This window comes from Oryzias latipes, chromosome 22 (assembly GCF_053564925.1).
Source record: "Oryzias latipes strain Hd-rR chromosome 22, Olatipes_Hd-rR_3.1".
In the NCBI taxonomy this organism is placed as follows: domain Eukaryota; kingdom Metazoa; phylum Chordata; class Actinopteri; order Beloniformes; family Adrianichthyidae; genus Oryzias; species Oryzias latipes.
The window spans coordinates 28,958,357-29,092,329 of NC_136258.1; the positions used below are offsets into that span (position 1 = coordinate 28,958,357).

At 45.6% G+C, this 133,973-nt stretch overlaps 14 protein-coding genes and 1 long non-coding RNA gene across 25 annotated transcripts in view; 3 read left to right on the top strand and 12 right to left on the bottom strand.

The window, feature by feature from the left end:
- tc2n (tandem C2 domains, nuclear) overlaps positions 1 to 1,784 on the bottom strand; it is a 7,195-nt gene extending 5,411 nt beyond the window's left edge. The window contains exons 1-5 of the mRNA XM_078941219.1: positions 1,652 to 1,784; positions 1,082 to 1,173; positions 835 to 1,011; positions 153 to 323; positions 1 to 72 (exon numbers count right to left, since the gene is read on the bottom strand). The exon at positions 1 to 72 is cut by the window's left edge and continues 8 nt beyond it. Of these exons, the coding sequence (XP_078797345.1) occupies positions 1 to 72; positions 153 to 323; positions 835 to 1,011; positions 1,082 to 1,151 (490 nt within the window). The 5' untranslated portion in view covers positions 1,152 to 1,173; positions 1,652 to 1,784. The remainder of the gene's footprint in view (positions 73 to 152; positions 324 to 834; positions 1,012 to 1,081; positions 1,174 to 1,651) is intronic.
- A 1,681-nt stretch (positions 1,785 to 3,465) lies between these two features.
- fbln5 (fibulin 5) lies at positions 3,466 to 17,628 on the bottom strand. Its single transcript, XM_023951670.2, has 10 exons — positions 17,234 to 17,628; positions 17,115 to 17,163; positions 16,699 to 16,980; positions 12,125 to 12,247; positions 10,611 to 10,727; positions 10,387 to 10,503; positions 8,573 to 8,695; positions 8,326 to 8,452; positions 8,058 to 8,253; positions 3,466 to 4,086 (listed from the first exon to the last, which is right to left on the bottom strand). Exons 1-10 carry the CDS (start codon positions 17,426 to 17,428, stop codon positions 3,925 to 3,927), a joined length of 1,491 nt encoding a protein of 496 aa, XP_023807438.1. The 5' UTR covers positions 17,429 to 17,628; the 3' UTR covers positions 3,466 to 3,924.
- Positions 17,629 to 17,739: 111 nt separating this feature from the next.
- On the bottom strand, positions 17,740 to 37,480 carry trip11 (thyroid hormone receptor interactor 11). Of its 2 annotated transcripts, XR_002872620.2 has the most exons (22): positions 36,881 to 37,480; positions 34,977 to 35,053; positions 33,355 to 33,465; positions 32,924 to 33,223; positions 32,699 to 32,767; positions 32,452 to 32,617; positions 32,058 to 32,384; positions 31,922 to 31,962; positions 31,746 to 31,844; positions 31,474 to 31,668; positions 28,252 to 31,230; positions 28,039 to 28,179; positions 25,857 to 26,050; positions 25,586 to 25,749; positions 25,392 to 25,495; positions 25,202 to 25,301; positions 22,792 to 22,873; positions 22,567 to 22,681; positions 20,060 to 20,182; positions 18,722 to 18,863; positions 18,068 to 18,653; positions 17,740 to 17,922 (listed from the first exon to the last, which is right to left on the bottom strand). XR_002872620.2 is itself a non-coding variant. In XM_023951615.2 (21 exons), the coding sequence occupies exons 1-21, from the start codon at positions 37,017 to 37,019 to the stop codon at positions 18,442 to 18,444; spliced, it is 5,880 nt and encodes a 1,959-aa protein (XP_023807383.1). In that variant the 5' UTR covers positions 37,020 to 37,480; the 3' UTR covers positions 17,740 to 18,441. The 2 variants fall into 2 exon arrangements, 1 of the variants encoding a protein (XP_023807383.1); XM_023951615.2 differs by having other exon boundaries at positions 17,740 to 18,653.
- Positions 37,481 to 38,298: 818 nt separating this feature from the next.
- On the bottom strand, positions 38,299 to 43,557 carry golga5 (golgin A5). 2 transcript variants are annotated; one of them, XM_011490071.4, is made up of 13 exons: positions 43,364 to 43,557; positions 41,724 to 42,359; positions 41,137 to 41,340; positions 40,832 to 41,051; positions 40,640 to 40,763; positions 40,359 to 40,562; positions 39,847 to 40,017; positions 39,649 to 39,777; positions 39,481 to 39,579; positions 39,185 to 39,407; positions 39,011 to 39,110; positions 38,873 to 38,936; positions 38,299 to 38,800 (listed from the first exon to the last, which is right to left on the bottom strand). In XM_011490071.4, exons 2-13 carry the CDS (start codon positions 42,349 to 42,351, stop codon positions 38,723 to 38,725), a joined length of 2,244 nt encoding a protein of 747 aa, XP_011488373.1. In that variant the 5' UTR covers positions 42,352 to 42,359; positions 43,364 to 43,557; the 3' UTR covers positions 38,299 to 38,722. The 2 variants fall into 2 exon arrangements, with proteins under 2 accessions (XP_011488373.1, XP_078797340.1); XM_078941214.1 differs by lacking the exon at positions 43,364 to 43,557 and adding an exon at positions 43,250 to 43,304.
- Positions 43,558 to 44,563: 1,006 nt separating this feature from the next.
- Positions 44,564 to 54,331, bottom strand: rtf1 (RTF1 homolog, Paf1/RNA polymerase II complex component). Its single transcript, XM_020713533.3, has 18 exons — positions 54,169 to 54,331; positions 52,109 to 52,219; positions 51,882 to 52,026; positions 50,383 to 50,578; positions 50,159 to 50,276; positions 49,970 to 50,081; positions 49,762 to 49,900; positions 49,511 to 49,688; positions 49,354 to 49,436; positions 49,180 to 49,267; positions 48,996 to 49,103; positions 48,830 to 48,907; positions 47,844 to 47,965; positions 47,674 to 47,731; positions 47,506 to 47,583; positions 45,815 to 45,916; positions 45,535 to 45,649; positions 44,564 to 45,454 (listed from the first exon to the last, which is right to left on the bottom strand). Exons 1-18 carry the CDS (start codon positions 54,250 to 54,252, stop codon positions 45,348 to 45,350), a joined length of 2,022 nt encoding a protein of 673 aa, XP_020569192.2. The 5' UTR covers positions 54,253 to 54,331; the 3' UTR covers positions 44,564 to 45,347.
- A 233-nt stretch (positions 54,332 to 54,564) lies between these two features.
- ndufaf1 (NADH:ubiquinone oxidoreductase complex assembly factor 1) lies at positions 54,565 to 57,914 on the top strand. Of its 3 annotated transcripts, none has more exons than XM_023951694.2 (6): positions 54,565 to 54,597; positions 54,932 to 55,094; positions 55,973 to 56,477; positions 56,546 to 56,731; positions 56,826 to 56,900; positions 57,667 to 57,914. In XM_023951694.2, exons 3-6 carry the CDS (start codon positions 55,977 to 55,979, stop codon positions 57,805 to 57,807), a joined length of 903 nt encoding a protein of 300 aa, XP_023807462.2. In that variant the 5' UTR covers positions 54,565 to 54,597; positions 54,932 to 55,094; positions 55,973 to 55,976; the 3' UTR covers positions 57,808 to 57,914. The 3 variants fall into 3 exon arrangements, with proteins under 3 accessions (XP_023807462.2, XP_078797354.1, XP_023807466.2); XM_078941228.1 differs by having other exon boundaries at positions 54,580 to 54,597; positions 55,028 to 55,094; XM_023951698.2 differs by lacking the exon at positions 54,565 to 54,597 and adding an exon at positions 55,340 to 55,399 and having other exon boundaries at positions 54,955 to 55,094.
- nusap1 (nucleolar and spindle associated protein 1) lies at positions 57,902 to 62,399 on the bottom strand. Of its 4 annotated transcripts, none has more exons than XM_023951680.2 (12): positions 62,291 to 62,399; positions 61,545 to 61,620; positions 61,345 to 61,407; positions 61,122 to 61,265; positions 60,486 to 60,627; positions 60,318 to 60,410; positions 59,632 to 59,744; positions 58,926 to 59,098; positions 58,694 to 58,851; positions 58,505 to 58,615; positions 58,336 to 58,435; positions 57,902 to 58,257 (listed from the first exon to the last, which is right to left on the bottom strand). In XM_023951680.2, exons 2-12 carry the CDS (start codon positions 61,617 to 61,619, stop codon positions 58,170 to 58,172), a joined length of 1,260 nt encoding a protein of 419 aa, XP_023807448.1. In that variant the 5' UTR covers position 61,620; positions 62,291 to 62,399; the 3' UTR covers positions 57,902 to 58,169. The 4 variants fall into 4 exon arrangements, with proteins under 4 accessions (XP_023807448.1, XP_023807446.1, XP_023807447.1 ...); XM_023951678.2 differs by having other exon boundaries at positions 58,926 to 59,101; XM_023951679.2 differs by lacking the exon at positions 62,291 to 62,399 and having other exon boundaries at positions 61,545 to 61,677.
- Positions 61,938 to 63,942, top strand: oip5 (opa interacting protein 5). Its single transcript, XM_004082089.4, has 5 exons — positions 61,938 to 62,155; positions 62,922 to 62,988; positions 63,096 to 63,218; positions 63,350 to 63,431; positions 63,618 to 63,942. The coding sequence occupies exons 1-5, from the start codon at positions 61,984 to 61,986 to the stop codon at positions 63,711 to 63,713; spliced, it is 540 nt and encodes a 179-aa protein (XP_004082137.1). The 5' UTR covers positions 61,938 to 61,983; the 3' UTR covers positions 63,714 to 63,942.
- An 857-nt stretch (positions 63,943 to 64,799) lies between these two features.
- Positions 64,800 to 68,051, bottom strand: LOC144989139 (uncharacterized). Its single transcript, XR_013653289.1, has 3 exons — positions 67,757 to 68,051; positions 66,568 to 66,790; positions 64,800 to 66,305 (listed from the first exon to the last, which is right to left on the bottom strand). It is a non-coding gene; the product is annotated as an uncharacterized LOC144989139 (long non-coding RNA).
- A 240-nt stretch (positions 68,052 to 68,291) lies between these two features.
- Positions 68,292 to 74,974, bottom strand: chp1 (calcineurin-like EF-hand protein 1). Its single transcript, XM_004082088.3, has 7 exons — positions 74,486 to 74,974; positions 73,711 to 73,783; positions 71,935 to 72,015; positions 71,118 to 71,245; positions 70,979 to 71,040; positions 70,402 to 70,524; positions 68,292 to 69,150 (listed from the first exon to the last, which is right to left on the bottom strand). The coding sequence occupies exons 1-7, from the start codon at positions 74,550 to 74,552 to the stop codon at positions 69,097 to 69,099; spliced, it is 588 nt and encodes a 195-aa protein (XP_004082136.1). The 5' UTR covers positions 74,553 to 74,974; the 3' UTR covers positions 68,292 to 69,096.
- A 1,233-nt stretch (positions 74,975 to 76,207) lies between these two features.
- On the bottom strand, positions 76,208 to 82,034 carry lgmn (legumain). Of its 3 annotated transcripts, none has more exons than XM_011490070.4 (14): positions 81,845 to 82,034; positions 81,434 to 81,611; positions 81,249 to 81,346; positions 80,200 to 80,281; positions 80,040 to 80,122; positions 79,894 to 79,969; positions 79,700 to 79,762; positions 79,038 to 79,104; positions 78,848 to 78,966; positions 78,221 to 78,310; positions 77,941 to 78,150; positions 77,694 to 77,864; positions 76,767 to 76,834; positions 76,208 to 76,680 (listed from the first exon to the last, which is right to left on the bottom strand). In XM_011490070.4, the coding sequence occupies exons 2-14, from the start codon at positions 81,566 to 81,568 to the stop codon at positions 76,638 to 76,640; spliced, it is 1,305 nt and encodes a 434-aa protein (XP_011488372.1). In that variant the 5' UTR covers positions 81,569 to 81,611; positions 81,845 to 82,034; the 3' UTR covers positions 76,208 to 76,637. The 3 variants fall into 3 exon arrangements, with proteins under 3 accessions (XP_011488372.1, XP_004082135.1, XP_078797344.1); XM_004082087.5 differs by having other exon boundaries at positions 81,434 to 81,614; positions 81,845 to 82,010; XM_078941218.1 differs by having other exon boundaries at positions 81,434 to 81,639; positions 81,845 to 81,887.
- Positions 82,035 to 85,343: 3,309 nt separating this feature from the next.
- Positions 85,344 to 113,683, bottom strand: pcnx1 (pecanex 1). Of its 2 annotated transcripts, none has more exons than XM_023951610.2 (36): positions 113,296 to 113,683; positions 112,351 to 112,553; positions 111,772 to 111,877; positions 108,146 to 108,173; positions 106,837 to 106,899; positions 105,106 to 106,758; positions 100,553 to 100,682; positions 99,632 to 99,825; positions 98,906 to 98,999; positions 98,491 to 98,548; positions 97,833 to 98,050; positions 97,332 to 97,485; positions 97,219 to 97,251; positions 96,742 to 96,913; positions 95,151 to 95,261; positions 94,956 to 95,047; positions 93,965 to 94,074; positions 93,740 to 93,845; positions 93,569 to 93,661; positions 93,352 to 93,502; positions 93,122 to 93,263; positions 91,509 to 91,686; positions 91,311 to 91,419; positions 91,104 to 91,233; positions 90,970 to 91,028; positions 90,688 to 90,903; positions 89,784 to 90,037; positions 89,477 to 89,707; positions 89,306 to 89,406; positions 88,000 to 88,150; positions 87,691 to 87,921; positions 87,346 to 87,620; positions 87,097 to 87,269; positions 86,592 to 87,016; positions 86,361 to 86,501; positions 85,344 to 86,282 (listed from the first exon to the last, which is right to left on the bottom strand). In XM_023951610.2, the coding sequence occupies exons 1-36, from the start codon at positions 113,446 to 113,448 to the stop codon at positions 86,142 to 86,144; spliced, it is 6,879 nt and encodes a 2,292-aa protein (XP_023807378.1). In that variant the 5' UTR covers positions 113,449 to 113,683; the 3' UTR covers positions 85,344 to 86,141. The 2 variants fall into 2 exon arrangements, with proteins under 2 accessions (XP_023807378.1, XP_023807377.1); XM_023951609.2 differs by having other exon boundaries at positions 97,833 to 98,065.
- A 513-nt stretch (positions 113,684 to 114,196) lies between these two features.
- On the bottom strand, positions 114,197 to 119,434 carry med6 (mediator complex subunit 6). The gene is made up of 8 exons (XM_004082085.5): positions 119,331 to 119,434; positions 117,170 to 117,329; positions 116,442 to 116,533; positions 116,174 to 116,256; positions 115,993 to 116,101; positions 114,967 to 115,082; positions 114,860 to 114,887; positions 114,197 to 114,785 (listed from the first exon to the last, which is right to left on the bottom strand). The coding sequence occupies exons 1-8, from the start codon at positions 119,350 to 119,352 to the stop codon at positions 114,655 to 114,657; spliced, it is 741 nt and encodes a 246-aa protein (XP_004082133.1). The 5' UTR covers positions 119,353 to 119,434; the 3' UTR covers positions 114,197 to 114,654.
- Positions 119,435 to 120,751: 1,317 nt separating this feature from the next.
- ttc9 (tetratricopeptide repeat domain 9) lies at positions 120,752 to 124,510 on the top strand. The gene is made up of 3 exons (XM_023951702.2): positions 120,752 to 121,411; positions 121,787 to 121,969; positions 123,737 to 124,510. The coding sequence occupies exons 1-3, from the start codon at positions 120,928 to 120,930 to the stop codon at positions 123,817 to 123,819; spliced, it is 750 nt and encodes a 249-aa protein (XP_023807470.1). The 5' UTR covers positions 120,752 to 120,927; the 3' UTR covers positions 123,820 to 124,510.
- Positions 124,511 to 126,520: 2,010 nt separating this feature from the next.
- Positions 126,521 to 133,973, bottom strand: part of map3k9 (mitogen-activated protein kinase kinase kinase 9) — an 11,156-nt gene continuing 3,703 nt past the window's right edge. Inside the window, exons 3-11 of the mRNA XM_011490066.4 lie at positions 133,896 to 133,973; positions 130,875 to 131,023; positions 130,607 to 130,782; positions 130,262 to 130,502; positions 130,029 to 130,151; positions 129,799 to 129,940; positions 129,614 to 129,726; positions 127,552 to 128,277; positions 126,521 to 127,459 (exon numbers count right to left, since the gene is read on the bottom strand). The exon at positions 133,896 to 133,973 is cut by the window's right edge and continues 103 nt beyond it. Of these exons, the coding sequence (XP_011488368.1) occupies positions 127,005 to 127,459; positions 127,552 to 128,277; positions 129,614 to 129,726; positions 129,799 to 129,940; positions 130,029 to 130,151; positions 130,262 to 130,502; positions 130,607 to 130,782; positions 130,875 to 131,023; positions 133,896 to 133,973 (2,203 nt within the window). The 3' untranslated portion in view covers positions 126,521 to 127,004. The remainder of the gene's footprint in view (positions 127,460 to 127,551; positions 128,278 to 129,613; positions 129,727 to 129,798; positions 129,941 to 130,028; positions 130,152 to 130,261; positions 130,503 to 130,606; positions 130,783 to 130,874; positions 131,024 to 133,895) is intronic.

Here is a 133,973-nt window from a genome sequence, read left to right on the forward strand (position 1 = left end):
GACTCCGAAAGCTGGACAGGTCCAGCATGGAGCTGCTCAGGCGCTCCGGGTTTCCGGGCTTCAGGCTCCGACCTGGAGGAGACGTCAGAGAAAAAGCTTTCATGCCGAGAAGACGGTAAAGTGTTGACTTTCACCCGGACGGGTAGGGGTACCTGGGCTGTGGGGGCGGGGACTGAGGCTCTTTATCGTGTCCCGGCGGGCGGAGCCGGGTGAGGCGTACGGCGACGTGTCTCCATGATGGAAGAGCCCCTCTGGACTGTAGCTGAAGTAGGTGGAGCCCCTCAGCTCCGCCTTCCTCTGCGTGTAGATGTCCCTCACAGAAGCTGGACAGAAAATCCACATCCAACATTAATTTTCTGTGGAAGTGGTCGCCCGAAAACCCCCAGTTATTCTTCTAGATTCAGTCTTTTCATCCCATCAGATCAATTATTCACTGAAGGAGGCTAAAGTCGAAATCAAGCAAAAATGAAACAATTGTAATTAAACAAAAGATTTCTAGTTTTTCTGCTCCAGCTTTTCCAGATTCAGCATCGGAGCTCCACGGTTTGAAGGTTTCATCATTAATTCTGATTGTTGGTTTGGTGATAGATTCTAAAACCCGGAGAAAACACAAAAGCAGTGTTGGTGGAGATCTTCTGGATTCTAGTTTTGGTTCCACCTCTGGGAACAGATTTGAGGCAAACACAACAGTAAATCTTCTTCTGCTCTCATGGATGAACGTTCACTATAATCCCACGTAGTGGAAAACACAAATGACTTGATCATGTCGGATCGGTCTGATGCTTCCTCACGGATGTGAACCGCTCTCTCTGCATCTGTGACGCAGGTACATACGGTGATGCGTGGGCTGTGAGGCAGGACTGGGGGGCTTCACTCTGGGTTGGACCAATGTTGGCACGACAAAGGGCACCTCTCTGCCATTGGGGGGCATCTTGGACAGCAGGTAGTCGTCTGTGTCCGCCCTCCTCTTTTCGTCCTCCGTCTTGTTCTGAGGCATCTTCATGGCGATGACTGGAAAGCAGAGGATGGGTCAGCCAGACGCACCTGAAACCTGCTGCTCAGCACGGCGGCGCCGCCTCACCTTGGGTTTCACGCTCCTCCTTCTCGTTCTTTTGCAGGAAGTTCTTGCAGCAGTTTTTGAAGCACTCCATGACTCCGACCAGAGAGGATCGCCTGACGATCACAAGCAGGAGGCCGTTTTCATGACACCTGAGTCTGATGGAGTCATTTCCACGACAACAAAGAAACACAACAGGCCTCTCTCCATTCAAAGGGTGAATTTCACTTTTTCTACTTAATCTGGATTTTAGGGAGTTTTCCTCTAAAATCTGAAAAGATTTGAGTAGTGGTGTTAAAATTATTCTTAACGAACTTTACATAACAGAAAATCTGTGTTGGAAAGTTGGAGAAGGCAGGTAGACGAAAAGAAAACGAAACTACTTGTAAATGTCTGACAACAGTAAGCTTTAAGGTTTGACTCAAATGTCAGAATATTTAGCTGCAGTTTTATGGTGTCGCTCTGAGATCCAGAACACACCGACTGGAGTTTAACACACAAAAAAAACAGCCAATTTACAGAGTAAATCTCTATAAAGCTACGCTTGAACCTTAGAAGAAAGTCCTAACAAAGCCATACCTGCAGCAAACGCACCTGTGCGCGCGGTGATCTCGTGCGTCCTGCTCCTCTGGCGCGCAGAAATGCGGCTGCTCTCCGGTCTCACCCTCCCCTCCACTCTCCTCTCCGTCTGCCCCCTCCCTCTGTTCCCGGACTCTCGCTGACACGCGCTTCCTTCCCCGAAGAGCCGCGCGCGCATCACTTTCTGTTTCGCTCGTGTTTGTTTTCGTTCATCTCCTTCAGACTTTGCGTGTTGACGCAGCAGTTTGGTCATCTCAAACGATGATCTAATCAAGGCTTTAAAAATGCATTAACCCAAATAAAGTACAGTTCCCCTCCAAAATAAAAGTCCGTCACTCGCTGCGTCCGAATCCACTTTCTCCTCCCTCACCGAAGGAGGGGGCAAACTTTTTGACTCGTTGGCCACAACTGGTTCAAAATTTGACAAAAAGGCCAGACAAGGATTGATTTAGTAACCCAACTTTTAATGGAAAAAAATAAAGAATCTGAATGGAGACATGCTTTAATTTTGATTAAAAACTTAGACATTTTAAAACTGAAAATTTTGTAGTTTTTAATGTCAAAACTGTGGCTTTTCTTCTCATTTTGGTGCCAGTTCCATCCATAGGTGGATGGATTTGAATGCAGTTCTTTTAAATGCTAAATATGACGTTACCCATCTGCAAAAGAAAAAGCCGAATAAATGCGAACATTTGAACGATGATTTATGAATCCACTGTGTTATGATGATGAGAAACTTGGATGAGTCGCAAAAAAATCATTTTTCCAAAGGTCAGATCATCAAATGCATTGTGGTCTATATTTGCCAATCTAGTGCGCATTGATGCACACTCCTTTTTTGCAGGGACTAATAATTATTTAAGTATGAGTTAATGGCCGATGAACTATGCATCATCACTTTTTAACGCACGCCGTGGAAGCCTGAACCGTCCGACGCGAACACTGACAAAATAGGCAGAAAAAACATCCAGACAGACGATTTGCCAAGGTGCCGCCTCCATTTGAGCATTTTATTAATCTCCCTTTAGCACAAATTGACATGTTTTTCATTGGGTTGTGTGAGAACTAGTGTTATATAACACAGTTTCATAACCACTGTGTTTAATGGATAAACTGAAGTCATTTCAAGTGAGCTTCAATCCGGAAGTTTAAAATGATCCTCTGTGCTTTTGAGAACAAAATGTGAAATATGCAGGTTACCCAACAGGTGATTGGTCTATTTTAAGCTCTAGAAAAATTAACTGGGCGTGTTCGAACAAAGTCTGCACCTACATGGATAATAATAAAAGGGTGGCAACAAAATATTCTTTGCATTTGACCAATTAAAAAACATTTGAGCTTCTTGATTTAAAAAAAAACCCAAATTTTTACTCATTTGAACGCAAAATTAATCTCTAATATTCCCCTTTTAGCTCAAATGTGCATTGGCATGTTTTACATTGGGGTGTATGAGAGTGTCATGTAACACGCCCCCTGGTGGTTGGTAGACAAACTTCAGAAACTTTGCTTTCGAGTGAGCTTCAATCTGGAAGTACAAAAAGATATCCTTGATCCAGCAACCATCGCTCTTCATCGACTTGTTTGATTACATAATTTCCGGTCAAAATGGCGCCGGCCAAACCGGCGACGCATTTCAAATCAGGAGGGTCACATGATCACCTCCAACTGTCTTTCATGCCAAATGACCTGACGGCTCATCAGATTGAGTTCTACGAGACAAAAGGCTCAAGGATGAAAAGAGCGGGCGGTGTCACCTTCAGGGAAAACCGAACCCAAACACTTCTCCTTAACGCCGCGGTTTCAGCAGGATGACGCCACAGACAGCAGACTGAGTGGGGAAGTCGTTTATTGGCCCAAAGGGGATCAATTATTCAGTTAAGACGCTCGTTACATAATTTCTAAGACCGCTTCAGCAGACGCATGATGAGACCAGCGCTGGGAAGAGAGGCTCCTGCTGATCAAACGGCGTTCCGAGGCGGCGAGACCCTCACCGCCACGGCTTTGAAGTGAGGTCATCAACATTCACTGAGAGCTTGGGGAAACCTCGCATATACACAGAGACTCATTTCAGTTACATCTGAGGTGGAGCTGGCAGAAACTGTACACCACAGATACCCGTCTGTGTTGGTATGACGGCTCCACGTCCAGTAAATCGTGTGGGGATGGGGTGGGGGTGGGGGGGGGGTGAGAGCATCCCATCAGCTGATCTCGGCTCGGTTCTCATCTGATCCGTCTCGACAGAGTCCCGTTAGCACAAACAGAAAGACTCTCTGACGAGCTCCGGACTCTCAGAACGGATGCTCCGACACAAATATCGTCAGCTGGATGATGGAGCTGCCTCTGAAGTTGATGACGTTGTTGACGGTGACCATCTCCAAGTCCAGCACCACCTTTTTGGGCCCTTTGATGGGACGCACCAGCACCAGCGTGGCGCTGACATGACTGGTTTGCTGTAAAACAAAGAGTGCAGGAATGTAAAGAATGACAGCAGGAAGCGTGTTCAGGTGTGACGTCCTGGAAGGAACTCCCGACTCATGTCAGGCACGTCACCCTGGCTGGTTCAGGAGAGAACCAAACTAAATCCAGTTCCAGCTCTTTTGGAGGCACCAGAGTCCAGAACGAGTTCTGACCAGGAAAAGTTCAAAAGTCCTCTAGCTGCTCTGAACTCCCCGACTTCTGTGGCCGTTTTCTTCTCCTCCAAACACGCAGAGCTCACAGCATCTGTGTTCCCACTGAAGAAACCCGCACCAGAGTTCATCTGCTGGTTTCTCAGGTGAACCTTCGCACCAGCAGAACCAGGACCACCAAATGTGTTGGTGCACATGCATCCCAAGAAAAGTTCAACCACACCAACCGTTCATTTGAATAATAATGCTGGAAAACATAAAAATGTATCAAACAGGTTAAAACCCAATGACGTTTCAGTCAAGGTAACGAGTTCACGCCAATCGGTTTTCTATCATTATTTTAATTGGATTCACTTTAGTCTGAAAACTAATGGTACAAATCTCTCTGGATTTGAACAAGTCGCAGCATCTGTTCCATAAAGAAATGCAGTTCGCTCAGTCTGTGTGAACTTTTGCAGTTCAGAAAAAGGCAAACAAAAGCAGGAAATTGGATGTTTGTCTCCGTTTGGCCGCTTTAAAGCTGCAGTGATGGCCGTCTGGTGTGACCACAACGCTCCACCAGAAATCCTGATGACAGCTTTCTGCCTCCATTTGTTTTCCCGTTGGAAGTTTTTAATTCAAAATAATTATAAAAGAACTAGAGGCTTTACTGTAAACGTATCCAGGAATCAGACTGAAAGTGTTTTCTACATATTCAGGTTTAAGTTAGTTTATGGATTTTGTTAATTAAAAAAAAACAGGAGGAAGTAAAACTGTGTATTGATGGAGTAAAACATGGGAAAAAGGATCTGACTTTAGATAAAAATCTGTCTTGGAAGAATCATATATCATATTCAAAGAAAAGTGGCTAAAACTGTATTGGTTTTGAATAATGTCAAGTAAACCATTTTAAATGCTTTATGTTTCATATTGTGCACGTTGGGTTTACTGCAGAAAATGATTATTAATACATAAAAACAAGAAACAAGAAAACACAAGCGCTTTATTTATGAAGTCAAAACTTTTGATATTTGAAGATTTAGTGGAAAAAGTTCTTTGTTTTTACTAAACAAAGAACTTTTTTACTTGAACATGCAGTTCCCCCACAGCAGCAGGTTTCCCGCCCTGCAGATGTAACGCAGCTTTGGCGAGCAAACACCAGGAGGCCACGTCTTTCTGTTGACCTTTCCACAGATTGACCCGATTCCTGCGGGCGGCGCCGTGTGCTCGGTTTGTCTGTTACGGACCGCACACGTCCCCCCCCCCTCCTCCTCCTCCTCAGTGACTTTAATAAGATCGGCTCAGGTGTTTGATGCTCCGTCACTAAAGTTTTCTCTCTTTCTTTTTTTGTGGCCCTCAAGTTTTTCAAACCAAACGCGTTTTAAAGTTTTGCGTCAATAAATCCTGAAACGAACTCTGTGTGATTTTTAGATGCAGATCTTTCTTTTTCACACAAATCAAGTCACAGACGGATTTCACCGTCTCAGAATCTTTTTTAGAGCCTTTCTATCCAGAGCTGAAATAGTCATTCCTGCTTTTATAACCTCTAGAATAGACGAATGAAAATTCTATTAATCGGCTTGAAATCGATTCTAAAGCTCCCAGTCTGCTTTGGAATCGATTTGAAGATTCTTTTATTAGTTCCTAAAAGTCTAAACAGACTTTGATCAGAACTGCTTTAGTTAATGACCCTCAGGCCCTCAGGTCCAGGTCTGCTGATCCTCGGGGTCACGGCGAGGCCTCATTCCAGCACCGTGGCGCTCGCCTGCAGAGCGACCTGGCTGAGGACGTGAGGGCTTCATCTGCCCCGGAGGTTTTTAGGGTGAAAAACAAAAGATCTTTTTAGCTTTGCTGTTAGGCTGTTTTCTACAGTGAAGCATTAGGGCCACTAGAAAAGAAGACAAATAAATCAATATAAGAACAAAGTTGTGAACAAAGTCGTACAATTATATTTAAAAAAAACATTTTAAAAGAATAAATTTATGTTTCAAAGTCTTAATTTATCAAGAAAAAATGAATGCTTAAATGTAAAATTCACCTTTTAAAATCTTCAAAGACCGTCGAACATTAGCCGGTTAATTTCTGAGAAATCAGACAGACTGCTGAGGAACTTCCCTGAATCGGCTTCACTTTCTTCTTGAAATAACACAACTACTTCTTTTGAAAAAGTAGCATAGATATCGTAAAAGGTTTATTTTATTCCCATTTATTTATTTTCTTTATGGTACCTTTAATATTCCATTACAGGCTTTAGACTTCCTCATGTTTTTATTGATTTTTCGGACAGATTTTTTTCTTTGTCTTTGGACAATGTGTTTGCCTGTGGAGACTTTATTGTGATTCATATCATTGCCATTATTTTTTGTTTTGTTTTGTGTTCTGTAAACTAAATAGTCAGAACAAATATCGGTTCTGAATTTGTTCTTATAGAACCACAGAAGCCCAAACGAGGGAAAAGCAGAGAGGACTTAAGAAGTGATGGATAGAAAACCAAACAATCCTAAACCTCTAAACCAGAATTCAAATGAGCTCAAAAGACTATTTAAAATGTGGTTAGGATAAAAAAAATGAATATTTGTAAATGTATGCTTTCAAAACCTCTCTTTTATGTCTGTGGATTTTATACATGTACAAATACTTTATTATTTAGACTTTATTCTGTTTTTCTAATGATAAATAAATAAAGAAACAAAGACATTAATTAATTTATACAAAAACAGAAAGATATATGACATTTTTCATATGCATGTGAGCAACTCTAAACAATTTGGAGTTTATTATGTCTGAAAACCTTTTTCTACATGCAAATAAATCAACAAATTATTTTAAAATAAACCAGATTATTAAAACAAAAATGAATTAACAAGATAATTTATGAGATGACCATCGAAGTACTTTATACATATTTCCCCTTTTTAAAAGTTTTTAAAACTTCGATGCTTTAAATGAAAACACCTCATGGATTAATGCAGTTGTGTGTTTTAGCCTCTTCAGTCCTCCGTATAATAAAAAACACTCCTCAGCAAAGCCCTTCTGAACACTGTCAGAGAGACAGAACTAAGAAAGTGGGGGGAAAACGACAACTAACTGAAGAAAAACTCAAAAACCTCTAAAGTATAGAAACTACTGTACAGTTGTGAAGAACTGGTCTTTGAATGCAGTCAACTGCTGCTTTACCACAAATAACCTGAAGGGGGTGCTGTTCCTCCACAGGACAGCTCAGATAAAGGGGGACGAATTCAGGAAACATTTTCCTATTTAATCAAACAGTAAATCCCATTCATTTATTTACTTTAACTTTATACAGGAGGAGAAGAAGTAAAACAATGTTCAAATTTAAGTTCGGCTGTTTTAGTGGAGTACGGTAGTTTATTTTAAACTAATGGTTTCCCTGTCAACAAAATTGTTTTTTTATTTCTAATAAGTTTTTTTTAAAGTCTGTTTTAATAAAACGTTGTCCTGTATAGAAAATACAAGATGTATTTATGCCGTTTATCTGCAACAGTTTGTTTTTTATGGCAGTTACAAATCTGAAATATTTTTTTCTTCCTTTTTTACAAATCAGAAACAGTTTGAAAAGCTGCGTTTGATTGAATCTTTTTTTTCCCTTTTGATTATTTAGATCTAATTCAACAGTTTGAGTCATAATGTTTGACGGTAATAAAGCTTTTTGCTACATTCCATGTTTTTTAAAAAGTCGGTTTATGGAAATGTGTGTTTTGGCCTCTTCAGACCTCCGTAGAAAAGGTTTAAGCATTGTTAAGTCTGCGCTCCTGTGTTTGTGTGCTCGATTTGGTTTTTTTTGCGGCACTCACCCTCATGTAAAACTCCCGTCCGTCGTTCCCCGACTTTATCTGGAAGATGTAGAAGGCGCCGGGGTAACGCGTGGTGGCCTGCATCTGGAAGATATCTGCAGGCACACTGCGCCCCGCCGGCAAGTCCATGTGTCGGTACAGAATAGTGAAGGGCCTGTCTTTGCAGGCCGGGTTCTCAGCTGAGCACATGCACTGACTGCAGGCGACAGGACGCGGTCAGAAAAGCCCCAAACGAGCCGGCAAAAGCCAAAAAACACGTCCGACTCACTTGTCAGACACAGCGACGTGAGGAGGCTCACACTGTAACGGACCCAGGCATGTGTAGCCTCCCTGGAAATTGAAACATACTTGTTCTGTTGTACAGGTGTTGTTACCAGTGTCACATTCATTGATATCTTCAAAAACACACAACAGCACAAGTCAGTGACAGCGTCCACCTGAGGGGGCGGAGCAACAACTCAGCATCAGGCAGAAACCCGACGTGCGGCGGAAACGAGGAGGTGCGGGGACTTTACCTTCACAGCTCCGGTCGTCATCGTACAGGTAATATCCGGGCGGACAGACGCAGGAGAACGAGCCGGCGCTGTTCACACACGTGTGCTGGCACAGAAACTCCGAGAAACTGCACTCATCCAGGTCTGAGTCAGGCAGAGCGTACAGTCAGACTCGTGCAGGTAATCAGGCGGTTTACCTGAGCAGAGGAGGCCCTTCAGGAGGATCGGGAAGTCGCCCCGAAGAAGAGCTGCTCGTGCTCCATCTCTCTGCTGGAGGAAGGAAAACTCCTCCTCCTCACTGGGAGGCAGTTTAGAAAGATGCAGAATGTTCTGAAATCTCAGAACCCAGTGGAACGTCAGATAAACATCTTGCAGAACAAACCTGCATCACATAAAGAACCATGACTTCATCCCAGAACAATAAACCTTCCATCAGGTTCCGTCATGTGCAGCTCTGGTACACAGAAAAGCACGTTTGCTCCAATTCAGTGAGATTCTGTTCCTTGTTTCTGTCTTTTTCCTGCTCTGGTCAGTCTTTTTATGGCGTCTCCACTTTGACCTTTTTATTTGCTTTATTTTTTTTGCAGCAAGGTTGAAAAGATGACATCATTTCCTGTAGAAGTCTATGGGAAATGGTGTTCTGCAAAGCAATGACCTGTTTTTTTTCTTTGTCCTGCTTTTCGTCTCACCAGTCAGCTGTCAAACATTTGAAGCTAAAATTAATTCAGAGAATCAACTAAACCAATAACCTGAACTCTAGTCAATGCAACAGCTTCAGAAATGTCTGCACAGATCATTTGACTCGAATAGAAAAAACATGAAAACAAAAGGAGGAAAATTTTCAGTATTTGTAATGTTTTTACTTTGCTTTTACAGACTGAATTCTCTGATAAATGTTAGCGTTGAGTGAAGACTTGAAGGTCTGAATAACTGGTGGGTTTCCAAAACATTTTTCTCGTGAGAGTTTCTCTCTCACAGTGGTTTGAGAAGGTTTGGCCAGCCCTGAGGATTTCCAAGATTTTTCTTCATTGGTTGTTTGGATCATCAATTTCAGTTAAATATATCATATAGCAGATGAACACAGTGATACTTGAGAAGTGAATGAAGTTTATTGGATTTAAAGAAACTGTGCAATAATTACTTAAACAAAAATAGGCATTATGTCATTTTCTTGGGCATAGTTTCTGCAGGAGTTTCTTAGAAATTTACCTGAATTGTGGGCGGGACAATTGACGCAGAGCAACCCCGCCCCCCTTCCCCTCCCTGCTGCTCAGAGTTTGGAGCAAGGAGCTTGTGGCCCGCCCAGCCTCTTTTCACAAATACGATCTTTTCAAACTTAATTTTTTCGTCTGTCCTTGGTTCATAGCGATTCGAAAAAAGAAATACTCAGAAATGCGATTTTAAACTTAGGTTTCTTCTTAATTTTATAATATACATATATATATTTCAATGTTGACTCCTTTAATACTTGTGTGAATATATCAGGTAAAACACTTTAATTTGTATTTGTACATGAAATGTGCTCTACAAATAAGCTTGCCTCATCTGTGAGATGCAGAAAAGACAACCTTTTCACATAACCCATCAGAGAATCTGACATTTTTTGAACATTTTTAGTCTTTTTGCAGCACAGATTTGGATGTCATTGTAGTTTCTGCCTTTTATATATTTCCGGCACCAAATCTAACTTATTTTTCAATTTTATTTAGTTTCGGTTGCAGACTGAAAAACGTCTGGTGAGAGAGAGCAGCGTTTGTTGGAAGAAGTACTGTTTTTCAGAGGAAAAGTCAGATATTTGTGGCTGAGGATGATCCAGGAGTGTCAGAGCTGCTCACCCATGCAGGTGGTGCCGTCTGAAGCCAGCTCGAAGCCCTCGTCACAGTTGCACATGAAGGAGCCGTAGGTGTTGAAGCAGGCGTGGTTGCAGGGCTCCTCCTCGCACTCGTCCACGTCTGGACAAACACAGCAGGGTTCTCTCAGTTTCACCATAAAGCGTGCCTCTCAAAAAAACAACAACAAAGACGTGGACCGTCCTTCACAATAAAATACACCGAGTTACCCTGACAGGTCCGACCGTCCGGATTGAGGACGAATCCGGGGTTACAGGAGCAGGAGTAGGAACCGGGAGCGTTGGCGCACAGCTGCTGGCAGTAACCATAGCGACACTCATCAATGTCTAATCGAGAGGAGAAACGATGGTTAGAAAAACAGTTTTTCCACCCAAGCCTTTTACTAAAAACCAAGCTTTTAGAGTTCATTCAAAGTTTTTTTTGAATATCTTCTTCAAAGGAACTTGTTGAGTGACTCGACGTTAATCAAGTCCGCAAAGTCTCGTGCTTTTACCAAAAACACACGTTTTTTTCAGTTCAAAGATCCTCTTCTTTTGGATTCTAGCTTAAGAGCGCTCTGCAGATGAAATAACACTCCCCTGTCAGGTAAAAGACCGACTAAGTGGAAAAAAGTATCACATAAGAAAAACTTCAATCTCTTTAGATTATAAAAACTATTTACTGTTAAATGACAAAGAACTGCTCACTGAATGCAGATCTACTGCTGCTTTACCCTGACAAACCTGCAGGAGGTGCTGTTGCTCTACAGGACAGCCCAGAAACATTTTCTATTTAATCCAACAAATCCCATTTATTAGTCTTACTTTAACTGAGTATTTTTTCTGTAGAATAATCAAAGATGACTTCAGCTGTTTTAGTGGAGCAGTTTCAATTAAACTAATGGCTTCCCTGTGAACAAACACAGTAAAATGGCTCTTTTTTGTTTTGTTTTACAATTATTAAAGCTTAAAAACATTTCTACTTGTGTTTCATCGAATATTTATTCTCTGTAGACAAATAGATGCATTTATGGCATCTATTTGCTTTATTAAGGTTCATCTGAGTAGAAAAAAAACTTTGAAAAGTGTTTCTTTTCCCAGTTTTTAAAATTCAGAAACAACTTAGAAAACTGTTTTTTTTTTCTTGAGATTCTTTAAAGTGGATGCGACAGTTGTAGGCCAGAACTGACCGACGTCATTCCAAGAATATTGTTTACTTCCGACTCAAACCAAATGTAGTCAGTTCAGTCACCATTTTTTCACGATTCAGACAACGCCATCTTGGAGCCGGACGTCGTCATCATGTAAGCAGTGATTTTGGCCAAAGAGCTCATTGTTTCTATGGCAACAGCTCTCACCAATCAGGAGTGGGCTTGTCGGAAGGCCAAACCCTTTCCACTCAAAATCAGGCTACACAAAATCTGTCAAGCGTTTTGACCGTTGGAGCCAGCAGGCTCCGCCTACTTTATTAAGGCATCTGGTCAGTTTTTAACTTGGACTACAGAAAAAAAAAGGTATAAAAAAATGGTTATTCTGACCAATGGAATGGCTGTTTAATTCTCTATAGACGTCTATTATTTTTTTGCAGGCGTTTCCTGTTTGGAATCCCAGGGGGAGGAGTCACTCAGTCCAGTTTTTACATACAGTCAATGTTTGTAGCGTTTGACAGTAATGAGGCTTTTAGCTACATCCCATGTTTTTAAATTCCCTTTCAGAATTCCCTGCAGACCGGCCTGTCCTCTGACCTTGACACTGTCCGTGGAACAGCCAGTAGCCTTCAGCACAGGTGCAGGTGTATCCGCCCGCGGTGTTGATGCACACCTGAGTGCGGTGACACTGATGAGAGTTTGTCTCGCATTCGTCAATGTCTGCAATGAAAAAACAAAACAAGAAATGATGATTTGTAGACAAACAGGAGGTCAAAAAGACCTCACTGATGTGGGGGGGGGGGGGGGGGGGGGGGAGACAAAACCTTTAGAAATTTTGATTTATGCTAAAGAAAAAGTTCTATCCTAAAGCAAAAAAACAATGTTTTTCTTTCATTTGCATTCGTGTGGTTTCACCTTGTTATCTGCAGAACTGTCATCCTGGTTTATTATGGAGTGATATTTTTTAATTATTTTTTTTTTGCTTAAACTATTTTTTTTACTTTCAAATTTTTCTTTTCTTATGCGAGCAAAATCAAAATAGGAAAAAAGCGAGAGGAGACAACGCATGTGAAAACATTTGTTTGGCAAATGCAAAAATATTTATTGAAAGCAAAATAAATTTGAAAGTAAAATAATAAAAATGGGACAAAAAAAGTTTTTGAAAGCCAAAATAAAAATTGAAAGATAAAATTTTATATATTCATTTGCAACTTTGTGTGCATAAATATTACTCCATAGTTTATGCTCATGTTTACTTATGCTCTTGATTTTATGGATCATTTTTGTTTTTCTTTCATATTTCTGTAACATTTGCAGCTGCTGTAACAAAAATCTCCCTCTTGTAGGATAAAAATTGTCTTCTCATGTTAAATTCTGTCTCCATCACAAACATTTAATCATTGAAGCTATTCAGTCAAAATGAGGATTAAACAGAAGATAAATTTAATTCAGTTTTTGGCAAATCAACAACAAAAAAATGGATTCAATAGACCGAATCCATCAGAAGTTGTTATTCTTTATCTCATTTTTTCTGCATTCAAACAGATTTAACTGGAAATCCTGAAAGCGCTGTACAATATTTCAACATGGCATCACCCCCCACGTTTTAACTCCAGATTACAGGTATCTGGAATTACAATCTGGGTTCCCTTCGTTCTTTCTGCCGTTATAAAAGCCTCATTTCCTTTTGTGGATGTGAAAATTTGAAGGCTTCAGCTTTGTTTCTGATTATCAGACTATCAAGTCACACAAGTCAAGTGGCAAATCTCAAGAAAACCCGTACAGGAAGTGGGTGGGGGGGCCTGCTTTCTTGTTTGAACAGGCAGTGATAACGTCTGACCGAGGAAAGGCCACCTCATGTGCCAACAAAGGTCACCGACCCTGACATACGGAGGCCAGAAAAGGCCCAAAGCAGAAGATAAATCAAGTTAAATTTTGGTTTTTCAAATTTACTGAATATGTCAATCATGCGGTATAAAAGAAAGTGACTCGTTTGAAATGAAAATAGAATAAAGATACATTTTCAAAATAAGTTAGAACAGAACAAACAAAATTAAAAAGAAGTGAAGAGGTTATAGAGAACTGAAAAAATAACAATAGATTGGCTAAACTAGGTTGAAACAAACAGGTTGGCCTTTGCAAACCTGTGGCAACAACCTGTTTCTACCTGGCCTTCAGACCTTAAAAGAACTTTAACTATCAGAACTTTACAGAACTTCTCTGATCGGTTATCAGGTTCTTTAAAGTTGAAAACAATCAAAAACCATCATAGACTGATGTAAATCTACGACTTTAATGGAAAAAACTCTAGAGCTGGAGACTAAAATCTACAATTAACGTTCATGTCTGAATTTGAAGACAATCACTAACTTTATTTAACAATTATAGTTTGGTTCATTCTGATTTAAAAAAAAAAAAAAACTTTTCTGGCTCAGACTGAACTCAACCAGAGTTCCCCGATAAATGACTTTGCTTGGTCCAGACTGATGTTCAGCGGAGCGTTCATGGCTGCTAAAACAAGAAAGGACTTTCTGATGGAAGGGACCGACGTCCAGACCACAACCGCTCCACCAGAAGTTTCCGACCCGGTCCTCAAGGCTTGGATTAACCGGATCTGGCGTGTTCAGTTCAATCGAAATCGGAAAAATCCCATCAATACATTTGTTTTCTGGTTAGTTGAGATCAAAGTTGAGACTGGAAGCTGATGGAATCAAGTCAAACTTATCAGTTCAATCAATAACAAAGCAGACATTCAGACATTTGTGAGCAAGTGTCGAACCTTGTGGGGATATTTTGGAGGGACAAAACCGATAAATAAACTGTAAATTCATTATCCGAGTACGGATCATGTGAGTGGCTGTAAGAAAAGCCACTTTTCCAAACTGCGGAGTGAATTCCTGCTGCTGAAATGTTGTGGCAGCGACGGACAGACAAAGCCCTGTTTGTTCCAGGTTCAGGCAGGAAGTCCGTCTGTTTCTGCTTCACAGCAGCATCAGTCAGCGAGTCATTACATCACACACACGCACACACACACACACACACACAGGCAGTGGCCCCCTCAGAGGAATGCCTGCTCTCCGGGACTCGGCCTGGGTGCAGGTTTGCTAACACATGACCTCACTTTTGGCTCTCCGGGTGGAGTAGTTTACCCAAACAAGGTTGTGAGCTGGTTCCATGGCAGAAAAAGGAGAAACAGTCCATATTTGTGCATGAGCTCCAACTCAGCTAAAGGCGGTTCTAAATGTTGGCATCTCTGCAGTGGAAAAAAACAAAAAACTGATAGTGTTTCTGTCTGCAAAGTATTTCAATTTTAACATCTGACCAAACTGCGTGAGGTTTGAGGATGTCACGTCTGTTACGTTGCTGTGAAACGGTGATGCAGGTGAGAGACTGATGCTCTCACCTGCATCACCTGACGGCGTGCACTTCTACAGCTGACGGGAAAAGTTCACCACAGCTGGAACTGGAAAACTGAGCAAATTCAGAAAGAAACTGCACGACAGGAAAGACAAAAACACAGAGCAATCTCCATAAATTTGTTTTTGTTGATTTACAATTCTGTCTGAATAATTGGTGCTCATTCCTGACGGGACCGCTCAGAGCTGCTGATGTTTTCATTCCATCAATGAAGGACGAAGGTAGAGACGTTTTAATGAATCGAGCAGAAAAGGTTTGAACACTGATTGTAGTCTGATCAGTGATGGAATTGATTCAAGACGTTCAAACTATTGACTCTGAGAACTGGACGGATCGAGTGAGACATCCATGGAAGATGGTTTACTTCTGGCTCCAACCAAGTAAAGTCAAATAAGTCGCCATTTTTCCACGCTACGGACGCCGCCATGTTGGAGCCAGACGTCGTCAGTGACAGTCCGAGTGGGTCGGCATTTCTATGGCAAGCCCCCCATCACCAATCAGGAGTGTGCCTGTCAGAAGGCCACACCCCACAACTCGAAAGCCGCTACACAAAATCTGTCAAACTGACCAGTTAGAATCTGAGTGGTCAGTTTACAACTTGAATTATTTGAACTAAAGAAAAAATATATTAAAAAAAGGAGGATTATCAAGAACACGTTTAAAAAATAAAAAGTCACAGCACGATTGGTTCCTCTGACCAATAGAATGATAGTACTAGCTGTTTGTTTCTCTACAAAGGTCTACAGGATTTTGGCTTCTTGGAGCCACTTTGGAATGCGCGCGGGGGGGGGGGGGGGGGGGATCACTCAGTCCAGTTCTTGAACAGCCAATGGGCAGGTCATGGTGAAATTGTTAGACTTGTGTGAATTCATTTCACACTGCATTCAGGAGACCAGAGCGAACCGCCTGACCGAGCACTGCAGCAGAATGCCGGACTGTAGTGAATTGCATCAGGGTTCACTGTCAGGTGAACCAAACACCCTTGACTTGGCTTTTTCACCTTCCCAAAAAGCTGGCGTGGACCAAAGGTGCAGTTAGTCTGCAAAAGACGTTTAAAAAACGGACAAGTCGGACCTCTGGATGAAGCAGAAACAAACCATGACACTGCCTCCCCTGTGCCTAACAGTTGTGCTGCTTGTGTGGCTAAAACTTCATTTACTTTATATCATAGTTACACCATTTCACTTTGCTGCTTAGGGGCAGCCGTGGTTCAGAGGTAGAGCGGCCGACCTCTAAATGATTGCTGGTTCCCACTCTGGGCACCCTTGTGTCCTTGAGCAAGACACTAAACCCCACTTTGCTCCTGGTGGTCAAAGGTTGGCGCCGCTGTTCGGCAGTGGAACCACCATCAGTGTGTGTATAAAGCACTTTGGGCGCTCCAAGAAGATTGTAAAACGCTTTATAGGTGTACGCCATTTATCATGCAACAGTTATTTGTGACAGTTTTCCCAATGATTCCACATTTAAACTTAAGCTGCATTTCCAGACCAGAAAGGTTCAAAACATTTTATAAAGAAATGAGTTTCTTTTTAAGGCGAATGGCATTTGTTTATTTGATCTTTTCTTTAAAATAATTGATCCTGAATTCCTTTCACTCAAAATTTTTTTTCTTTTTTAAAACTTAATCAAGAAATTACTTTACAAAAAATGTAAGCATTAACAGAACAGTGACAAAACCCTATAATATTACGTTTTAGAGAGAATTTTGCCCCCCAGTATCTGAATGTCAGGAAGTAATCCTCCGGCTCACTCACCGTTACAGGTGCCATCAGCTGCGAGAGCATATCCCAGGGTGCATAGCGCCGGGTTCCTGATCCTGGGGTAACTTGGCTCCACAAACCTGGGGGGAGCGGGGAGGAAGGTGTCAGACACCGGGTCGGAGGGCTCCGGGTAGCTCAGCTCAGGCAGAACCGGGCTGCTCTGCCGGTAGGGCCGCTGGTACACCTCGCTGGGGACGCAGGTGTAGCCCCCCACCCGGTTGACGCAGTCCATGCCCCCCTGGCAGACCCTCCCCAGGGTCAGGCACTCGTCCACATCTGGAACACAGAAGAAGCGCATCTGTGCGTCAGAGCGTCGCTGTCTGTGTCTGTGGGGGGGGTGGGTGTGTGTGTGGGGGGTGGGGGTGGGGGGTGCCGGGGGGGTGGGGGGGGGTGCCGGGGGGGGTGCCTACCTCTGCATTGTCCAGCGGCGTCATCAAACGCAAACCCAGGTGAGCAGACCTGAAGACGCGGGACGTTAGTCTGACAGCAGGAATCAACCCCATCCGCCTGGTCGCTCAGGTGTGCTTACCTGTCCGCGAGCAGACTGGACGCAGAGCAGAACGAACGCCAGGGCAGCCAACATCCTGCAAAGACTCGGAAACGGCGTGAAACCTCCACGCAGGGCTGTTGGGGGGCGCCTTGAAATGGAAAAACGCGCCAAACAACCGAGGAGAAGAGCGCGCAGCGCCGAGCCAAACCCGAGGCCGCGTTCTCCAGAGAGCATGCCTCACTGAAGGAATGGAGGAACCAGAAGCCCCGTCCGCCCGGATCCCCCCTCCCAGCTGTGCGCCTTTACGCGGCACCACGTTTTCATGAGCGAGGCGCTGCGGTCCCACGCGCGGACCAGGAGAGCCTCCACGCAAACCAGGCGCTCCGCAACTTCTGCCGCGATCCGTCGGCTGGACGGATTATTTAAGATATGCAATCTGACCCCCCCCCCCCCTTCTCATAACAGCTGGAATCAATCAGGACACCGCCCCCCACCCCCACCAGAGCGCGCTCACACATTCAGAGGAAGCCACAGCAACTCCAGAAGAGACTCGAACGGTTCCTTTATTTGACCCCACTCCTGTTCAGACTTTCTCCACATCCACACAAGTTCTCACGTTTCAGAAATAAACGGGGGAGAGAAAAAAAAGCCACATTCCTCCCAGAGTCTGTGCAAAAATGTGGAGCAGGACACGGCCTCCACTCACCCTTCATCTGCCGTCTTTACATCTGCAAATATATAGATTTGGATGAATCCTTTACAGTCGGATACCATAGAAAAGAGTCAGGCACTTCCAAAACGTCTGTGTGTCCATAAATAGAAAAGAAACGATCCATTTACATATTTATACACCTATAGTAATGCTGTACTTACATTAACCCAAGCAGTCTGATCAACCACAGAGAGCAGCCATAATTATTGCATATCATAGTGTGGTTGTCTGGAAAAGACTCGATTCTGCAGGAAAAAACGTCTCTTTATGGTTTGAACAGATGTAGTGATCCAGCAGAGCTTCAGGCAAATCAGGAGACAAGAAACGCCGCTTCGCTCGGCGCAGGACGAGAGCCGAAGGACAGGGTTCCTCCAGGTGACGATTAGACCCCGGCACGGACAGTTTACAAGGTCACTTGTGTTCAGGAGACGAAAGCCGGGAAGCCACTGGTCTCATCGCCGGAGCTGGAAACGGTTTCCTTTCAAAAGGTTTGTTGCATAGAACTGAAGTGCACCAGGTGGCGCCCGGCGTGCCGTCACTGCTTCAGCAGGTCTTTGAGCACAGCTCCGCCGCTCGCCTCCGCCGACACCACTACCGGCGTGAAGGTGGGGAGGGCGTCCGAGATGGGCTTCATCAGCAGGTGGCTCCCTGAACCGCCGGCGCCCAAACCGGTCAGCGGCACGGCGGCGGAGCGCGGCGCCAAGAAGGGGCTGGACTCGCCGGCTCGCCTGCTGGCCGCCACAGCTCCTGCAAACGCACACGCGCGTCAGCGTTCTACAGCGATCTGGAGCCAAACAACAGCTCTGACGGGGTACCTGTGGGGGCGGAGGCTGATCCGCTGCTTCTTCCTGGAGGTGGGGGGTTCAGAGGCCTGATGTCGAGGACCGGGAGCCTCGGCGCCGGGGCTGAAGGGGTCGACTCCATTTCCAGGAACTTGACGAACATTTCTGAGAAAGACTGCAGAGACAGAGATGACTTTTATCACGTTTGATCCTGTTTATGCTTCATTTGGGAGGAAATGATCAGGCAGAAACGACACGCTTTTATTTTGACACTGCCACAAAAAAAAAGGATCTATTTTATATTGAAAACAAGTTGTATTGTGCGACATAATCAGCTGATTTACGTAAACACTTGGCTGCTAAAAGGTGCAGAGCTGCTTCTCTTCTCGTCAGACTCTGCTGGAATTGCATTAATTAAACGGTTGAAGAGTTACAGCAGTCAAAAGAATGTAAACAATGGGGCTAAAAGGGTTTTTCCCACAAGTCAAGGTGTTGGGCTGCCGAGGCAGCAGCCTTTGACTGCCACCAAAACCCCACTGCACTGCCTCCTCTTGAGCCCTCTTGCGGGTGGTGTGCCCACTGGGGAGTGACTCCACAACGTCTCTTTGGGCTGGACCTGACCGGGCCACCAGGCGGTTCCCTGGGAGCCCCTAACCCCAGCCTGGCTCCAGATTGACGTGACTGGGGCTCCACTCTGGAGCCAGCCTGGCAGGGTGGCTCCAGAGTGGAGCCCCAGTCCCGCCATCCTGGTTGGTCTGTACTCATAAGGGGGGTCTGAACCACTCCATCACCCTAAGGTAACTGCTCAGAGGGGCTGAGGAAGCTTGGGCACCTGGTCTGGGTGCTTCTGAACTCCTCCTTGGGGGGGGGTTCCTGGCATGTCCCACTGGACACCCCGGAAGACCCAGGACATGCTGGAGAGACTCTATCTCTTGGCTGGCCTTTGAAAGCCCCCCCCCCCCAGAGGAGCTGGAGGAAGTGGCAGGGGAGAGGGAAGTCTGCGCATCTTTGCCTAGACTGGTGCCCCCCCCCCCCAACACGGTCCCGGATAAGCAGAGGAGGATGGATGGATGGATGGATGGGGGTGTCCAAAGACTTTCACAGAATCCGTGAAGACTCCGGTTCATTTGAATGTCTGCTACAGCAAAGAACCAACATTTGGCTTTCGATTATTGAAAAAAGGCCAAATGATGGCAAAGCTCGTTGTAGGCGCGCTGATGCGTCCAGGTCATTGTGACCACAAAGTTAGAGGAACATTCAATTGGCAGAAGGTTGATACCAGATGACAAACCCGTTTGTGTTCATCTGCTAAAGTTCTCCCTCAGTCTCGGACAGACTCGCTCAGATCCGGCTCTCGGGGTTCGGTCTTACCGAGTTCAGGCCCTGCCCGCCGCCGGGTCTCTGAGGAGTGTTTGGGACACTTTGTGCTCCTCTGCCTCCAAGCCAGCTCGACATCCATCCGGTCACGCCGCGCTGGACGTCCTCCTCCAACATCTGTGGACGGAGAAGCATGAAGTCCCTCAGGAGGAAATGACCTCGACGAGCTCAGGCTTTTTAAAAACCGAGTTCCCCATCAGCCGTTTGGCTCCACCCAACTGTCCTTTCAGGAAAACCTACAGGCGGTTTGACATTTTGGGGACAGTGGGGGCGCTCTGCAGGTTTTATAAATCTGCTGAAGGGGAACTCCATTTTTCACAGATGATTTTTTTTTCTTTTCTTTTCTTCAAAAATCAGTCAGGAAAAAGCGCTGATATTACGTTTCTCTTTCTAGGGATTCCTCCCAACCAAACTGTCCTGATGTGAAACTTTCTTCAACATTCTGGAATTGAAACTTGTTGGAATTTTAAAGACTATTCAGATCCAGCGGCGATCAGACAGATTCAGCTTCAAAAAGGCCATAAGAATGGAAATTTCTGAACCTCCCGAGAAGTCAGCTGGTTTTTTCTGGGTCGCTCGGCTGCTGTAAAATGGAAACTTTAAATAGCATTACCAGCAGACGGGGAGACGATCATGAAAAAAGGAAAAAAAGACCACAAATATAATGAAAGCAGCTCCTTAAAGAGCTGCGATCTGCTTTGGCCCTCGCTCTGGATCTGTTTTCCTTTAAAAAGTGTTGGGTAATTCTCTGGAATCATTGGATGGAGTCCCACAGGGCTCCTGCCAGAAGATCTGGATTTCAGGCCGTTTTTTTTGTTTTCCCTTCAGCGCTGAAAGGATTCTCAGGCGCTGCTGGAGTTCCAAGCCGCCGTCGGCCCCACTCAGGGGAATTTATGATCCAAAAAAGGTGGAAAAAACGTTTTACAGAGCTGCTAATTTAACAAGCATTTCCTAAAACGCTGCTTCCTCACTTTAACAACAGAATCCTAAAAGCTGCAGGATCAGCTTTTGGAGCCGTGTGTCAGAAAAGAAAAGCTGTGTGGAAAGTCTGGCTGTTCACATCAGATCTTCCTTCCTAAACTTAAAAAAACAAACCAGATCATTTCTAAATCTATGAACAAAAAAATGTGGAAACATTTTAAAGAAAAGTGATGAAGGTTCCTTAGTAGTTTAAATAAATGAAACCGGTTTAATGAAACGTTTTGGTTCCGCTTCGCTCCATTTGTTCTTTCTTACAGTCCGTCATTACTTCACCAACATGTTACTGTTGCTTTTAGAAAACATCTATGGTGTTTGGAATCATTTCAGGTTTTAAAGTGTTGCACAGATGACAGATAAACTTTGTCTTCATCTCTGCTTCAATAAGCTTTGGTGCTGCAGAATTTTCCTCTCCAGACAAGAAAGTAGACATGTAGTAACATGTGGCTGTAAAAGAAGTGAACTGCAGCAGAGTTTGGGAAAGTGGCAGCAAAACAAAATCAACTACGGCAAAACTAAAATAACTACAGTACAACTTTGTATAGCCGAGTAAACGAGCATATAACAGAGTAAACCACAGTATGTTGGTAAACTACATTAGAATGCAAAAATGAGAAACTAACAGCTGCATTTGATAAAACTTAGTAAATAAACTGAGTACATGAAAATATAACTTAGTGAATTTTAAGTTTGTATAATGTAATATACAGTAAAACTTTGTATAACTTAGTTAAAAACAGTATTACTGTATACCTTCGTAAACTACAGTAAACCTTTGCATAATGTAGTAAACCTCAGCATATCTTGCTAAACTACAACATAAACTGGTAAAATGAAATAGAAAATGAAAACTCAACTTTGTAAAGTCTAGTAAACTACAGCCTAGCTGAATATTCCTCAGCTGTCCTATACGTTTACTAAGATGTACTATGTATACTTACTAAAGTACAGAAGAACTATGGATAACTTAGTGGACAACTAAACTATGTATAAGTTAGCTACAGTAATACTTTGTATACCTTAAAAAAGTACTACATAATTTTGTAAACTACAGTATAAGTTTGCCTGCCTGTGTTTAGTGTGATATCTTTGGATGAGAGAGTTTGATCATCGACGTAAAACTTTACATTTGTCTCAGAGAAACCACAAAGACACCAGAAATGAAATAAATATTTCCATCAGACTAAACAAAAACTGTTGTTTTTTTTTTTTTTTTTTTTGGGGGGGGGGGGGGGGGGGGGAAGAGAGAGATTTGATAAAACATATTTAAGACATTTGATCAAAGATCAGGTCAGTGGCAGGTACAGCATCTGACCCGGGCGTGGGGGTCAGGACGCCCGGGTCCTGGCAAAGACTGAGTGAGGGGAGGGGTCTAATGTAGAAAATAAATGTTAAAGACGTTTAACAGATTATCGACATGACATAAAAACGGTCGACGCTTGGTCTCACATCTTCCTTCAGTCGGATGTTGAAGAGGTGTTTGCTTCACCAAAGGGTTGGAGTTTGAACCAGAAACCTCTCACCTTATCCACGTCTTCTCGACTCAAGCCCAGGACGCTTCCCATGAGCCTCAGCACGTCGGCGCGCTTGGCCTTAGGCGTATGGAAGTAACCCAAGAACAGGTTCCGCATCAGGACCCTGCAGACATGAGATGCTGGTTTAGCAGCTGACGTCACTAAATGAACAACAACTAATATGAGTAACATCAGTAATGTTCTCCAGACCACTTCCTGGTTTCATCAACTCACTTGTCGATCTTTCCTTCGGTGCTGTTGAGAAGGTTCATCAGCTTATTCTGCGCCTCCTCCAGCATCTCCTGCCTCACATGGACTGACGGACAAGAAACGGATCATCAGGTGTGTAGGGTACAAAACCATACAAAATATTGTAAAAAAAAAAAAAAAAAAAAAAAGTCAAATTAATTCATTAGATTTATGGTTTTCCTCCCCCCAAAAAATGATGACATCCCGGCGGCGGAAGACACCGGCAATAAAAAAATAAAAAAATAAAAAGAATGGGGCCAAAATCTCTTATAGAGCTCAAATAATATTTCAAAATAATGTAACCAAGCCAAAACACGCATTTGATTACACCCCCGGGTATCAAAAGGAAGTTTTAAGATTATGGGATGGCCACAGGGCCTACGGCTATGTTGTGGCAAAATGTCAAATTTGGCTATTTTCACATTTTACCACAATTTAGGAAAAGAAAACTTTTATTTGAGTGATCTTTGAGAAATTTAAGGTCACAACTAAAGTTTAGTTGACCTTTGACCTCTGGAAGAGACAGCCATGTTAAATGTTAAAAATGTTGGTTTAAAAACGTTTTTTAGCGTGGCGAGCTCGCGAAAGTGGCTTTTTCCTTACTGTGTGCACTTTTTAAAACCGGAATATTGTGACAATTAAATACACAAATTGTTGCCTCAAGCTGAACTAAACAATACCAAATGACCATATTTGGAATGTGGGCGTGGTTAAAAGAAAACCTCCGTTGCCAAGGAAATCCAAACATTTACTTTTGCCGATTCTTCTTACATCGATGTGTTCGACACTCCCAGGCGAACAAAAACTAAAATGGTTGCTATGTAGATAAAACCAACAGAAAAGCCCCAATTTTCAAATACAGCTGGTTTTTCACCCATTTGTCAAGTGTAGCTCTGACCAGGGTGGCGACGGCAGAAGTGCAGCGGCCACTCCGCCGTGGGGGGGGATAAAAAGGGGGGCAATGGACGCCATATACAGTTACCCCTTGTAGGCCATACAACACTGCAAGAATCATTAATTGATTTCTTTTTTTAGTTACTTTAGCGCACAAAAATAATAAAAACACAAGAAACACATTTACACTGGGTTTCCACCATCAGGTACAAATAAAACATCAGGTTTCTATGCAACTGTTGATAAGAACAAGCTTTGATCTTAATCAACCTTTTGTTATTCTTAATTAATTCATTATCTTATTTCCATGCATGTGACAAAATCCTTTGAACAAAAGGTGGAAACTGGATTTTCACTCCACAGTTTTCCTGTCCATGGTGAGAATTTCGCACCAACGTCATTTTTTTCTGGCTGCAGCCCAATAAACGAGGAATAATTCATTTTTGGGTTTGTTCAAAGTTTGCTCAGACCAAATTAGTCTCCCGTTTGTAGGTCTGGGGCTCAGCAGCATGGTCTCCCAGGTGATCCATCAAGAATACAAAGCAGGTTCTGAGATAAAATCTCAGTCCGGTTCTGAACAAACATGGTCTGAACGGCCCGAGAGCCGGTGACAGAAATAAGCCGTCTGAGAATGTGCAGTGAGGTCATGTTCATGCCTGATAAGAGCAAAACACACAGAGTCACAATTCACATCCAGACGTCTAAAGAATTCGAGTCAGGAGGCGGGGTTTCTGGAAATCAGCCAATGAGACGTCTGTTCGAAAGCTGCCGTGATGCAGGAAAAGGAGCAGACGGCGCCTGAAGCATCTCAGAAAAAAATGCAACGTTAAGGTAAACTTAGATTATATCCCTCCATGATTTAAAAAACAAAAATAAACCTGGTAGAAAACAGACCGAGAAATAAAAATTAAAAAAAGCTGTTTTTGGGAGGCGCCGTCATAAAAAAAACTATTATTACGTCTTAGTGGACACTCTGCAGCCAATCAGAGTCCAGTATTCACCCAGACCACGGATACGTGAGGGATAACAACCGACAAGGTGTCCGCTATCCAAAATTAATGGACGATGCAGAGATGGGATCGCAGATGTTTATGGGTTGAGTGATTTGAAATTCAGGGCCACCGTACCAATATCTGTTTTGTTTTTGTTTTCATCTGCCCTGTAATTTAGAAGCTTTAGCTTTTCTTGTGTACATCTGTTCTAGCAATGCTAAAACAATAATTAATGCGTGTCGTCCTAATTTAAAAATACGTGTATAATAAAATAAATATACTCAATGAATAAATACAAAGAGATATGCTTATGGTTTTCATGCATGCAGTTTTTCCTGGTATTATCCACCCCATAATACCAGGAAAAAGCCGCCACCAGTGTGTGAATGTGTGTGTGACTGTAAAGCGCCTTGTCCTTGTAGGAAGAAAGGCGCTATATAAGTATACGCCATTTACCATTTACCATAACTATTTGAAGGAATTAAAAAGGTGCAGAACTTTGGCCTCACTTTGCTTTTTCAGCTCTTCAATCTGTTCTTCCTTCAGGTCCAGCTGATCCGTCAGACGAGACGCCGAGTCCAGAGCGGCGTGGGCTTCTTCCAGGTTCACCTGAAAGAGGCAAACAGGAACACGCCTTGGCTTTTTCTTTTTCCATGCCTGGTCGTCTTGGTGAACCATGTTCATGAACGGCCCACATACCTGCAGCGCAGATGCTTGGTCTTCCAGAAGCAGAGCTTTTCTCCTCCACTCCTCCTTCTCCCGTTTGTGCTTTTCCAGCTCAGCCGTGTACATGGATTTCTCCTCTGATAGGAGGAAGAAAGATTTAGGGTCTGAGAGGCAGGAAAAAAAAAGATCAAAGTGGACAGAACAGCTCTTCTTTTCTGCAAACCCACCTTGTTGAAACTGCTCTAGCACCATCTGCAGGTTGGAGAGCGACACTGCATACTGGTTGACCTGCTCCTGAGAGGTTCGGAGCTGCGCCAGCGTGTCGTCCCGCTGCTTCACCACCATGCTCAGCTGCTCCTGCAGGGACTCCACCTGCATGCTGGCCTGTTGGCTGCACAAAAGGTTGATGGGAAGAAAAAAAAACATTTGAAATAATATCTTTAGAGGTTGAAGACTGATGGGAAAGCCGAGCTGGTTCTGCATTTAGTTTCTGCACACCTGGCGCTCTCCACTGCAGTCGAAGAGGTGGCCAGCTTCTCGTCCAGCAGCGCCACCCGCCTGCGCAGCTCCGCCTCTCTGTCCTCGGCGGAGAGCGCCTCTCTCGTGTAGGAGTCCTCGATCTCCAGCAGGTGGTTCCTCAGCCTCTCCAGCTCCAGGTTCAGGCGCTGCTCTTTGTCCCTCACATGCTGCAGCTGGAAGCAGACAGATCTGATGACGCAGACGGCGTAACAGAGTTTGACGCCATCACTGCGTTGGGGGGGCGTGTCAAACCCACGCACGACACAACCAATGCAACATTCTGACCTTTGGGAGGTTTTAATACTCAGAAGATTTCACTAAATGATCTGAAAACAAAAAAGACTTAAGAAAAAAGTAACAAAAATTAAAAAAGGTTTCGATTTTTGAGACTAAATTTATGTTATTCACTTGAGTGGTTCAACTTATGTCATTAATGTAAATAGGAATTTAAAAAAAAGGACAAAAATTGCATTCAGTCTAGCAGATAAATAAAATCAAAAATTGCTTTAAGACACGTAAAAGTGGATAAATTTAGAGCTAGTGTATGACTGAACATGTAAAAAACAAAGTATAATTTTGCTTTATAGCAGATATTTGCCTTTTTAATTCATTTATAATGTTAAATAGGTGATCAGAAGACAAACTTGGTCGTCTGGAACTTTAAACTCCAACTCCGATCATCTTTAAATCTACTTTCAAAGCCGTCCAGATGGTCTTAATTATGATGATTAGGCCGTTTTTAGACAAAATTTTAAAACCCTGTGTCATTTTCTAGGACATATTTTCTGCAGTGCGGCAGGAGATCATAAGAAATTCACCTCTAAGGTGTAAGTGGGAATGTTTGCTCAGAGAAACCCAATTTTAAGCTTGATATTCTTTACGTACAGTGCTCAGCATAAATGAGTACACCCCACTACAGATGTCAGACAACATTCACAGTCCTTTCAGAATCAACATTTTCTGTGAAATACTAGACTACAAAATACACCCAAAGGTGGACCATCGATTCCAGACAAGATGTAGTCATTTCTACACACAAAAAAGTGATTTTCCCAACAAATTAATTCAAGCCGATGTTGCAAAAATGAGTCAGTCTTAGGAGAAAAGCCAGACTTACGACTCCAAACTTCTAATGAACAGGTATTCAACCACAGGTGAGTCTAAAGATTCATTTAAGAGGTGGCCAGAAAAGGGCATTTCTTAAAAAAGAAAAGCCCCTCCCAATTCGTGCTGTCGGCAATGGCTCCCCATGGGAAGAAAATGTCACAAAATCTAAAGATTACTATTTTTTAGTCAAAATACTGTTGCAAAAGGATCCAAACATTTAAGAAAGATGGAAGCCCGACCATCGTACAGGCCGTCCAGGAAAGCTAACATCTGGGCAGGAGCGTCTTCTGATGAGAAGGGTTGAAGAACATCGATTTAAGGAAAATTGAAGATGATGGGATCCAAGTTAGATCATTAACCTTCATTTCATGTAATGGAGTTGAAGAAGTGTTCAGTAAAACTCAACCTTGTGGAAAGTTTGGACATTTTTCTTTAATGTATTGAGCTCCTGATTAAAACAGCAAAAGGGGGTGTACTTACTGTGCTGAGCACTGAATGTCTTCCATCCTGAAATAAAATGCCACTCTAACGTGTTAAAACCCCCCGTTTTAAGTGGGGAGCGTCTTTAAAAGAGCCAGCAGGAGGATCAGGTGGATCTTCATTTTTCAAAAGGCCGTTGCAGTCAGCAACAGTTTCTGATTTTTGGCTTTGCTGGAGCTAGATGTAAGTTCAAATGTAACAAAAATCTGTTTAGTGAGAGTATTTTCCCTTAAAATGCCCATTATTTTATACAAAAAAAAAGACATCAGGTTTTAAATCAGTCAAAAAAGTAAAAATCCTAAGAGAAATTTTAAACTTTAGGTATTTTTTATAAATTCTGGTTGGTAGAAAACATCTTTGTTAAATAATAATACTTTTCTGAAATTCTAGTAATTTCCAAGAATCTGGCAACAATGACGACACAAATCAGTAAAGATCTTGCATTTAAATGGATCCATTTAAATACAGCTTAAGCAAATTTTAGTTCATTAAATCACCTTTCCCATTGAACAAACGCAGCTCTTTAATGACAAAAGAAGTCTTCAAAAAGTCTCTGAGCTGAAGCTCTGCTCACCTCGGCCTGCACGGCTGCGGCCTCCATCTGTTTCTGCTTCAGCGCCATCATCATCTGATCCCTCTCCTGCTGGAACGCGAAGGCCTTCTCCTGCATGGACTTCAGCTCGTTCAGCAGCTGGTTCAGCTCGCCCGAGTTCCCCTGCGGCGCATCCGGATCTCAGTCACATCCCAGAACTGTCAGGTAAAGCAACGTCTCCCGAGCGCCACTCACCTGCTGGTTGTCCTTGAGCATCTTCTCCACCGTGGCCGCCTTCTCGCTGGTGGCGCTCAGCTCAAACTCCTTCTCCCTGAGCAGCAGAGACACCTGCATGTTGGTCTCCTGGAGCGCCCTGAACTCGGACTCCTTCTCTCGGGAGCGAGCGGCCACCAGCTCGTTCTCCTCCTTCAGCTTCTTGGTGTCCATCTCCAGGATGAGGGCCCTCTCCTTCAGGTTGGTGACGGCCTGCTTCAGCACCTCGTTGTCGTTGTCGCGGTTACGCAGCGCCTCGCTCACCTGGAGGAGCTGGTCTCCTTTGCTTTTGATGAGCAGGTCCTTCTCCCTCACGGACCTCTGCAGGGACTCCAGCCTCTCTCGGACCTGCTGGACCTCCTCGGCCTGACTTCTCTGCGCGCTCTCGGAGGCGGAGTTGGAGAGCCGGTGGTTGTTCTCCTGAAGAGTCTTGATCACATTTTCCTTCTCTGCCAGCTGGGCCCGCAGTTTCTCCAGCTCTTCCCGCAGCTTCTCCTTGTGTTCAGGTGAGGAGGTGTGGAGGCCTGAAGAGCCTTCTGGAACAGCTGGAGGACTCTGAGCTACACTGTCCAGTTTGCCCAGCAGGACGTCCTTGGTGGAGCTGAGCTGGGTGATGGTCTGCTGAACCTGTGCGAGCTCCATGCCCAGGTTCCCCAGGATCTTCTCCTTCTGCTCATAACTCTGGATGAGCTGGGCGTAGTCCACGGACAGCCGGGAGCTGCAGTCGCTGTCGGCAGAAACCTGGCTCTGCAGCCGGATCAGCTCCTCCTGCAGGTGAGCGGACTCGTGCTGCAGGTTCTTGACCGTCGTGATGACCTGCTGCTTCCACTCCTCTATCTTCTTCACCTGCTGCTTCAGAGAGTCCCGTTCCTGCAGAAGCTCCTCAAACTGGTTGCTGCTGACGCCCCCGGAACCGGCACCGGAATCCCCTCCGGAGGACTGCAGAACGGCCACCAGAGTTTGGCACTTCTGAGTCAGCGCGTCGATCTCTATGTCCTTCTCCCTGATGATGCGGGAGAGGTTCTGGATGGTCTCCTTGAACATGTCGTGGCTTCCTGTGGGGTCGTTCATTTCGGAGAGCCGCTGGTTCTCCTGCTGAAGCTTCACCAGGGCGGCTTCCTTTCCCGCCATGATGTCCACGAGGCGGTGGTTGTCCGAGCGGAGCTGGCTGTTCTCTCTGGTCTTCTCGTTCAGCACGGCCAGCATCTGCTCCTTCTCGTCGGCGGACCTCTGCACCTGCTGCTGCAGGTACAGGAGGTCCTGGGAGTGTCCTCCGCCCATGGAGAGTCGCGCATGAAGCGCCTGGATTTCCAGATCCTTCTGCCGGATCAGCTGCGAGAGTTTTCCCACCTCGCTGTGAGAAACCAGCATCTGGTCCAGCTGCTGGGTCAACGTCAGGTTCTTCTCATTAAGCTGGAGGATCTCCGTCTCCTTCTCCTTGATGCCTCTGACCAGCTTCTCTATTTCCACCTTGGACAGGTCGTGTTTCTCGCTGCCGTTCTCCTGGCTGATGGACTGCGTCTTGTCCTCCTGCAGGATGACCTCCCCCTGCACATGCGGAGCGTTGGTGCGGCTCCTGCTGAGCTGCTCGACGCTTTGCTGCAGGCGAGCGACCTCTTCGTCTCTGGCGTGGATGAGTCTGTCGTAGTTGAGCGCCGTCTGCTGGTGGCGAGCGTGCGCCTGCTCCAGCTCGCTCCGCTGGGCCTGCAGAGACTGCTGGGACTGAAGCAGGGCGGCCTGCTGCTCTTCGAGGGTCCTCCTCAGCATCTGAACCTCCCCCTCCAGGGACGTCTCGGAGGACCTCAGCTGGGTGACCTCCGTCTCCAGCTCAGTGATGATGTCCAGAGTCTTGGGCTCGGCCAGAGGTGGCGGTCTACTCTGCTGATCCCTGAAGCGATCCATCTCCTCCTTCAGGTGGTTGTTCTCCTCCTTCATGCCTCCCAGCTGTCTGTCCTTCTCCTCCAGCGTCTGTTTGAGGATCCCCATTTCCTTGGTCACTTCTGAGATCCTGCTCTCCATCTCCGTCTGTAAGTCGGCGGCGTTCTGCTTCAAGGTCTCCACAAAGACGTCTTTCTCCTGCAGCAGATCGGTCAGCTGCTTCTGCCCGTCCACCGTGATGGACAGCATCTCGTTGGTGTCTCTTTGGTCGGAGGCCAGCTGCTCCAAATCTCTCCTGAGCTTGGAGATCTCCTGGTCCTTCTCCTGGTTGAGTTTGATGGCGGACTCGTGCTCGGCCTGTAAGGTGGAGGCGTCCATGGATCGAGCGCGCGTCAGCTCCTCGATGGTCTGCTGGAACTGCTTCGCCTGCTCTGAAAGCATCTTCTCCGCCTGCGTCAATTCGGCCTCCAGCTGATTCTTCTCCAGCTTCAACGCTTCAATTCGAGTGTCCTTCTCCCTGGTTGCTCTGCTCAGAGCTGCCTGGTTTTCCTTCAGCTGCTGTGTCAGCTCCTCGACATCCAGAAGGAACTTTTCCTTCTCCTCCTTCAACTTCTGTCCCTCCATCTTCATCTCATACATCTCAGACAGCACCTTCTCACGAGAGCTCCTCAGCTCATCCAGTTCTCTCCTGAGCTCCGTCAACTCTGTTTCCTTCACATCCAGCTCCCCTCTGGCTCTCTCGACCTCACCTCCTCTGGCTCCTCCTTCCTCCAGCTTTGCTCTGGCAGCAGCCAGCTGCTCCTCCTTCTGCTGCAGAGCTTTCCTCAGCTCTCTGCTTTGCTCCTGAGCGCTCCCCAGCTTGTCCTTTAGGTCCTTCGCCGTCCGCTCCAGTTGCTGTCTGCCCATGTGCAGCTCGTTCAGGCTGAAGGCGCTTTGGCTGACCTTCTCCTTCTGCGACTCCAGCTCCTCTTCCAGCGACCTCTTCTGCTCCGTGGTTCTGCTGAGATCTTCAGTCGCCCTCAACAGCTGCTCCTCCGCCTCCTTCAGCTGTGCAGAGAGCTGCTCCTTCACAGAGATCATATGCTGGAAAAGAACAAACACTGTGGGGTTTACGGTCATTTAAAAACGCCTTTGCTATAAAAGTCACTGTGATGCGTTTAGGCTGTTCTCTTCACATTTTTTTTTAAATATCATGCAAAGAGGATGGGAAAAAAACTGAAATGACAAATTTGAAACCAGGCCCCTAAAAACCCCAATGAGGAAGCGACGCCTCCTCGTCGGCCCACGGGACGCCTGGCTTCCATCACAAACCCTCCTCTTTCACACCTTGGTGGCCTCCTGGTTCTGCCGGTCCAGCTCCTCCAGCTCAGACAGGAGGGTGTCCCGCTCCTCCTCCACAGCTCTGAGGGCCTTCTCCCGCCTCTCCAGCGCCACCTTCAGGTCCTGCAGCGACTCCACGTCGCCCTCACGGCCAGAGGCCGCTTGTTCTTCCGCCTCCTTCAGTCGGAGTTGCAGATCGGTCTGTGGAGACGCAGAAAAACATCTCCCGTCTGCAAACGGACCAGCCGAGTGCTGCACTGGTCTGCGTGTAAACCAACCTTCTCCAGGGTCAGCGCCTCCTTTTCCCGCCTCAACGCTTCGATGATGGTGTTCAGTTCTAGGATGTCTGCGTGCTCCACTTCTTCCTTTGGTTCTCGCTAAAAGGTCACATCAGAAAGCTTAACTTTGACCGGCTTACAATCGTACCAACGACGGCTGATTGGTTAATACTTGCCTCAGTCAGGCTCCTCAGTCTCTCCACTTCCTTCTCTGCAGCTGAAAGTCAGATGTTTTAGTTAAAGTTCAAACCTCGTCTTCTTTTAGGCATTCAATCAAACTTTCAACAGGCCAGATCTTAGGAATCTCAGTACCTTCCAGGTTGTTTCTTAGTGTTTGGATCTCGTGCTCGAGCTGGGCTTTCTGCAGAGTCCGTCCCTCCTGCTCCTGGACTCGTGTCTGCAGTTCCGCCACAGAAGTCTGGAAACGCGAGTAGTTCTGCAGCAGCCCGGCATTCTCCTCCTGGACCTGGTCCTTCTCCAGCTGCAGCGATGCCTGCTTCCTCTGGGCTTCCTCCAGACTGGCTGACACTTCCGACAGCAGCTTCTCGCGCCGCTCCGCCGCTTCCTGGAGGGCCTGGATGTTCTTCTGGAGCTCCAGCAGCTCGGAGGCGTCGGACGGGGAACCAGCCTGACTCCCACCTGCAGAAACATTTTAGTGGTGCCTCAGGAAATCTCTCCGTTTTTGTCAAATCCCAGTTGAGCTAACCTCCGTGAAGCTGTTCCTCCAGCTCTTCAATCCTCTCCTCGTACTCGGCGAGCTCCTCCCGATGCCGCCGGGTCACCTCGGCCATCTTCTGCCTCTGGGCGTCCTGCAGAGCCGCCAGCTCGTGCTGGTGCTCGTCCATCTCGCGGCTCATCTCGTCTCGAAGCTCCTGCTCCCATGAAATCAAAGGTAGAGTCTCATTTTGCTGTCTTCTCGGTCAGAAGTCAAACTTTAGGAGGCAAACCGATACCTGAATCAGTCTTTGCAGTTTCAGAATCTCGCCCTGGTCGCTGTTGCCACTTCCTGTCGCTGTTGATGACTGAAAAAGCATGAGATCAAAGTATTGTTAAATTGTTCTAACTGAATCTTAACAGTTTGGACTTTCTGTCTGCATCATTTGAGGATCTGATTCATATAAGTGAGCAAAACAAAGAAATGACTAAAAATGAGGATAAACTTCTGCAGGTTTATCCACCTGAGAGATTCTCCTCCAATGAGACGCTTCGGCCTCCAGACGCTGGATTTCTGACGACAGCCTGTTGATCTCCTGCTGCGACCACAGAACATCGCTGATGTCCACCTCGTCGCCGTGGAAACCATGATGAGACCCCGCAGGGCGGGTCAGGAAGGCGGAGGCCGAGGAGGAAGAGGAGGTGGCGGCGACGGAGGACGCGGTGGAGACGGGCAGCACCGCCGGGCCGGCGGAGGCGGACTGGGCCGAGCGCAGCTCCTCCTGCAGGCCGCTCTGCCGAGCTTTCAGGTGGCTGATCTCCACCTGCGGGACAACGTCAGATTAAGTCTGTGCTGCTGAAACGGATCCATTTTCAGTTTAACCTCCAGTGGAGCCTCAAGCTTTAAATCTAACCTCCAGGACCGAAACCTGTAGCTTCTGAGTTCATGACTTACATCCTTCTGCTGCAGCTGCGCTCTGTACGCTGCAGACTGTTGTTTGTTCTGGATCTCAGCAGCTTCCAGCTGCTCCTCCAGCTCAGCATGAAGCCTTCTCAGTTTATCCAGCTGCAGAAGCAAGAGGAACGCAGAGAGTCAGTAAACGGCCTCAAACACACGACGGCGTTGAATTTAAAGACCCACTCGGTGAAAACTGTGGGTTTTTCCTGATAATGGGGGGCATAAATAAAGACAATTAAGATCAAAACTGCATTTCTGAGAATATTTTTTTATTCAAATGGATTCACACTGACGGGGAGGGGAAGGAGGAACAGGGGGGGGGCTCTAGTCCCGTCCACACATTTCTAATGAACTCCTGCCGCTCTGCAGAAACTATGTCCAAGAAAACGTCGCAGGTTTTTGGAATTTGGCTAAAAACGGCATCATCGTCAATAAAAGACCACCGGGAACGATTTGAAAATCGATCAGAAGATGATCGCGTGAACAATCAGGGTCTTTAAAAAGTTCTGAGGGGAAATTTAGATTTTTCTGACAGACACAAAGATGGGACGTTTCTAACCTAAACCCTCACACCCACTGCCCAGCACGGTGGCAGAGGAATGATGATTTGGTCTCGTTTTGCAGCCCAAAAACCTGGAAATGGAAATGTGCAAAACTAGAACCACAGCAGGAAACCCACCATGGAACAGCTGGACCTAAAGGTTATTTATTAACACAGCATATTAAATACTTTGCTTCATGTGCAAAACTAAACAAATAACTACATTAAAGTACTTATGTATTTTGTATGTCGCCATGGTAACAGCAGGATAATGTCCTTCGAGGTCCCCATTGTCAGAAATACCGTATTTTCCGGACTATAAGTCGCCCTATTTTTTATAGTTTGGCAAGGGGTGCGACTTCTATTCCGCAGCGACTTATATTAGAAATAAATAGAAATAAATAGATTGTTAACCCTCCTGTTATGTTCATTTGTGAGGAACAGAGATGATGTTTCTGGGTCAATTTGATGTATGAGGTATGTTAAGTGTTTAGAGTATGTTAAGTGACTCAGAGAATCAGCAAACCTTTTTTTTACAGTAAGATCTTGAAGGCTAACAACATAATATTCTATTTTCCAATGATCTCATAGATTCAGAAATGCATGGAAATGACAACTGTTTCTACAAATACAGGATGAAAACAGAGTATTAGTTGGACAATGATGCTTCATGAAAGGAATAAATAAATAAGTATGAAAAAGAATTACTGTGAAATTATGAGATAAACAGTCTGCTATGATTGTGTCATATGAGGTTGTGCAAGTTATTAGTTCTTGGTCTCAGATTTTGTCAAATAAATTTCCCGTCAAAATGCGACTTATCTGTGTTTTTTTCTACTTTATAATGCATTTTTGGGCTGGTGCGACTTATACTCCGGAAAATACGGTACATGGATTTCGTGGCAACAATGGTTCGTGCCTCCACATGATAAGTATAGATGCTTTGTCGGTCTTTATCCATTTCCAAATCCACCGGGCACTTTAGATGCTGACGTGTTTTTTTTGCTTCAGTTCCAGTGAATAAAATCCATTTAAATCTGCTGACTTTGCTGTGTTTCTGTGGAGAAACGTGACAAACCTCAGCTCTCTGAGCAGCAAACGCCGTCTCCATCTCAACCAGCCTGGAGTTGGACATCTGCAGCTCCGTGGCAGCATCTGCAGCAAGTTCAGAACAAACAGGAATAATCTGTTACTCTCATTTAAGGGTGGATTCAGCACTTTTTGTTTTCCCCGTCAGTCCCACAGATCTGTCCCAGCAGAACAAACCTGACGGGAAAAACTCCCAACAGGATTTGACCTTGAAGCTGTCATTCAGAGGTCACGCCGTCATGAGGAGACAGTCTCAACGATCCTGCTTTTGGATTGTGAGTTGGAGGTCTGAGGTCAAAGGTCTCCTCCTGATGTTTGTTTTATGACACAAGTTGAAGGAACTCTGGATATTATCAAACAGATTTGGTTTATCTAGAACCAAATCCTCAGAAAAGCATTTTTTTTTAGTTTATTTGGATTACTTTGTACTTTTTATAAGAGAAAATGGTTTCAGAGATGATTTTTCACTTGACTAAATATTTCAAAATGTCTACGCAGATCGGTCTGTGTCTTATATGAAATATATACAAAAAATGATAGAAATGATAGAAATATTAGTTGGATTTTGCAGAAGGGATATTGGAGAAAAAGAAGAAACTGATGGAAAACAAACAAATCCTCCACAAGTTAAAAAGACTTCAGAGTTTATGAAACCTAAACTTTGAGAAAAACCAGCATACATTGGATTAGGAGATTGAAAATGTCAAACTATAGGGACAAATATAAACCTTTATTACACTGAACCAGTTTCTCTTTGACAATGATGAAGGGGCTGGAAGTCACTGAGGTCAATTTAGAGAAACTAAATTACAGGTTCAGGACAAAAAAACATCCCACAATTCTCTGGGAAAGTTTCATGTAAACTGAATTTCTCCAGCGAGTCAAACGGTGAAACTTGGAGGAACCACAAACGTCTGCAGAACTGCAGCTCCACATTCCTGTCATATTTCTGAATCATGAAAGCCTGAGGATAAACTGGACTGGAAGATGCTGTGGGGGCATTTTTAACCGTTTTAATATTCCAGCTCCTCGTTGGCTGATTAGATTAGGGTGATGACGGAAGCTCACACTCCTGCTCGTGTTCTAACACGGCTTTGGCGTGGTCTCATTGGCTGGACACACCCAGTCCAGGTGATCAGCTGTGAGTGGAGGAGCGGAATCAGGAAAAAATGCTGGCAAATGGAATCAAATCAGCATATTTTTGACAGGAAAGGACCAGAAAAGGTGTTTGTGTAAAGCTGTAGCAGCAGGGATTTTTTAAAGATAAAACCTGAACCGAGAAGGTTTTTCATGAATCGCATTTTTTTCCAATCTTTCCTCTCCTCTGTCAACAAATGCATGTTAAGAACTGAACTAAGATGGAATATTTCAGTTCCTTACTTCTGGTTTCTTTAAAGATAAAATGGGTGTTTGCCTCATAAAACTAAAAATTCAGGTTTTTTTTGGGGGGGGATCTATTTTTTCTGCAGTGTTGAAATGAATAATAAATATATTTAAAGACAAAAACATGATTATATCTATAGTCAAAATACAACAAATTCATTAAATAACATCCACAAAACCTCAGTTTAAAAAAAAACGTTAAAAGTTTAAAACAAGCAATAAAGAAATAGGAGTTTTATGTAAACAAATAAAGTTGTGAGAATGTTTTTGATGAATTCTTAACTGTTTATTTTTTTATTTCAAACCCTGAAATATGAATAAAAGAAAAAATGTTTTAGTACTGTTACTCCTATATTCCTTAGAATGCTATTTTTTCTTCCAGGATGTTGTTTTTAAGGTGTCTTTGTGAATTACTGTCAGACCTTAAAAAGCAAACAAGAGCAGAAGCGACTCTGTGCTCACACAAACTCTTCCGTCTGCAGACAAAGAACAGAGAAAAGTCGTTCCTACCTCCGACTTCCTCCACTCCTTCCAGGAGCATGTCCTTGGTGAAGTTCGATATCTGGCCGGTGAATGTTGACAGACTCCCGCTGACCTGGCCGAGGGATTGGCCGAGGCCTGAACCGAGTCCGCCGAGCCACGATGACATCCTGGCTGACCGGGGTCGCAAAACGCACCAAAAAGTCCGGGAGGGAGGGGGGACTGGCCTCGCTGTGTTACTGTGACCCAAACAGGATCAGGATCCGTCTAGTCATGAAGTTTGGTCGAATGTTTTGTTCGGTTCGGTTCTCTTTGTGTCCTGAAAGTGAGTGGAGGTGTCAGCTGACCCGAGTTCATTTAACCAGCCCGAACCCGGCTAACAACAGCTGTTGTAACCGCGCGTCCGAAGCGGCTTACGCGGCGTTTTAAAGCGCAGTTCGCCCGCTGCTGCCTCATTACCGGACCGGGAGGAGAGCCAGAACCGCCGGAGCCGCTCCGGGATGTAAGTTCGGGAGTTTATCCGGGGTCCAAACAGCTCAGAGTGCCACATCAACTGAGGCCATTAGCGGCTGTCAGCTTTGACGTGGACACCAGATCAGCAGCGGTGCATTATGGGATACCGGAGGACCAAATTAGTTGGGGTGCGTTCAAGTCTTAAAGAAACAGTGGGACAACCAAAAACTTTTGTAGATGAATATTTATATTTATAGATTAATATATATATTTACATGTAATTTCAAGAATTCTGTCTCCGTATTGCAGTTTTAAACTTAATGATTTACTTTTAGATATTCAAATTTGTTAAAACGGGTTTTTGCTAATTATTTTATGTTTTATCAGTTAGTCAACTGCTTTACAATATTTTATTTTACTAATAATCTTATTAGAAATATACATATATACCCTTGTTATTTTTGAATAACCAGATTGTATTTTTTGTATTTTTTAAAAGAACAATGTTTAATGTTTACACCTCACTTACAACTATGTATAGATGTTTCCTGGTTACTCAGTTATTTTTTTAAACTACAATGATGTTTGTTTTTATTTTTGCATCTTTCTTTTATAAAGTTAGGTATTTGATTGCTATTCAGCCATTTCAATAGTAATTTAATTTGTGCAGTTTATTACATTTTTGTTGATCATAAAAAAAAATCAAACTGAGAAAGTACTTTTTAAGTGTAGAAGTGTCAGAATTTCTTTATTAAATTACATTTAAAAAAAGTTAATAATTTTATAATAAGATATTTAATAATAAGATAATTGAAGATATTTAGGGCACAAATTAGTTTTCTTTTTCCAATTAAACATAGTTTTAGGCAAAAGTGGGAACAAACACACCATCATGTTGTCACCCTCTGTTTTTAAACAAATTATGGGCCAAATGTGAATTTTGACATGTGGTTTGGAGTTTAACACATAATAGAAACATCTCTGATAACATTCAATTGTCTTTAATAGACTTTATTTTCTCTGGACAGGATCAGCTTAACCATCAGAGATCTCAGTAACCACCAATAAATAAAAAAGAACCGGGTTCCACGATTTCAGGGCAATTTCTCCAGAAACTGCATAGTGTCGTTTATTAAAAGACTCTGTTTTAAATACAATCTCTCAGGACATCAAAGAACTGAAAGAATATAATCTGAAGAACTTTCTATTTCAATCCTTTCAGGAGACAACCAACACAATAAACTGCTCTGTACTTAAAACCCAGCTATCTGATAACCGTTCTTCTATCAACAACCAGAAATGAGTCAGAGTGACCTTCTTCGTTTCTTAGCATCTCTGTGCAAAATAAGGAATTATTAAGTCTAAAGAGTCCGTATTCCAGCAGCTTCTGTCCATTTTAAAGCGTGACGTTCAGGTCTTCTATCTGCCGTCGGGGCGGCCGTGCATTTCAGGCGTGTACGTCAGAAGGACAATCATGACCCACAGGTGCAGAACCGCCTGAGAGAGAAAAAGTTTCATCAGTTTCGAATCAAATTGTTCAAACGTCTCAATTCTTCAACAAAAGCTCACCATGTAGAGAATAACAAACATTCTGGCCGCGGGGTAGCGCCTCAGGAAGATTCCCAGTCTTATGCTGTGAGAAGGGAAGCTTCTGGTCGTCATGGTTTCACCTCAGCAGGACACAACGATGGCGTGGAAGCGGCTTACCTGAAGCGGTCGATGGTGCTGGCTGCCTTACGAACTTTTCCATAAACTCCTGGAGCGTCGTGGTCGCTGAACAGCACCGGGGAGTTCCTCTGTCGGGCTCCTGCCGTCACAGAAACATCAGCGCTCTGCTCGCACAGGTGAGTTTGACGTGCAGCAGCGTCACGTCTTGCGTACCTGGCCCCTCCAGGCCGCTCATGTTGATGGCCGGCCCCCCGCTCGGCCCCCCCTGGGAGCTCTTCAGCTGCTGCTCCAGACGCTCCAGCTGGAAAACCAGGGAGCTCTTCTCCGTGCCGAGCGCCTCCAGCATGGTCTGCTTCTGGATCAGCGTCTCCGTCAGCTGGTGGAGCCGGTTCTCCAGCTCCGTCTGGCTGCTGCTGCTCAGAGTCTTGTTGGTCAGCTGGAGTGTGGAGACGGAGAAGAGCGTCAGCGGTTCCCCATTCATCCCGTTAAAAAGAGCGAAATCAGCAAACCTGATTCCTGAGCTTCTGGATTTCGTCTTCTCTGTCTTTGATCCGACTCTGCAGGGAGGTTTTGGTTCGATGGTGCTCCTCCTCCAGATACTGAAGCTCCTAAAACACAAAACACGTTCAGCCAATCTGCACAAAACCCTTCAGACTGCAGCTTCCATCCTCTCCGACCTGTCTGCAGCGCTCCATCTCCGCCTCCAACTCCCGCTTAGCTCGACTCTGCGCAGCTTCCTGCTCCTGCAGGTGCATCTGCTGCTCCCGCCACGACTCCGCCTCCGCCAGGGCCTGAGCCTCCAGATCCTGGGATGACGATCACACCTGAAGCTTCCGGGAAATATTCTTTTTTTACAGATCATCAAAGCCGCTCACCTGGATTTCGGCGCGGAGCGTGCTCACTTGCCCCTGCAGTTTCTGGATCTCTTCTCTCTGCAGCTCTTTTTCATGACGCAGCGCCTCCATCTCCAGAACCGTAGTCCTGCTGCTGTCCGTCACGTCCAGACCAGAACCCTCCTTCAGGCTGTTTATCAGCTTTTCTTTGGACTTGAGGAACATTCAAAACACAGAAGGAACAGAAATAAAATAATCATCATCATCAAAGTTGTCTTTTTCCACTAAAAAGTAGACATTCATATTCTGTTAAAAGCAGAAAGACATCAGATGTATGACTCTAATATTTTAAGGGAGAATTTCTTTCTTCCAGGTTTCCTCCAGTAGTCATTTAATTCATGAGCAGCAGGGGGCGCCGCTGCCCCACTTGTAGTAACTCTGCCACAAAAAATCTGCATCAATTGTTTTCAAGAGAAGTCCAGCTTCACTGCATCATCCTTCTTCCTCCTCAATCATGTAAACGGGTTTAAACCTGAAGGTCAGGCGGTCTTCACCTGAAGGATGCGTGTAGCTTTGCTCTTGTAGTCCTGGAACTCCTGCTTAGCGGACTCGGCTGCAGCTTTGGCGCTCCTCACCGCCTGCTGGAGCTCGTCTACCCGGAGTCTGTCCTCTGCTGCACGCCGCTCCGCCGCCGTCAGCGCCTCCGCCAGAGTCTGCCTCTCGGCCTCCAGCTTCCCCATGCGGCCGGCGTACTCGGTCTGCAGGAGGACGGACCGGCGTGTTCAGCGCCGTAAAACGCCGGATGGTTGGGAGGAGGCGGAGAAGGAATGTTCACCTGCATCTGTCGGTAGCTTTCCTGTTCCCTCCTGACCGCCTTCTCGGCCTCCCTCAGCCTCTCCTGCATGGTTTCCAGCGCCTGCGAGTTCATGCTGCTGCCCTCTGTGTGGTCCTGCATGATTCTAGACGGGACAGAAGATCTGAGACACACGCTGAAAGTCTTTCTCTGGGGTTAACGGCAGCAGGGTACCTGGACGTCTCTCTCTGAGCCTCCTCCAACGCAGCGTTGCGGGATTTCAGAAGCTGATCAGCTTCATCCAGTCTGACCTTCAAGACCGCCAGCTGACCGTCTTTGGCGGACAAAGCTTCACTGAGGTCATCGACCTGCGAGCGAAGATCTCGAAACGCGCGGTCCTTCTGGGCCTGCTCCGAGTTCCACCGGTCCGCCCGCAGACGGGCCTGGTTCAGCTCTGAGGACAGCATGGAGGACAGAAGGGATCAGCTGAGAGAGCGGCGAGGGCTGACCGCCCGTCGCTGACGGCTCTTTTCCTTCACCCTCTTGCAGGTCTTTGGCTCTCTGAATGACCGACGCCATCTCCTGGTTGAGGGACGCCACCTCGCTGCGCAGCAGCTGGTTCTCCAGGCGCAGGCTGGACAGGACCTGGCTGGCGGGCTCCTCCGTGGGGGGAGGAGGGGGGGTCCCCTGTTTACTGGAATCCTGAAGAACAGCCAAGCTGGAGTCTGAACTGTCAGGTGTGTCTTCAGGGAGAGTGAAAAAATGAGAATTTTAACACATTGTGCAGGTAAATGTGGCTGTTTGGGGAATTCAAAATAATAGAAAGATTTAAGACACAAACAGGCAGAAAGTTACAGTTTATGAAACTGGACTTTGAACGCATCAAGGAGCAGTTCTGAGTCCTTCAAGCTGCCTCCAGAAACGCATCGCTCCCCGGAATGTGCAAAGCTTCAGTGTGCAGAAATTCATGAAAGCTGCTTTTTTAAATCACTCAACAAAACTGAAATTAGAATAAGCATTTAAAGGAAACATAAATCTAAATATTTTAGCTTTTCAAAGCAGTTCAGCTTTCAGCAAGCTTCATGTTTTTCTGTACATGCTGAGCTTCGTTTTCTTCCTCACTGACCTTGGGTTGGTTCCTCTGACGTTCGGTTGCTGTGAGCGGACAGAGAGCTCATGCTGGAGGTCCTGGAGACGCCGCGGGTGGAGGGGGGCGTGGGCGGGGCCGACAGCGTGGCCTGGACACAGGCGGGAGGCGGAGTCGGGGTTGGGTTCTGCAGCTCTGGGATCGGAGCCGCCACTTTTGCCAGATCCTTCCTCGAATCCCGTCGGCTGATTTCCGGAGGATCCGAGCTGTTCAGGAAGTTGAAGAGCATGTCGTCGTTCACGTCCTGCTCGCTCTTTTTGGGTCTCACAAAGCTGGACGAGCTCTTGATGGAGTTGGCGGCGCCGCTGCCAGCACTGGCTGCGTTACTGGGAATGTTGGCGGTCCCAGCCAGCAGGGTTGCACTAGATCTCTTGATGTTTCCCGCTGCAGCAGCGATGAAGCTCGGCGCATCATGACAGGGTGACGGTGCGTCAGCTTCCACCGCGGCCGTGGAAACAAACTCATTCCTGACATTGGATTCCTGTTCGTAGGACGATGAAAAAGAAGAGGTTCTGGCCTGGTTCTTGCTCAGAGCAGTCGCAGCTCCCTGGTCCACTTGATTCAGGAAGTGTTCTGCCTTTCCTGCCAGGTCTGTGAGCCAGGACATCTTGCTCCCTGAGGGAAGAATCAGAGAGTTCAGATGGGACAAACCCCAAAATGTAATTACCGATTAAAATTGATCCCAATCCCCTAATCCCAGTTCATCCCGTGAGCTTTCCCCACTCCCCATAAGGTCTGAAAGAAGAAAAAAAGAACCTGCCGAAGATGAAAGAAAAGCGGTGATGAAAAGCTGGTGTCTTTTAAGATTTAAATGTACAAACATGTCACACTAATATTTAAATTAGCTGCTATAACCACGTTGACAATCGTTATCTTTTTAAAATGTTTCACACAATAACAACATAAAAGAGCAACATTTTAACTGAGGGATCAGGTCCAAAGAAGATGAGGATTCACCCAAAGACTCTTTAGGACAAACCAACCAAAACGCAGATCAGCCTGAGCGTGACTTTTACCACGCTTCAGGGAGAACACAAACGCACCACGAGGGCACACAAACAAACAGAGGCCCTGAAGCGAATACAAACACGAAGCCTCCCAAAGTACACAAGACAGCAGCAAAGTTTGAAGATGAAACTGTCGTGAAGCTTTCCTTCACCTGATAAACAGCTCCCGTCTATGGGAAAACTGTGACAACATATTTCATTTGTTCATACAACAAAAATGTTTTTTTTGTCTGATGAAAACATGATCACATAGAAAATGCAGCTTGAAAACCATTTTCTCGCATTCTTTGATCCTTTAAATGCATAATAAAATTTATATTAGTCAGAATTGTCCGATCCGTTCAAACATTTAGACAAACAGGATCACAGCAGCTCCGAACTACAACCACAGTGTTTCACTGCAGCTACGATACTAACAGCTGCAGTTCTGCCTTAAACGACACCAGCTTTCACTCCGAAATGTGGGGGGAAAGTTAACTGTAGCAGAAGACACCCGACCTTAAAGCGACCCTATCGAGTCTGTCTGGGAGAAGCTCTGTCACAGCTGAAGCTAACATGCTAGCTAGCTCACTAGCTAGTGGCTCCAGAAAAAAAGAAAAGCTGTGGACGTACCGCGAAGACCTAAGGATGCAGGTAAATCTGTCTTTGCTCACAGAGAATCCGCTGCAGTTTAACCCCTAAACCATGGAATGACCTAAAAACCTGATTAAAGACATCATTCGGGAGGATTTTAGCCACATTCACAATACGTGGACCCGGAAACGATCAAGGACCTCAAACAGCGCGTCCTCGGAGAAGCCTGACCAGAAATGGAACTTTTAATTTCATTTTTAAATATTTGTTTGTATTACTATTGTTTTCCTTTAAACAAAACCACAAAAATATTAATCAATAATAGTATTTAACACGTCCTTTACAACACCATAACTGTCCTTGCTAAAGTGTTGTATTTTAACGTTTTGAGTATGTTTAGTCAAAACATTTTCTCAATTTATTCTATAAAATACGACAATAAACAAATATATTCTAAGAAATTATAACTATTTAAAGTGGAATCCACTTTTTATGTCCTGTCAGTCTTATTAAGCCAGTCTGAAGAAAATGTTCTGGTGCTTTGGTTAGAATCAGAAAATGTGGTCTGAATCCACCTCATAATACTAAAAGTTTGTTTTTAATATTCACAAAATATTAACCAACTGGATAAATGCTCTGGATAATGTTTTTTTTATTTTGTTTAACTATAAACTTATACTTTCCATCAACAGCACATTGTCTGCATCAAACACTGCTTTAGAATTCTTCCTTTAAACTTTTCTGCTTCATCTTCAGTTTAAACAGAATTAAGTAAAAACAAACAAAAAAAAACACATCTGATCCAAAAAGTGTCCAACAATCAGGAACTTTTAAACCAAATTCTTTTGTATCAGCATTTATGAATGCGTCTGCTACGGTTCTGTTGTTTCATAACGTAAAATGATGAGTGGAATAATTCTGCGTTAAAATCATCTGTAAGAAACGGAGGAACTTGTTTGTGAAAATGAAAGTTTCCAACAGTTTCATCCTCAGTAGAAAAATTAAACTTTCTCCAAGTCGAATCTTTCACGGAACAATCCGAGTACTAGAATTCTGTAATCTAAGGATTCAGATTAAAATTCACACACTAATCTCAGGATTCAGTTTACAAAGTGCCTTCTCTTTCAATACTTGGCAAATATTATTTAAAATAATGCAGCTTTTAAAGTCAATTCAAATGGATATTTGGAGAGACGGATCCGTAGACGGACTCGTCCAAATCAAAACCAGACACAAAAGTTACAAAACAGCTCCTTTTTTATTATTTTTTCCCGCATCACTCCAAAATGCTTATTTACACGGCATGCCACATCAATACAGGACCCGACTATGGACACAATCGATAACATGTATAATCTGCTCTGGAAGTCCAGGAGGTGGAGTTTCTCCCAACAACAAAAAAAAACAAAAACCAAGCAGAGAAAACAGAAACTGAGCAACGTTTTAATCGCCAGATCAGCCGTAGAAACGGTTCTGCTCAAACCGGCACATTTCAAAGAGCTAAAAACCCACAGATGTCTGCCTGACGAGCCGGGGATCATCTACAAAAATCCACGAGCGAGTTCAGTCTCAGGGTGGACTACAAGGATAGATGATCATAAAGGTTCAGGATTTACAAAATGTCGGCGAGGAGAAGCTAGCAGATTCCACCAGTGGTTAAAAAAAAAAAAGCCTGAACAACGTAAATCTTGTCAGACAGCATCTCAGTCCTGCTGTAGTCCTCAGGGTCCTTCTGAGTGAGGAAGGTCTCCTCTGATATAGAGACAGGATGGAGGGATGAGGGGAGAACTGCTTACAAGAGCTTCACTTTCTGATAAAAAAGTTTTCTCGTGAGGAAAAGCGTCTTTGTTCAGTTTGTATTTCCTCTGTTTTAGTCCATTGAATCAACATTCAAACGTTCTTGGAGTCATTCATGTGTACACACACACACATTCACACACACACAAAAAAAAACATTCATGCACGCTCTCGTCCAGCCACACACACACATGCAAGGCGGCATCCCAACGAAGCTCCGCCCACGTTAGATGAGGCCCCTCCTCTTCTTGTAGTCCTCTAGGTTGAGCGACCTGCGTGGAGCGCCGTCCTTCACGGGCAGAGCGTTGGAGCTGACCGACAGCGACTTGGCCTCTGAGGGGGAGGAGCCACAGCGTTACTGACGGAGGACAGGCTGCGTGTGGAGAAACAGCAGGAACACCTGGAGGCCTCACCTGCGTTGGGAACCTGCAGGTCGATCTTCACGTCAAAATCGTGGACTTTAAACAAATCTTCTGAGAGGTCTGTGGTTGGCTTCGGTACGTCTTTGTCCTTTGGACTCGCTTGATCCTGGAAAAACCAAAAGGTCAAAAGATCTGCCGGGGCTTTGGACCTGCAGGTAACATCAAAATCTTTGGTTCTCCTGAAGTTGATGCTTCCATGTTCTCCAGAATAAAACTCCCAGATCAGGATTCAACAGGAGAGAACCTGAGCAGAGCTGCGAGTCGGGCTCACCTGCGTGTTCTTCTCTGTGCTGGAGGGATCCGGACCCGACCCAGAGCCGTACTTCTGGTTCAGGTGAGCCAGAATGGCCGCGTGGACTGAAGGATCTCTGGCCTGCAGACCAACGAAGCGCAGAGACATTCTTACTCCACTTTCAGTCCAGGAGCAGCTGTCATGTTTTAATAACATCTTAATAATGTCAGAATAAAACAGCAAAGACTTCAAATAAAATCACTGATGTTGTAATATTAAAGTCAAAAGCAGAACGAGTGAAGAGTTTAAAGAGGTGACCTCTGACCCGCGGGTCCGTGGGTCACTCGGTACATCGGGTAACGTTTTCTTTCTTATCTGGTTCTGAAGGAATTTTAGTTTGGAAAACTACCGGATTCTGTCCGCCTCATCCGCCGATGACTCACTCTTGATGCACGTCGCCTCGGTGACGCGTCCTGAATACATTTAGAGCGTCTCCTTTGACCCCTAAATTAAAAGTTTAGTTTCTTTGGGGAGAAAAGAGCCAGATATTTCACTTTCACTTGTAAATAAAAGAAAGCTGCTTTTTACAGAGGAGTCTTCTTTGAAACTTGGATTTATCGTTTCCAAGTAACTGATAAATAATGTGCAGCAGCTGACTCTAATAATAATAATAACGTTTCATTTCTAGTGGATTCACGTTTATCTTTACATTTAGAAAATACCAGTTTTGTGACGGTTGCATCATTTCATTTTGTAGAATTTATCCGTCACACCTTAGAGGTGGGAGGCGGCTGAAGTTGATGTCCGGTTGTTGGCGTCCGCTTTGGCGTTTAGGGGAAACGCCAGATCACGTTTGGGTGGATCCAACACAAACTCTAAATATTTAACTGAGGATGAGGATTCAAGGAAAACTTAATTGTTAATTAGAGGAAACTTGTCCAATTTTCTTTTTTTTTGAATTTTCCTACAGAAAAGTTAAATTAGGCATCAGTTAATAAACTTTAGCACAGAAAATACTTTAAACTGTTAGTTTGCGAGCTTTCTTTTTGTTAAATATTTTTATTTTGTTATTAATATTTTTTTTTTAAATCTATTTTAGCGCATAGTGAAGCACTTTTATGTTGTAGTTTTTTGTATATTTTAGTAGTAAGTTTTTTTTTTTTTTTAATGTATGAATGTTGCACTGATTATAAGGGACTTTTAATTCCATTGTAAGTATAAAAAAGACAGTAAAGTCAATGAATCAAGATTTAATTAAGAAACAAAACAAAGTGTGATTCATCTTTTTGCATAATCTGATCCTGGATTAAATTATTATTATTTTATTCTATGATAAAGACCTGCTGATGTTTTTAGAAATCCACCTTTCATTTAATCTTCATCATCTGTGAATCTTCTACTCACGGTTTCAAACCGTCTTTTTAAACTGCGGTAAAACTTTAACGTGAAAAAGAGACATTTCTGAGAGCAGAAGCTGAAAACAATGTTACTACGTTCTGTACGAAGAACAAACATCGTCTGACATCAAACCAGTCTGTAGCCTAAAAAAAAGTCAAGAATCTTTTCATATTTATTCCTTCGTTTTAACCGCAAACCTCCCTTTTACTGCATTTGCTCACATTCCAAGTATGCGGCAAACTGTGTCACCGTTTGGTTTTACTCCTATTTTTTAAATGAAGTCTCTGTTGATTGTAATCAGGAAGAACGAACAAGAAGACAGAGAGGCTCACGTTGGACACCATGGTGGGTTTGCATTGTCTCCGCGTGAAAGGATCCATCTGCTGGTTTTTGGCGTTCTGCCCCTCAGCCTGGAAGATAAAAACAGAAACGTTCCTGAGAGGAAGAACCTTTTAACGCTTCAGGTGAAGGTGAGACATCATCAGGAGGAGGACACTCACCACCAGAGCTTTCTCAGATTCAACAATGTTCCAGCTTCTGTTCCTCTGATTGATGTAGCTGCAGGACACACACACACACACACACAAACACACACAGGCGTTTCAAGACCATGACATTAAAACATTAAAAGCACAGACAAACGCACAGACGGCATCCCAGAAGCTCCCACCTGATGGCAGAGATGTTCTTGGTCCTCTGTCGGTCCAGCGCCTCTGCCCTCTCCTCCAGCTCGTTCAGCTCATCTTGGATCACTTTCACTTTCTCGCCGTCTCCGTTCTCCTCCGCCATGGCCTTCAGAACGCACAGAAACCCAATCAGATCCCGAACCCGTAAATCTGACCTGTCAGTCAGTGTGACGGTAAAATCGCTCTAAAAGTCAGCGAAAGCTCAGTCGTCTGGTGAAATTCTGATTCACAAACAAACAAAGTCTCAAATCCAGCCTTGATGGAGAAATGATTTACCGCTGTTCACTTTACAGAAAGGTATGAACGGCTTTGTGTGCCTTTTTTTGTTTTTTAATAATCCTTGTGTGTGTATGGATGCATATTTTTATAAAACCTTTAATGCCAGATTTAAATTTTCTTTTTTTTGTGATGTTTAAAGCTTTGAAAATCACAATAAAGAACAGATTTACATAACATGCATTTTGGGCTTCCGTGTTTAAAGCTCTCGCCCTGAACGACCGTTGCTACGTCAACCGGGTCAAACTTTGACCAATAAGGGACTTGGATTTGGTGGAGACGTATGGATTTGCTTTATCTGGTGAATCCAGACACGGCGACGAGCCCGACGATGTCTGCGTTCCTTTCTCAGATAAAGAAATCACGGCTCCTGACACGATGGTCATCCAGATCCGCCGTTGCAAAGACGGCAAAATCGTGAGACATGCGCTGGTAACGGGCGTCAAATGCCCGGCGTGTGCCTCGCTTAAGTGTTCGTCGCCCGCAGCCTGCCCGTAGGAGAAATGTGCATGAAGAATTTCTCTCTCCGGGTTCACTGAGTCATCTGGATTTTTGGTGCGGGTCACGTTGGGCGTTTCCTCCTTTTTCACCGGTATCCACCCATAAGGGAGGCTGTGACTATGGCTCCACCAAAGTCTGCCCTCCAGCCGCCACTGGAGAGACAGACGCTTGGAGGCGTCAGACCGGCGTTTACCTTGTCTTTGAGCAGCTGCGTTTTCTTCATGGCGTAGTTGGGCGGAGCTCTCCGGAAACGGTCCTTCTCCTTCACGATCTGCAAAGCAAAAAGGACAAAGCGGCTTTTCCCAGCAGATCCTTTGGGGTTTGGAGGAACGCTCTGCTCTGGGCTGGATCCCACTCACATCCTCGATGTCTTTGTCGTTAAACTTGTAGTTCACAGCCTCCTTGATGGACTGCTCCTTCTTGGTGATTTCGTCCAGCGTTGGAACCTGCATCCCGGCGATTATCATCTGTAAAAAGACCAAACCGTTGGGCTGAACTGCACTGCTCTCAGGGTCTAACCGTCTCCGTGTTTGTTCTCCTCACCGCCTCTTTCCACTTCATGAATTCACTTTCGGTGAACTCCTGGTTGGATACGAACTCCAGCCTGAAGACCCGGGTGTCCGCGCCGTGCCTGCAGAAGGTTCATGGTCTTCAGGATCAGGAATGTTCAGAGTCACGGAACGCTTCACCACACACACGCAGACGTTTTCCACGCACCTCAGCTGCAGACCCTTGTTTGTCCGTGTAGATCCCAGTTGGTAAACCTTCGCCGTCTCCACCACGTCCACGATTTCAGCGACCTTCGTGACAGAAGAGGCGGGATCAAACCTGCACCTGAATCTCCGCTTGGCATTTGCCCGAAGCGCCGGCTCACCCTGTAAACCGGCTTACTGCTGCTGTTCCCGATCCCTATCCTCACGAAGCAGCCGGTCACCGTCTTGGCGAAGAAGGGCATGTGGCACCAGCGCTCCAGCTTGTGTCGAGACAAACGGATGCGGTTGAGTTCTTCCGGGAGGGAAACCGGCTGCGACTTTGGTGGAGTCTCCTCTTTCCTGGGAGCAGAAGGTCGACTCGTAAGGTTTGACGGACCGCTGAGGACCCCCGCGGCGAGGAGGAGATACTTACTCATCATCATCGTAAGACGAGGAGCGCGAGCTCCGATCGCTTTTCACCGATGACTTATCGTCGTCTTCCTCCTCTTCCTCCTCGTCGTCAGAGTAAACCTCGCTTGTCTTCAGGGGTTCGCGCTTGGCCAGCAGCTCGGCTGCAAAAGTTCCCGGTTAAATCTGAGCTCTGGCGGTGGGGCGTGTCTCGGCGCGGAAACCCGACTCACCCGTTTTGTTTTTCTTCTTCTCCCGTTCGGCCCTCAGCTCCTCCATGGCCTGAGACTTCTTGTCCAGCTTCTCGTCACGTTTGGACCGCCTCTCTTTGTTGTGGGACATCACCTGCAGCACAGCAGCGCCAGTGGCTGGTTAAACACCGTCTTACAGAACCGAAATCTAAATTCGGGTTCCGAGCTCACCACTTGAGAGTCCTGAACCTGAGACTGCTTCTTCTTTTCCTGCTCTTCTTCTTGTTTCTTCTTCTTCTCCTCTTTTTCCTTCTTCTTCGCAGTCTTCAGCTTCTGCTTGATTTCAAACCTTCAGAAAAACAAAACCAAACAGAAATCTGCCGTCGTCCTCCAGTTCAGACGTAGCTCCGCCTCTGATGAGTGCCAGCAAAGACGCCGGCCCTCCCGCCACTCACCGTCTTTTCAGCACCTCCCTCTTCTCGATCCTGTTGAACAGCTCCTGCTCCCTCTCCTTCTCGGTCATCTGCTCCAGACGCGCTCTGTCTTCGGCGTCGCCCATCAGGTCGTCGTCGTACCCGTCCTCGAACTCGTCGTCCTCTGAGGTGTCCGAGTCAGAGGACGAACTGTTGATCTCGGAATCCGACACTTCGCCTGGAAGGATTCAGGCGTGAAAACGTCAGTGATTTCAAAGGAAACGCTCGTCTAAAAACCAGCAGAAAATCTGAACGTCGCTTAACTTTTGGTTTTTCTTTTTCATTTTCGTAACTTGTTCTATTGTAGGAAAGTTCTAGTTTCGTTTCTTCATGGCGTTTGTTGACATTTTGAGTTCCTCCGTGATAGTTTTTAGGGGATCTTTATCAATCTCATAGCTCCAAAGCGTTGGTGATTTGTCACCTCCTTCATGACAGAAAAACTCCACACAGCTCAGCAGATTTCACTTAAAGCGGTGGAACTCAACCTTTTTCAGGTTAAACGTCAGACAATATTTTCATGGACCGGCCTGCACGAGGCTGAAGTGGGCGTCTGATGGTTTTTCCCCTTAAATTTTAGGGGGTCAAGTTCATCCTCTGTGGAAAACCTGCAGCTGCTTTAAACTTTATTTATAGATTTGGTGAATCTGTAATAAAGGTTTTCCCTTAACACATTACTGACAAAGTTAAAGCTAAAGAAAATGGATGTAAACTTCAGCCTCATCTGATTTGTAAGGTGTGACGAATAAAAACAACAGTCACCAACACTGGTATTTTTAAAATATAATCACAAATGTGAATCCATCATTTGAACAACTTTATTAGCAGCATCCTCGTAACAATAGAGTTTAGAGCTTTCTTTTATTTTGAAATCACATGTTCTTCTGTTTCCTCTCAAACACGTTAGATTTTTTTTTTACTTCGCTAGCTTGTGTTTTTTTTATTTAGCGGTCAGAGATGCCGCTTTAAGAAACTAGCGGATGGATTTACGACACGTGAACGAGCGACTTGACATGCGTCAAGAATGAGTCAGGTGGAGAGAATCCAGAAGCTTTATTTTTAAATAAAAATGAGCCGGATTAGAATGAAAACAATGGAGGTTGTGTTTTTTTTCCCCTCTGGGCAACGGTACCAACGGTCCCAAGGACTGGTACCGGTCCGTGACCCGGGGGTTCGGACCACGAACTCAAACCAATGGAAGTGTTTTTCCTGGTTCAAGCATAACAAGTGAGGTTGCTATAGTTGCTATAGTAACATGTCGAAATGAGCAGGAATGAGGATTATTTGCCGGGTGGCGTGCCGGCCGGGATAACCCGGATGACACACAGAGTCATGTCATCCAGAACATCTGCGGTATTCGAGGACCTGCTTTGGAGTTCTCTGCCTTCTTCTCGTGTCTGGTCTGTTTGAAACCTGAAGACAAGTGGATGCTAAAGCCCGTTTTCGGAGCGCCGTTCCCTCACTAACACGGCGAGGACACCCACCCTCCTCTGGAGCGGAGCTGTCCCCCGAGCTGCCTCCATCTGAGCTGCCTGAAGCTTTGTTGACCTTCTTCTTTGTAGCGCTCTTCTTCTCGGAACCTTTGCCCGGCTTTACCTTCTTTTTCCCTTTGGTGCCGCCGACAGTCCACTAAGAGAGGAGGAAGACTTTCACTTAGTAAAGATCGGCAGGTTCTGGGTCCCAAAGGGGGGAGAGAAGTTGGGAGCGTCACCTCGTCGTCGCTGTCGGATGTTTCCGAGTCTGTGGATGCTGCTGGTTTGCTGACGGGTTCCTCCTGCTCGCCGGAATCCACCCGCTTCCTCTTTGCTAAAGACAGCAGCTCCTGGGAAAGGAAAACCAGAATTTCACCTAAAGGTTACACAGAGCAAGACGATCCAAAGCAGAAGTCTTTGAACAGAGACCGGAGGAAATGGTCTTCACAGAGAAAGTCATGGCAATGCCGCCCCCCTTACTGTCACCCATCCGTTTACATTCTCTCCTGCTAGCTTACAGCCACTCACACCCCTAAACCCAACATTAGGAGTGCAACAAAAAAGGCGAGCAATTTTAGATCTGTCCATCATCCAGTTCTGATCCAGATTCCAGCTCAGACCAGGAAAACAAAGACGTTCATGGATCTATGCGTCTGCAGGTGGATGATCAGAATGGAGCAGAGCGGGAAGTTCAGTCTATTTTTATATCACAAATATGATCTTTTTCAAACTGTATTTTTTCTACGCTATTTTAAGCTTCATTTTGTCCTCCATATTCATCAGAGCGAGATTAAGTTCAGACGCCAGATGATAATTAAACTTCAAAATCTAAAACATACAAACTGATTAGATAGATAGATAAAAACATTCATTAAGCTTTGTTAAAACACAGATAAAAAGTTAACCAACGAAAACATCTAAAAAAACAACAACTTCAAACCCAACAAGAATCAATAAAAGACTATTTATAAAAATGAACACGAGACATCTCGTAAACTGAAGCAAAGGCTGCAGACGGCAGATCTCTCACCTCCCCTCCCAGCAGCACCCAACATGCAAATTAAAGATGTAAGATTTTTTTAAATTGTATTTATTTTTGTCATTTAGAGAAGTATTTCTAAATCAGCACAGACCCAAAAACACGGTCGTACAAAAATGAGCTAAACTTATTGAAAAAAAAAAACAAAAAAAACATGAAATATTTTGCACAAACTTCAATTCCAAAATTCTTCCCTGAAGAATAAAAAAATAATTACTGCAGGGTACAAGATGTACATTTTCCATGATTGTGTTAGATTTTGGACTTTAATAATTATTCAAATTGATTGTGTAAAAAGATTACAAGTATACTGGACATGTTCACCCGGAGCCCTCATGAAAAGCAACGGTTGAAAATCCGTGACCTCTGAGCACGATGTGCTTAGTTCAGCGTCCGCCAATACTGCTCAGGAAGTTTAAGGTCCGCCACTTTCAATGGCTTCCACTTAATTATGATCCCACTAACAGATTGTTGGAGCACAAACTAGCGAGTAGAATGGCATCATATCATAGAATCACCCTGTAACTTGTTAAGAGAGCAACTACTCTGTCAGATGCTTGTAAAAGCATCCTGGAGGACAGCGGTGCCTTCACACACCCGTTGCTATGGAGACGACTGGACGGCCGGGTGAAACTTTTTTGTCAATAAAGTTCGAAAGAAAAACGTTCTTCATTTGAACCCCAACTTTAATCCTGTAATATATATTAAAAGAGATGTGATTCGGTGGGTGTGACGGTCCTGCTTCGGCGTTCTGCCGCCAACACTTGTTTGTCCACACCACCAAAATAGAAGGAGCCCATGACGTCACGCAGGTGAAACGGTTCAAGCTCAGTGATCCTGAGCGGCTCCACACCCGATTCGGTCTAAGCAAACATGGTATTTTAAACCACAACTTAACAACAAGGGGAGAAAAACAGCCCAACGCCGCAGTTTGACCGCCAAAGAAGCAGATTCCAGGTGATGAAAACAAGCTGGAGGCCCGTGGCGCGACATTCACTGGCAAACATAAAGCCTTTGCCACAAAGTTCATTTCACATTTAGCCTATTCATCGACAAACAGGAAGAGTTTTAAGCATTCCCAAAGCCTTTATGGTTGTAGCGTAAAGTTTGCCGTAATAAAACAGAGTAGAGACCATCCAAAAACTAGTTTTTTAAGCGTTTGTGTTATTCGAGCGAGGCCAGTAGCTTAGCATCTATATTAGCTTCAACACAGCAACAGAATCCAGCGGACGAAAACGAATGTTTAAAAAGCGTAAATACCTGATCTAAATTGTCGTCACTGGCGCTGTCCTCCGAGTCAGAGTCAATAACGACCCGACCTTTCCGCTTCTTCACATTCACCATGACTAGCTGCGTAGCTAACCCGCTGTTGCCACTTAGCTCGTCGGCTCTGCAGTCGCCACACAGAGGGAACACTGAGCATGCGCAGACAGGCTGTTATCGAAACGAGCTTTCGTTTACGATTTTTTTAAATTTGTTTTTTTGTTTAATGTGGACTTTATTTTAAATTACAGAAAATGTTACTCTTCTACGGTGAAGTCATATTAAATAAACAGTCATAAATTAAAAAGGAAAAAAAAAGGTTGAGTGGATAATTCGGTAGATGCGGAACCAATGTCTGAAATAATGTTTCTTTCAGAACAATATTCTTAAATGCTCCCAATCTGCGTTCAAGAGCATACACTGCCGGTACATAACCTAAAACTGGTTTTAGTTTTTATTGATTATGACTCTAATGGGTTTTATAGATATAAATAAATGCTTTTACTGTTTTAACATTTTAAGTATTTCAATAGCGTCTGACCACTACTACTTCTAAAAACTAGAATGTGACATCATGGTCAAATTTTGTAACAAATTCTATGTCTAATTAATTAAATGTTTCTTTTTCTTCGTAGGATATATTAAAATAAATTATGTTTATATATTTTTATGTTCAAATCAAAACTACAGCGCAGGTTTTTCTCTTTGGCCCGTTTTTATTGTCTTTTACAACATGAGTAGTTTGGTGTCTTGAATGCAGCTCGGTTTCCTGTTTGGATCCGGACAACCTTGAATTTTCCCACCGCGGGACACGAGCGGTTCTGGTTTAAACTTCGTGGGTCTCGTGTCGCGACAGGTTCTAACGGAGTAAATCCACGTTAGCCATGTAAAACCCTGATAGAAGCAGCGGAAGACCGGACGCAGTAAGTGAGAACACCTGAGATTTCTTCTGCATTTTGTTGGATCATTTGACTACGACGAAGTATTACGGCCACCATAAGATTGAAGTAATACATTTATAAAAAAACGAAATTTTACGACATTAAAGCCGTGCAATTTTGTAAAAAAAAAAAAATCAAATTTCAATTTGAATTTCAATCAATATATGTTTGATTTATGGCTCATAAATGAAACTGTAGAATCATCTTCTTTTAAAATATTTTTACAGAGAAAAGAACATTATCTGTTTCATCACTGCTCAGGAATCTTCCTGAATCTGCTTTACTTTGTAAGTGTAACACTTTAAATAAAAAAGACGTCAGTTCTTTAGTTTTTGATATTGACTTTTCTTAAAATGCATTTTTTACGTATTATTTGGGAAATTTTTCTACTTTAAATACGTTACAACTGTATACATATAAATTTTTGTTTAATCTTAAACTTTAACAATTTTATTTGGGCTTTATTTATTCCATTAATTTTACAACCTGTCTTGTAAAATGATGTTTTTCCCGTAATTTTTTGATTTTTAGTTATTTCATTCACTTACATTTTGATCATCAAAATATTAGAATCTTAATCCAAATTTGTTATTTTTCTTAATATTGCGACATTCAGCTTTTCAACACCATTTCATGACTTTATTCTCATTCATTCTTTTAGGGTGGGCACAATACTTCACTGTACATTTAGAAACCTGTGAACCTGTTTACCTCTGAAAGTCAACCGTCTTAAATATTTTTGATTTAAAAAAAAAAGCAGAAAAATGAGGTTTATTGTTAACTAAAAGCTTTAGAAATGTTTTTGTGTGATTGGAATGAGAAAGAAGCATTTTTTCGTTGATCTTGTGTTTTCTTTGGAGGGAAATGTCTCTCCCAAAGATGACACGCCTCCTCTCGCGGCGGCCGCTGGTCTCCATCCAGCAGCAGCAGCTCCCTCCCTCCACCCTTGTACCCGGCAGAACTCTGATCCAGAGCGAGTACAGACGACCCGGTAAGCCCAGGGACAACGAGCCGCCGTGGCAGAAGATCAAGTTCGACCTTTCAAAAGGTTTGGAGGGAGTAAAGAAGCACTTCACGCTCCTGAAGAACGAGTTGACGGGCCGCTGGGTGGGCCCGGAGGGTAAGCCCATCATTGAGCACATGCTTGAGCAGAACCGAGTGGTGTGGGAATTCAGAGGCCCGGAGAGCCTGCAGCAGTGGACCCTGTCCTCTGACCGAGAGATCGGAGGCCAAAGTGAGATCTACATGGAGCTGGGGAGGAACAGCACCACCTGCCTCCTGTACGGGACTCTGTGTTCGACGCCCCCGAGAGACGGAGAGACCCGCTACAGCGGCTACTGCACGGCGCGCTCCAAACAGCCGCTGGTCCGTGCCGCTTTCCCCGTTTAGAAGGAGGCCCCCGCTCTGTGCTCACCGATCTCCTCTCCTTCCAGGCGTCGTTCGACAGGAAAAAACACCACGACTGGTCCAGCTTCAACTGCCTGCACCTGCGGATCCGCGGCGACGGACGCCCGTGGATGGTCAACATCGCCACGGAGACGTACTTCTCTCACCAGAAAGACGACATCTACAACTACTTCATGTACACCAGGGGGGGGCCCTACTGGCAAGACGTCAAGGCGAGTGGGATTGTCCCAATCCCTGTCCTTCTGTGTGACAGGAAGTACACGAATCACAGCACTTTACCTAAATAAATATAGATCCTATTTACAGATACCGTTCTCCAAGTTCTTCCTCACACATCGAGGCAGAATCCAGGACGACCAGCATCCTCTCTGGCTGGATAAGGTAACGTTACTTCCTGCTAGAGTTCAGTCTGTATTGTTCACCGACTCCTTAGGTTCTTCTGTTATCAGAAACGGTTGTGTTTTGTCACAAAGGTGACACGTTTCGACGGACGTCGAAACGTGTCACCTTTGTGACAAAACACAACCGTGTCTGAGTCGCACTCCCACACTCTGCTTTAGAGCAGAACCCACATTTATACTGCTCAAATCAAACATTAAAGCACACAAAAATAGTTTTATTCTGTCACAATATTGTACTTTCTATCGTTTACATGATGGGATTTGGGGCTTTAACTAAAACGTTTACAAAGCAGTAAAATGCTGAAATTGCAATAAATGGTCACCTTAAATGTGCTGAAACAATCCTATAGCAGCTGGAAGTATTTAACGAATCAAATTACTCCATTTATGCATCTGACCAATCAGATGGACTCTCCTTTACACCATTAACCAATCAGATGGACCCCTTTGATGTTCGCCTCCTTTGTAGACGAGGGTCATTTGGACTCATTTAAGTTATGTTGACTGTTATTAAAATTAAACCGTGAAATGGAAATTATGCATTTGGTTGTTATTTGTTCATGTAACGCAAATTATATCATCATCGCCGTATTGATCACCAATATCGCAAGTTTGTCCTCATTTCGTGCAGCCCTAATGGATGCACGCAGAAACGGCCTGTTTTATACTGAACATCAGTCTGGAGACGCCCGTAACGGTGGCCGGAACCGCCGCCAAAGCTCCTTCCATGTCATCTGTGCCCGCAGATCAACACCATCGGGTTTACGCTGGGAGACAACGCAGACGGGCCCTTCCAGCTGGAGATCGACTTCATCGGCGTCTGCAAAGACTACGCTCACACCGAGGAGTTCGCCTACGAGAAGTACAAGAGGAACCCCGAAGTTTGACCGCCGCTCACAGCACGGCGAGCGCTTCCACGCGTTTCCTTTTCACCCCCCCAAGCTGCTTTCATCTGTCAGGAACTGTTCAATAAAGTGACAGTTTCCGGGGAAAAGTTTGTCTTTTTTATTATAAAACAAATATTGAAACACAGAAAAAAACAGCACCAGAAATGCATAAAACCTTTTTTTTTATCTAAAGCGTGTTTTTCTCAAAAAGAACAGTTTTTCTTTGACGTCAAAACATTAAAAGCAGCAAAGCAGTTAAATAACTCAAGAAGGACACATAAATGCAGAGGCAGAAGCTCGTCTACTTTGCTAAAAAAAAAGTACAGAAGTTGAAATATTTACAAGAGACAGAGCGGAGGCTCCTACATCATGGCCAGGCCTCTGCGAGCTCCCAGCATGCTCTCCTTCTTCTGCTTTCGTCCCTGCGCCTGCTGTGTCCTGCGGTCCTCCCTGCAACAGAGCAGCAGACCCTTGGAGAGGCGGCAGGGGGAGGACAATGCGGCCCCAGAGGAGGTCGATGCCACGTACCTGGTCTGAACTTTGTGTTGTTTGTAGCTTTCCTGGTGGGAGTTCAGGGATTTGTTTGCTGCTGCGTTTTCTTTGACTTCAGCAAACGGCTTCAGTTTCCCTGAGAAAAGATGTTTCGGTGATGACGGAGTTGACCACAAGCGCGTCGGCTCTGCAGCCTTTTCTTTACCTGCGTGAGGCTTGTACGTGAGCGGCCGCGCCAGACTGGCTTTGAGGTCAAAGGTCGCCTTCTTCTGCGTTCCGGGTGTGAGTGAGGTGTTTCCGTTAAAAACAAAAGTCCCTTTGAAGGAGGGCAAAGACGACATGAATACCCAGCGTTCTGCACGAGAACACGGCCGTGAGGAAGACGTAAACGTACTTGGAGTTTTCTGAGCGGAGAACGTGGAAGGTCTCCCGGTGTGAGGCCCCGCCCCCGCCGCCGCCTGCGGAGTGGAGGAAACCAGGCAGAGCGACATCCGTGCCGGCGTCTTCAGCAGAGACCCTTTAAACTCGTTGTCGCGAGTAGCTTCTGAAAACCTGCAGACGGGACGCCAGAGACATTGTCCAGAAGATCTGAAGGAAGAACCGGACTGACTTGAGGGAGGACTCACCGAACGTTGATCCTGCGAGTGGAGAGCACAGACGGTCTGAAGGGAGCAGCGCTTCCTGCAGGTCTGCTGGACGGAGCTTTGCTGGCTGAAAGCAAAGTGTGTCTGCTCTTTTCCTCAGCCGGCTTTTTCCCTGACGGAGGGCTGAACATGCTGGAGCCGGCTGCATTTTTGCTCTGCTGGAAACAAGCAAAAAAGCAGAACTGTGGCTGAAGTCTGGTGGTCTCAGAAAGCTCTGGAGTTCAGCTGATGTTCACCACCGAACAATCAGGTTGTGGTGGTTTGATATGAAAGGAAAGAAGCCAAAGTTTCATCTGATGTCTGGACTTCTTCTGGCTTCCACCTCCAGCATAGGATGAAACACAGAAACCAAAGGATCTGTTTGATTTGAGAGAAATATTGTCCTGGCAGCATTTTGAATCGGTACAAGTATCACCAAATGAACTATCGTGATATTTTGTCGAATCGATTTTTTCTTCCACCCCCATACTAAACCTCACAGAGGATCTGACTGAGTGGTTAGAAGATTTGCACTGGGATGCCTCCCTAATGGAGCAAAACATGTCCTGAACAGGAACCCTCCAGGCTGACCCCGACCCCCTGTAGAGGTCACCGGGAACAGACCAGCATCCTCCTGGGGGGGGGGGGCATGTGTCAGACCCAAGTGCATTTCCAGCTTTCAGAATAAAAGCATGGCTGTTTCCAATACCTTCAGCTCTTTGACAGGATTCTTGAGGGTGTCCACCTTCCTCTTCTTACGCTCAACGTAGGTGTCGATGGACTCCATCTTCTTAAAATGAGCCTCGTGGAGCTTTTTGAAATCTGGATGAAAGACATTTAAATGATGAAGGGGAACGAATCAGACTCACATGATGGAAACTGTTTTCAAAAACCAAAGACCTTCACAAAGAAAAATAAATGAACAAAATTAGAAAACAGACAAAACTGTGCACCCAACATAATGAAACAAACGAGGAGAGAAATAGAAATCTGCGGTTTGAGATGTTCTTTCAGGGAGCAGGACGTTACAATAATCTGTTTAGGTGGAAGTAAGAACATCAGCACCTCCTCCATGCTGGCAAAGTCATGCAACGTTTTATGTTGATGAAATTCTACTCTAGATTCTTTTTTTAAAATATGGAATATAAATCAGCCCAGAGTCAGAATAAACACCCTGATATCTCACTATTTGGAGAAATGATCGATTTCTTGTCTTCAGAACGTCAACTAAAAGCTCGGGGTCGTCCTGTTGAGCCATAGAGCTTCTCTGCATTCATGACTTCCTGTCTAAAATTCAGTTTAAAAATCTGCTTTCTGACTCCTCACCATCAGGAGATGAGCGTGTTTATCTGTGCGTCATCAGCACGGCCGTGAAATAAAGAAAGAAAAACTTACTTGGAGTGAGCGGTTTGAGCGCAGCCTTCTGCTGAGATCCACGATAGCGAGGGATCTTTCCAGCTTTGCTCACTTTGGGTTTTGGCTCTGGTTCTGGACACAGTGGTTTTCATGAATAAAAGGTACCCCAGTTAAGAAGCGGAGAGCATAAACCCCACTAGTGCACACCTGTCTCCACGCGTGCAGGTGCTTCCACGCAGGCGTCAGGCTGCAGCTCCTCCTGAGGCTCAGGTGAGTTCTGCTCAGAGGACGCTCGTCTCTTTGAAGCTCTCCTGGTCTTGGAGGATGAGGCTTCAGGTTCAGCATCAGCCTGGTAAGAAAAGAAAACCCATTAGAGGTTTTAGAGGACCAAACCTCCAAAAACCTCATAGATTCCAGCTAAAAATCCAGCTCACTTTGGACAAAATGATCTTTGGGATCAACAATCGTCTGTTAATCTTAGTTCTCTTATTCATACCTCAAAATGGAAAAAAGTATGGCCTAATTTCATTTTATTCAAAAAAAACATTTGCAAGCAAATTATCTTAATGCTTTAAAATGTATGCATAACAAAGGTGCAAATCTACTGGACATCCTCAGCAATTTTGATTTATTCTGGGATGTCTGTTTACAAATGTGTGAGTATAAATGAGTTATTGTTTATTGATGGCATGATTTTGTAAAATGTTTTCCCTCAGTTATGTGTACTACTTACAAAGTCATTGTTAATGAAGACAATCTTATTGCCTGTTTTGTCATAAGTTTGCATATAAAGTTTTTTTTTAAATAACTCCAAAAGTCACGTGACGTCGTATTTGCGTGTACCCGTGCAGCCTTTGGGGTCACCGCAGCCCCGCTGGTGGTCTTCCCCGAGTCCCTGCGTCCTCTCCCCCGACGCGCGTTGACAAACACGCGTGGGCTGGAGGTTTCTTTGACTGCATCCTGATCGGCATGACTGACGCGATCATCCTGTCCACGACACAAACAAGCCTTCATACAAAACTGCAGTTCAGGCTAAAGCAGCGATGTGTTTACGAGTGCCGGTTACCTTCCCCCCCGCCGCCTCCTGCTGCTTGTAGTGCTGTTTTACAGCCTTCAGGAGTTTGTTTGCCTGTATTGAGACAAATTATGTTAACACAAGTCACGTATTAGACAAACTACAGTAACAGCGCCCTTCGTTAGTAGTTGCCATATCCCGTAATAATTTTTCGTTCAGGATAAAGTTATGAAGCTAAATGTTGATCTTGCCTTCATGTTTGCTTTCAGTCCGAGCTGTTTAGCGAGACTTCGCAGATCGGCATATTTCATGGAGTCCAAATCCATCCTGACAAGGAGTAAATCCAGAAAAAGAATCCCGTTTTTATCCACAGTCAGATTGAATTCTGCGCGAGGCGTCCGCGGCTGACGGTTAAAACCAGATTTGAAACGGGACAAGAGGAGGGCTATGATTGGCTCTCAGTTTGACCGGAAATGGTCACAACCAATCAGAGCAAAGCGTGTCGATGCCTTTCCGTTTAAAAAAAATATTTTAATAATATAAAGACAGAAAAGCTTCACAAAAATCTGTTTTATTTTAGATTTTGAAAATTGAATTTGAATCAAAAATTCTTACAGGGAAAAAAAACGTTTATAGATAAAAGTTCGTAACTGCTCGGCGTGGCACGCGCGTCTGGGAAACCCGCTAAAAATGGAGTTTGAGAAAAGCATTTTAAATAAACGCAGCGACGAAGCGAAGCCTGGGACAGCGGCAGACGACAGACATCTGATGACCTTCCACTGCCAGCACTGCTACACCGTCCTGGCGGATTCCCTGGATGTTTGTGGTGAACTGCAGAGTCTGGACTCGGTCATTCTCTTAAGTAGGTTTGTCTCCTTTGTTTTGGTCACACAGACGTTCACGGCAGAATATTAACTAGCAAGCGAGTAATTTGTTAGAACTGTGTGTTAAAGGGAAAATATAGTTAAATTACCAATTTATTTATTTATTTACTTACTTGTTTGCCTGGCTATTTGGTGATCTGTGATTTGTAAGTTGTTACTGTTTTGGGGGGAGATCTTCCATGACAGGTAAATGTCTCCACTGTGGTATCAATAAAGTTAAATTCAAAGCTTTATTGATCCGTCGGGTTTGACAACAGTAAAAGTAGAATTTATTTTTTAAATTAAAGCAAGTTTTTGCCACCGAAGACGCTTTTAGGCAATTAAAGCACGCGATAACAAAAGTAATTTTGTTTTAACTACACTAAATATTTTTGACCAACTGTCCTTCATAAAAATAAAAAATATTAAATTAAGAAAATAAAAAATCAGCATTTTCTGATGAATCCCCTGAGTTTATTACCAAATATTATATTAACAAAATGTAATTTAGTAACAAATGTTCAAATGTCTTGTTGCTCTAATCAGCCATAGACGATGTTTTCTCCCATTTACCAACAAAAAAGCTATAATAACCTGTTAAAATAGGTCTCAGCTTTACAGAATTAAGGGGATGTTGTTGTTATTTACTTTTGTAACCCCCCCCCCCCCGTTGTTTTTTTTTTTTTTTTTTTTACTAAATTGTTCTTTACTATGAATACATTTATAAAAGAAATACAAATTTTATTTCTGCTTTTCTTTCCTCAGAAGTTACAGACGATGTTGTGGTTGGAGATGCTGTAATGTCCAAAGATAAAGGAGAAATGACAAACTGGTGAGTAGATTTTAAGGTAGAACCTGATAAAGATGATAAATACAGGACATAATCTGTCTCCTCTGAATGTTGAAACCCTCCCTGATCTCCACTGGTTTGTTCCTCAGCATCTCCAGTCCTCTTAAATGCAGTCACTGCCACCTCGACGTGGGGAAGATTCTCCACTCGAGCCCACCGAGCCTGGCTCCAGTTCGCTCCCTCTTCCTCCTGGACAAATCCAGCATCAGTTGGTGAATTTTCCCTGATCCGCTCTTTCATGAATAAAGGAGTAAATCAGAGCTGAGACTTTCTCCCTTTTCAATGGTAGAGATGAGAACACTGAGATGAGAAGCACTCAGAAAAAAACTATTTTCTTCTGCAGTTACATCCTGAACAGCAGCTCCATGGTGAAGGCCTCTGGACTCTCATTTGATCTGCAGCCTGTGAGTGAAAGACTGGCAGAGGTGAGAGCTTCGGGGAGGATCACGTGTGTGTTCTTTCTCAGTAAATGGGAGCTGTAGACACAGATCTGTCCTGCAGGGGGCGCCAGAGCAACATCCAAACAGAGATTGCTGTTGGACGGTTGACTCCTGGGATCATGTCGTCAGAACTTTCTCCTTCAGAGCTCACCTGCTGCCTTTTGTTCACAGGTGAAGCAACATTTTGAAGCTCACTTGGAGAAGATGTCGATCCTGAAGAGCAGATTGGCTGACATGAGTATTATCAGGAACAAGAAGAGGAGGTAGTCGTCTGTGGAGCTGGAGATGCCTTTAAAGTTTGTGGGTCAGTTTTTGGTTTAAAGGTAGATTAGGGTTGGCAGAGAATCGGCTCTGAACCCCAGATTACACTAAAGGTTGCCTTAAATCCTAAAGTTGTTTGTCTTTGTGTTTGATAATTACCCGGTTCATACCTGACCTCGGTCCAGGTGATCTTAATGTTCTTTTTTTTCAATAAAGTTAATGATTTCCAGTTTGAGTTCATCCATCAGATGTGTGAAGTTATTCAGACTGAATGTTTTTTTTTTGAAGATTTGATGTTTTTCCCCAAATCCTCCCTAAAAATATTCATTTTTTTTCTGTTCTTCTCACCTGGATTCTCTTCTGGTTTGCCGTACTTTAGCAGGCAGTTCCAGTCGGGCTTAAGTTAAAAGGACTTCTTCATTTCTCTGTTTGAGTTTTCCTTTGAGTCAAACAGGATTTTCTTTCTTTAACCCTTGTGCTATCTTAGATGACCCCCCCCCCCCTTCCATCGACGTGTTCTCCCTACCATGACAAAGGTGGATAAAGGTGGAAAGACTTCATGTAATCCATGGACACCAGTGAAGATCACAAATCATTGAAGAAAAAAGGTCCAGAGCACTGTCTAGCACTCCCAACGTTAAAGTGCATAGGATAACACAAGGGTTAAAGACCCACTCCGACCAAAATTGTGTTTTTAAAATGTTCTTGTAGCATTTTTCTCACAATGGAGATAAAGAACATTAAAATAGGGGGGAAACTGCATGTATGAGCATTTATTCAAATAATTGAGAATCAGGAGCAGATGCTAAATGGCTGTAAAAGACGTAGAAAATATTCTAGGCGGGTCCTAAGCTCCTATGCAATGGAGAAAGGGAAGAGGGGCGGGGTTGTTCCACACCAACAGTCCTGCCAAAACCCAAGGGGCAAACTTCTAATGAACTCCTGCTGCTCTGCATCCAAGAAAACGATTGATATCTATTGTGGCTAAAAACAGCATCGTTATTATGATCAGGTGACCGGAGTGGGACGTTAACCAACGGGACGTCCTTCACTACAGGAGATAGAAGTGAAAAGAACAGCGACACACACCAGTCCAGTTGGCACCATGCTGCATTTTATTGCTGAATGTCCGTTTCTTTTTTTTATTCTCATATTTAGAGTGAATACAAAACCAGACAAGAGGCTCACACATAACAAGCATGCCCACTTCCTCCCTCTGGAGTGCATAGTTTCCACACTTGATCACCAAAACCACATCCTGGTCACAGCTTGATCTGTGCTTCTACTTTTTGGTGAGTCCCCCCCTCATCGTGACCAGCGGCGCGTGACCACGGGCTGCAGCTACGTCAGTGTGAGTCCACGGGACAGCAGGTCTGAGCATCGCCTTATCCTAACATTCACATTACAGAGTTGGTTTATTGCATGCAATACAAATCATTCATTAATCTGCTAATCATGCATATTCTTAAACCCATATAGTCATGTGACAAGACGCCTGCGTGGGCGTTAAACTAGGAGTTCCAGAAACGGCGTGACCCAGTCTCTGGGACGGAGTCGTTAGGCGGCGGCGGTGTGAGACCGCTCCGGGACAAAAGAGTCCTGCACGGGTTCTGAAAGTCTGCTTGGCTGGAGGGACGGGCTCCAACATGCTACAAAACGTCAAGGTTAAAGCATCTTCGTGTTCCTGGCGCTTCATGGACGCGTTCGTTTAAAGCCCAAACACTTAAAGCAACGAGACGGGTAAAGAAACGGGAGATTTATCGGGACGACGCGTTAAAAATAAGGGAGTTCTTGATGGGATCTTACACAATCCTGTAAATACAAAGAGCCTGGCGCTAAATCATGCATTATTGGAGGTTATTGCTTCTAAAACTCTAATAAAATACAATTATAAGGACTAAAATCAGTCCTAGAACCACGAGGTCGTATGTACAAAGCAGTCATCTCAGTCAGAAAGCTCTGGCCCCAATCGGACCAACAGCTTCTCATGGATTTCTTTAAGCCAGATTTGGTCAAACGTCCTGAAAGATACGGGCGGAGAGACGCTGCACTGCAGTCGACCTGCAGCTGCTTTGTTTTCTCGGACTCGCGTTTGCTCAGAAACCCGATTGGGCTAAGACTCTTCATGAAGCAAGCGTCACTACTGGTCATGCATGGCTACGATAAATATTGGCACCACTGCTAAAGAAGCTAATGCACATGAGTCTATACATCTCTTAATGGAAGACATTGGTGATTTTGTTGCTTTCAAACAACTTGTCACTTGTTTATACAATATACATGTTGGTCAACATGACAGTTTAGATCAAATATTGCACAGATCCCGGTAAAGAGAGATTTTCTTCTTTTGTTTTATTTCTTATGATTGATGACCGTCAGTCCTAAAGAAATGAAAACGGGCAGACTGGCCCCCTCAGCGCGCTCAGGACGTCGTGTGTTTGGAGGGAAAGACTGTAAACTGCATCAGAGACGATGGATGCTGCCGCCTAATCCGGCTCTACGCATGCAGACAATGATGAGGAAAGTGGCGGATCTTCTCTGAACTTGATCAAATCGAAGCTCCGCCGGACTTCCTGGATGCTGCTGGACCGGCTGTGGCTGTGAGGTAGCACAAACCCACAAAGGAAAGGAAGAAGCAGTGACTCGATCGCATCACAGAACTCCATCTTTGCTACAGTTTCTCGTGTCTAAACTTTATTTACAAAAATAAGAAGGAACGGATGTGGAGCTTCCCGTCCGACTGCTTGGATCTGATGGGTTTCCTTTTTCATTTTATAAGAAAAAGGCAACAAAACAAAAGAGAAACGGTGAATGTGTGTTGAATCTTTAGCCTGATCTCACGCCATCTCCTAACATTTACCGCCGCTCTTTGCGGATGGGGCTGAAGACCTGGGTCCGAACGAGAGGCGATGGCGTGGAGGAGCCATCACCAGTGGCGAGGAGAGCCCACGTAGAGGAGGAGGTCATCCAGACAGCTGCTGGGGTCCTGTGGGCTCCTCTGTGAGGGGTGGAGGACACGGCGGTGGTGCTGGGTCTGTTCTGAAGGCACACATGTCTCCGGTTCAGCTTCACCTCTCCGCCGCCTGGAGTTTATGGTTCAAAAGCAGGAGTTCAGTTCAACTAAAAACACCTCAGAAGAAGAAATTATCACTCAAACATTTTAATGAAAACCTGATCCTCTTTTGACAAATGTTTTATTTTTCCTATGCCTTTAAGTCCCACTCCGACCATCTTTTGATCTATTTTCTTTTTTTCTCATTAAGATGATGCCTTTTTTAGGCAATATGTTCTTGGACAAAGTTTCTGCAGAGCAGCAGGAGTTCATTAGAAATTCACCTCTGAGGTGTGGGAGGGGTAAGCCTGCCCCTGCTTCCCGACATCCTTCCCTTTACACTGCTAGCTTACAGCCCCTCAAGCTAACATTAGCACCGCAACAACGATGGAGATCCAGACCTATCTGATCTGATCCAGATTCCAGTTCAGACGAGGAAAACAAAAAAAACATTTTGTCTGCAGGGGGATTAAAAAGGAGCCGAGGAGGGAGGTTGTGGCCCCGCCCACCGTATTTTCTACGTCACAAATATATGTTTAAACAGCATTTTTTCCGTCTGCTCCTGATTCACAACAATCGAAATAAAGAAAATACTAAGAACTGCCATTTTTGAGCTTCAAACAGCGATATAAATAACTTGCATCAAAAAAATTCTACAAAAACATTTTCAAACACAAATAATACGATATTTATAGGAGTGGATCTTAAAATCATAAATGTAATAATTAAATTATCCGCATTTTTTACTTTTAAAAGCTCAAGCGTTTCTACATTGATTCCATTTGAATAGACTGCAAAAGCTTAATTATTTGTATTTTTGCTATTTCAGCATCACCTTTTATACAAAAAAAACATAATTAAAGTATAATTTAGACATAAAAGACGGTAAAGTGTTCAAAAATGGGCTACAAAAACAGACCCAATGGGCAGAAACGGCGAAGCTGCGGGGAAAGGCGGGTTAAGGTCGAGTGAAAGGCGGGAAGCACGAGCCTCTGACCTTGGATGAGTCGATGATCCGATGAGACGCAGACGTTTGGTCCGAGCTCCGAGCCTCTCGCGGGGGTAAACAAAGCCGGGCTGCCTCCTCTGTGGCGCCAGGCCGGGGTGGGAGGAAACCGGGGTTGACGGGATTATTCGGAGGCAGAGCTGCGCCGCCGAGGAACCTCCGTAAAAAAATAAAAAATAAAACTCACTGAACCTCCTTCTCTCCCCCAAGTTCACGCCAAAGACGGGGGGGTGGGGGGAGAAGGAGGTCCCGCTCCCTCCGCTCTACGCCATCTTTGCTCCGCGGCTACGAGCCAACAGGAGGACCCTGGGATTGGAGCGGGAAGCTGTCCATCAAATGTAAGCCCCGCCCCGGAAGTAAATCAACTTCCTCCCATCCGTCCTCTTGAGTTATTGCAGCACAATTATGCTAAAATAATAACCTTTATAATTTTAGTTCATTGTTTAGCTTCGATTTAACCAACAGATTACGCATCTTTTCTACATATTTGTGCACATGAAATATTGTTAAAAACAACACAACCAGATGAATGGCACCTTGTTTATTCAAATTGATTCAGAAATCACTTTAATATCAACATACAATACAAATAACAGCTGATTTTGGTTTAATAACGCTTTCATCCTCCAGAGGATTTGGCTGACATTATAGATTACATCGTATTTAAAGTTCGAATGCCACGTGACACAAAGCAGATCTGGAGCAGATAAGATGGGAAATAAATAAAATAGTGTTTTTTCCTCATTTGCACTTGAAACAGGAAAAAGGAAAACCGTTTTATGCATCAGATCCAGCAGTTACACAGCGGGAAAACGCGTTAAATCCTTCTGACATGAAGTCCAGCGGCTGTCAGGCGTGAATTCAAGACTCCTATGCTCATACTGACGTCAGCGGGTTCGGCTTTGGTTAACCAACAACAACCGGAATAAATCACTTATTGTTTTACATGAGAACAAACTAGAGCCGACATTTTACAGAATCAAAGACACTCCAGCGGCTGGCTTTGATTTGGAAATGGTGCTGCTGTCTGAACTGCTGCATACAAATACAGAAGCGTGTGAAACGTGAGCAGCAGGAGTGAACTGCGTCTGAAAGGTGAAGACGTTCTTGATCTCATGCCCACTGAAAAGCTGTTTCTATGATGCTGCATGGTGGGAAACACACTGACACGTTTCCCTACGTTAGCGAAGCAGTGCAAAGGCGGGAGATTTACTGCGGTAATGGGGGAGCAGTGGCAGCCATCTGAGGCGCTGGATGAAGTCATTTTTCTGGCATCAATGGAGGAAAAAAAAAGTTTGGACTCATTTTAAGAAGTAAAACAAAAGAAAGAGTTAGTGCAGGAACCGGATGCTCATCTTCTGCTCCACGTCCACTTTCTCCAAGACCTGAGGAAACAAAAAAAAACAAGGATGTGAGACCTGCAGGACCGATGCTGGAAGGAATCCCCCAGACCAGGGGTCCCCAAATCCAGGTCATGAGGGCCCTGCCTGATTTGCTGCTGATTACCTGGATCAGGTGTGTTTAGCCAATAAGGAGCTTTAATGGCAGGTTGGTTGGAAAACACGTAGGCCTGGATTTGGGGAACCCTGACCCAGATCGTCCTCAACCAGAAGGACAAGAACTCACCAAACACAGACGACATCCAGACACATTGTTTGTGTCAACACCTCACGGAAACAAAAAGGTCACGGTGTTGGCGGCCCGTTCTGGTAGATTTAATAAAACACTCCCCCTCATGTTTGTCCAAATCTAACGTTAGCATTTTAGCTCAAACTAATATGGGACGAAAAGAGCTGCAGAATTCACTGGGATTTTTACTTTAGCTGTTTTAAAAATGTCGACTTTAAGTTTGATGCCACCTGCTGACATTTGACCTGTTAAACTGTAGAGAAAGTTTAACGAGCCGCCTGGTGGTCACTCGATGAACTGCAGGTTGTTTTCACAGGGAGAGGCAGGTTGCAGTTTCAGGCCAAGTTTATTCTGATTATCTGTTAAAAATTAACATTACGTTAGACATTACCTTTGTGTTTAAACGGCACTGAAAAACAGAGGAGAATTTTAGAAGGGAGATCAGGATCTAAAGCTACAAATGCAAATATATTTTTGAAAACCTCCACAAATTTATGTACGATGGACTATGAGAGGCACCACAACACACAAATATGAGAATAAAGTCATACAGTTATGAGAAAAATGTTAATTACAAGAATGAAATAATAAATTTATGCTTCAAAAATATAACTCGGCAAAGAAAATTCACGTTTTTTCAGAATTAAAATGTTTCATTTTGCTTTAAAGCTTCACTGCACAAGAATTGTACAGAATCTGCCTTAACTTTTTAAAATAAATGTACAACTTTGTTTTTTTGTCTTGTAAAATTGCAACTTAAATGTATAATTTTATTCCCGTAGAATTTTGGCTTTTCCTGATCTTTCGACGTTCCTCATTTCTGTAATTTTTTTGTTAAAACAAGACTTTTTCTTTGTAAAATTACAACGTTTTGAAATATAAATGTACAATTTCCATCTCACAGAATTGTTACTTTTTTTAATGACTTTATTCCCATTTTCCTGTTTCCTGGTGGCCCTGATTCTCCATCGTGTTCACGTTCCTGGAATGTGGGCGGAGCTGCAAACCTTGATGAACTCGGTGAAGGAGATGCATCCGTCTCCGTTGGTGTCCGCCTCCTGGATGGTCCTGTCGGCGATGCTGCCCAGCTGCTCGTCTGAGATGTTCACGCCCACCATCATCCGCAGCACCTGGAGACAGCAAACGGCTGAGGACGACCGCGAGGACACGGCCGCTGTGATCCAAACAAGCGCTGATGATGTGTTCTGCAGAAACACTCATTTGCAGCTTTTCTGCTGGAATGATTCTAAATAACAGAGCGTTTAGTGGAACGGCTCACAAACAACCAGAATCAGGTGACGCTCTGCTGTTTTGATCAAAACAAGGTATTTGTGCGAGTCACGTAACCGCGAGCTCACAGCAATTACAGGTCACCACCGGGGAGGAGCCAGACGGACCGGAGGACGGCGGCATTATCTGCACGAGGCCAAAGTCTGCAGAGCAAACGTTACACAACAGGGCCGGTCCAGCCAGCTGCGCCTGGAGCTGCACATTTAACCCAAACCGCCCCCCCCCCCCCCCCCCCCCCCCCCCCCCCCCTACGTAACAAACCCGGGTGTCTCCGTGGGCTAAAGCGGCTCCCACCTGCAGCAACTCGTCCCGAGAGATTTTGTCATCCCGGTCCAGGTCGTACAGCTGGAAGGCAACTGTGGAGAAAAGCATCAGCACATCAATGCGGTGAAGGTCCAGGGGGTGGGCGTCTGTGAGGGAGGGGCGGACTCACAGTGCAGTTTGTTTGTGCGGCTGTTGAGCGGCTCCGTGTTGGACAGGTTCTTGTTCTTCTCGTTGTCCTCGACCGGCCGGAAGTGAGCCAGGGTCCGCATGAAGCCTCTGAAGTTCACCTGATCCTCTCTGAAAAACCCGTCGGTTCAGCTCAGAAACGGGGCGGGAAACCCGACACCGAGGCACAAACCAGGACAAAAACAAACCAGTCTGAGCCAGAAAACAGAAACCTAAAGCCGACACAAACCCGGGCTGCAGTTAAAACCCACACAAATCATGGAACCCGACCACATCTGCTCTTTTTTTAGCTTTGAAGTCCCACTGCCATCACTTTGACGGATCTTTAAAGTGTTTTAATGAGAAAAACCTTTTCTAGGACGTAGTTTCTGCAGAGCGACGGGAGTTCATTAGAAATTCACCTCCGAGTTGGGCTGGTCTATTTCCCGACATCCTTATGTTTACACTCTCTCCCTCTAGCTTACAGCCCTCACCCCCCCCCCCCCCAAGCTAACATTAGCCATGCAACAAAAATGGCAGCAATGTCAGAGCTATCCAGTCGTCCAGTTCTGATCCAGATTCCAGCTCAGACGTGGAAAACAAAGACGTTCATGGATCTGTTGGTCTGCAGGTGGAGGATCAAAAAGGGGCGGAGCTAGAAGCAGCATATTTGCCAAGTCACAAATACGATCTTTTTCAAACTGCATTTATTTTCCGTTGCATGGATTCACACAGATTTGAAAAAAGAGAGACGAAAAAATTCAATTTAAAGCCTAATTTTCTTAAAGTATGCCCGCCATCGTCACAAAGTCCAGACTCACCCGTCGGGGAAGAAGGCGTTGATGATTCGGTCTCCCAGAGGGTTGATGGCCAGCTCCGGGATCCTCTGGAAATCCTCTCGGCTGCAGACGTCAGAGCAAGGTCACCGTGAAAGACGGCAGGAAATGACATCACACGCACTTCAGAGGAGGTTTTTAAGATGAAGTTACTGTAAAACTGAACTTAACAAGCCTCTCAAATCAGGCGTGACACTTTAGTCTCAAATTAAAGTTCAGCTCCTCAGAGTTAAAACTTTTATAGTGGAATAAAGAGATTTTTATTCTTTCACTTCCAAAGTCACTTATGGGGAGGACTTTTGAGTATTCGAATACTCGGATACTCGCCGTCTATTCCAGACAAAAACAAATATTTGTGATGTTTGAGATCAGGGATTCATGATCTTTAGAAATATTGGAAAGCACGGTAAAAAAATACACTTCAGAAAATGTAATTATCACTCTATAGTTGCAGAATAATGTAAACAAACAGGAAGTAAATATACATTTTCAAAATAAAGTGTTTGTGAAGGTTGTTATTGTCAAAGTAAAACTACGGAGTGTTTTTATTTGAAGTTCGGTTTAGTGAAACAAGTTCTGGAAAGAAAGAAAAAGTGGATCATTTTAATGTAAAAAAATAAAGACTTTTTAATTAAAAATATTTTAATAAGGATCTCAGGATCAACGGCGTGACTCGTGTCACGTCATGTGACGGTCTGCTAGCGTGATGGAGAAGCCGAACCGAAAACGTCTGTTACATGTTCTAAAGTGTTTTTATTTTCTAAAAGGACAGAGAGTTTTTTCTAGTTTTATCTTCTCGTGGATCTACGGGAGCTGCAGACAGCAGGAAAACTGTGGAGAACATTTTCAGGATTTGTTGTTAAAAGATCCGAAACGACGGCGATGTTTAGGTTTGGTCTCCTGCTGAAGTGAAGCAGGAAAATGACGGAGAATCTTTTGCTGAAACCATTTCTTTCTAAATCTTTGTGTTCTGTTGATTTCGGTCCCCTGTTCTAAATAAAAAAGGTATAGATGATGCTAATTATTAGTTTCATTTCATACATCCAGTAAAAGACACATGTGGGAACGAGTCAAAGAGGATATAATAAACAGTAAATATCCTAGTCTGATCCGTGAACCGGATCTCCACGTCGGTACCGACCCACAGTCCTGGTTGTTCAGAGTTCTTTGATGTTTCTGTTCATTCTGTTGCATCAACACGGCCTGAAGACCACAGATGAGAAGAACTGCAGCAACGCTTGTGATGTGTCAACAGCTTCTTAGGACAGTCAGAGTTCCATGAAATGTTTGCTTGTTCTGTCCTTGAATCGCTGACCTGTGGCCTGCAGCCGACCCGGTCTGACCCGGTCTGACCCGGTCTCCTCGCAGCCAACTCAGCTGCTTGTTGCTTAATTATCATCTATGGTTTATCGTTCTGTCACGCGGCCTGAGCCTGACCACAAAGACGTCAGGCTGAGAACCAAACAGAACAATGTTCCAACACTCAGAACGTGGAACGTCTGACCTCGTTTTGACTTCCTGGAGAAGCATTTCATTGAGTCAAAGTCCATTCCTGCCCTTTCCCACAAATCCCTGCTCCACCTGCAGCTACTTTCCTGGATCAGGCACCCCCCCCCCAATAAGAAACTGAGCGGCCGTGTGTGAAATGAAGCAGGACGCCCGCCCCGGAGGTTTGAAGCCACAGGTTAAGCCGAACCGCTGATGCACAGCCATCCCGCCAATGTCTAAGCTGCTTTTCAGGGTGTTTGGGTTGTAGTTTACCTGAGCGTGCCATTCTCCCCTTTGTCCAGGCTGGTGAAGCGGCTGTAGAGTCGAGTGATCTGACTGTGGGAGACTGCAGGGAGGAGGAGGGACGACAGCGTGAATCCAACTTCTAACCCGCATACGGACATTTATCCCTCACCTTCTGGGTTCAGTAAGAAACTGATTTCTGCCTAAGGCTGGAAATCAAACTTTATTTAAACATGAAGCAGATCCTTCAGATGAAGCCTGGGCTCTACTGAAGGTAGCTCTAGGTTAACCCTCTCCATCCCACTGTCCGTTCATGCTTACAACTCTTACTTTGACCTTCATCAGATGGTTTTTCAGTAGCAGTCCAGCTCTGCTGTGGGGTGTTACACCCTAATTCCTCCGTGTTGGCCACTCACGTCAAATCAGAATGCAATTAAACTTTAATGATCCAGCAAAGGGGAACTTATTTTACCATAACTCTATAATATAAAAAAATCATTTTAAAAATCCCACTGAAAATACACAATAAATAACAAATAAAAGGCTAAAATAATTATCGGCAGAATGAATATGTTCAATGCATTTTTCTTCTCACACTATCTGTCTGGACTAAATTGGATTATAGCAATCTAAATAATTTGGCTAAATCTGTTTGTTTTTTTCTAGGAAAACAACTTGGAGAAAAACGGAACTGAAACGCTGAAACTCCAAACAACAACACTTCTTCTCCATCATGATCTGTCTCTGAGACCAAACTGTCGTCTCACTTCAGCTGACAGTTACGGTCTGAAAAACGCAAACTTACAGCCAGTCTCTTTTTTAATTTCTTCGATTTCTTCTTCTCGAAGTAACGTCGACGCCCTGGATCCCATCACGGAGAGCAGCGAAGCGCCACCGGGTCTTCTTCTTGCGCAACGAAACCAGCTGATAGAACCCGAATGTCCAAGTTAGCAAAGCAGCTAACTAAAAAAATGCGAAAAAGCCACCGGGTCCGAACAGCTGAGGCGGGTCTGACAGGCGTCACGAGTCCGGTTCCGCCCAAAGAACCGCGTTCGGAGCTCCCGTCGTACAACTCGACCTGTGGCGTCGGTAACTTTCAAGTTTCCTTCGGTCTCGCTGAGAGCAGTTTTGTCATTCTTCCTCTTCTTCTGTGTATCAATAGATGGCGGCTAACGGTGAAAAGATGCGCTGCCGCCACCCTGTGGTGAGCATCGAAATAACACCTGAGGAAAATGAAGGTTTTGTTTTCAGCTTTTGTCATACAGATGATCAAATCTTAACTCAAAAATAGACTAAACAAAGAAAAATAGAAATGAAAGATATAAAAAGTGAAGAATTTTAGGACCAGTCAATTGGTTTAAAGTCGCTTCTCTTTTCCCCTTCGAGGAAAATGCGGCAACATAAAGAGGAGATGCGACAATTAATAGGCAATCATTTTTTAATTCTAATTTGTTTTCATCAGGATTCCATGTCTGTTATATTTATTAACTTGGACTGAATTAGCCCTCCTCTTAAGATCTAGGCCAAATAGAATTTCTAAAAATATAAAATTACAATAATATTAATAATAAGAATAAACTTTAAAAAATTAAAAGTCCTTTTTCTCTTTGAAATTTTACTGTTTTGCTTATTTAGTGCAGATAAAACCCAAATGGTTCAGTTACTCCACTTCTATTTCAAATAGAAACAATCATTGATGTCTATAGACAGAACAGGAGAGTTAAAACTAAATGGAACATTTTCATTAATTCATTCATCTTCTAAACTGTTTTAACCCTGTTGGCACATTTTAAGCCAATTTGCTAATTGGTAATAATATTGTTAAATTTAGTATGTTTAATAAGATGAGATCAGATGAAGGTACTTTATTGATCCCAACCTGGAAAGTTTGATTGTTGCATCAAACATGCTTTCCTTGGTACAACAGTAGGAATTTCCTAAATCTAAATGAAAACATGTACATCCTCCTAAACGACAGTAATGCAGTTTACCTCTGGCACAAAGACGAGTTGGGAATGATCTCCTGTAGCGGTCAACGTGTTACAAATTCACCTGTTATTAGATTTTGCTACAAAATTTTGAGCTTTAAATGAAGTCTTTAAAAATAATAAACGAATTTCTCTGTTCTTTCTGGTAAATGAACTTTTGTAGTTTGATCGTTCCATTGTACTGTATACTTTTTATGTGTGTTATTAACATTTCATTAAATTTTATTTGATTTCATTTTCTTTTGGGATTAAAATTCATCTGTAGTGATTCACTGCAACAAGAAAAATGTTTTTTTTCTTTGGTCATGAATTTTCCCTTTGGGTGTAGTAACACATCCCGCCACTTGATGTCGCAGTTTCACCATTATGTGCTTAAGGTCAAATCCTCTGACGTCCCACTACAGAACAGGACTTTCCTTAAGGAACTCCTTTTCTTGAATATGTGCTTAAGACAAAGAAGAAACTTTGATTTTTTTTCTTGACAGAATTCCTCCCAACAAACTTTGCGACAGGAGAACAGGGTTGAGTGCAAGACTCAGTTTTGGTTTGTCAGAATTTATTTGCAGATTTCTGCATCGCAGAAGACTCAGAAACACATTCATTGTTTAGTTTTTTGCATTAAAGCCAGTAAGAAGTCATTACACAATCTTCTGCTAAAACAATAAAATCAAAAAAGTCCAAAAACTCTTCACAGTGAAAGTGCAACTCATCAAAAATACAAACTCCCCGTCAAACGGATAAAAACAATTTAAAAAAGTGTTAATGTTGTGTTTTCTCATTCATTTTTGTCACGATGAAGTTCTGTAGGAGACGTTTTTCAGCTTCTTCAGTTCTGGACCTTCTGAAGAAGCTGCTTGATCGACGTCCAGCCGATCTGCAGCCCAGAACGCTGCGTTACCATGGAAACCCACATCCAGAAATGATTGTAAGGCGGCGCAAAGAGCAGCTCTTTCCACGGGGAAGCTCCTATCAGTGGCTGAAGGGACACACAGAGTCCATGGCTGCCTGGATGCTGTGGAGCAAGACAGCCAGACGTCAGGATAGCAGCAGGGTGGAGGGTTTAGGGGCGTTAGAGCCCGGACAGAAGCCAACACCAACCTGGCTGCAGGGTATCCGCTCTCGCACAGGTTCAGCAGAGCAAACAGATGACGGAGGGCGTACTCGTACTGAAACGCAGACACCAAATGTTTCATTTCTGCCCGAAACACAACCCAGATCCAGAGAAACGGACCCAACACAAGCCCCCCCCCCAAAAGAAATGCTTCAAACCTGCATGAGACGAAGCAGCAGCCGGGACCAGACGATTCCAGCCTCAACCAAAGCTGTTCTTTATTTTATTATTTGCTCCGTTTTTGCTGTGGCAGTGAAGAAAAGCTAAAGATTCAAGGAGCTCTCCTGCCCCTCCCACCCTAATGACAAAATCATGAAAACTAACACTTTTTTCCAAAACGGCGGCTTTTCTGTGGGTTTTATCTCCATTGCAACTATTTTATACTTTCAGAAGAATCTGCAAAAGTAAACCTTTGGATTTCGCTTTTGTTAACCCCGCCCTCATTCCTAATATGGTCATATCGTAATGTTCTATCATTTTGTTCACCTCAATTCAACGATTCATGAATTCATTTAAAAAATGTGAGAGCAACAGGTGAACGTTGCTTATTTGAGCCAACGCCGTTTAAAATCAACGTTTTTCCCACTGACGGGGGGCGGAGTTAGAGGGGCGACGGATCAAAATGCATTTCTTAGTTGCTGCCTCTTCCAAAGGCGGAAGGTCAACAAAACTTTGCTTGTGGTTGTAGACGTAACCTTCCACAGTGTGTGAAAAAACTAAAACGTTTTCTTTTCCCATATTTTGGGAAAATCACCAAAATTCATTCTTGGCCACCAAATGGCTGGCAGGCCGTAGGTCATGTGGCCATCCCATAATAGCCGCAGAACTTCCCAGACATGCGTGCTTTGGTTTGGTTAGTGGATCCTGAGCCATGAGCGTCATGGGGGGGTTGGGGGCGTGGCCTGGGCGCTCACCTGCGTGCGGTGCCAGTTGAAGCAGTGCTGCTTGAAGTGCTGCACCGCCGCCTTGTAGCAGCCGCGCTGCGTCAGCTCGGCCCTCTGGTTCAGGAGCTTGGCGGCCTTCACCTTGCTGCCCATCACCTTCTCCACGATGCGGCGCACGCTGTCCGCCAGCGTCTGCCTGACCTGGGGGGGTTCAGAGCGTCACATGGAGGCTGTGGGGAAAGGGGGCGGAGCCTAGCCAAACTTCACGGATCTTTACTTTGAGGTGGCTGTCGATCTCCATCAGCAGGTGGCGGGCAGCTCTGACGTCGTTGGTGGACATCATCTTCCTCTTGAGGATGGCGAGCGGAACGTCGGGGCTCGGGGTCAGATCCAGGTTGTGGAGCGGCGGACGGCTGACCCCGGGGGCGGGGGCGGCGTAGGTTTTGGGATTACCCTGGAACACTATGACCTTCATGTGGGCCATGGTCTGCAGGGGCAGATGAAGGCGTGAGAGCCAAATCCAGGACAGGAAGCCGAGGGGCGGGGCCTGCTCTCACCTTGTTGCCGTACTGCTGCACGTGGCTGGTGTTCGTGTGGCTCTTCACGATCTTGAACTGCTTCAGCAGCGTCTCTTTGCTCAGATCCTCCTGGAAGAGTCAGAGGCGGAGATCAAACAGCTGCTCTCTGCGCTCACCTCCTGAACCTACAGGTGAACTCCGCCTGCTGGAAACAGACCGACAGCAGCCGCCGCCGCCAAAACAAACCACTTCCTCTTCCTGCCGCACGATTGCAGGTGTTTGTAACCGAGAACGATGAGACTGACGAGAATCAAAACCAGAATGAAGTCAACGAGGACCAGAGATGGGGGGGGGGGTCACAGCAGATTTTAAATAAAGTTTGTCTCTAAGATGTTCAGAAAATTCACTTTTCAGGATAAATCTGACCAATCATGTCAGACTCTACATGCCTCAGGAAACACCTCCAGAGACACAGAATGTTCTAGAAGATGAGACCACAGGAGAAACATGGACCAGATGTACGTCTTCATGATCCGTGTTCGTACAACGGCAAAGGATCGGGGGATCCAGGTGTAAAGACTCGTGGAGCTGGAGGAGGATCTGGTTTGGATCCTCCGAGCTTTGGGACCAAACTTTTGTCTAACTTCTGCTCTGGCGGAGGCTCACCGCATCAGAATCCTCCATCCAGTTCACGCTGTACCAGTCCCCCAAGTAGGTGTCCCTCTTCTCGTCGTAGTAGCAGGCGTAGGAGGACTCGTGGTCGTTGGCGGCCGTGGTGGCGTAAACTAAAACCCAAGGAGCAGTCAGACGACAGTCGCCTGCAGGAGCACAGACCCTCTCTGGGGGGGCAGCTCACCGTTGATGTCTTCCGGCAGATGCTCCATCATGGACCCGGACTCACAGGCCTCGATGTAGAACACCATCTGGGGGAGGGGAGGGGGAGTACAGAGGAGACAGCAGAAGATGTTAGACGTCCCCACGGAGGCGTCCCAACTACTGAGTGGGGGATGGGAAAGCCACGCGGTGCCACGTCGGTGCGGGTGCCACCGTATGTACCCGGTTCTACGTATGCAGACCTGTCGTATGAAATCATGGATCTTGGCGCTCCGCTTTGGAGACCTTTCCAACAACCGGGCGGACCATAAAAGAACGGTTGTGTCCACAGGGGTGGGCGGAGCTTCAGCATGTGATCATTTTTCTGTACCACAGCAAAACTTTCCAATCCAGCGCCCTGACGGATCAAAGCGAAGTGTACAGCGCTCTAGAAAAGACGGTCGTCGTGGCGATAAAGATCCGTGCCGTTTCCTTCAGTGTGTGTGTGAAAACGGAGATGCGGCTCGGCGGCACAGACCGCCTCATAAAGGATTTAAGTGTCTCCAAGCGCCTCCTGCACCCCGTCACGCCGCTGAGTCACACTTTTTGGGTAAAACGTCGTGTTGTTCCACTTTTGAAGCAGAATCGTTTTCAAAGTATCGGTTCCGCACCGGATAAATTCCAAACGGCCCCCATGAGGCTCACCTTTCTGTACTTCTTGTTCTTGTGCATGAACTGGATGGTGTTCAGGAGGTCTTCCTCATGAAGCTGCCAAACAAACACAGAGCAGATGTTTCCCCGTTAGATTTGTCGTTCAGTTTGTGGAGCTTTGAGTTTGGCTACATTGGTTCTGATGGAGCATCCGCCGGCGGGGAACATAGAAAAGCAGAAGCTCTCACATCATCGTTTGGGAACGCCAGGATCCCAGGAGCGCCGTGGTCGGTGAAGTAAACGAACACGTGATCTTTGGGGCCGCTGCCGGGAAAACAAAGTTGGTTAGAAATCCTCTTCTGGAGCCGTTTCTCCCCGTGACCCGGACTCTTACCTCTTCAGGACTTTCCCAGAACCCCCCTTCACGCCTTTGGAGTCGCCCTTCAGGACCGCCAGGAAGTTCTCTGGAGTCACATCCTGCCGAAAGGAAAAACCTGCTTCAGACTGGGGTTTACCAGATGGATTTGATCCGACGCCGGCGGGGAATCTCTCACATCTCCGGTGTAATCTTTGGGAACGCCGGCATACACATCGGAGCCGTTGGGGCGGTTGATGATTACTCCGGGGGTGGGGTTTCTGGGAAGGAAATAAAAACAGAACACAGATTTTAAAGGAGGAAGTGCAAACCGCTGACGTAATGTTTTATCAAACGGTGACTCCTGATCACATCACACAGAGGCTTTCAGGAGCGAGGAGGCGGAGCTTCACGGATAGAACCTTCTGAAGGAGCGATTTATGTCAGCGATGATGACCGAAAACCAGAAACATGTGATGCTTCCAGGACACGTCCCACTTTAAAGGCAGATACCAAATACTGGGTCAGGAAAACACCACAGTTATTTACCCGGGAAACTTTTGACCCACAGTCTCTGATAAAACCAGAGTCTCTGAGGTCATAAATGCCCAGAAAAGATAAGACGACCAGCAGATAATTATTAGGAAAACTTCTCACAGGTTTATAGAATAAAGTCAATCTGACCTGCAGCTGACGCCTCAGCTGAAACGCTGTGCAAACCAGATTTACCGGTTTGTTTTTCTTGCAGCTTTTATGTCAGCTCAGATCTCCAGACGGAGGTCGACCAGTAATCGCTCTGGTGTGACTTGAATGGACGCAGCAGGACGGAAAAAGGCCGACCTTCGTGTTCCACGCAGGACGAGCCCAGAAAACTACAAACAAAAGCGGGGGGCGAAGACTGCCATCGCCACAGGAAACGTTTGTTTTAGAGAGGAGATGCTTCCATTGAGAGCACTAAATCATGACATAAAATTATAATTTAATGCATGTCCTTTGGAGCTCAGGATCTCTGCATTCATTTGAATTTCTGACTGATTCATTAGAAATTTGTTTTTGTTTTTTAAATCTGATTTTAAGCTGTTTTCACATAAAGAGGAATTGAAACAAATACAAAAAGTATGCATTTTTATTTTTAATAAGTAACAGAAAATACTTTGAGGAACAAGATACTTGAACATCAAAAGGATTTGATGATTCTGCAGAGAATTCACAGCAGAGGTTCTGGTGGAACAGAGCAAACTGACTCACGCTTCGTTCTGCGCCAGGTCGTCGTACATCATCACCACGATCTGCTCGTCCGGGATCCCGTTCCGGTGCACGATCTGGTAGGCATGGCAGGCGTCGGCCTGGGAGGAGAGGGAGCGTCAGGACCCGGGCCCGGTTCGGGAGCCCTGTGCTCCGTCCGGGGCGGGGCGGGGCGGCGCGTCTCTCACCTGGTGCCTGTAGTTGTACCAGCCGTTGGAGCCGGCCACGATCACCACCCAGTGCTTCCCTCCGTCGGCGGGGTCCTCGGTGGGGAAGGCGGCCGCCAGTCCGGCCAGCGCCAGCAGGAGGAGGCTCGAACCCATGTCAGTGTGTCTGATGAGGAGGGAACAGCCCCGCTTTCGAGGTCTACTGTGGGGGAAAACAAACGCGCCACCTGATTTCTTAAATGTCACGTGATGTTATTCCAACTGGGAAGCTAGCTGCTGCAAATTAGCTAAAGAAGCTAACGGAAGAATTTCGGGAATTAAACCTTTGCTGTGAAGACCACGAAAGATTAAGCCAAAAATAGACAAAATGTAAAATAAAAAAAACTTGAAATAAATAACTTTAGGAATAATGAATAAATAAAGTGTAATTACCGCGTCTTATCGGCGTACTGCGCGAACGGTGAAAAATCACAGATCCGTAGCCGCAACCAGCGCTCAGTTTATATATGACGTCGGGACAAACCATCTGACTGGAATTCTGCTCCCACAGCCAATCAGAACGCTCGGAAGGCGGGGCAAACCATTAACAGGTCATGTGCTTGAAAAATGCAAAACAAGCACAAACCTGGTGTTTTTTCTTCCACTTTATATGGACAGGTTTAGACAAACTGCAATCACATGATGTTTTATTCAAGCAGGTCATGTGAAGGAAAATGATTTAATGTTTCAAAGTTTATTAAACTTTTTACAATATAATAAAACGCAATGCAGTAAATCAGTATTTTTTCTGTATTTATTTCTAAAATAAGTCTAAAAAGTTTATCTGTTTTCTACTTTATGTTCTACTTTATGTCACCTTTGCTTGTTTTGTAGTATTTTGCATGTACTTTGTTCATTTTTCCTTTGATTTTGTCCACTTCTGTTTTTTTTTCTTCTCAGGATTGAGTTAAACCTGCATTGTGTCTTTTGCGTCATTATTATTATTATTATTTACTAGAAGTGCTTATTTCAAACTTGAAAACTAAAAACCAAGGATTTTCTCTTTTGGACAAAAGTTTTTTAAGCTAAACTAAAAATAAATTGTACTTTAGATAAGAAATCCAGCAGAGTTTAGTACTATTGATCACATTCTGCTGAATCAATACTGCAGGTGCTTCATTTACAGAAGTACATGAAGACAATCAAGTTCTAGCTCAGCTCTAGTTCACGTACATTTCAGGTTAAATGTACTGTGTTTATGGTTTTTTAACTCTTCAAACGCAAGTAAATGTGCGCAGAAAGGCTAAATAAGTCATGATCATGTGACTATCCTTTTGTAATTGTCAGTAAATTGTAGCAAAGAGTTCCTCTTTACTGTGACGGCTCATAAACCGAAACTAGACACGGCGGATACACAGCATTTTTGTTTAAAGGCAGACACTGTGTGTGTGTGTGTGTGCGTGTGTGTGTGTGTGTGTGTGTGGGTGTGTGTGTGTGTGAGAGAGAGGACAAACAACTTTTCTCCAAAAGTTTCTTTGTTGACACCAGAGAGTCTGTTTTTGATACTGAAAGTTGGTTTTTTTTAGACTAAGTGAAAAATGTAAAACAAAATCATAAGAAGCTCATCTTTCAGATCACAAGTTGTTTCAAAGGAACTTCAAAATAGTAAGGAAAGTTAGTTAAAACCCTCTATAAACACAGAAACAAACCCAGCCTGACAGGAAACCACAGAAACAAAAATACTGCGTTTGATCCCCTAAAGACTTTTAGTCTTTCTTGCACAGCCGCTGTCCTCAAACACCTGCTTTTCCTAACAAAATACAACAACCCATTTGTTTCAAATGGGTTGGGACGGTATTATAGTGTTGCTAATGTAGGATTTTGTTACCTAAATATAAGTTAGTAAAGATCAGAAAACCTTTCCTGAAATACACAATAAGTTAGGGATGTTCTAATTTACATGAAAGCTTTTTGCTTTTGGTCTAAATTGTATCAAAATTTATGTCATTAATAATAAATAAAAACTAAATTCATTTGTTGGATAATTATTACCTCCCAGCAACACCGACGACCATCATGTCTGTGTAAAGGTGACCCGGCGCTCATCAGAGCATTGTCCAGGTCACATGGTGTCAGCAGTGGAGCCGCTTCATGACTGAATGATGGACTTGGAACGACTTCCTGACTCCATCAGCTTTTTTCACAGCCACAGAATGAGGACATTCAGGCCACTTAGAGGGTTTTTCTATCAGAATTTTGGGGTTTTACGGCCCAATAAGTAAGAAATTCAGAATACAGTGGGACCGCTATGAGGAAAACCCTATAGATTTCGAATTTTGAATATTTTATGGATGTATTATATATTTCATAGATTTGAATCTTTTTTCATTGTTTTTTTTTCCTGCTTGTGATCGTGTGGTTGTGGATACATCCTACTTTTGGATTTCCCTTTGAGGTTGTTTTCAATACGATCGCCTCCCCCTCCCCAAAACAAACGGTTTCCGACGTCCACAGAGTTTTTCCCAATATCCCTGACTTATTGCAAGTAGAATATGAACTTTGCGTTTACATAACTTATTTATTTATTTGGCTTTTGGGAATTTTACGGGTTATAATTTGTACATTTTCACCTTTTTATCTTTTAGTTTATACCGTAGCTCCTCAAAAGTATTCGTCACAGCGTTTCCTTCCATTTGTCTTTTGATTGTTGTAGCTTTTAATATTTTGTGTTTTAGGGTTTTAATGTTTTAACCTATAATTAAATTTCTGATGGAAAGGTGCTGGTTGGATGGAAGAATGGATGGATGGTTGGTTGGTTGGATGGATGGATGGATGGATGGATGGATGGATGGATGGATGGATGGATGGTTGGATGGATGGATGGATGGATGGTTGGATGGATGGATGGACGATTGGATGGATGGTTGGATGGATGGTTGGTTGGATGGATGGATGGATGGATGGTTGGATGGATGGTTGGTTGGATGGATGTATGATTGGATGGATGGTTGGATGGATGGTTGGTTGGATGGATGGTTGGTTGGATGGATGTATGATTGGATGGATGGTTGGATGGATGGATGGTTGGTTGGATGGATGGTTGGTTGGATGGATGTATGATTGGATGGATGGTTGGATGTATGGATGGATGATTAGATGGATGGTTGGTTGGATGGATGGTTGGTTGGATGGATGTATGATTGGATGGATGGTTGGATGGATGGATGGTTGGATGGATGTATGATTGGATGGATGGTTGGATGGATGGATGGTTGGATGGATGGTTGGATAGATGGTTGGTTGGATGGATGTATGATTGGATGGATGGTTGGATGGATGGATGGTTGGTTGGATGGATGGTTGGTTGGATGGATGGATGGTTGGATGGATGGTTGGATGGATGGTTGGATGGATGGATGGTTGGATAGATGGTTGGTTGGATGGATGTATGATTGGATGGATGGTTGGATGGTTAGATGGTTGGATGGTTGGATAGATGGTTGGTTGGATGGATGTATGATTGGATGGATGGTTGGATGGATGTATGATTGGATGGATGGTTGGATGGATGGTTGGATGGATGGTTGGTTGGATAGATGGTTGGTTGGATGGATGTATGATTGGATGGATGGTTGGATGGATGTATGATTGGATGGATGGTTGGATGGATGGATGGATGGATGGATGGTTGGTTGGATGGATGTATGATTGGATGGTTGGATGGATGGTTGGTTGGATGGATGGTTGGATGGACGATTGGATGGGTGATTAGATGGATGGTTGGTTGGATGGATGGTTGGTTGGATGGATGTTTGGTTGGTTGGATGATTGGTTGGATGTTTGGTTGGTTGGATGATTGGATGGATGGTTTAGTTTCTGGGTTCTCGGAGCGTCTGTAAACCTCAAACTTGTGTTTTTCATTCCGACTGTTCAATCATCCGTGGAAACACAGTAAAGACAGCAATAAATCAAACTTTAATTCTTCAAATAGAAAAGAATCGAGTTAAATAGAGAAACAGTCCAACCTCGATGGTCCTCAGTACATTAAACGTTTGTCTCAAAGTGGGAAAAGAAAAGCCATTTTCACCGTAATAAATAATAAAACGTCTCCTATACGTCAGATACTTGTGATGCATGTGTGTACAGATAAAGTCACGTACAGTAAAAAGTTCTTTTCAAGTTTATCAAACAGAAAATACTCAAAACAGAAAAACAAAAGAGTTGATTGCATTTGTTTGTCATTCCCAAGGCCTCTGTAACCGTCGCCATTCAGAGTCTGTAATAAATAAAATGTGATATTATTATTTAAAGATTGTAGTGCATCACTGTAAAAGAACAAATAGTGCAAGTTCTTGTTTTTTTTTGCGCAAATAAATCTGTCAAATTTCAGAGACATCAAAGAGGAATGACGACAATGAGGCAGAGTCTGCGGAGGGCGGCGCCGGCGAGGCCGGCGTCCGTCCGCACCGCGGCTTCCTCTGCAGCCTTGGCAGCAAAAACAAGAAAAACTAAAAAAGCATCGGGGTGTGAATAACCATGGCAGACGTATTTGGCAAAAATATGAAAGGATTTCCAAAAGAAAAGCCTCCAGAAGCTTCTTACACTCATCTGTGTCATAAATCCAGAGAAACGACGGATGCATAGAAATGAATCACCCACAGCTTGGAGAACTTCCTGTTGCAGCATTTCTGAGACGCCAGCCGGACGTCTCCGCCTGGGCCGGACACTTTACCGGGACCCCGGCGGCGTTTCAAACCTCTGCGCCCAACTCGATGACCCCCACTTCGATGATGGGCACGAGCTTATCTTCCACCTGAACCAGCAGGATGGTCTTGTCGATATGGGAGCGGTTGGCCGGGTCGCGGCTACAAGGCACCCACCGGTGAATCACCTGCAGGGGGGGAGAGGACCACAGGGGGAGCGTTGGAGCAGAAACAGAAAGTGGGGGGCTTTTACTCTGAAGACTCACGTGCCCCTCCATGCCCTCTGTGGGGCTCCAGTCCCTCCAGCAGGTCCGCCCCGCCCTCAGCCTCAGGGCCTCGTCGGGCCACTGCAGCTCCTTCCTCTTGGACAGGTGGATGTTCTCCAGAACCTGAGTCGCATCTACGATCTGGAGGGGGGGGGGGGGGGGGGGGGCATTCATGTCAGACGGCGCAGCAAACGCCACGCCCTCCCGCCGCGACAGCCTCGGCTTACACACCTGCACCCTGTAGGAGATGTCGTCCCTGCGGACGGTGGAGACGGCGGGGTTGTGCTGCTGCGGGTGGTGCTGGTGATGGTGGCCGAGCGAGTCCGTCACGGCCGTGCAGACGCCGTCGTTGCTCAGAAGGCCCACCAGCGTGTGGCGCTTGCAGGGGGGGATGCTGTGGCTGGAGAGGGAGGACGAGGGGCCGGCGGGGTCGGAGGTGGACCCCAGCCGCAGGTGCAGGGAGGTGGGGAGCGTGCGCAGCGACAGCTGGCTGGTGGAGGAGCGGCGGCAGGGCTCCAGCGCCGTGGTGGAGGTGCGCAGGGAGGAGTGGCGGCTGCTGCTGTAGCGGTACGAAGACGACTGACTCGCCATGGAGGCCCGGGCGGGGGAGTGACGGACCAGACCGGACTGGACCGACTGAGAACTCTGACTGGTGCCTGTGCAGGGAGAGGGGGGCGGGGTCAGACAGAAGGTTACACTTTCCTTTAGCCCCACCCCCTCGCACAGCTGTTCTCACCCAGTGAATGAAGCGGGTATGAGCGAGGAGGCGCCGGTCCAGACATGCCGCCCTGCGACATGGAGCTCTGCTGGGAGTCGGCCCCCGTCCCGTTCCCGCTGGACAACCCCCCCGCCTCCGAGTCCTCTATGTTCCCGCCGCTGTTGCACCCCGCCCCGCAGCCTTTCCTCAACCTGCCAGGAGACCGCTGAGCGTGAGCGACGGCGGGACGCCCGCCTCCCCTCAGAGGGGCACTGGAGCCAGCCCTACCTGTGCCAGGTGCTGTGGAGGAAGTTGCGGATGCTGGCGATGCTGATGGGCCCCCCCAGGATGTGTCCGAGCTGGGGGTGGGAGTTACAGTAGGAGGTGGTCAGCGGCGAGACGTAGATGGGGTACCCGATGGGCTGGTCGCAGGACGAGTTGATCATGTTCCTCAGAGCCTGCTTGGCGTTCTGGATGCTGCCGCGCTCGGGGTTTCGGTTTCTCAGGAACACCAGCTCCTGCTGTTGCCCCGCCCACAGTCCTCGGACACACTCCTTGTTCACCTGCAGCACAACAGAAAGTTCTTACCGAGGTCTGGGCCGAGTCGGCGCCAACCCGTGCCCAGCAGCCCACCTTGATGACGCGGAAGCTGAGGTACCGCCGGTTCAGCATGATGATCTTGTACTCGTTGGTGCCTTCGTCCAGGACGTGGCGCAGGGCGAGCAGGGACGGCGAATTGGACAGGACGGCGCTCCTCCAGGCCGGGTCGCCCTCGTGAGCGATGACCAGGTTCTGCTGGTGGGAGGAGATGGCCTCATAAAGCACGGCGGGCTCGTCGTACTCGTCGGGGGACGTGAAGTGGTCCTGACGGAGAGGAGAAGAACCTATGATCCGAGTCCTCCTGAAGCCGGAGAACAGAACCAACTCGTGGCGCCGCCTCACCTGGTGAAGCTTCAGGGACATTCGGATTCCAGGAACCACGACTTTCCTGAGCAGCTCCATGTCGGCGAAGATCCACTCGTCTCGCACGGAGGAGATGCGGAAGTCTCCTTTGAACAGGGCGTGAAGGCCGTACAGGAAAGACTCCAGATTGCTGCAAAGCAGGAACCGGACCAGCAGAACATCATCAGAACCTTCATTCTCGTCCAGTTTTAATGTCATCAGAGGTTCTGCGGCGTGTTTTTAACGCCAGGCGAGTTCAAATGTCTGAACTTTGCAGAATTGGCATCACGTCGACCAATCAGGAACTCAGCTTTAGATGACGTAATCCAGAATGGAGGAGAATCTGATCGTTCTTCTCCAGAACTTTAGGATATTTTTCTGTTTGCATGGAGACAGTAATAAAAATCTCTTCCATTTTATTCTTGTTTTTACTATCTATCCTCCTCTGACTAATGCGGGGCAGCGAGTCATCGAAGGGGGTCACAGAAAGACAGAAGTGCCACAGCTGCTGCAGCAGAATGCAGCAGAATCTGTCAATGACGTGATAACCGATGCTTTTGGCAGAACTCCTCACATTAAATAAACCGGATCTCTAGACATCATCCGTGTTTTAGCACCAGCCAAATGTCAGAAAGATGGAATCTGCTGGAATGTTTTTAAAGTCCTGATCGATCATCTTTGGATGACGCCGTTTTTAGCCAAAATCTAAGAACCTGTGTTGTTTTCTAGGAGACAGTTTCATCAACGAATTCACCTCTGAGTTGTGGGCGGGACCACCCCCACTTCCCATCATCCATCTGTCTACACTCTCTCCCACTAGCATACAGCCTCACATCGCCGACATAACGGTTAGATGGAATTATCCAGCCGTCCAGGTTGGACTCAGATGTATTTGTCTGCAGGTGGATCAGAAAGGGGCGGAGCCGGGAGCTTGTGGCCCGCCCACTATTTTGTAACGACCTTTTTCAAACTATTCATCTGCTCCTGAATCACAACAATTTGAATAAAGAAACGCTCAATTACAGCTTCAGTTTCTTTACAAATGGTCTCAATCAGAAGATCATGTTCAAAACGTCATTTTTTCATCAGTGGCTCTTTAAAACTTGCTAAATCTTTCTATTTATTCCTGTTTTAACATTTCGTTGTAAACATTCTTAAGCACTTGGATCCGTAGGAGGAACATGCGGGAAAACAAAGGTTCTTGTTTTCTGGCGTTCCGCTTCCCCTGGTTCCAAATCTCTGCAGAATCACCCCCCCCCCCCACATCGTCACGCTAACGGCCTCGTTACAGAGATTTCTGGGTAACCTGGACATGTGATGGGCGGCCGTTCCCAGCGCTCTCCTCCCCAGCACGCACAGGCCGAAGCAGAGCAGCACCAGCGGCGAGTCCTTCTCACAGTCCAGCGGCTGCAGAGCAGACGGGAGTCGTTAGCGGCGTCGGCGCCTTCGAGGCGCCGTTCTTCCTGAACGCACTGACCTTGGCCCTGCGAGAGTTGCAGTACTGGATCCAGCCCAGGTAGACCCCGCAGAAGCTGTCTCTGGAGATGCCCGCCAGCCGATGGTCGTAGTCTTCGTCGATGTTGGGGTTGAAGGTGGGGTCCAGGTCCACGTAGTTCCTTTCTCCGCATCCTCGCAGCCCCTCCTTCATGGCCTCGTTGGCCAGCCACTCCTCCAGTTTGGAGGAGGCGATCACGTAGAAGATGATACCCTGAAGGCAGAGTGGGAGGGAGCGTGAGCAAAGGCCCCCCCGTGCACAGCAGCCTTCAGCGGGCGGGGCTCCACACCTTCACGTAGTAGGTGGTGAGGATGCGGCGCAGGTCGAACACCTGCAGCATGGAGGCGGCGCTGTTGTCCGTGATGCTGTAGCCCTCCAGGACGTACTTGGTGACCAGGACCTCCCAGGCCAGCCAGCGCTGCCCGAAGGCGGCGTTGAAGGACAGGAAGTGAGGAAGATGGCCGGGCTCGCAGCAGCAGCAGGCCTCGTCTTCCTCCACCCCTTCAGTGATGGCCTCCACCTCCCTCTGCTGACAGTACGTTCCTGGAAGGGAGGAGGCGGAGCGTCAGCTGGAACGCCGTTTTCAGAGACATGGTTGTGTCTAAATTCGCCATTTTGTCCGAATCTACAAATCTAAAATCTAGATCCCTGGAAACTTTCCAGAAGTCCCTGTGAATACCAAGTGTGCATCGATGCTCAATAGATTGGCGAATATAGACCACAATGCATTGCGTTTGAACGAATTTTCATTCGAAAAAAAATTATTTTCATTTATTTTGTATAAATCCTCCAACTTTTTCTCACCAGAACAGAGTTGATTCACTCATATTTACTGTTCATATTTATCCAGTTTTTAATGCAGAGACCTAGTGTCGACGTGTCGTTAATAATGAAGTCCTGCACCGTGTGGACTTTCAGCCGGTAGCAGTGAGGGATTCAGACACAAGCAGGATCTGTAAAACCGGTCTAGTGGCAGCCTGGGGTTCTGCTGCAGACGGATCCACCAGTGTTTGCTGCCCACGGGATCCTTACCTCTCTCTCTCTCTACATACAGTACAGACCAAAGGTTTGGACACACCTTTTGTTCAAAATCCTGTTTTTCCACCGACCTCAGATGTTAAAATCCCCTCACTTTTCGCTTAGTTTGTGTTCATAAAAAAAAAAAACGGCCGGCGTGGAGCCGCCCCCCTCACCTCTGAACTCCAGCCCCCGCAGCTGAAAGGTCACCAGGCCGTTGCCGATTTCAATCAGGTGCACCAGAGCGTTCAGGTAGTCGGAGGCCAGGATGAAGCAGTCCCCGGTGCTGAAGTTGCCCCAGCGGCCCAGCAGCAGGTCTCCACACAGGCTGTGCTGCAGCGAGCGGGTCAGGTGCTCGTAGAAGATGGAGTTCAGGTTGTTGTCGTCTGAGCCTGAGGAGACAGGAGCGTTCAGGAGGAGGAGCCGCCCCCGCATCCCCATCCGAGACGCCGCCTCACCTGGGTTCCTGTCCAGCTGAGAAGCCAGCCGCGTGTTGGAGTGATCCACCCTCTTGGTGCTGCAGGTAGAGAAGGTTCAGGTGAAAACGAGCTCAGATCCTCCAAACCTCACCTTCCTCTGCAGATTTTCATACTTATAGTCTCGCTCCCAGAACTTGACGGGTCGAACGTAGGAGGTGATGAAGATGGCGCTTCCGAGGAAAGGGTTGAGAGGCGTGGAGAAGACGGCCGACACCACCGCCTGGAGAAACAACATGGCGGAGTCTGCAGGAGATCGGGTCAAGGTCACCTGGAGGAGATGAGGAGTGTTTCCTGGCGACAGGACAGAGGTGGAAGGATACGAGGCACGGCGAAGGGCTGAGCAAAGGCGTGGAAGGCCGACCCCCAGGTGATCTGCCACGGAGCGATGTAGGTGTACACGAAGTGCAGCTTGTAGACCAGCTCCCACAGCTGAGGAGGCGGAGCAAAAACAGAGAGTCACGCCGAGAGAAACGGCCCCGAAAAAGGCGCTCGAGCCTCGCAAACCCGAATCACCTCACCTTACTGAAGAGGATGGACATGAGGAAGAGGTCCAGCAGCAGCGTCTCCGACAGATGCCGGAAGTCGAAGGTGAAGAAGAGGACGGTGAAGAGGATGGTCACGTACTGGTAGGTGGGGCTGCTGTAAGAAGAGCGAAGAAGCTTCAAGCCGGCTATGGTGATCATCAGAGCGCCGACCCTGCGACCGAAACAGAAACCACGGGAGTCAGCATCCGCGCGGGATCCGCCACGAACGCACCGCAAAAAACACGGAAAACGCCGTTCAGGTGTGGAAAAACAGATGAAGCTTCGTTCTGAACAAGAAACGCTGAAAAAGGTGGAAGACGGCTAAAAAAAAGGCAAAAAAAAAAAAGAAGCTAAATTAAAGGACAAACAACGTTTAAGTGCAGAATTAAAAAAACCTGAAAACTCTCAATGCAGAAAAAAAAAGCTTTAAAGAGTCAGAAAAAAAACAACGTCTGAATAATCTTAATTATCTACAAAGCAGAACCAACAGAAACAGAATAATCCCAATTAGGTGTTAGACAAATTCATCCATTTAAAATAAATATGGGGGGGGGGGGGGGGATTCTACCAGCAGACCGGTTTTGGAGGGAAGGCTTAAAATGGTCATGTATACCATTAAGGGGTTTGTTTAATGATATTTAAGATTTTTAAGGGATTGTGTTTTTTTTTAAATGTAAGTGTTTAAAAAAATCTTTAGGAGCTTTTAATGGAGTATTTAAGGGATTTTCAGTGCTTTAGGGTTCTTAAGGATATCAAAGGAATATGAAGCGATTTTAAAAGATAAAGGAGTTTTTAAATGATACATCAACTGTTTAAGGGACTTACAGAGATATACAAGAGTTTTAAAGGGTACCTTGGGGATTTTTGTGGTTTTAGGGAAATCTAAAAGGTTTTAGGAGAATTTAAGGGGTTTCTAAGGAGCATTTAAAATAGAATAACCTTTATTTTAACTGCCATCAGGTAAATTGTAGGTGGTCTATCATATTTAAGGTGGTTTAGGGTGGCTTTAATGAATATTTAAGGGTTTTAGACGAATATCTTTAAGAGACATTTTATGGTTTATGAGAACTTAAGTGGTTCTAAGGAATATTCATGGTGGTTTAAGGTCATTTAATTGTTTGAATGAATATTTAAGGGGTTTTAAAGAATTTCTAGTTTTTAGAGATGTTGTCGATATTTTAAGGGGTGTGAGGGAATTAAATTGGTCTAAATAATATTTATATGGTATATTTAATGTTTCTATGGGACATTTAAGGGTTTCTAAGTGATATTTGGGGGGTTCTGGACAAATCTTCTCAGTGTTCACGTAAAAAACAAACTACAGAGTGTGGACAAAAACTACCAACCAAACAGAGCTGGTTTCCACGGAAACCAGGAGTCATGGCATCCTTCCACCTTAAGATTATAAGTGAATCTGACTAACGGACTCAGATTTTTGCTGGTTATGGGGTTTCTTTCAGCATGGAGACCTTTGATGGACTGAGATTTTGGAACCAGATCCGTCCTGCTTCCTTCAAACATCTCCTTATCAGAACCACGTCACCCGCCTCCTCTAGAATCAAGAGGCAGTGACTGGAAAGTCCTTCAGCAGACGGGGGCCCACTCACTCCGTGTCCAGCTTCTTCGGGCTGGCGAGCTCTCTGGCGCTGCCGCTCAGCTCGTTCAGGATGACCAGCGGGTAGAGGACGTTCTTCTCCACGAACAGCAGCCAAACGTGAAGCTTTTCAAACCACATGACGTGAGCGGCGTCTGACAAGACGAGAAGCGGGACGTTTGGACGTGACCTTTATTGAACGTGCGTGTTTCTGTGGAGTGGCGACAGACGGCGGGCGCTCACCCCTGACTTCGAACTGGTAGTACTCCTTGGTTTTGAGCAGCGGGTGGGAGAAGCAGAACCAGGGCAGCTGCTTTCGGACCTGGGGCAGCAGGTAGTGGGTGAGCAGCCCCACGGCGCCCAGCAGGGCGTACAGGACGTAGCTGAGGAAAGGCTGAGAAGACCACACCTTCAGAAATGGGAAGTTCTTCGGACCGAGAGCGGCTTGGCGCTCCTGTACCTGCAGGGCTATAAACACGGTGCTGACGTGGATGGCGAAGTAAAGCACCGCGATGACCACGCAGACGATCAGGTCCGACTGCAGCCGCTCGTTCTGCTCACAAACCCAGAATGTGGTTACAAGAACCAGTGTTCCACCGAAAACGACGGACGGCGTGATCGCTGTTCTCACCACGGACGCCCGCAGCTTCTCCGGCAGAGGGTCCTGGACCTCCGACAGCGGATCCTCCGGGTTCTGGTCCCTCAGATTTGGTAACATCTTGGACTGGATGAGCGAGCTGGGAGTCAGAGACACAGAAGCAGAAGTCACAGATCTGCTCTGCTGCATCACGACACACTGATGGAACGAACGCCATGGAAACGGCGATGCGCGTCGGGTCCGTGCCGCAGGACTCACATGAGCACGGACGGGTCGCTGCTCTGCCGGCTCAGGTGGTAAGACAGCGCCACCAGGAGGCCGCAGAACACAGAAAACAAGACGGGGATGTGGTGCGGCTCCCAGGTCTCCTAAAACACGGAGAGGAAACGTTTCTGTAAGAAGAGCGACCTTTGGAGCAGCTTTTGTTTGTCCTCGCCAAAAGAAAGTAGGCCTCAAAGTCAACCCAGTCACACAATCTTAGACAGTAAAACGCACGGCTGAGGGTCGTTATTTAGTCAGGGTGTATATTAAGATAAACCCCTTTAGTTTTTTGATTTATTTATTGCATTTTATCTTTTAAATGTATATTTTACTTTTTTTTACAGAGGGAAGAGAGAGGGTAAAAGGGTGAAGGGGGGGGGGGGGGGGGGGGGGGGCTGATAGCTGCTAAACGTTTACATTGAACTGGATGCCGGAAAATTCCGGCGTGACTTCTCCACCGCGATGTTCATTCTTTTCTTTATTCAAATTGTTGACTATATTTAAAAACAAGATGAGGTTTTCAGAACTTATTTCACTAAGCTGAACTTCAATCTACTTTTTTTCCGTCTACAACTTTGACACTTTACTTTGAAAAATGGTTATACATCCAGTGACTGCAGCGCATTCAGTTTGTTTAGTTTATATCCTCTAAATCCAACATGGTGGAGCCATAATAACATTCCCATTAGTGAATTTTACTATATTCATAAAGATCGTTAATCCGCGGTCTTGTTAATTATTTATACTTACATTTTCAGAAACAGATTGCAAAAATCCGGGTTTGTATTTGGATCCTCATTACAGCGTCTTATTGAATCAGTGACTTTTTTGTCCACGTTTCCAACAGGGTTAAGTGGCAGCCCGACTACTTTGGGAATTTCGTCTATCACAGGTTTTTTATAGAACGCAACTCCCACGATGTACACCATGATACCCTCTAAATGTTTTATGCAGGCAGATGCTCAGGTGGGATTGTGGGAGGAGTTACCTTCAGAGCTCCGTAGCAGAAGCCATAGAGGAGAGCGACGGCGACGATGCTCCTCAGGATGCTGTAGAGGGCCGACAGAAGGCTCGTGGAGGCTGCGGGAAGCAGAGAGGGCCGATGACAGAACCGATGAGCGTCTGCGGCCTCTGACCGAAGAGGTCGAGGCGACGCCCCGCAGAGCGCGGGCGGCTCACTCACCGTTGCCCCCGAACACGTGGATGTCCAGCTGCTCGAAGAGGTACATGACGAAGGTGTTGACCTGAGGCAGCAGCCCCACGAAGAACACGACGGGGAAGCAGAGGGTGAAGACTGCAGAGAGAGTTCAGGACAGCTGTCACAGAGAGATGCTACGTTTCCACGGCAACAGCAGCATCTCTGGCTGAGAAGAGGTTTAAACATTTGTGAGCGTGAAGTGTGAGACTGTAGCTTATAGACTTGTTAAACTTGCTGCAAAGGTTACTGAGTCTTTAGACATTTATTCCTACTGGGGTGATGACCCCGAGCTCCGCCCGTCAGTCCGACTCCTCAGAGCTTTCCTGCACTTTCTGCAGCGCAGCATGCAGCCCAATTCAATTCAATTCAATCCCAAAACCCACAAACTATGGTCTGGAATGCAGATTTTCCAGCTCTGAGCTCTTTAAACTTAAATACTTGTTACATTTCAGCCGTTCAATGACGCAGGTTTGTGTAATGAGAGAGGGGGCGTGGCCTCCCAGGTGTACAGAACAGTTTGGGAGTTTTTACCCTAAAAGCAAAAGGATTCTGAAACAGGAAAACTGAAACCTCACCTCATCCCACAGATCACCTTAGTCTGTCGGTAAGGGGGGGGGGGCACATGCGGTTTTGGAATGAACGCTCATAATGGGGATGCCTGCTATTTAGGTGTTCATTTAAGGATATTTAACATTTTTAAGGGATTTTTAACCGTTTTTAAAGGAGCTTTAGGGATATGCAAGGATTTTAGAAAAATATTTAGGAGCTTTTAATGGAGTTTCAAAGAGTATTTTGGGATGTTAAAGGGATATTAAATGATGTAAGTGGATTTCAAGAGTTTCCAAGTCTGTTGGCCGCAAAAAAATAAAGCAAACGTGGAAACCGACGTCCTACGGACACTTTCTGAGGCGGGACCGTTTCTGCAGCTGTCAGGAAAAATCACGATGGTTGCAAAACATCTCATCCGCGAAAGACAGACCCCGCCCCCTGCGCTCGCCCTTAACCCTGAAGCAGAAACTTTGGAGCAGACTAAGAACTGATCATGAACAGAGCGGAGGAGAAGCTTCGTCCCGGATTGGCCAGAATTAGCTGATTTTAAAATAAACTTTTGATAATTAAAAACGTAAAAGATAGAAAAATGGGAGAAAAGGAAGCGTGTTTGTGTTTTCATTAGACAGCTGTCTTCCCAAAGACCTTGTTGTAAAAACCCTCCTATTTGGTTCCTTCTTTTTTAAATGAATTGAGAGGCCGTTAACAGTAAAGGAGGCGGTGGTTCATTCTGTCTGTAGCGTGGACGGGTTCCTCACACACACACCGTTACAGTGTTTTTCTTTCTATCTTTGATTGGTGCCAGAATTGTCCGGAGCACCTGATTGGACGAGGACGTCCAGCTCAGCATTTAGATGCTGCCGCAGACAGAGGCTTGAGAACAAACACATTCATGAGGATTCAACAGCATTTGAGTTCATTTGATTAATTTAAAGTTACAAAAAACTATTGTGTTTTTCTCTAAAAGGCATAACTCTGTGTTTAAGAACAGCACATCTCGTTCAGAGGTGCATGGAGGCGTACGCACTGATGACGAGGTCGCGGGCGGAGGCCAGCAGCAGCGAGCTGGTGAGGGCCACGCCGTAGAGGGTGAAGCGGGTGGAGGTGGTCCTCAGGCTGCTGTAGTCCAGCAGCCAAATGAGGCCGCAGCACAGGCAGAAGTAGACGGGGCGACTGTACGCGATGATGCGGTTGTGGCCCTGCAAAAAGCCCAGAGAAAACATTAACAAAGATTTTCCACCGTTCATCCTTTCTTCCACTTCTACGTGAAATTGGTTCAAACTAAATTCTTTTTTTGACGCTAAGTGAAAGTCAAAGCCTGAGCCAGCGGCTGAAGAACAGCCGGAACAACGAAAGACACAAAGACGGCGAGAACACGGCATTGTTAGACTAAAAGCAACAAAAACCAACACAACATTCGAACGTTGTTGAAGAAAAACTCGGTTTCCTTCAGTCAAACACGGTGAAAGACGACATTTGTTTTGGGGAAAAGTGACAAACTTACGTGTCTGGGAGAGGAGGAGTCGGGCTGAACGCTCTGTTAAAAAACAAAATGATGGTTTTTTAACTGAAACTGAAGACTCCGGTCGTACCTGACTGTCCGAGTCCAAAACCCACCTTCAGCAGGGAGTACTGGCAGCTGGCGATGACGAGGCAGAACTGAAAGACCCAGATGTCCGTGAAAAAGCCGTGGATGAGCAGAACTGAACCCAGGAAGGCCACCAGCACGGCGAGCAGCACCGCTAGCACGTTCTCCAAAACCTCCCGGTTCCTGGAACGGCCAAGAGAAGTCAGCCAGACCGCAGCTACAGCGTTAGCGGGTCCAGTGTTCCCGCGGCTCCTGACGTCTACATGGCTGCAGAGCAGACGAGCATCTCCATGGAAACAGGTTCTGTCGGAATCTGCAAACCTGACCTCAAACTTCTGCTGCAGTTTGAAAGAATGAAAACATCCTCTGCCTGAATTTTCCTGCATCTCGTCTTCATTCGTTTGAAGTTTTGAGGTCCTCCTCCTGAAGAAACCTCCTATAAAAAACATTCTCTCCCCCAGAACGGAGTTTTCCTTCAGAGCGTTTCTTTCCGCTTCCCGTCCGGTTGCAGGAACGGGCCGCAGTCTCACCTGTCGAACAGCGCCAGCAGGGTGAGCCGGTCGAAGCGCAGGCCGACGCGCAGACACGGCAGGAGCCACAGGCGGTAGTACTGCCGGACCCTGCCGGCAGCCGCGGACGCCGCCGGGCCCTGCTGACCCGCGGGACCGTCCTGCAAATCCGGGCTAACGTCGCCGTCGTGCTGCTCCAGCAGATCCGGGTCCATGGTCAGCAGGCGGTTCAGGCGGATCTGAGGGGGGGAGACCTGTCTCACAGTGAAATCCATCGTCATCCTCACTCCCGACAGCATAAATGACCACAAAGTCGGCTTCTGCATTCACAAAACTGAAGATTCTGACAGATTCTCTGGAAGATCAACCGAGGATTTCGCTGAAAATGTTCTAACTGAGAACTGAAAACGGACACCCAGACATTTCCTCTGCGGATGCAAACGCAGCCGCTCCGTTTGAGGTTCAGACAGACAGAACCTATTCTACAGATCCCGCTCTGACATGGAGATCCGGGCGGAAGATCCCCGCCATCCCTGCTCAGGTGTTGGAGCGCGCCAGTCTCCATGACAACAGAGAGGCCAGAGCTCTCACTTCCAGGGAGGGCAGAGTAAAGGGCCCGCCGCCCGAGACCCCCAAAAAGAGCGGGAAGAGTCTTTCCCCCACGTAAAGCGATGCTCACCAGGTCATGAGGGCAGAAGCGGACTGAGGTAGAACTGGAGAGGTGGGAGTCGCTCTCCCTGCAGAGGAAGAGCAAAGGCGCCGTTCAAATCAAACTTTATTTATACAGCAGTGATGCACGTTTGCTTTAGGGGCTTAAAAACAATTAAAACTGAATGTTCTCAACACACACACACATAAACACACACACACACACAACGAGACATAAAATGACAACTAAAAAAAGAAATAAAAACAGAAAAGTAGGCATAAGTAGTAACAAAATAAAAAAAAACTATAAAAAAGTGTAAATACATTTATTTAAATATCTAAGAAATTTCTTTCTACATTTTTTTAACTAAAAGTCACATAAAAGATGAAAACACATCACGATGCAGCTCCTGCAGCCTCGGCCTGAGGCCCGATCGGACACTAACCACGGGTTATTGGAGGCTCGTCGGGTTGCGGGTTCGAAACTGACCAGGGACATGTCACATCCGCCGGCCTCGTAAAGGGAGGGGGTGAACTTTCCTGGAGACAGCAAAGAGAAGAGCGGCGGATGAACAGGACTGTGGTGAGGCTTCCTCCTGATACCTTCAGGATCCCAAATAAAACTGCAAATCCCAGAATCCTCCAGCTCTGGCTTTCAGGCTGCCATAGCAACGCTCCCTCAGCTCATGTCAACGATAGTTTCAACCGTCTTTAAAACATCTGCTGCTATTGAGCCAAACCACACTGCTCTGCTCAGCGGCCTTGTGGTAGAGTGTCTGCCCTGAGAGTGGAAGGTTGTGAGTTCAAATCCACAGCTGAGTGCTAAAATTTGGGCCCTGAAGCCGGCCAGCTTGACACTCAGCATTAAGGGATTGGATTGGGTCGGGTTAAACCATCAAATGGCTCCAGAGTGCTCCCCCAGGGGAGGGGGCACCTGCCTGACACCTGCCGGGTCTTTGACTTTTCACTTTTTTAACGGCCCCTCCCACGACTCAGAGGTGAATTCCTGATGAACTCCTGCCGCTCTGCAGAAACTGTGTCCTAGAAAACGACACAGGTTTTTTGCTGTGGTATAAAAACCTCATAAGCTTAATTAATAGACCACTGGGGGGGCTTTATGAATGGAATGATCAGATAGGGACTCTGCTCTGCTCTTTTCAGGCGCTTCCTACCAAAGTCATCCTGTAAGCTGGTGGCGCCAACGGTGGAGGCCTTGTCCTGACAACCCTCCAGGTGCGTGCTTCCATTCCTGGCCAGCAGGGAGGCGCTTGTGCTCAGCACGGTCACCTGGGACGGGGTTCTGGATGGCTGACTCTTCACCTGGGAAGTAGAAGGCTGGGAGGCCTGGCTGAGAGCCTCCTGAAGACTGTTCAGATGGGAGAAGAGTGGAAAATGAAGGTGTGAGCTGGAGAGGCCTGATCTCGACTCAGACACTTGGAAAACCCAACAGATGTCAAGTCTTTGTGTCCCTTTATTGCTTGGTTAGTCCTGAAACATGGACGCTGGCCTGAAAATTGAAATCTCTGACATCCTTCATGGTATAAGACCATTTCTGTAAAAACGACTCAAAGCCAACATTCTTTCTGGAACATCTACAACTTTTTGAGTCAGATTTACAAAAACACAAAAAACTTCTGTCCACCAACTACTTTAGGGTACTTTGAAAATGGAGCATTCTCTATATATGGAGTCAAATCTGGATCAGTAAAAGTGAAATGAACCGTATTAAAGTCGAGATCTTTCAGACGTAAATTGTGTGAAGACAAATCCGTCACAGGAGAGCAGGAAGGAGCGACAGAAAAGGCGAAGCTGGATTTCACAGGTTTATTGATCCGTTTTCCACATTTAGAAACGCCACCTTACAGGAAAGGCACAGGAAAAGTGGCCTAAAGGTGACTTCCTGTTAGTTCTGTCAGGAGAGAGAAGCTGTTTGGAATCGACTCCTTTGTTTTTCTTTCGTCTGCTTTTAATACACAGTAATGATGATTTTTACCAGAGAATCGTACATTTAGAGGAATAATTTAGCAGAACATTTTCATCCCATAGATATGCGGGGACCAAAGAGCGCCACAAAAGCGGCGTGCACAGCCTACCTGAGAGGAGACCCGATGAGCGAGGTGGGAGGAGTGGGGTTGCTCCCCGCGTTGTGCCGCCGCCGGACCGCCTGCCGACGAAATGTGCTACGTTCACGACGGAAAATGACCGTCTCCTCGCTTCCCGGCGCTGTGGGGGGACAGATAGTACGTTAGCTGGGCTGCACCTCCTCTGGGTGAGAGCTTCAGGAGGACCCAAACCTCAATTGACCCCCCAAAAAACTTCAAGAAAAGGTTTGAGCCCCCCTTCCAGAAGTGTTTGGTCACACTTTTCACGCGTTTCACTTCACAGCTGAGTGTTTTTAATCTAAAAAAACAAAAACATGTAGCTGTGAGATCAGCACTGAGATGCTGCATCAATGACACATCAGCTCCAGCTACAGTAAAAGGACCCATACTGCCCTCTAGTGTCAGAACTTTTCACTGCCTTTGGAAAAGACAGAGCAAACGGTGAGACGCAGCAGGACTGCAGTGACGCAGCTCCTGGAGGTGAACGAACGTCCACATCCACAAAACAAGCGTTACCGTGTTGGTCAGAGTAGAACGGCTGATATGTGCTGCTGTCAATCAGCTCCTTCAGCGCCAAAAACTAGGAATTCTTTCCTTTTACTTCCCAGTCATTCCAGTAGAGTGGACCATTGACTGCATAAAACTGGTCTGAGTGGCTCCTCCCCCCTAAAGTTCCAAACAGGAAGTATCTGTCAAAATCCCACAGACGTCCAAAGAGAAATAATCAGCCAGAATAAATTGTCAGAATAAACATTCTTTATCCAACACGTTTTTGATAATCCTCATTTTATATAATTTTTTTCTGTAGTTATTCAAATTATAAACTGACCAATCAGATGCCTCAATAAAAGTAGGCGGAGCCTACAAGCCCTTACATCCATCATTCTAAACGTTTGACAGATTTTGTGTAGCCCACTATCTAGTGGTAGGGGGTGTGGCCTTCCAACAAGCTCACTCCTGATTGGTGAGAGTGGTTACCATAGAAACCATAACAGACCGGCTCGGAACAATCACTGCTCACAGTCCAGTTCTCTTGTACTGTCAATGCAGTAAACGTGACGACAGAACGTCAGGAAAATTCCACCCAATGGGTCAAAAATAATAAAAATGAGAGCTTGCTGTGAACACTGGGTTACGACAGAAGTTAACTAACACATAATTCATATTTTAGTTTTCGGGAAGCATGTACAAGTACTGTGGCATCTGAAACCTTTAAATGGCCACGTTAGCGATGCTTTTACAGGATTTTGACAGGAGAAATGCTAAAGCGAGCAGTAAGTAGACAGACGTTCTGATCAAAGTGAGGAGTTTACCGACCCAAACACCACAAAGAATAATTCCCTAAAAAAAAACAAAAGGTGGTTGTAAGTCAGTATTTTCTCCATCTAAGGAAGTCCCAGTAATACACGACTATGAAGTCAGTATTTATTACAGACTAAATAACTGAACCCTTCAGTCATGACAGACAAAAGCGATGTGGTAAAAGTCTGGATGATAAAGCAGAGCAGAGCCTCCAAATCTGGTCAAAAAGGAACTAAATGATCCTAAAATAAAGCGGGAAACCACATCCCTCATATAGCAGTGTTCCTCCTAAGCAGGAGAGCAGACACACTTCTGAATGACGCCGCAACCGGCTCTGCTGCCGCCTCAAATGGACTTCCTGACATAAAGGGTTCAGAAGATCCGTCCAAACAAACTCAGCGAATCAAAGTCGGGTCGGGTCGCCTGAGAGATCCAGAGAAGAACAGCTTCAAAGCTCTGGTTCTGACCTCTACCGCGTGTTTCCTGTAAAAGAACTTGATAAAAGTTAAATATTTGGTTCAGGAAAACTGAACTTTGGATGAATCTCCTTCTGTCATGAAACGCTGGGATGAAATGTTGGGATGTGAACAACAGAAGCGGGCTCCAATCTGCTGGTCCAGAAAACTAAGTCTTCCTGGCTACACTTTCTGCAGAAGAGGAAACGGCGGGCGGCGGTTTACGGCTCTGATGCGTTCGGACGTGGCTGGGAGTCACGTAAACACAGAGCAGCCATCCAAAGAACAGCTGCATGTTTACACGTCCAGGAACATTTGGCCCCGGAAAGGGCATCTTCTGTGAACTACCCCAAAGCCGAGAACTTCCAGAAATAAAACGCACAAACTTCACAGCAACAGAGACGCAGAGGAGCCTGTGAGGAGCACGGTGGTTGGGGGGAGGAGGCCCTCGCCACTGCCAAAAAAATCTACACGCACCCGTCCAACTTCCTGCATGCACTGACAGGAGCACGCTCAGTGCAGACGCAGCCTCAGCCCCGCCCTAAACTCATCCACATCCAGCCATCAAAACTCCTCCATGCGTTTTCCAAACCGGCCTAATCTTCTCAGGCGCGGCTGTCCAGCCAGCGCCCTCTGTGGGCCCCAACTGACACATGATCCAGGTAAACATCGGCCCATGCGGCAGGACGCCGACCCTGGAGGTCCAGATTCTGACACCCCTGCCCCATAGGGTGACAGAGTTGCTGGAGCCTATACGGATGCCATTGGGTGAAGGTGACGTTCATCCTAGACAGGTCTCCAGTCCACCATAGGGACACGCAGACGGACACGCAGACGAACACGCATATGAACACGCAGACGAACACGCAGACAAACACGCAGACGGACACGGAGACGAACATGCAGACGGACACGGAGACGAACACGCAGACGAACACGCATATGAACACGCAGACGAACACGCAGACGAACACGCAGACGAACACGCAGACGAACACGCAGACGAACACGCAGACGAACACGCAGACGAACACGTAGACGAACACGCAGACGAACACGCAGACGAACACGCAGACGAACACGCAGACGGACACGGAGACGAACACGCAGACGGACACGGAGACGAACACGCAGACGGACACGGATACGAACACGCAGACAAACACGCAGACGAACACGCAGACAAACACGCAGACAAACACGCAGACGAACACGCAGACGAACACGCAGACGAACACGCAGACGAACACGCAGACGAACACGCAGACGGACACGGAGACGGACACGGAGACGAACACGCAGACGGACACGGAGACGGACACGGAGACGAACAAGCAGAGGAACAAGCAGACGAACACGCAGACGAACACGCAGACAAACACGCAGACGAACACGCAGACGAACACGCAGACGGACACAGAGACGGACACGGAGACGAACACGCAGACGGACACGGAGACGAACACGCAGACAAACACGCAGACGAACACGCAGACGAACACGCAGACGAACACGCAGACGAACACGCAGACGAACACGCAGACGGACACGGAGACGAACACGCAGACGGACACGGAGACGAACACGGAGACGAACAAGCAGAGGAACAAGCAGACGAACACGCAGACGAACACGCAGACGAACACGCAGACGGACACAGAGACGGACACAGAGACGGACACGGAGACGAACACGCAGACGGACACGGAGACGAACACGCAGACGGACACGGAGACGAACACGCAGACAAACACGCAGACGAACACGCAGACGAACACGCAGACGAACACGCAGACGAACACGCAGACGAACACGCAGACGAACACGCAGACGGACACGGAGACGGACACGGAGACGAACACGCAGACGGACACGGAGACGGACACGGAGACGAACAAGCAGACGAACACGCAGACGAACACGCAGACGAATACACAGTCGAATACACAGTCGAACACACATATGAACACATTCACACCTATAGGGACAATTTAGAATCATCAGTGAACCTGTGAAGCATGTTGCTCGACTGTGGGAGGAAGCTGGAGGAAAACCATGCATGCACAAGCAGAACATGGAAAAACACTACACAGAATGGTTCCAACTGCGATTTGAACCTTCTCCCTGCGAGACAACCACTACACCACAGTACAGGCCCCAAAACTCATTTCAGGTTTTTGAAAGGAAAACGAAGCAATAGAAAGCTCAATAACTCTGTCCTGCCTCAGCAGCCGCAGTCGCAGCTGCACCCGTCCTAGTCCTGGACTAAAGGACCAGATTGTTTTTTTCTGTTTTCCGCATCTTTGAGGTAAAATGTGATCCCCTCCAACCCAAATCAAACTTTACTTATATAACACTTTAACAACTCCGGTCGCTCGGGTCTTGCAGCTAATATCGGGAAGAAAGGAATTTTCGATGTAGTTAATCACCCCCATCCCATAATAATTTTGTGGCAAAGTCTGAAAATTAGCAATTTTGATTTTTTTTCACATTGTGGTAAAACTTCAAAGAACCTCAGTTGCCAAGGAAATCCAAAAATGTACTTTTTCCGATTCTTCTAAAAATGACATGAACCTGTTCTTCACCCCCAGATGACCCAAACATAAAATGGTTGCTATGGAGACAAAACCAACAGACAAGCCGGCAGCGGCAGAAAGTCAGGGCGGGTAGCGGCCGCTCAGCCAGTGAGGGCGGGGAGCCCCTGGCCGTACCACGCCGCTCACGGATGTAATTTTTGTCTTTTTTCCAGCCTGCTGGATGTGTCGGCGTCTGAAGGCAGGAACTCACCCCCCCGCAGGCACGTGGCGTCCTGAGGCTCACTTAAAGCCGCCTGGTTGGGCAGACTGCTCCTGGAGCGGGTAACCGATTCCAGCTGGGAGGCCCGGCCCAGCAGGGACGCGGCGTCCAGGACTTCCCCTTCTTTGGCTTCCAGGTCGGACTTAGAGGTGGTGAGGGGCCGAGGCCCGGCTGGAGCCCCCAGGCGACTGGGATCGTTAAGGCAAGCGGCGGTGCCACTGTCCAAACTCAGCACTCTGGCGTGCGTCTTGGCGCTGCCTGTGCTGGGCGTGCGGCGGGACGCACGGCGCTTCCCTCCGCCTCGCCCTCCTGCCTCAGCTTTCGCTCTAGAGGAGGAGGCGGCAGAGGAGGTGGGGGCGTTAGCATGTTTAGCTTTCAGGGCCCGGAAGTGGGCCTCTGGCGAGTGGCAGGAGCGGGACGTGGCGCTGGAGGAGCTGTCTGTACTCCGATGGTGGGCGGAGTGAAGGCTGGAGGCGAGGCTGAGTTCACTGTGATCGCTGGAGTCCTCGTCCCCTCCCCCAGCGAAGACGGCGCTGCAAGGCTTCGTCGTCCCTCGCACAAACGCGTAGTCCCGGCGGCGGCTCACGTCCAGGCTGCTCGCCCTTTTCTTCTCGCTTTGCCGGCGCCCGCTGCGGCCCATGGACAGAGAGGACGTCCTCTGGACCACGTTCGCCGACTCTTCGTCAACATACTTTTTCTCCTGATCTGAGCTGGGCGCCCCCGCAGAGCCGTCAGCACTCGTCCTCATGTCCTGCGGGTCTCCGCTGGGTTTCCCCAGCTCCTGAGAGGTGGAGGGAGGGGCTTCTGCGGTTTGTTTGGCTGTCAGCTCGTTGGCGTGGGGGTTTCTGTTCGCCTCTCTGGACGGGAGGTTGCTGAGACCTTGAGAGCTGATGCTGCAGAGGCTGGAAGTCCTGTCGTCTGCAGGAGCCGCCGCGCCTCGGTGCTCGTCCCCTGAAAATGACAGCAGGCTCTCCACGTGGGTGGAGCTGGTCTGCTCGCTGTGGAAGCTGCTGACGGTGCTGTTGGTGTCCCTGTCTGTGCCGCTGCAGTAGCTCTCCGTGGAGCCGCTGCTGCGGGTGCTCAGGCTCCTCAGGCTGTCCACGCTCCGCTCTCCTCGCCGGGACTTTGCCCCTCCGCCTTTGCCGCTGCCCGCCTCCGCCTGGTACAGTCCGGAGGTGCCTTCCCCCGCCTCCCTGGAGGCGGAGCGAGCCACTCGTAGTGCCTCTTTGTGTCTGCGACACTCCAGTCCAGAGGTGGAGGGCTGCTCTGCCCCGCCCCCGTCACACGTCTGTGGGCGGGCCGCCTCCAGCTCGCACACGGGGTCCAGGCCCCCTCGCCTGGGCGGAGGGTACAAGGCGAAGTCAGGAAGGCTCGGGTCGGGGAAAGCCGAGCCCGCCGAGCTGGACGTCCGAGGCAAACCACGAGCGTGAAGCTCCTTCCTGAAGGTCTGCGGCTGAACGGACGAGTGGGCGGCGGCCTCGGCGTCGCAGGTAGGGTGCGACAGGCTGAAGTGATGCGCGGCGGAGCTGCAGAGGTCGGCGGGCTCCCGGGACAGCTCCGAAGGACACAAAGACGTGGACGGCTGCAAAGACGCGAAGGAGTCATTGGCTACAAGGCAGTACATCTTGGCGTCGGAGAGCAGATCTAGACAGACGGAGACACGAGAAGCTGAGCGTCACAACGGTCCAACCGGACGAAGACCACCGTTTGCAGGTTTGTTACCGTGATCATGGCTGCAGCTCTCAACCAGAGTCAAACTGATGTCATCCGGCAGCTTCCCCGCGTCTACAGGAAGACAGGAAATAAGAGTTAAGTAGAAGCCGCAAAGCTTCTACTAAGGATTTAATAAAGCACAGAGTGGAGCCATATGTGATCGTAAAAAGAATCACACACTCAAAGACCAAGGGGTGGAGTCACAATGACCCTTAAAGGTGAAGCAAACACAAAATGTTCATTTGAAAAAAAAAAAGAACATCTTAAAACAGTTTAAAGCTTAAGAGGAACAACTGAATGAAAATGAAACTTAAAGAAATGATCAAAGTTGAGCATAAATAAAGTGAAATCAGCAAAATAACAAAATAGATATCTTTGTGAAAAATGCCAGAGCCGGGTATCGAACCAGCGAGCTTCTGCTCCAAGGATTATATAAACTCACGTCTTCCTGCTCATTTTCAAGCAATAAATCAACTGGACTTTAGTTAATCATCACTGTTTTTAATTGAGCAAATGTGATTTAAGTGTCTTTTTTTTTGGGTTTTTATTTTCTGTTTTTTAATCTATGCATTTAAGCATTTCTGTAATGAGTTTGCCAAATCTGTCTGCAGTCTTTATTGCTTTAACAACAATGCTTGATCAAAAATCCTGGAAATCCTGGATTATCTTGAAAAGTTAAGGGATTTGAAGAACCAAAAGTCATAGCTGGAAAAAGCTGAACATTTTAATAGTTGAATGGTTAAAAGAGCTGAAAAATTGGCAGAAGAAACTATAAGAAAGAAAGAGAAATAGGAAAACAATGAGCTGACGCCTCAACCAATAAACAAAACTATAAACGTAAATCTGTTTTCTATTTTCTTTTGCTGTAAATCCTCGTTCTATAGCTTCAGTTCAGTCTATTTGTTTGCAGCTGATCCTGATTTTACGTGGGGGCGGGGCTCTCTGCCCATTGGCTGCCGGGACATGATTGACATTATGCGACATGTTATGGTGGCGTCCTTCCTGTCGCCCCATGACAATCATGTCCTGGCAGCAAATGGGCAGAGAGCCCCGCCCCCACGTAAAATCAGGAAAAACTCCAAAAATGAACATTTCTGAATTTAAACTGTAAACAGAGACAAAAACTGGAAATAAAAAAACAGCAGCTGTTACTAACATACAGTCTTTGTTTGGTAACAGTTTTTAGTTAATCGACTCTGATCCTGACTTGAGCCCAAACGGAAGCTTCTCTGCAGAACCGAGTCTGTGTCACTGTGGGACCTGGATGTGACCCACGAAGGAGACCTGATCAGGCGTGTAGTTATTGATTATCGATTACCTTTGAGTGCAGCTCCTCCGTGTAAAACCTGAAAGGAGAAAAAAGGGAATCAAACCATCAACTTTAAAAAAAATAACTAACATAAACTTGGGTTGACACATTTAGACAGACAGGCAGCATTAGCCCCCCCCAGGTTCATCTGTTTCTGTACATGTCCTACAATCATTCAACTGAAACAAACAGAAAGGCGTCACCAGAAAACGTCTGACTCGTTTTATTTAGAGTCAACGTGGCTAAAAGGTTCGAGTCTGGAAGCGTCATGCAGACGATCCTGCAGCTCCGATACTCCAGAGAAGCTCAGAGATCCATCATCCACTCATGGGGGTACAGGAACGGAGGAGAACCTTCACCGGAACCAAAGAGGGTCCAAGAACAGGAGGAGGACTCCTCCAGGAGGTCATGACATACGGCCAGACCCCACTGGACTCCGTGCAGGTCAAAGGTCACGATCCAACAGTCAGAAAGAGACTTTAGGACAAACATGGATCCATGAGAGACGTTGCTGTGGAACAGGAACATCTGGAGGATCCACTGGACCTCTGGACTGATGTTCTAATCAGACACAAAAGGAACTTTCTGGAAGGAAAGCGTCCCACAAACATCTGGAGTGACCTAGGTTCTACAGAACAGTGACTAAAACCCTCAGAGCGGTTCGCCCAGAGTCTGGACTGGGATCTGAAGGAGATTCTGGTTCAAGACCTTCAAGTGTCTTTTACGCTGAATATTCAAGTGTCTCAATCCAAACAATCTTGATGAGAACAGATTTATTTTCCCTTCAGGGATGAGAACTTGGAGACGTCACAAACTCTGCAGAAACACTCAAAGTTATGTGTGTAAATAACGTTTTGTGAGGAGCAGAATGCATGAATGGGAATGTGTGAAGCAACATTCTGCAAACACACTTAATAAAACGATATTCTGTTGTGCATCACGCATGTCCGAGGTCGCATCAGAAGCTGTGAGATGTTTCCACAGGAAACAGCAGCTCAGCCATCCCAGAGTGGGAGGACAAATTTAAACTTTTCAGAATCACTGCAACATGCCAGCAAAACACGACCGATGTCGTTTATTTAACTAACGAGAGGTGTGTGAAAACCAACCTTGAATAGACTTTTCTGTCTGTCAAACACCGAGAGTTAAGATGAATGAGATGATAGAAACAAATTTACTTTGATGCAGACTCCTTTCTATTTTTTTTGTCTTTAAATCCAGAGAATCCAATAAATTATATTAATTTTATGGATGACAACTATTTTTTTTAGGAAGCAGCTGTTAGTTTGTCTGGAATCATAAGCGGTGAGTTTAAGCCCCGCCCCCGCCTCTCTATCTGCAACCCCCCCTCCAGCATGTTCTTCACAGACAGAGCAACATACGCTCATCGTAGCAGCTCGCAGAAATGGGTGTTTTTAGTCTGGGGGGGGGGGCTTTTTGGGGGCGCTCATGTGTCCCCCTATGAGATCGCCACAGCTGCAGACACCAAGGTTATTATAGTTAACGAAAAACATTTTCGTTAACTGAAATAAAAATAAAAACAAGAGTTTTTAAAAAAACGAAAACTAACTAAAACTGTTTATTGTGTGTATAAAACTAACTGAAACTAAATAATATTAACCCCAAAAAATACTTCGTTTTCGTCTTTGTTAATACATAAGTCTTTTGGGTTGAAATAAAGTCTATTTACTTCACCCTGCTAGTTTTACTGTGTATCTGAACTGGAGGGCTGCATTGGGATTGGGTCCCGCCGGGTCCCGCGGGACCCAACCCAAATCTCGCGGGATTGGGCGGTTTGAATTGTGCTGCGGGCGGGAGCGGGCGGCAGAAAAAAACCCCGCGGGATCAGTGCTGCCATGAATATCTCATGAATATATAATAGCGGACTACGTTAGGCTGAGCGGCTGTTGGATTCTTATGTACTGAAGCTCCGTGAAGGCACCAGGTAGAGACGCCCAATGGCCTCTGTCATCTAACCTGATGTTGGGGGTGCGCCCCGCCCCGCCTCTTACTAAGAGCGCGCTTCAGGCCGTCTGTCTGCGCGCGCACACACGGACACTTTTAACCGAACAGGATTTGTGAAAATATATTTAATAATTAAGTTGCAAATTACACAAGAGGAATGCATGAAGAGATGAGGCTGGAGGAGGGACATGAATCTCTTTAATAATATCAATACAAATACGTGTTTTTTTCCTGCGGGACGGGAGACGATACAAAATCAATTCATCTCTATTACTGTGCGGGACTAAATTCTATGAGTTCTGCGGGTGCGGGCGGGAGAGGACATACATATTGTGGGTGTGGGCGGGAGTGTAACGCATACGTTGCGGGAGCGGGCGGGATTGGTCAGAAATTCAGCGGGCGCGGGATGGAGAAAATAGTCCCGCGCAGGGCTTTAATCTGAACCTTACGGCATCACGTAGTCTGTGACGTCACATGATGTCTGTTGGACACTGCCGGCTAGCGTTGTCATAGACATTTACATGAGCGTGATTGCTGCATTAAAAGTTGGGAGAAAGCGGGAGAGTCCTATTTGGACTTTTTTGAATATAACAGCGTCGAAAACTAAAGTAAGTGCCTTGTAGTCGAAGCAGGAGACAAAATTTGTGGAACGCTCCTCAAAGGGAAAAACCCTACGAATCTAAAAGTACATTTAAAAAGCGCACACAACAACGCAAATCAACAGTACCTACAAGCTAGCCTGTCGCCCGCCCTCCCCCGAAAAAGAAGCGAGAGCAGATAACCTAATGCTGTTATCGGCTGTTGTATTTCAATTTAAGGATGGTTGTCCTTGTGTCCTCTGAATAATAAGTGTTTCAAAATGTATCTTTGATTGAGTTTTTATCATACAATACTTATTCTGGTGATTTTGAATCATGCACCTGACAAATATCCTAATTTACAAAAAAAAAAACTAAAACTAACACTAAAACTAATAAAAACTACACTAAAACGAAGCAATTTCAAAAAATAAAAACTAATAAAAACTAGTAAAGCAGCCTCTAAAAACTAATTAAAACTAAATAAATTAAAAAAAAAAATTCATAACTAAATAAAAACTAAAACTAATAAAAAATCCGAAACTATTATAACCTTGGCAGACACGCCCCCTCCGTAAATCCGCTTGTTTTAATTTTTTAATGACTGACATTTTAACATTTCTGCATCGTTGTAATTATGTCAAATGTCCACTGGGGGGCAGTGCAACAATGTGGCTCCTTCGCTTCTGTGCAGTCTCCCCCCAAGTTTTCTGTTGTTGAAACTCGAGTTACAAGCAGCCGATTAAACAAGCAGACTGGGGTCATCCCAGAAACCAGAGCGTCGGTTCCCTTGAATGTCAACAAAGAAAGTAAATAACGTCAACGTAGCACAAAATAAGTGCGAAGAAAAAAGAAATCTGACAGAATCGCAAAGTGGAAAACGTGGGCCAGCAGGGGGCGCTGTTTCTCTGTTAAGTATTTCTCTGGGGGGGCGGAGCTACACTGCTGTCTGAATGGACGTGGAGCTCCCATCGAATGCAAACGCAGCAGAACAGAGAGAGCTCCGTTCACACGGACGCACATTAGAGCGTGATCCACCGTTTCCATGCGGCACCGGGGTGTCGGCGAGCCGCCAACCAGCGCTGGACTCACCTGGTGGTTGGACTCCATCCCAATGTAGGAGTTCCTGGAGCTGCAGTCCACAGGCGGGGTCTCCTGTCGGATGAAGCGCGCCATCTCCACGCCCCCCCCGGGGTCCCTTTGAAAACACAAACACACATCTGAGCATGTGCAGGACACGTTTTTCCCACCAGCCAACGGAGAGTCCAGCAGAGACGAAAAAACGGGCAGAAATGAGGAGAAACGGGCGGCTGGGAGAAGAAGTGAGGCGGCTGAAGCATCTCCAGAGGGGAGCAGAGCTCCTCCTGCACTCCGGACCACCAAGAGCCTCATCAGGAGCTCAAGGCGAAAGACGGATGAAGCCTCGAGGTGAAAGTTTCACACCTTCAAACTTCAGGATTCTGCACACATGCCCATCAATAAAAATGAGCACAAAATAAATTCTACATTTTTCCAACATTGAGGGAAACAGAAATAAATGAATAAACGTGTAAAACAAAGGTTTAAAAAAGGTAAGATTGTAAAAACCTGATGTGATCTGCAAAAACTGTAACATGTAATGACAAAAACCAAACAAAATGTGCATGTTTGTGTCCCGTCTCCCTCGCTCACCCTGGGCCGTTGCTGTCCTCCCGGCGGGTGGCGCCTCCATCACTGCCCCCTCTGCAGCCCAGCGTCTCCTTGGCCCGATGCTCCACCACCTCCCCCTCATCCAGGGCATGGTGGAGGCGGTAATTCACCGTCTTCAGCAGCAGGAACATGGCACCGATGACACAGCAGTAGATACCAACGATCAGCGTGGTTGGTGGCAGGGCCTGCAACAGCAGAGGACGGGGTGTGTGTGTGGGGGGGGGGTGCAGGAGTCAGAGGAGCAGCCATGTGTGTCATTGTGTCACGTAGCTGCACCCCCCCCCCCCCCCCCCCCCCCCCCCCCCCCCCAGAAGATCCCTGCAGCCGGAGCTGCACCTCCTGCATCCTCCTCCAGTCACTTATCATAAATGTAAACCTATAAACCTGCAGAGCCCGGCGGCGCATTTCCACGCCAGGAATAGACGTGAAACTGCACACCGGCCCAGTCTGACCCGGGACAGGCCCATGTGAGCTGGGTCTGTGTGGACCCACGCCCCCCGGCCCCCCCTGGGGTTAGGGACCCCTCCAGTACAGGGGCCATGTGGGGTCAGACTAATGAAATGCTGGACAACAAACAAACACGTCAAACTTTCTGTCAGCTCGTGACTTTAAAGCCAAGAGGGGGGGGGGGGGGGGTGCAAAATATTCAATTTATCATTAAAACAATAATCTCAGATTAAATCCCGAAACATGAAATCAAGAAATTGTGAGAAAACCTTCACGTAAAGTAAAGTTTAAAGTTCTGAACGTTTAAAGACGCTCGAAACAGTTGGTGAAGTTTTCGGGGTCAAACTTAGCCCACATCGGCTCCTCTTCCAGGTAATAGACAGAGACCGGCGGCTCGGAGCAGCTAAGCTCGCCGACACTCGGCTGTCAGCGGCGGGAAGGAAGGGAGACTGAGGCGCGCGCGACGGCGCGCGCGCTTACCATGTACAGCGTGAACGGGAAACACAGCAAGAACAGCCAGATGTACAGGTGGGACGCGTTGACGAACGTGTTCTGGTCGGGGTCGTAGTACCATCCGCCTGTGACTGAAGCCCAAACCCCCTGCCTGAGGATCTGCAGCGTCTGCGACCCCATTGTTGTTCGTTTCCGTTTAAACGGCTCCGCTCGGATTCGTTTAAACGGAACGGCCGGGCTGACACGCAGCCGACCCGCCGTTCCGAGTCGCGAGCGGGGCTCTGTTTTCAGACGGTGGCCTGAAAATCCCCTCCGCAGCCATCTTTTCCTGCTGCTATCCCGGCCAGCTGGGGCACTGCCTCTGTCCTCCAGCGAGGAATGGACTACATCTCCCTAAAACCCGCCGCGGTTCTTCTTCGTGGCTTCGGGAAAAAAGGATTTATGGAATGCACCACCATGATTGGGCACCACCGTTTTCATCCATTTTTAGGGGGGAAAAAGGTCATAAAATGTTACTTTTTTCGACCCTTGCGTATCTATATATCTTTACCTTTTGTTCTAAAAAGAATGCTTTTAGGTAAAGAAACACGAAACGATTAAAAAAGGTTTAAATTAAACAAATGGCTCCTCAAAATGACTCGAGAGCGACATCTGTTGGCGTTCTTGAGTATGACAGTCAAAATGAGGTTAAAGAAAAAAATCTTTGAAGAAACATAAAAAATGACGCATTTTTTGTTTGAACCATCTCAAAAACAATGTTGTTTGTTGGTCTTTAAGTAAGAAAACAGTTATTAAACAATAGTAATCTGCTTTAAAGAATATTTCAATTATTAGATATTAACATTAGCTGAAAACGAAACATATTTCCTATAAAGGCTGAATTAATGAGTGTTTCCCTGTAGTTCAACATCCAGTGGACCAGAAAAGGTTCATTCTTTTTGCTTTTATTTGAAGATAATTGACCAACTTGAATATTTGAGAATAGTAAATGATAAGCAAAACCACAATGCACAAAAATAAAGCTTATTTTTAAATGTGTATAAGAATTGACCTTAAGAAACACAAGACTCACAACTGGAACCAAATCCTTCTTAAAAAATATTTTAGTTGAGCATTTTACATGTTTAAATGACATCATGCTTCATGACTCTTCCATCCAGGAGGCTTGCGGGGCAAAAAGCTGTTCTTTGCACTCCGTGAAAAACACCGAGCACATCCACAATGAAAAGCTTTCTGACTGCAGGTGACCCCCCCACTAAAGACCACGACAGCAACCGGAACCCTCCTTAAAGCCCACAGCACCCAGAGTTCAGTTTGATGCAGCCCAGAATCAGAAAAAGCTAGAGAATTGGGGGGCGGGGTCCCAACAGGCGAGGAGGACGGCTGTCACTGAAGTCTCGCTCTCTTCTCGGGAGGGGGTTTACTTGAAGGAGTGGGGGCTGATGTCTTGGCAGCCGACTCCCTCTCCTCCTGTTTCACAGTTTCTGCGGGAGCTTCTGGCTCCTTCTTCACCTCAACTGCGACACAAACAAAACACTTTAGACACTTGAGAACCTTTGTCCTGATGTGGAACAAAGACTTGGGATCCTACCTGGAATGGGTTTGTCTCCAGGCTTCGGCTGAAAAAAGATGTAAAAAAACTATTTAATTTGAATAGAAACCCCAACAGGAATAACTGCGATGTAAGGAGGAACATACCTGGTAGAAGGTTGGAGGAAATTTTGACCTGAGGTCCATAAGAAGCGTGTCCACGCGGTGCCTTTGAAACAAAGAACTCAGCTCCTCTTTTTTCTTAGACTTCGGTTTGGCTTTTTCTGCAAAAGGAGATTTGATTTGATCCAAATAGGACCAAGTAAGTTTTTTCAACCAGATCCTAAGATCGCAAACTCTAAAGACGGTGATGTTTTGTAGTAGTCCTCTCAGTTTTGTGCAGCATCACCACACCAGATGTGAGGATGCAGACCAAACCCCCCTAAGAATTCTCATTTACATTCTAACATTGACTAGACGTTTTTAGCCAAAGCAACAACACTGAGGCAGTCACATTCTAAGATAAGCTCTGGAAATAGACGTCTCAGCTGCAAATAGAACTTTGAATGGGGATAAAGGATTTTTTCATAACAGCTGTGTAGGAAGAAGAGCTCAGTTTTTTTAGTCAACCAGCTGGATCATGAAGCTGAAGAGTTTCTCTGAGACCTTTTAGTGTTTGGTGCAGGAACCAGCAGCTGCTGCTCAAAACGGAGGGGTGATAGACGAGGGAGTTTAGGCTGTAAACGAGACCCTCTGAAGGCAGCAGTCAAAGGAAGTCAGCGCACACAGACGTGCATCCTTTCTGGCTGCTTAAAAACGATTCCACTCCTCTGCAGAGGGTTCGTTGAGTAGGCTGGTAGTTCTGCTGGAAGATCATGAAAGTCAGAGGTGACGGGGGCCGGCACAGGTGAAAGATGAGGACTGTTTTCTCTAAAGGTGACCAGCTAATCCAAGCAGAAATCACTGAAGTTCTCCAGTTGATGGTGAAGATGCAATGTATGAAATTGCTGAACTTGTTTCTGAGGAGGTTTCCACCTCCACCTGTGTCAGAACCATCAGAGTTCCTTCTAAGGTCTAAAGCTTTGAGAGCTCACTCCACAGTTCATGCTAATCTCTGAAGATTTTCAGACTTTCCACCAGTATTACATTTTATCTTACGTTTTCTCATCAGTCTGGTCATTGCTGAAGGCCCACCTTTCTCTTCTTGGTCTTTAAATTGCCACCAGTATCCCTTGGATGGATGATAACGGCAGTAAGACATGGCCTCGTCGAACGCAGACTGGATTCCATGGACGGCAGACAGCTGAGACGGATGTTGCTCAGATTAAATCCAGAAAGGGTTCACGCGGGATTTAAGGACAAGAACTGTTCTTACCGTTCGGGAGCTGATAACTGTTCCCAGATCAGGGGCCTGATAAACGACTCCAGCTATGATGTAGAAATCTGCCAATGGCACCACTTAAGGAAGAGAATCAAAGCTTCAGACCCAAGACGTCAAACAAATTTACTGAACAAAAACCTGCTTTAACTTTATTGATGATCGTTTGGGTTACTTTTCAGTCGGTAAATAACATAATAAAAACGATCAAAAACTGTCCAACACACTTTGTTCACAATAACATGTCTATTGTTGGACTCCTTACCTTGTGTCGGTGACTGTCTTTGTTGTTTGCGGATGATATAAAGAATCGGCTCCTGAGCGTGAAGAAGAATGTACTCGACTCCAACCATCTGACTGAGAACAGCAGAAAAAAATGGAAATATGCAGAAGAAATACAAACTTTTCACGATTTAATCAACATCGTATGCGGTGGATGAAGTATTCACCACCATTTAGGTGTGACTAGCATGAAAAATCAGGAGCAAACACCTGCATTGTTTCTTTTAAAGGAATTTCATTGGTTGATGTAGGAGATCTAAGTTAACCTTATTTCGACAGTGTTATTTGTTTTTTTTATTTATATATGGATGAATTGGTTAAACTCTTTGTTTAGTTGCTTTCCTGCCCCCCCTTTGTGTGTGGTATAGACTTGTATGTAGCTATATATTTTTTCCAATGTGTAAACCAGATGGGGGTGTTTTTCAGATCACTTCAGTCCCCTTTTCCTTCATGTTCATTTGGTTCTTTTATTTTTTTGGGCCCAAATTATTTTTTATTTTGTGGAGACAGAATCCTTGTTCATAATGTTTTTAAAGCAAAAAAGAAATAAAACCGGTTTTAAACAAAGCCACCTTTGTCCTGCTGACTGATTGTGGACCCTCACACTGTATTTGACCAGAAAGACCCTATTAGGATAATTCTATTTTCTTAGAAATCTAGAATATTCCTTGTTATAGATTTCATAAACAAGATTGCTCACAACAAACTTACTTGAGATGCTCCAGTGAGAGCCGCTGCATCTTCACCACCTCATTGTTGCAGCTTCGCTCATAAAACGGGTTACTTCTCTCAGAAAAATAGTCCAAAACATTCCCAGGGTTGAGGATCGGTACCCAGCTACTGTCTACCCAAGAAATCCCCAGAAGGTTATCTGCAAAGAATTTCATAACATGTCCTTTATCAGGGCTTTTGGTTTTCATTTCATTTATAGAGCAACTTTCACCACCATAAAAGGAGGCCCAACGTGCTCTACACAATGACAAATCAATACATGATACAAAAATAAAACATCAAAGATGAAGACAATTCAAACTCAATTCAAATTTGAATGCTCTAACTATGGTTCAGTGCAGCAAGAGGCTCAGTTTTACACATTCACATTTGTAAAAATAAACGAGTGCAAAACAGTAAGAAAGAAAAGTTTTCATTTTATGCAACTGAAGCATCAGAGAATCAGACATGACCAAACAGGTTAAACATAAATGTTTTAAAGGTGGAAAACAGAAGCACTGCTTTTAGTGTTTTAGTGCCTTAGGACAGAAATTCCAATACATAAAGCCCAAAAAGTAAAAACAAAATGTTAATTTGGCAGGTTATTATTTTTGGGAATCCAAACAAATAACCTTACTTCATAACGACAACACAGTTTTGGGAGGAGAATGTTTTTTTCAGACAAGTAGTAGAGCTGGTGCTTTAAAAAACAATGATTTCATCTGTTTTAAGTATCACTAAACATAAACTGGGATTCTAATCAAATCAGTTTACTAACCAAGATTGTCAAAAAAGCTGCACTCAATCAAAGAAAAAAAAGCACCGAGGTTAAGCTTGAACACAGATATATAAACATAAACTAAATATTGTTATTCCAGATGATAACTGTATTTTTCCAAATGCCCCTTCCACGTAATAACTAGCGTACTGAGAAACTGTGAGGACAACGTCTCTAAAATAGAATATATTCCCAACAACTTAGTCATAAAATCGCCATAGCATCAATTAAATAATAACTGGGAAGTACGGAGCCCGTGTCCTTTAAAAATGTAAAATATATCTTGTTCCCACAGATTAATATATTGTTCGCACTAAATAATATTCCGTTCCCACAAGATAATATTCCGTTCCCTCAAAATACTATTTTGTTCCCTCTGAAATGATTAATTCGTGCGAACGAAATAATTATTCACATCATAAATCATTCATAAACACGGATATGCTCTCCGTCCGGCCGCAAAAGCATCTTCCAGCGGTAACTTCCGTGTCTCTGTGACTCACATTCTTTCAAGAAAGGAAAAAGAAAAACAAGAATGATCAATTTATTATTGTCTCAATGACTGTAAGAAATATATCATAAGTTTTATGATACCTAGGCTTGCTGCTTTGCCGTACGATTCACTGGACATACCAGCTCTTTTGCTTGTCATGCCGGCATTCGGGCAGCTGGCCGGCCGCTAGACAGACAGCCAGCTGATATTGTAGTTTAGGGTCAAATAAAGGAATAATAATATTCAGGACTTGTCTTTTATTAACATACTCTTTAGCAGTCACTTTACATTCGAAGGCTAGTAGGCTACATGCTAACTACCCGATCATTTATCCTGCTATTCATAAACATGGATGTGAGTAATAATAGTTGGGTTTACAGCAGATACCTTCATATTTCTGTCTGTGTGTGTCTCATTACATTGTATTGAAGACACGGAGGATGTTTAGAGATCAGATTTATTTTAAAAAGATTCAAGATAATATTCCGTTCCCTCGAAATACTATTTCGTTCCGAAGAATATCAATATCTGTGGGAACGAGATGGATATATTTTAGTTTTTTTTATGTCAGGACACGGGCTCCGTAGAAAGGACAGAAGAGTCTGCAAAATAAAATATATATATTTCCAACGGTAAAATTAAAAGGCAGCAGTGGCTAAATAAAAGATTATACGACAAATAAACCACCCCGGATGCTTTAAGCATCGCTTAGCTCATCAGCTACCGTTAGCCCATTAGCTTCTAGCATCAATATAATTTGCAGCTAATCAACAACAAATTCAAACACCAATGTGCTTAAAGAACTAGCAAAATATCATATTCTGTTTTAATCCTACAAACATACAGCTTAAAAACCAAATAAATAGTTGAATTTAAAGGAATGTCCGAACCCCTGAAGTCCACCGACGCCATGATGTAAACAAATGTCTCCACAAAATGACGTTTCCGGTTTCTCCCGGTCTCATGTTGATGACGTAACTACATATAGGAACGGTTGGGAATTTTTTAACTTCTCTTCCGTTTGTTTCTATGAAACAGTTTTGAAAAGGTAATGAACACATTGAATACATTTATAAATAGAAAAGTATTTAAAAAGATAGTTTTACGGATGTAATTTATCTGTAACCCCGGCATCTCTATAAGTCTGAAGAAACCGAAGACCAGAATTATCGTTTCTAATTTTTCTAAAATCCTGTTTAATCACTAGAGTGGCTAGCAGGCGGAACAAACATAAATAAATGATATGATACAAAATGTGATATTATTTTATTTGCCCAAATTTTGTTCACACATTATTTTTTCTCTCTCTCAAAATGTTCATTAAGAAGTTGTAAAACTTTGGCAGACCTGTCCTGATACCATGACTTAACTTCACGACACTTGTTTGGAAGAGAATCTTCATCGACAACTTGGAAACTTATGAATGTTTACATTTTCTTCTATACTGTATTAGATTTGAACAAATGGAGCAATAAACATAATTGAGAATTGATGGACATAACATTTTTGAACAGTTGCGTTTCCAATACCTACGAAGACACTTTTCTCGTTTTATAAAAAAAATTATAATAATTCAAACATTTAATATTATTGTGAAGGAATCAGGACATGTTAAAGTCATATTTTAGGGTCAAGACATTAGATCTCATTTATTTTAAATAAGTATAAATACTATTTTACTTGTAGATTTCTGCATCCCTATCCTTCAAGATCTACTCCCACAATAAATTTCAGGCAGGTGTGCTTAAAGCAAATGTTGTGTTTTGAGGAAAATATTACTCCAAATGTAAAGCATTACACGACTTAACGTAAATAATTAACATATTAAAGCAATATAATATTCGTTTTACATTTTCTGTGAGTTAGTTTTACCAGGAAAATCATGGCCTGTTTCAGAAACGCTTAACCCAAACGCAGACATGGAGCCTCACCTCCAACTTTTTATTCCCTTTGATGAAAACATTTTTTAAATGATTCTTTGCTTTCTCTGCACATTATAATGTGCAGAACTGATATTTGGAACGGCAGCTGCAAACATAGAAGCCGCAGAGGAAAAGTCAGAGGACAGATGACTGCATTCCTCCACGATGACATAAGAGGAGAGATTGAATTAAATATTTCATTGCAGGGATGCATCACAAGCTTCAGATGTTTACATGTTCAGAAGGATAAACGGGTTTTATGATGAGGTTTTTTAATCAAAGCGGTGGTTAATTCTGATTATTTCACATGAAATACCATCTTTCCTTCACACTGGATGTCATTGATCCTCCAATGAACCAGCGAGCTGTTCTGTTCTGAGAGGAAAACACGAGCTCTGAATAAAGCGGAGGAGCGGCGCGCGGCTGCGCGCGGCTGCGCACGCGGAGAGGACGTAGTAGCTGCGACACCGAGAGGAAGGCGCGACTAGGAGCCAGAGGATGCAGTGAGGAGCCTTGAATCCGCAGCTCATTTTCAGGCGGGGGTGAGGGCGGACTTCACCGAACCATGTCGAACATGAGCGTGATCAAAGCCGGGCTGGAAGGCAGGGCGGACGGCGGCGGCGGCGGCGGCTCTCCGAGGCTCCAGCCGTGCGCGCAGCCCCCCAACAACAGCGGCGGCGGCGGCCGGACCAAAGACGCCAGGTACCAGCAGCAGCTTCAGCACCAGCTCCAGCAGCAGAGGCATCATGGTGGGTCGATGCTGAAGCAGCCGTCCCACAACGAGCCGGCGGACGTGGTCAGGCGCGCGCTGGACTTCAAGAGCCAGGGCACGCAGTGCTACAAGGATAAGAAGTACCGGGAGGCCATCGGGAAATACCACCGCGCTCTGCTGGAGATCAAGGGGCTGTGCAGGGTTCTGGGGGACCCGGACGCGGGCTCCAACTCCCCGTCGTCCTTCCTGCCGTCCATCGGCAGGTCCAGCCCGCTGACGGACGAGCAGAAGGGGGCGATGGAGAACGCGGAGCTGGAGTGTTACAACAGCCTGGCCGGTGGGTGAGCTGTTCAAACAGATGTCTGCTCCAAAAATCAGGAATGATTCACGAGGATCTGAGCCGCTCTGCCCCCCCCCCCCCCCCCCTTGACGCATCTGTGAAGACGGAGCAGCATCTGTGTCACGAAAACACACCAAACCAACATTCTTCTGTTTTTAATTTACAAATGTTTTCCCTCATTAAACCGCAGATGATTTTCAGTGAAATCATCCGCAAAGCTGCATGACAGACTCACATGAGGCACAACATTAGGGGGCGGATCTCTGTCTGACTCCACCCCCAAAACCAGCATTTGTATAGCAGAAGAAAGATAAAAACACTAATAAATGAGACGGTTTGCCAAAATAAACGTGTTTCTTTTCTGTTTTTCAGCTTGCCTTTTGCAGATGGAGCTGGTGAACTACGAGCGCGTGAAGGAGTATTGCTTGAAAGTCCTTCTTAAAGAAGGGAAGAACTTCAAGGCTCTTTACCGATCTGGAGTGGCCTACTACCACCTGGGAGATTTCCAGAAGGCCCTGCACTACCTGAAGGAGTCACATAAACAGGAGCCGTCAGGTTAGGAGTAACAAACAGCTGCTCCGATTTACCCAAACACCTTCTCCAACATTCAGGTTATTCACTCCATTAAGGAACACACAGTCCAAAATAATTATAAATATGCTCAAAATTTGAAAAAGGAACCTCAACGTTTTAAAGCAAAATTGTTATTTCCTTTGAAAAGTCCATTAATCTTTTTTTTTTAAAAATACTGCCACCTAGTGTTCGACAGTGTTACTACAGATTACAAGTGTGAACGTGACCTTTCAAGTCCCACTCCGATCATCTTTTGTTCTGTTTTCAAAGCGTTCGCAGCGTTCTTTTAAATATGAGGCTGCCATTTTTAGCCAAAATGCAGAAAAATACATCACCGTTATTTAGGACATAGTTTCTGCAGAGCAATAAAAAAATTCACCTGAGTTGTGGGTGGGACAGTTGGTGTTGAGCAACCCCGCCCCCCTTCCTCTCTCTGGTGCTGAGAACTCTGGATTGGAGCCGCTTGTGGCCCGCTCAGCACATTTTCTTACGTCACAAATGCGATCTTTTTCAAACAGCATTTTTTCGTCTGCTACTGATTCACAGCGATTTGAATAAAGAAAAACCTCAGAAATGCAGTTTTAAGCTTACATTTCTTTAACTATATCCTCCATCATGACAAAATACCTGACAAACAAGTTTTAAAAGCACTTTTTTTTTTATCAAAGTAGGCCTTAAAAATAGTAAACTTAGTTCCATAAAATACTGTCATGTAGCGTTCAGAAGTCTTATTACTATTACTAATGTGTTGCATCTCTTTGAACGAGCTGCATTTTTAAAGGCTGATGAGGACATAAAAAAACTGCAAAACCTTCCAAGAAATTTAGTAATCACTAAAAAATCTTTTGTAATTTTTGGAAAAGGTTAACTGCAACGGAACAAAAAGAGGAGGGTCTGGGATTCTGGCTGATGATTTGTAACCAGGATCACATTAATTCCCAGAAAGTCCGTTCACCAGACTTTTGTTTTCCTCGAACTTTGAATTTGGTCAGAAATGGCTTGTAACACCTTCTATACCTCCCAGAAGGGTCACACCTGGTGAATCACATCGTTTTCCATTTTTGGCAGGAAATCTGAGAGAACTCTAAAAAGGCTGGAACCAAACAGAGAGTAGTTTGGACAAAAAAGGCTTTTGTTACACTGTAAAATCAAACGTTTGTGCAGAATCGTCACTCGTGAACGATTTACGGTAAACTCCTCCAAAGTCGATTCAAAGCCTGAAGAATGCATTTTTCTTGCAGAGAAATCTCAACCGGGACAGCAGGAGAAGCAGGTGGTGTTGCTTACTATCGTTTTCCACCAACATGTCTGCTGAGGGAGTTCATTAGGAGATGGAAATGGTGTCATGACTGCAGGCATGACACTCCAGGGACAAATGCAGCATGAGAGGGAACTGCAGACGAGTGACAAGCAGGAGAATCACAGTCAAACTTTTACTGTGTTCATTCCTCCTGACTGACCCCGGCGTGGTTTTTGGCCATTTAGCCCTGCCGATCTGGGGAGTGGCTCAAACGGTCTGCATTTCTCTGAAAGGAGCTCGCTAAAGTCTTCATTGTTGTCAGGGCTTCATGGTCTCCATCAAAACCCTTCCAGGAATGGGATGGCAGTTTGATGAGCTCTAAAGAAACAAAATAACAGGGAAGCGACTCCGTAGATGTGTGTGCGGGCGGGAGATGTGTGATCACGTTCATGCACTACTTCCTGGCTGGACAGGAAATAAATGAGGCATTTCCTGCTTTTGTTTTGCAGACACCAATGTCATCCGCTACATCCAGCTGACAGAGATGAAGATTCGCCGAAATGCCCAGAGGGAAAAGAAGGAGGCGACATAAACGCTGGCCGTCTCCACCCCCCCCCTCCCCACAGCCCTACTGTGTGTCACCCAGACCTTAAACACCACAAACCCCGCAGGTCACGGCGTGAGATGATGTTAGTTTGCTTTCGCCTTGCACAGTTGCCGGTCACTGAACTTCTTTGTTGTGTGCTTGGGAGTTTTTGCATCCAGTTTTTTTCTCTTGAAAGCTCACCCTGACCCATCCCGAGCGCGGCAGCGGTTAAAGGGCGAGGCCCCGCCGGTCCAAGGGCTGCACATGCAGGCCAACGGTTCAGACAGGGAGAGGAGCAACCGTGCAGCACGTCTGCAGGCGCCTCTCGCTGCTCAAACTGGCACCTGTCCTCGCACAAGACCCGTTGGAAATGCCTAGAGTAACAGCGGCCCACGCTGCTGCCACCGCTTTTCCAAGAGCTCAAACAACTCACCCTTTTTTATACTTTAACCACACGTGAAAAGGCAACGTGAGCCACTTTCCACTGCTGACTTCAAGGAGAAGAGCTTGAGAGACATATCACTAACTGTAAATAGTCTAATTTATAACAAACCACAAGAAAATATAGTGCAAAGGGAAGCTTTTTGTGCTTATTAATGCCAAAACGGAGCACTTCATTCACAGCATTTACTGTCTTTTGAAATACTTTTTGTGTTGTGAAGGTGCAGTGTGCAATAAAGGTTTCTGAGGATTGAAAGCTTGCTTCATGGCCAGTTTCTTCTTCTTTTTTTTCAATCCATAAAAAGTGACGAAGACAAGTGTGGATAAAGACAAATGGGCCACATTTGTTTCCATGGTTTTACTCAAAGTGTGTTCCAGTGCAAATACATGTAAGTCAATAACAATTGAGTTCAGCTTATTCACTGGCTGCATTCCACTCAGACGAGGAGTCCTCTGCATCGCTGCAGCCCAGAGCTGCAGGGAGACGGCATTCACACGTGCATCGGGTCACGCTTGACAGAGGGAGGTCAGAGGTCACGCTTGACAGAGGGAGGTCAGAGGTCACGCTTGACAGAGGGAGGTCAGAGGTCACTTCAGAAATCAGACATTAAATCAGAAAGGGTTGAGTTTCCCCAGTTTTTTACTGTAGTTATCTATCGGCTCCTAACATTTAACAGACAAGATGTGCTTCTTGACACAAGCTGGGTTGTGTGATGACCTGCGATGCGTTTAACCATCTTTCTGTCCAAAAGTTACACAAAATAACAACTTAAAAAAAAAACTTAAGGCCACACAATACATTACATTTGATAAAAAAAACGAATTAGTGCATTGAAATAAATAAAGTTCAGTTATGCAGTTGACACAGACTCTGGATCCCTCAGCGGATCCGGGTTAATGGTTCAGGAGGCATTCCGTGCACAAACCTACGGTGTTCCACCTGCCCGCTCAGACGGAGCCGCACTCCTGCAGTTATTTTTTGCCATCTCGGGAATGTTTGACTGCAAAGAAATGCTCTCAGAAATGCTCGGTGATCGGCGACAACAGGTTGATAACCAGGAGCCAGCTCAAGTCTCAAGTGAGAGACGCACTGAAGCAAACAGATGGAAATACTTTTGAGAAAATTAAAAAAAGAAGCTTTACATTCTTAACGCTTTCCAGAAGTGCACTTGAGTAAATTCAGCTTTGAGGAAATAAACAGTTCAGTGCAAAAGTGTAAATCCAGTCCCGATTCAAACTTAATGGTCGTGTTTTGGAGGATTTGGCGGCTTTTTCCGACTCTATTCTTTAAAGAATAAATGTTTTGGAACTCTAATCAATACTACAGTCTATATATAAATACTTAAAAGGAATCTGACTGCAGTCGTCGCTGCAGGTACAGTAGTATTTGTCTTAACTGCCACATTATTTTCTCTTTTCTACTTAAATTAAGATATTTTTGGTGCAGTTTAAAACTGACCATGTAGAAAAACACGTTTTTGGATGATACCTCTTTTATGTCTTCAATGCTCAAATGTGTAAACCTGATATTTTTCTTTGGACTTTGGCTACATTTTCACACAATTTCATCGTAGACCCTAAATAACATGGTTATGACCCTTTAAGTGTATTCTACGTTGGCTTTGGGGGGTAGCTGAGTAGTGGGACAGCTGAGATGGAACAGCTGAAAGGTGGAACAGCTGAGAGGTGGATCACCCCGGGGGTGGAACATCTGAGGGGTGGGACAGCTGAGGGGTGGAAAAGCTGAGATGGATCAGCTAAGGAATGGAACGGCTGAGGTTGATCAGCTGAGCGGTGGAACAACTGAGGGGTGGAACAGCTGAGGGGTGATACAACTGAGAAGGATCGGCTGGGGCTGGAAAAGCTTAAGTGGATCAGGTAAGGAATGGAACGGCTGAGGTTGATCAGCTGAGATGGGACAGTTGAGAGGTGGAACAGCTGAGAGGTGGAACAGCTAAGAGGTAGATCAGCCGAGGGGTGGAACAGCTGAGGGTTGATACAACTGAAAAGGATCAGCTGAGGTCTGGAACAGCTGAGATGGATCAGCTAAGGAATGGAACGGCTGAGGTTGATCAGCTGAGCAGTGGAACAACTGAGGGGTAGAACAGCTGAGGTGGATCAGCTGAAGGGTGGGTCAGCTGATTGAGGACTTATCACCAGGCAGCTGATGCTGATGTAGATAAGCGAGGGGAGTATGCACGCTGTAGGGTCTATTGAAGGGTTGTTGAGACGTATGATAAACCTTAAGTAGCGTTTTATTTTGAAGTTTTGTTGCACCTTGTTTTCCTGATGAAACTCTTAGTTTCTATAAAGTTTGATCTTGTATGTCTAGACAAAGACACAGCAGTGGTTCAGGATCTAAAACATTTGTGTTTTCTGGTTTGAAATGCTTACAGGTTACTGCTCCCAGACTTTAGAAAATCATAAACCATTGGAAAAAGTAGAGTGCAGCCAAACGTCAGAGAAATCTCCTGAAAGGATCTTCTCAATAGTCTTTGGCCAATTTTAAAACCGCAAAGTGGATCAGGGACCGGCTGTAGTGTTTTGCAGTGTCGTGTGAAAAGCTTTGTGAAAGTGATCTTCTGAAAAACTCTGATCATGTCGTTCTTTTGGTGCCAAATGAACCATTAGCTTACAAATAACAGAGGAAAATAAAAACACGGACAGTAAAAATGTCAAAGGTAGTTCTGAAGCCATAGATGGATGAACGGGAACCACTTTGGTACCGGTTCAAACTCAGACCCTCAGACCTAGAACCCGGGATTGAAGCGGAGCGGTGAATCTTTGGGAAGGCTGATCTCGGGTCTGCAGAGCGGAACCGTTTCGTCGCGACTTTGCACCTCATCCTGCTGATCCAACAGGTTCTCATTCTTTCGGGGGGAGAAGGGTGTCGGGGCCTCCATAGGGGTGGGCAAAACTGCAGAATCTCCTCCAAACTCGGCAGTGGGCGGAGTCTCTGTGCTGGAGGTGTAGGCAGGGGACTCACCGTGACTCAGAGTCTGTCTGTGTGCCCTGGATCTCGCCTCCGCCCGGAAAACGTCGCAGCGTGCACGTGGCGATGGCCGCGGTCGCACCACAAAGTCCAAGGTTTTGGGGCGTTCTGGAGCGCAGCGGCGCCGGGGCGTTGGCGGAAAAACCAGGTTCGGATTTGGGAGCCGAAGGACCCCTGAACAGTCTTCTTTCAAACCGCTGAAGCCGCCTCCTGCTGCGGATCCAGAACAACAAAAACACTTTAGACCGGTTTTATGGTTTTGTCAGACCGCGACGGGTTTTGGTCAAAAGTCAAGTCAACTTTACCCGAGTTTTCCAGAGCGGATTTCTCTGGGAGGGGCTCCAGACCGTTAGATGGGCCGCTCTTCTTGATGGCGCCATCTGATGGCGTTCGGCGCAGAATACGGGAGGAACTCGGAGTGTAGTGAACATGTGTGGGGGTGAGGGACTGGCGGGGGTTACGCTTGAAGCTCTCAATGTGAGTGTTTACCAGCGGGTTGACCGCTGGGACTGCTTTCAGATGGGGCGGCGGGGAGGCGGGGCGGCAGACCAGCAGCTCCTCGCTGTCGGCCCGCAGCAGCGAGCGCGTGGAGTTGCAGTCCGACATGGAGGACACGGACAGCAGCGTGCTGGTGGGGGGCACAGAGGGCACTGAAGGCTTCAGAGGGCTTTCCCTCCTGAACAGTCTGCGAGTTGGGGAGCTGCCGCTTCGTTTCTGGCCCCCGGTTCTGTGGAAGAAGCCCTCCCATCGAGGTTTGGCACTCTCGTCTGGCTGGGCAGCAGTCAGCAGGTTGCAGCCCAGTCCCACGGCTGCCAGCAGAGCTCCACAGCCCAGCAGAACCAGCTCCGAGCGCCGGCCCCCGCCCGCCGCCTTTTTTTTGCATGGTGGGGTTGGCGGCAGCTGGCCGCCGGGGCAGTACTCGTCTCCATTGCTGTCAGAAGACCCGTGGGACTCTTTCTGGAAGGGGACGCAGAGGTAGGACTGAGCAGGACCGGCCCCCGGTTCGGTGCTGAAGCAGCAGTCTTCATTTTCTGAAAGCAGCAGCAAAGACTTCAAAGTCGGGCTGGGCAAGAGTATCGCGATACGATACGCATCACGATACGGTATATATCCCGATATTTCCAAAGAGAGAATATATCACAATTTTGTGAAGTTTAACCTTGAAAATACTTTACCTGAATACCAATACACCTCTCACATGAATCAAACTGTAGGAAATACATTTAATTTCATTATTAGATCAATAAGCACCACAATAGCATCTCAATTTGCTTTTCTCAAAGCAAATTCCAAACCATTTTCTTTTTTTTGTGGTAAATTATGAAATCATTTGTCTGGTTTCCACGATAAAATATCTCTCAGTAAAAGAATCATCAGCCAATCTAGTTCTGTAAGTATGATTCAGAACATGAAGTGCTGTGTTTTCCAACAGAATATAAATGTACTTTATGAATTTAGCTAATGGCTGCTGGATTAAACGTCCAAAGAAACATTAAACTATCTCCAACAATCAGTGTGCTTTACTTCAAATTAGACCTCAAACTTACAATCGCTTTGCTTTCAGCAGTTTGAAGCTCCGCCCACTCCCATGGCCACACCCATTCTTAATCCTCGGGGTCAAATTTGGCCCTGGTTTATTTTGGTTTTTGTTCAATTTGTTGTTTTTTTATGTAATTTTTTATTTTTATATTTTTATTCCTAATTTTTTGGCTCCTGTTAATTACTTCTTCCCAAAATGGACAAACAAGAAGAATAAAATTGTTGTGGGTTCTCCGGGGTTAAATGAGCCCGCCCACAATCGCTGCAAATGATCAAATGATTGGCTAGAACTGTCCAGCAAATTGGAATGGAATAAAAGGGATTGACATGTCCCAAAGACAGAACCAAAACAAAGTACCAACATCCGTGTTTTTTAACGGTAGTTCTTTATGCGTCTTTACCAGTATCAACTCAGAAGTGGAAAAAACAAAAGTGGGGACCCTGAACTGCAGGAGTGTAAATACCAATTAACTTCAACAACGATTCAATTCCTATTTCATGCTGTTATTTCTTTAACGATCCAATTTAATGCTAATTAACAACTTGCCTCAGGCAGATTGATCTGGTTGGATCGTAGGGATAAAAATTGATACAGTTGATTGATTGTTACACCCATAATTAAAAATATTCCATCAAAAATCCTTTTAGAAGCATTTGAAATCAACACCAGTATGGCCAAATATTTCAAAAATGTGTCGTAGACCAGTGGTCCCCAACCCCTGGAATGCGGACCGGTCCGTGGTGCAATAAAGGTTGGGGACCACTGTCGTAGACCCTCTACTTCAAACGATGCCTTAGCAGACACGCCGGAGTTCCCTGCAGACTCACCCATCTCCACAAGGCGTGGCACTCCGGGCACGGCTGGGCTGTGTCTGGGGGATCTGCGGAGGTTCGGGGCGCTGCAGGACCTCTGTCTGCTGCCTTCATGGGGGGGCTTCACACTGTGACAGGAGGAGGCTGTTACACCCCTTCTGACGGCTTCGCCCAAAGCCTCTTTATGTTCCGTCTGGTACCTGGCATCCGCGCTGTGCTCCCGGTGGATCCCGGTTCCACGCGACCGGCCCTTCTTCCTCGACCCCTTCCTCTCTAGCTCATCCTCGTCTTGCTGAAAGACAGTGTTGTGGCCCCAAGCTGCTGCCCCCTCCCCAGGAGTAACTGCAAAGCCATCGTACATTTTACGTCAATGAAAAGGGGGACAGTTTAGTGAGTTTAGTCGCATGTTCTGAGGGGCGGTCCTGCTTACGCTGGATGGCTCTGAGGCGAGGCAGCATGGGTGGGCTGGTTGGAGGACTGGAACTGCTGCTGAGCAGACTCCTCCGGGGATCATGGGATGGAGACGCCTGAACTGTGATTTTGTGCTGAAAATCTGAAACAGAAATGACTGAAGTGCATCTCAGACTCTGCAAGCCTCAGTCAGACGGTTATAAAACCAATGACAGTGAGGCCGTCTAGCTTCAGCGCTCCGCTTTGTGGTACCTGAAGGCAGACTGATCCTGTTCCCATCCTTCAGCTTAAGGCGGTTGCGACGGAACTTGCCCTGCCGGCTCTCCACGCGGGGCTTCTCTTGGTAGAGCTGGTGAATGATGATGTTAAGCTCTCGCTCCAGGATGTGGATCTCCCGTTCGGCGAGTTCTTGCTCACGCCTCCTCAGCGCCTCCTCCTGACACTTCTGCTGCATCGCCGCTCGGGTCAGCTCCTCCTCCCACGATCGCAGCTCCTGAGAGAGATTCAAAAGCCGTGATGCGACCGAACCAGAAGTCTTCCTGAAGCAGCAAAGAGCTTTTGTTTTTACAACGCAGTCTTTCAGCCAAGCAGCATCACCTTTTCTTTAGCCCTCAGCTGATCAAACATTTCCTGGATCTCTAGTTTCCAGTCGTCCTGTAGCGAGTGGAAAGACTTGGCCGGCATCTCGAAAAAACCAGACTCCTCGATGGCCGTGAGATGGTCGAGAATGGTGCTGAAGCTGGGCCGGCAGTGAGGATCTGAGCTCCAGCAGTCTGTGGCAACAAGAAACACATCACCGATTCCCCGTCGTAGGTCAACATTGGAGGCTGTTTAATGGTCAGAAGGTTTTCCGGAACGTTCTTACCTTCCATAAGACGTGCAAACGGTTCAGGACAAGTGGAGGGAATGGGCAAAGAGAGTTTGTTCATTGCGACTCCATAAGCCACGGCGAGCCCGTCGATGCCTCGGAATGGGACTTCACCTGTCAGCAGCTCCCACAGCAGAACGCCATAACTTTAGGATCGGAAAGGGGGAAACCAATGTTTACATGTCACACTTATAAATGCTTTGATCCTACAGCACATGTGTCAAACTTAAGACCCGGGGGCCAATGTGGCCCGCCATGTGGCCCGCGAGAGCAGAAAAGTTTTTAATTTCTTAAAATACTTTTTAGTTGATTACATATTATTAATGTGTAGCTGTGGTTGTTATTATTCAGTGTTTGCAGGTCTTATGTGTGTGCAGACAAACTGTTGTCATCAAACCATCAGTTGGATGCGAGGCTGTGTGCATGTTACACGTGTAAGACACTTTCTAGCTCAGTTTTATGTTATTTTTCTTTATTCACTTGGACACTTTGATCGTTGGGTTTAATAAAAGGACAAACTTAAAAGGATTTATGCAAGAGTAACAAGCAAATATATGTAATAAAAGTTATAATATATAAATAATGAGTTATTTAACATTAAGGAATAGTTACATTTATTTTTCCTTACATTTAGTTACATGTATAAATTATATCTGGCCCTTTGAGGACAGCTGCTATGCTGATGTGGCCCTCTGTGAAAATGAGTTTGACACCCCTACTGTACAGCCAACGAGGACATTTTTCAAATGCAAAGGAGTGAAAAATGAAAACAATTTAGTGACAAACTGGGTAAACTGGCCTCTTTTTAGCTCTCTGCTTGTAAAAATCAAGATAGAAAATGGAATTCAATCTCTTCAAATCAGGACAAAAGCATCGGTTACGCTGGACGCTTTGACCCAGTTATTGTTCCTCTCAAGATCGGGAGTAAAATGAAGGTCAGACAGCAGATTATTTGGACATCGCTCCTCTTTTTAGTAATGGACATCCAAACAAGGACACACCATTTATTAGTAAAAAACAGAAAAATAGGCCTGAAGCCACATCAAAGACTTTAGTAAGTAGGTCAAATACCTGCGTTATTAACTGCAGTGAAGAAGCATAAAGAGGTCAAGTTATCGAGAATTACTGAATTGTAGTTGGGGATGTTTAAAAGTTAGCCTTGGCCTTGACTTGGCCTATGTGGCGTTGGAGCTTGGTGTGTTATGTTGTGCGTTGTTGTGTAATGTTGTGGTACGTACCATTACGCTGAGTCCGCCTATGAAGGGTTGCAGTGTGGTGTTTTATGTTGTGCTTTGTTGTGCTATTGTTTGCTTCGTAACCGTGTTGGCCTACGCAGCGTTGGTGTGGTGTGTTATGTCGTGCTCTAGTGTGTCGCCTGCATAGCGCTGCGTTGTGTTACACCATATTATATGACAGCATGTTGTGCTACGTTGTGTTATGTTATGTTGGGTTATCTTACGTTACCTAGCATTGTTTAATGGTGAGTTGCATAACACTATTTTAAGTTATGATGTGGTGTGGTGTGTTGTGTTATGTTGCATTAGCCTGCCATCACAGTGTTAGAAAACACTACAGTATGGAATGCTCATGTTTTGTTATCTGACCTTACGTTGCGTTAGCTTATATAGCATTGCTGTGTTGCATTTTTATTATTATTATGTCTATATGTGCCTGCATAGCGCTGCGTTGTGTTATGTGTTTGTTGTGTGTTGTACTATATTCTTAAAGTTAAAGTTAAAGTCCCACTATCTGTCACACACCTAGGTGTGGGAAATTTGTTCTCTACATTTGACCCCTCCCCTGGAGGAGCGGTGAGCTGCAGACACAGCCGCGGTCAGGAACCATTTGGTGGTTTAACCCCCCCAATCCAACCCCTTAATCCTGGGTGTCAAGCAGGGTCGCATTGGGTCCAATTCTTAGAGTCTTTGGTACGACAAACTCACGACCTTCCTGTCACAAGGCGCACACTCTTCCACTGAGCTGCTATGCTATGTTGAGGCAACCAAAGCCCCCCGTGTTTCCAGATTGGTTCTATAACCACTAAATCTGGACTAAATCACAAACAACTGTCAGGCATGGGGGTGGAAGGGTGATGATTTGGGCTGTTTCAGTACCCAAAACCATAATCTAGAGAGAAAACCCTCTTTGCGTTTTTATCAAAATAAAGGTTTTCTTTTGGATCAGATCAATTCATCAAAATTATTTATTTTAATGATTTATTTTGTTTTTAGATTCGAATGGGAATATTTGACGACACTGGCATCAAACTTGGCCTAAAGGCCAATTAAAATTAAGACGCTGGACACTTTTATATCCTTAAAAGCCATTAAGGCTGAGAGAATCAATGTTCAGGATGTAAAAAGAAAATGGTAGCATCTACCGCTCAACACTCAGAGAAAGAGGAAGAAAAAGTACATGAAGACAAAAAGCAGAGTTTGGTAAAAAGGAAAGAAATTCAAAGTTAGACATAGACCCAATGCAACTGTCAAAGCTTAGGCAAGATAACGATGGCTCTAGAAATGAACTCTTCTTTTTTCATAAACGAAAATGTCACTGAGATGATTTTATTTTGTTTGTGAAACTTAAAATCCCCATTTTGATGAATTTCTTACAAAAAAAAATCCTTTTTATCTGAGCCGTGTTTTCTTTCTGGCCAGGAGTCTGCTGAAAAACCGAAGTCTGGGTGTGCTGAGTTTGCATTGCAGTGTAAGCATCGATCTATGGTGAAGAGAAAGCCTTCAGTGTACGTCAGCATCCTCACAATTCCCTTCTACTGATACTTTAAAGTGCCGTGCAGGAAAAGTAGCTGTATTTTATTGTTAAAAGGGTCCTAGCACCACAGATGTGCTCAGTAAATGCAATGACTTCACTTTTTCAAACAACAAACTGTTAGTTTGACTTTTTAAAAAAAAATCCATCTCCTATTATGCACTAGACTGTTTTTATGGAAGGGAATAAATGATGAATGGGACGGCACTTAACCACCGTCTCACTGCAGAACCGTCCATCTCTGCCCACCTCCAGACGTCGCTACCCTTAGAGAAGGTCGATGCACGGATAACTTCAGGAGCCATCCAGGCGTAGGTGCCGGCGGCG

Excerpts from the sequence above, each read along its gene's own strand:
- fbln5 (XM_023951670.2), bottom strand. The coding sequence starts at position 17,428 with ATGCTCTCTGGAGAACGCGGCCTCGGGTTTGGCTCGGCGCTGCGCGCT. Across the intron at positions 16,981-17,114 it reads CGCCGCTGGACAATGCAGAG|ATGTGGACGAGTGCCTGACC; the intron begins GTAGGCACCCCC and ends TCTGTGTTCCAG. Across the intron at positions 8,696-10,386 it reads AGACGGCACCACCTGCATGG|ACCTGGATGAGTGCAGTTTC; the intron begins GTGAGCAGCTCT and ends TGCCTGACTCAG.
- trip11 (XM_023951615.2), bottom strand. The coding sequence starts at position 37,019 with ATGTCATCGTGGCTCGGCGGACTCGGTTCAGGCCTCGGCCAATCCCTC. Across the intron at positions 31,963-32,057 it reads ACTAAGAAACAACCTGGAAG|CTGCAGAGAAGGAAGTGGAG; the intron begins GTACTGAGATTC and ends TCTGACTTTCAG. Across the intron at positions 25,750-25,856 it reads ACTGCAGTGGAGAGCGCCAG|CCAACAGGCCAGCATGCAGG; the intron begins GTGTGCAGAAAC and ends CCTTTTGTGCAG.
- golga5 (XM_011490071.4), bottom strand. The coding sequence starts at position 42,351 with ATGTCCTGGCTCACAGACCTGGCAGGAAAGGCAGAACACTTCCTGAAT. Across the intron at positions 39,580-39,648 it reads AGATGGAGCGCTGCAGACAG|GAGCTTCAGTATCTGGAGGA; the intron begins GTCGGAGAGGAT and ends TTTGTGTTTTAG. Across the intron at positions 39,408-39,480 it reads TCCAGAAGCTCAGGAATCAG|CTGACCAACAAGACTCTGAG; the intron begins GTTTGCTGATTT and ends TCCACACTCCAG.
- rtf1 (XM_020713533.3), bottom strand. The coding sequence starts at position 54,252 with ATGGTGAATGTGAAGAAGCGGAAAGGTCGGGTCGTTATTGACTCTGAC. Across the intron at positions 49,901-49,969 it reads GAAGAAGAAAAACAAAACGG|CCGAGCTGCTGGCCAAGCGC; the intron begins GTGAGTCGGGTT and ends GAACTTTTGCAG. Across the intron at positions 45,917-47,505 it reads AACCCACCATGGTGTCCAAC|GCCAGAGATCCTTCAGTCCA; the intron begins GTGAGCCTCTCT and ends GTTGGTCTGCAG.
- ndufaf1 (XM_023951694.2), top strand. The coding sequence starts at position 55,977 with ATGTCTCTCCCAAAGATGACACGCCTCCTCTCGCGGCGGCCGCTGGTC. Across the intron at positions 56,478-56,545 it reads CGCGCTCCAAACAGCCGCTG|GCGTCGTTCGACAGGAAAAA; the intron begins GTCCGTGCCGCT and ends CTCTCCTTCCAG. Across the intron at positions 56,901-57,666 it reads ATCCTCTCTGGCTGGATAAG|ATCAACACCATCGGGTTTAC; the intron begins GTAACGTTACTT and ends CTGTGCCCGCAG.
- nusap1 (XM_023951678.2), bottom strand. The coding sequence starts at position 61,619 with ATGGATTTGGACTCCATGAAATATGCCGATCTGCGAAGTCTCGCTAAA. Across the intron at positions 59,745-60,317 it reads GCTCAAACCGCTCACTCCAA|ATTTCAAAAAGCTCCACGAG; the intron begins GTAAGTTTTTCT and ends TCTTTCATCCAG. Across the intron at positions 58,852-58,925 it reads ACTCGCAGGATCAACGTTCG|GTTTTCAGAAGCTACTCGCG; the intron begins GTGAGTCCTCCC and ends TCCCGTCTGCAG.
- oip5 (XM_004082089.4), top strand. The coding sequence starts at position 61,984 with ATGGAGTTTGAGAAAAGCATTTTAAATAAACGCAGCGACGAAGCGAAG. Across the intron at positions 63,219-63,349 it reads GACAAATCCAGCATCAGTTG|TTACATCCTGAACAGCAGCT; the intron begins GTGAATTTTCCC and ends TTTCTTCTGCAG. Across the intron at positions 63,432-63,617 it reads TGAGTGAAAGACTGGCAGAG|GTGAAGCAACATTTTGAAGC; the intron begins GTGAGAGCTTCG and ends TTTTGTTCACAG.
- chp1 (XM_004082088.3), bottom strand. The coding sequence starts at position 74,552 with ATGGGATCCAGGGCGTCGACGTTACTTCGAGAAGAAGAAATCGAAGAA. Across the intron at positions 72,016-73,710 it reads GGGGAGAATGGCACGCTCAG|CCGAGAGGATTTCCAGAGGA; the intron begins GTAAACTACAAC and ends TGACGTCTGCAG. Across the intron at positions 69,151-70,401 it reads CCTTCACCGAGTTCATCAAG|GTCTTGGAGAAAGTGGACGT; the intron begins GTTTGCAGCTCC and ends TTGTTTCCTCAG.
- lgmn (XM_011490070.4), bottom strand. The coding sequence starts at position 81,568 with ATGGGTTCGAGCCTCCTCCTGCTGGCGCTGGCCGGACTGGCGGCCGCC. Across the intron at positions 79,970-80,039 it reads TCTGGGAAAGTCCTGAAGAG|CGGCCCCAAAGATCACGTGT; the intron begins GTAAGAGTCCGG and ends TTTTCCCGGCAG. Across the intron at positions 78,151-78,220 it reads TGCAGCAGTACGGCAACAAG|ACCATGGCCCACATGAAGGT; the intron begins GTGAGAGCAGGC and ends CTGCCCCTGCAG.
- pcnx1 (XM_023951609.2), bottom strand. The coding sequence starts at position 113,448 with ATGGGGTCGCAGACGCTGCAGATCCTCAGGCAGGGGGTTTGGGCTTCA. Across the intron at positions 106,900-108,145 it reads CGGAGGAGCTGCACTCAAAG|ACGCGGGGAAGCTGCCGGAT; the intron begins GTAATCGATAAT and ends GTCTTCCTGTAG. Across the intron at positions 89,407-89,476 it reads GCAACTCTCGCAGGGCCAAG|CCGCTGGACTGTGAGAAGGA; the intron begins GTCAGTGCGTTC and ends TCTGCTCTGCAG.
- med6 (XM_004082085.5), bottom strand. The coding sequence starts at position 119,352 with ATGGCGTCGGTGGACTTCAGGG. Across the intron at positions 116,257-116,441 it reads AAGACAGTCACCGACACAAG|TGGTGCCATTGGCAGATTTC; the intron begins GTAAGGAGTCCA and ends CTCTTCCTTAAG. Across the intron at positions 116,102-116,173 it reads CAGTTATCAGCTCCCGAACG|CTGTCTGCCGTCCATGGAAT; the intron begins GTAAGAACAGTT and ends CATCCGTCTCAG.
- ttc9 (XM_023951702.2), top strand. The coding sequence starts at position 120,928 with ATGTCGAACATGAGCGTGATCAAAGCCGGGCTGGAAGGCAGGGCGGAC. Across the intron at positions 121,412-121,786 it reads GTGTTACAACAGCCTGGCCG|CTTGCCTTTTGCAGATGGAG; the intron begins GTGGGTGAGCTG and ends TCTGTTTTTCAG. Across the intron at positions 121,970-123,736 it reads ACATAAACAGGAGCCGTCAG|ACACCAATGTCATCCGCTAC; the intron begins GTTAGGAGTAAC and ends TTTGTTTTGCAG.